General features: G+C 40.2%; 3 protein-coding genes across 4 annotated transcripts; 2 read left to right on the forward strand and 1 right to left on the reverse strand.

The window, feature by feature from the left end:
* Positions 1 to 7,085: 7,085 nt before the first annotated feature.
* ccnb3 (cyclin B3) lies at positions 7,086 to 16,416 on the reverse strand. 2 transcript variants are annotated; one of them, XM_047572982.1, is made up of 13 exons: positions 16,256 to 16,416; positions 15,972 to 16,077; positions 15,694 to 15,777; positions 13,737 to 13,787; positions 12,485 to 12,597; positions 12,220 to 12,397; positions 12,046 to 12,144; positions 11,834 to 11,926; positions 11,578 to 11,715; positions 10,043 to 10,198; positions 9,800 to 9,949; positions 7,747 to 7,877; positions 7,086 to 7,660 (listed from the first exon to the last, which is right to left on the reverse strand). In XM_047572982.1, exons 2-13 carry the CDS (start codon positions 16,047 to 16,049, stop codon positions 7,588 to 7,590), a joined length of 1,344 nt encoding a protein of 447 aa, XP_047428938.1. In that variant the 5' UTR covers positions 16,050 to 16,077; positions 16,256 to 16,416; the 3' UTR covers positions 7,086 to 7,587. The 2 variants fall into 2 exon arrangements, with proteins under 2 accessions (XP_047428938.1, XP_047428972.1); XM_047573016.1 differs by lacking the exon at positions 13,737 to 13,787.
* A 4,007-nt stretch (positions 16,417 to 20,423) lies between these two features.
* On the forward strand, positions 20,424 to 25,439 carry si:dkey-171c9.3. The gene is made up of 2 exons (XM_047601869.1): positions 20,424 to 20,513; positions 22,981 to 25,439. Exon 2 carries the CDS (start codon positions 22,987 to 22,989, stop codon positions 23,848 to 23,850), a length of 864 nt encoding a protein of 287 aa, XP_047457825.1. The 5' UTR covers positions 20,424 to 20,513; positions 22,981 to 22,986; the 3' UTR covers positions 23,851 to 25,439.
* Positions 25,440 to 32,754: 7,315 nt separating this feature from the next.
* Positions 32,755 to 96,954, forward strand: tnfsf10l (TNF superfamily member 10, like). Its single transcript, XM_047584874.1, has 7 exons — positions 32,755 to 33,467; positions 60,735 to 60,884; positions 86,590 to 86,626; positions 86,710 to 86,817; positions 88,566 to 88,729; positions 89,363 to 89,473; positions 90,171 to 96,954. Exons 1-7 carry the CDS (start codon positions 33,252 to 33,254, stop codon positions 90,354 to 90,356), a joined length of 972 nt encoding a protein of 323 aa, XP_047440830.1. The 5' UTR covers positions 32,755 to 33,251; the 3' UTR covers positions 90,357 to 96,954.
* Positions 96,955 to 111,131: the final 14,177 nt, after the last annotated feature.

Raw genomic sequence — 111,131 nt, forward strand, 5'->3', positions numbered from 1 at the left:
ACACACAAGTGCACAGGTATAAATGCTTTCGATGGCATGACCCCTCTACATCATGATAGCTACGTGCTCAACGTGTCATGGTACTGTAAATGAAGCTTAATATTACTTATTGTGAAATTGTGAAGAACAAGAGAGAAATGATTGAATGAGAATCTAAATTCTGTATTTTAGTAAATCTAGTTAATGTTTAACAGCAGTTTAATCATTGCTGGTCCTTGCTAAATCTTTAAGAATAGCAGTGCCCGATGTATTAGGATTAGGCACTGCTATATATAATACCTCTGTATTATTCTGTTTTATATTATTTTACCCTGTGGCTGTAACAGAAACCTTCCATTGCTGTGCATTTGAGAGGGGTGTGTTTGTTTTCTGCTCAGGCACACCCGTTAGGATAGCTCCTGCAGTCCAAGATGAAGGGGCCTGCTGGGAGCAAGATAAATTCCTCAACTTATTTCAGATCACACAGTGAATAGGAAGTAATAAAAGCCTGCTCAGAGGATCAATCGCTTGTGGTTCTATTAATTTAGAGAAGCCGAGCTTTCAGAGGGGAGTCTTTTTGATTTGATTCCACAGCGAAAGTCTCATATGACTTTCCCTTTCATATTTAAATCCTACCATGTACGGTCGTCTTGAGTCTGGCTCTTGTGGATGACACGATGAGTTCGCTTGTCTTTCTCTTCCAGAAAAAGATGAAAGAAGAGAAAGATATATATACATCTGCACAAGCTCTGACAAGCACACCTGCTCTTTTCAGCCAGCTGATGTATTGTTGGTCCTGAAAGATAATAAAGGCTGCAGTGTCTAGTTGTAATGGAAGAGAAGACCTCTCTGAAATACTATCCCTTCTGGAATCAGAAAAAAGCAATTGAGTCCAGTCAGTGCCGCAGTCATCTGTCATAATGTTGCTGACCATTTCATTTAGGCCTAAAGTTAGACACTCTGACTCTTTGATTGAAAGTGCTTGAAAAGAACGAGACATGAAGGAGTTTCACTTATCTTAAATAACTCCAGGATTACAGACTGAGAAACACACACGCAACTAACATTTGTTTAATCAGCAGTGCAGCATCAGGTAAATGAATTGTTTGGAATCCTGTGGAGAAATAAGAGGAAGGTGGTTACAAGATGGCGATCCTTTGTATATTTTGCAACGACAATCATAAACCCCCTTAGATCTATGAAGACTTATGATGCATTGATAATAATCCACAACTCTGCCCAGTAGCCCATGCTATCCACTCTATGGCAGGTTTTGCTAGGTTGGAATGAGAGAATAGTACATGTATGTCTTTTCCTGGGGACCTCAGAACCTAGATCACCACTTATGGATGGGGAACCAATGTTACCCACCCTCAGATTCAGGTTTTTGGCTCAAAACACAACAAAGGATTAAAAAACAAACAAACAAACAAACAAAAAACTGGTATTTTAGTGTTTTAGTTTGGCCAAAACCGCATCCACTTTAATAGAAGGAATGGAGCTTATGGCCTGTACTGCAGCCAGCCATCTTTAAAGTCTGTGGTAAAAAACTTTTTGATTTAAAGCAAAAAGGCTAAATGCAGTGATTGACTCCTATGATCAATTCATTTCCCTTGTGGATCATTAAAGTCTAAGTCTAAAACTTTCAAGAAAACTAAACGTGAGGCTTCAGCTTTCGACAAAGAAAACTGAGAAATGACAAGAAAGAATTTATTTGTTTTCACAGCTTTCAGAAGTAGTTACAAACGAGGGTGTGAAGGAAGAGAAGGTGCTGTAGATCTGTATTTAGGAAAAATAAGAGGAGACTCGATTAAGATTCAGTTGAGTTCACGAGAGTGGGCAGCTGGGGTGAAGTTCAGAACAACTTCTCTCCAGGGAGAACCTGATCAAAGAGACAAATGATAAAGTGGGTAGTTAAGTAAAATGAGAACTTGAGGGGAAAATCTTTTAATTACAAAGCAAAAGCAGAGTAAAGTTTCTCTTTAACTAATGGCTGCCTCGAGCAACTTTGAGAGGAGAAAACAAGTCTTGCTCTGCATCCAAATGAATCAGCCTGATCACTGGTTTTATGATATTCTTGAAGCTCGTTCAGTGTTCTGTGTTATTCCAGATGGGAGAGAAATTATTTCAAAATGGCCGTTCCCAGTGGCCATTACAGGGCATTTCAGGGAAATAAAATGTCCACTTGAGATCAACGGAAACCAATAAAGAAACCATTTCATGGCTCCTCTCCTGTGGAACATGTTAAATGCTAGTTTTTCCTTGTCCTCTGAGAATTCAGGCCGGGTTTCAGACCAGATTTTGTAAAGCGTCTTGAGACAATTTATATTGTAATCGACGTGACATAGTACAAATGACAGTACAAATGACAAAAGTAAGTTTTAGCTGCCGCAGTATGAAGTACAGGGTTTACTAAAAACCAAAAGACACCCGACAATTCATCCAGTAAATACATGGCAGCAAATATAGCAAATATAAACGTTCACCTCCTTAAAAACAAAAGAAATAATATTTGTACTTCCATATTGCTTTTTTATGACAGACTAAAAATCTGGGTTGCACAGGTCAGAAGAATGAGACATTTATAGTCCTATTATTCCTTTTTGTCTCTCTGCAGTCTTTGTTTTCCCTCCTAAGCACTATTAAAGTGACCTTTTAAGATATTGTTAGAATTTTAAACATACTCCCACGGTGGCATCTCCCATGATATATTCATTGGCTCTGCACCTCCCGGTCACTGCATCCATATTCATGCTGCTTGGTTCGGTTCTTAAACGCCCGGCACTCGCAAACACGAAAACGCAATCACAACAAAAACAATCACAGGGACTAACTGCGGCCAAAAATCCAAGAAGCTCTATTGTTTTGGCTCATCTGTTTTCTCGCCCCCTGCTCTACCTTTCCACTCTGTTCTTTTGGGACAGGGTGAGGTTTGCCCTTTTCTCTCCAGCCAGCTGGGGGAATGCTAATGTTGACGCGGGCCAGGCCGAGGCAATTAGATGCACACGCAGAAAACAAGCGGACAAGCGCTAGCACACCCATAAACACACTGCAACACATGTACACAAAGAGACAATTGGTGGTGCCTCGCTTTTGTTGTACAAACGGCAGTTCAATCCAAGAAAACAAAGTAGAAGGGGAGGCAGAGTCCAAATGAGAGAGATGGGCAGAGGGAGAAGGCACCGATTCTGAATCGGGCCGAGTCACTCAAACAGACATACTGCAGACATTCGGTAATAAATGAAAACAGTGGCTTGAGACCTAGAGTGTTAGCTCATACATATTGGACGTGGATGTGCATATTCAGATCCACGTCCCTAAACTTGCAAAAAGCCTCCATCTGTCAGTTTCTGCAACAAACTTTACCCGTTAACAGTTATATTTTTAATTTTGCTTGATGGCAATTCAGTTGTTATCATTGTGCAGCCAAAATACTCTGAGTGTTATGTAATAGGCCGAGCTTGACCGATTTGAGATTTTTTACAAACTGAGAGGTTCTCACAGATGGAGAGTGTCCCTTACATCTAACTAATCAATCCCCGAAGTGAAAGAATGAGCCTATCAGCGGGGCAAATGGAAGCAGGATGGTCCGCTGAAAAACAACAACTCTGATTAGCTTGCCTCAAATTGACTCCAAAATGGAACAACAAACAACAAAAAGTACTTAATCCATTAAGGCATATAATAAGACTGTAGGTATGACTAAGCAGCATAGCAAGAGCATTTTAGGTCTTAAAATGTGCTGTTTTTGTTTCTTAGCCCAGGTGTCTTCAATTTCCACAAATCACAGATATCACAGCAGCCTGTCGACCATCGTAAGTCATCGTCACTGCACTGAAATCCTCCAGTGGCACCTGCATGAGGATCTAAGGTGGACCGGGCCATCCAAGAGTACATCCTAGGCTTAAAACAAACTCTTTTATCCATTCTCTCAGGCTGCTTGCCAAGAACTTCAGCCGTGATTATGTTTACATTTACATTACCTACAGTGGTGTGAAAATGTATTAGTCTTTTTTCTGATTTTTTATTTGCATGTTTGCCACACCTAAAAGTTTCAGATCATCAAACAAATTAACGCACAAAATGCAGTCTTTAAATACAGGTTTTTATTATTATGGGAAAACAAAATCCAAGCCTACATGGCCTTGTGTGAAAACGTGTTTGCCCCCTAAACCCAACAATTGGTTTGACCAGCAGCAACAACTGCAATCAAGCATTTGTCACATTGGGTTTTCCAGAACCTCCTTTTTATGGTCATGTCACAGCATCTCAATAGGATTCAGGTCAGGACTTTGACTAGACCACTCCAAAGTCTTCATTTTGTTCTTCACCATCCATTCAGAGGTGGACTTGCTGGTGTGTTTTGGATCAATGCCCTGCTGCTGAAATCAAGTTCTCTTCAGCTTGAGGTCATGAACAGATGGCTGGAGATTTTCCAGGATTTTTTGGTAGACAGCAGAATTCATGGTTCCATTTATCACAGCAAGTCTTCAAGGGCCTTGAAGCAGCAAACAGCCCCGGACCATCACACTACCACCACCAGATTTTACTGTTGCTATGATGTTCTTTTTCTGACATGCTGTTTTACTTCAGATGTAATGAGACACACACCTTCCAAAAAGTCTTTTGTCTCAGTCCACAGAATATTTTCTCAAAGGTCTTGCGGATCATCAAGATGTTTTCTGGCAAAACTGAGACAAGCCTTTATGTTCTTTTTGTTCAGCAGTGATTTTGGTCTTGAATACTGCCATAGTCTTGTGGTAACTTGGGTCGTCTGGCCACTCCTGGGAAGGTTCACCACTGTTCCGTGTTTTCACCATTTGTGGATAATGTCTCTCACTGTAGTTCACTGGAGTTCTAAAGCTTTAGAAATGGCTTCATAACCTCTTCTAGAGTGATAGTTCTTAATTACTTTCCTTCTCATTTGTTCCTGGATTTTTTTTGGATCTTGGCTTGATGTCTAGCTTGAGGATCTTTGGTCTACTTCATTACGTCAGGCAGGTCCCATTTAAGTGATTTCTGGCAGTAATCAGGCCTGGGTGTGGCTAGAGAAGTTGAGCTCAACCATGATAAACCACAGTTAAATCATGTTTTAATAGGAGGAACAAAGGGGGAACAAAGCTTGTGACTAGTGTTCTGGTCAAATCATTGTTTGTTGTCAGGGGCAGACATGGTCGTGAGTGGGCAGCACCAGGGCTGTGTGAATCTCTGAATAAATTGGCCAGGTGGTTTGTGATTCTTGAGCCAAATTCCTCCTGAGCCCGATAAACCCACAACTTCTGCATGCAGTTAGACGCTTGGATGAAAGCGGCTGCTTATCTTAGCTCAGTTATGTGGACACTGATGGGATGGAGCAGCTGCTTAAAGCTGAAACTTAGTCACTACTCTAACTCTAAGCGACTGTGGATAGAAAAGAAAATCTGAAAATCCGATAATAGCCGAGCTATCCTTTTTACTCAGCCGCTCCCCTCAAGCACTGAGAGGAATCTTGAACATCAGCTGAAACTTAGAAGTGAGAACTAAAGAATGCAAGTCTGCCCAGCCAGCTCCTTCTGATTGTGCAAAGCTAACAGAGTGGTTTTCCCAGCCCTCCACTGATCAATAGCTCATATGCAGTTTGCCTGCGCCAGTCTCGATGATTATCTGCCCAGCTGAACGGACCACTATCTGCACCAGTACACTTTAATCAGTCTGAGTCATTGGGATCTGAGACTCTGGGCGAACACGGAAGCGGGGAATGAATGCACGCTCGGTCTCGCACAATGTGGCCAATCCCTCACTTTAATTGATCAAGTGAATAACAAAGGAACAACAGGCTCAGAAGTGTCCTGGATGGAGCAGATGCAGCAGAGCAGAGATGATGGCTGATGAATTGAACTGGCAGGGATCCATAAAGTGGAAATGTGAGTTTAATGTGCAAACCGAGCTGTGTTGAGCCCCTGAGTCACAGCCACTAAATCCTCACCTGTAATTATCCTTTTCTTTAACTCTTCAGTCTGTTTTTAAATAAAATAAAAAGGTGCCGCACAAGGTTTGTGGTCCAGATGGCTGCTGGATTAAATATAACAATCTGTGCAGGTAAGTAACTAGTCTCCACCACTACCATCAAAAATAAGAAGGGCCCATATGTCGTTTTGTATTTCATCTTTTTGTTTGTTTGTTTTTCCTTGAACAATTTGCACATCCATCTACAAGTTTCAAATGTTAAAGTGACAGAACAGCTTCCTAGAATCTGTATTTTTGCAGAAGACGAAACCCATCATTCTGATGCAGATCTATCCGTTTAATGCAATGTGATGCAATGTGATGCAAAACCACATCAGCTTGTTTTTGAGGCAGAAACAAGAAGCATTCAGCTTACAAATAACATCTACAGCTGAACACAGCGCTGCTCAAGTTCACGGCCGGAACTTGTTTGGAGTGTAGGGAAAATTGAGAAGTTCAAATCCAGCATGTGGATTGGAGATAGGTGCTGGACAAAACTAAGTTTTCAAACTACACCATCTCTGTCCCAACTCTGACAGCTCGAAATAAATCTCCACACCTTCTACCTCCTGCTGCATACCATCACTTAGCTGCTACAGGCCTCTGACTTTTTTGGAATGGTACTGGTCACCTTATTGATCTGTCCAAATCCCCTTAGATGAGGGCAAACACTAAAGCGATGATCACCGTCTGAAGAGTTCTGAGGCTGGAGGGGGGAAAAAAGAGCCTCAAGAGAGACTAGAGAATGTCAGCTCTAGTCCTGATAGTCCTTTTGTTTTATGTGCAGCTTCACAACAGATGATTGAGAGCGCTTTTAATTCATTGGCATGTGAACCTGTCGTGTTCACCCTCTGGTGTGAATCGTGACTGGTCAGATGCACTGACCTGAACGATAATGAATTACAATGAGGGCGCTCTTCAAAAGGAAAATACCCGCTTTCCAAACACAAGGTCAATACTGTGGTAAAATTAATTAGGAAGATATATACAAATTTTAGCTGCTCAATAATAATAATAAAGCATAATCGCTGCACTCAACACAGCAGAGCACATGGTACAACACTGACCTCTAGTGGCAGTAACGCAAAACAGCATCCTACACAAAGACATTTTCTCAAACGTAAAAACACAAACACTTCTTTATTTTAAGAGTACGCATGACGGCCATTTGAAATCAGCACAGGATTATCCGGTCGTCTTTTATACAAATAATTAGAATATTAACATGATAAACTCTGTACAATGTATGAAAATACATGTGCGACTGCAACAACATGAACACTCAAAACTTGTGGGCGGGTAAATAATTCATCAATAAAAGTAAGCATGTACAGATTTCTCTGCCCCATCTTTACCGTAAAATGTACAATTCTGCTGTAGACTTACTGATTATTAATGAATTCAGATTTTCTTAAAGGACCTTCTTATAAAAAAGTTAAATGCCAAAGAGTATATTTAAACGTAACACTAAAAGTCATAATAACAAATGCCCACTTTAAAACTCTTCTTTGTCACAAACTGGAATTAGAAGTTTTATTTTCAATCTCCTATAAAAGACAGACTGGACTACATGCATAAATATTAAACATTATTTACAGATTATATACAACTGACAGACACATCTCACTGAGAGGCTAAGGCCTTTTCCAAAACGTCCATGCTGACCAACGGCAGAGAGGCGACTTCAAAAAACACCCTGAAAAACAACAAAGAATCCATCAATACCCAAAGCGCTCATTGGTCGGTTTGTGCTCTGGACCAAGGGTTTCACACGAGACTTACTTGTGAGAGTATTTGTTCCTGATGGCTTTCAGTTTCTCATCAGGAGGAGCTAAAAGCATCAGGTAGAGCTTCCTGACCACCGGTGCCAAATCTGACATCTCATAGCCGGAGTGGAACTGCAGGATGGGACTCTACGGAACATAAAGAAACTCTCTACTGTTAGAATACAATGAACTCATCCCTTGGTGTTCACTACTCTGTAGTCATCATTGATGCTATACTCACAACTGTCACATAAGATCAATCATCACCACATGTTATATTATTAGATCCTTCAGCTTGATATATGTATCTATGACAGAAGTTTGTTTATCTTGTTTCTCCTGTTCTTCTTTTCTCTCTATCTTCTCTGTTTCTACCCGGCTGGCCTTCAGCAGATGGGTCCCTCCATATGAGCTGGGTTCTGCTCAAGGTTTCTTCCTGTTAAAAGGGAGTTTTTCCTTGCCCCCGTCGCCCTCAGGCTGCTCTGGAGGTTTCAGGCTGGTTTTTGTGAAGCGTCTTGAGACAATTTGTGTTGTTATTGGCGCTATATAAATAAAACTGAATTGAATGAGCGGCTTGATACCAAAATATCAATACTACCGATACGAGGTCTTTATGCTCTAAAATCGATAATTCGGTCATTCGAGGTAATGTAGGAACACAGTGGAAAGTGACTAAAATACTGAGTTGTAGCAACACAACAAACCTTGTGAAACACCTCAGGTTAAACCACAACACAGAACACGAGGCGTTTATGATGAGGAGGACAGAAGAAAAGAAAAGAGAGCATGATACAAGTTTTCATTTTATAGTAGTTCTTAATTAATTAGTCTTTAATGGTTTTATTATTGACCACTTGCATCAGTATTATATCAAATACCTAAAATAACAGAAACTTTGAAAAAGTAAATAAATATTTGATTGTATTTTAGTGTTTTAGCTTCATTAACATTGAGGAGGTGGAGCTTATGACCTATACTACAGCAAGTCACCAGGGGGAGCTCTACTTACTTAGGCTTCACCTTAGAGGAGCCGAGTTTCCATTTTAACTCAGTAATTAAAGTGAAATCATACAAACTACTATGCAACCAAACCAAATAAACACTTTTCCTAATTAAATCTATGCTGAATAAATCAACTTTTGTGATGATGGTGTCATTTGTTGAAAGTTGAAGTACGAAATGTTTCCGTCATCCATAGTTAAAATACAACTACAGAGGGTATGCACCTGACGTCAAAGCAAGCGGACATCTCCGTGGTAACCCATAAGTGACAGTTGAGCATGGAGATTAGCCATATTAGTTTGAAGCGCAGGGTTTAATAGCATCTAAATTGTAAAATTATTTTTAAAAAATGGGGAAGAGCTGTTGAGCAATTGACTGAACCAACAGATTTGAAAAGCAGTCAGAGATATATTTTTACAGATATCTGCCAAAGAAAAGAGAAGTAAATGTATCACTGCATTACAAACTGGAATCCAGGCACCGAAACCTGGTGTTGTGGTTGACATTTAGTGTCATGTAATATTCATTTATGCTGTATTTTTTGATGAAGTCACATCTTAAGTTACTTCTTAAGTTACGTTATGGAGGGCTGTCAGATAAGTTTGTGGATGTTGTTTTGGCATAGTCACGACTGATGGTACTTAACTATTTCAGTTACAACAATAAACACATTTGTGATCACTCCTTGTCATCCTTTTAATGTTCAGTCGGTCAAGTTACACTAACTGAAACTGAGGCTGGTCCACTTTTCCAAACCCATACTAGTCTGTATGGATCATTGTTAAGTCCAATTGTCCTCATTTTGATCTGATAATCTACATTTTTCCTGGTCTTGCTGTATTTACTGATACATTTCACAGCGTTCTTGCCACTCAGGGGGCGTGACCCCAGGTGGCAGTGACATCAATGCATACCTTCTACAAAAGCTTAAAGTTCAGTTTAATATTTAGTGTTAAGTCAACCAGGATTACTGAACATTAAAATAAGTCTTCAGCAGCGTTAAAGCTAATGGTGCCGAGATGGAGGGTGTTGTGTTTTTCAACTTTGTTGTGTTTGAGGTGACCTACCCATCCTCCCAGGTCTTTGCTGACCAGCGCCATCAGCAGGCAGGCCGATGCGAGCAGAGAGCCCCTCTCCGTCACCAGGTCCATCTCCATCAGACTCATTTCACAGTAGTAGCGAGCCAGAGTCAGCGTGTCCATGCCGGCGTTCACACACTGCAGGGAGGGACAAAGTCAAACACAAGCTGGATGAAGGCAGAGCTCGTATGCAGCGATGCACCACTCAGACATACACTTCACACCACACACCTTGGCATAGCGTCTGAGAAACCGGTATGGGATGGGGATGCTGATGTCAAATGACAGCGTCTGCAGGATGTTGGCCTCCATGGAGATCAGCTCCTCTCTCTTGTACGCATCGTCACAAATGTACAAGAAGTCGTCGACACAAGGCGGGCTGCGCTCCTATAGGATCATAGAGAAAAAAAAAATAAATAAAAAATCAACTTGGAGCTGAAAAACACACCACTCAGAAAAATGAAAGGCACACTTATGAGAGTGGGCCCAAGGATTTCATCCCGATACCCAACAGCAGCCTGTAGAGTTCCCTCCAACGATATGCCCCCCCCACCATTGATCAGTTGATTTTATTAACACCAAAGCAGTTGCATAGAGATGCACAATCCCCTCTGCTACTTAACTGACCACATCAATATCCCTGAAGTTTAATTATCTCAGTGCTATAGTCTACTGCTTAAAAAGTGTTGTAGTTGTAGTGTAAACCTCCCTGGTCCAGTTAATTCACTGAGTTCCTTTTTATCTCCTAATTTATCTTTCTCAATGGGTGATGGATCTTTTACCCATCTTCTTTAAAATAAAACCCACAAAGCGTTTCCCCATAGGATTTCATAAGAGCTGGGTGTTTCTCTGTCACAGGGAAAGATTTATTGGAAACTCCAGTCTTAATATAAGCCCATAAATATTTACTTTGATGCTATCCCGGCTTTTAAGAACTATTTATGCAGTATATGAAATGTCTGCACATAAAATAAAATTGGGCATTTTTTTATCTGTCTTTGTCTTCTATATGCATTTGTATTCTTATTTGTCTGTCTTTAAGGAACGTTGCGGTAATAAAGAAGAAGTTGGATTTAGCAATGAACAGCTGCAGCCTGTGTAGTTCATGAATGTTAATATAATGCAGTTGAGATGTGGCAGTTTATTTAACATTAAAATAACGTGAATAAATCAGTGAATAAAACTATTTTATAGTGAACAGCCGACTTACTTTGACTGAGCTAGTTCTAGAAAGTTAAGTTGGTTCACATTACGTCCAGAGTTGTTTCCTACTTTCTTAAAATAATTGTAAATCTCCATAGTCTAAAAAACCAAGAGCACAAACACTGGATTTTATACAGCTGTTGTAATGTCATTTGAGTGAAGATTATTACATACTCCGCGAGAAGCGAAAATTTTACTCTTGCACCTACGGCTGCGATAAGAAAATAATTCTCGACAACTGGGTAGAACTTTTTCTCGTGTGGTGTCTGGCTTCTATTCTGATATTGGTCAATCAATTGGATTGGGCAAGGTTAATGCAGAAAATCAGAAATGCTACGGCCACTCTTTGAGCTCCCAGATGATAATATTCAGAGTGTGACTGCTAATCTCTCCTCAATAAAGATCATAGTGTGAGGGTGTCTGCAAGAATATATTGTTGAGGGCATGTCAGAAATGTATATAGGTGTGAAAGCACCCTTAAATGCTGCTAAACCTCCAGAAATAACACATTAAAGACCATTTTCACATTGAGATTCTTAGAAAGCATCTCGTCTCATCCTCACCTCAAATTTGGAGGCGATGAGCATTGCGGTGGAGCCGACGAGCTGCAGCATCTCCCTGAGGACGACCGTTTTTGACAGGAAGTGGTCGGTCATCTTAACAGCCAGGTAGAGGGTCTCGTGGTACAGCTCAAAGTTCTCCTGTGTCAGTAATGTTGGAACAAAGCAGGAGAGATTGTGGACTAATGGCAACACATACAGCGTAGTTTTGCTGCAACTTAGGCTCAGGTCTTCAAAAGAGCCTGAATCTAAAGCTCACCTGTACTTCAACCAGCCAGTCGATCAGGATGGCCCTCATCTCTGGATTGAGGCTGGGCTGCTTGGGCATGTAGTCAGTGAGGACAAACTTCTCCTGCAATAAATAAAAAGGAAACAAAAAGAAGACATTTAAAGCCTCGAAAACCTCCTTGTTCAAGAATTACTTCCTCCTAGAACCATGGTCAAAACTTCTTGTAGAACATTTGAGCTCACCTCTCTACACTTAAGGTAGTCAAAGATGTCCTTTGCGTACTCTGGACACATGTAACAGTCCTCAGAGTTCTCTGAGTCGATGTCAAACTCCTTTGAGATCTGTATGGATGGGAAAACAGAATTTAGGAAAACCCAAAATGTCATCTGCTGAGCTTCTTTGGAAACATTCCTTACAGGCCGTTTCTGAAGATGAGCTGGCACTTCAGAGGCAGCAGGGGGCGCTACATCCTCCAGCTCTCCCCCAGCTGCTGCCTCATCCCTCCGTGAATCCTCTTCCTCTCTCTTCTCCTCGTCCTCTGCAGGCAACTTCTCTCTATCGGCTGTCGTTTCCTCTGAGCTCACAGATGACGACCTATGGAGAGAGGTTTAGAGACATCTGCTACCAACTGGAGAAATGAAAGGCGGGGAAACAACACTTTAAATATTTAAAGAGGTTTACTTCTTCAGGTTGGTTTGATTCTTCGCAGACACAAAGGTAGAGTTGGCTTTCTTCCCCGTCTTCTTTCCCAACTCCTTCTTCCTCCCTGGAATGCTGATCTGAACCTTATGAGCCTGGAAACAACATGAAGATTAGATTAGATTTTCTTAATCAGAAACAGTAAAATACTGTCTGACACCCAGGTGAGGCAGCAGAGAACACATTCACACCACAGTGGGAAAACAACTGGAGCCCAGTACCCCTTCACACCAGAACCCTGGGATGCAGTGGTACAAAATCTACATGTTTAGACATTGATATGCGTCTCAACTTTTACAAAGCAAAGGAAATGAAAGGGGCCGCAGACGTCACCGATGAAGATGAGAGAGTCAAAGTATTTTATTTAAAAAAAAAAAAAGAAGAAGTGCTGCAGCAGCGTGGAGTCGTACGTGACGTGTCATGCAGTGAAGCAGTGCATTAAAATTCATTAACCAAAACAAACTATTGGTCTACTAGTTTGAAGTGCACACATCTGCTCTGCAAACTGTTTTTGTTTTAACACAAGAAAGAAATGAATTCCAATGCCTTATAGGGTGAAATTTGTCATTTTGGTTTCAGAGCACACCAGTTCATCATTCACTACCTGTATCATTCAAGTATCTCTACTTAGCTCTGGGTCTTATTCCGACGGCATGACACTGGTAACGTTGATTCACAACGTCAACAGCAGAATAAAAAGACCCAATAGCAAACAGCAACCCTTTCTTTCAAATAAATTCTACAAACCTGGGTGCCGTCCTACATCTATTTCAACCAATCTTGTATGTGGAAGCAAAACCAAAGATTCATATTTTGATAAGAACGAAGTCCTTCTTATTGGAACATCAGAAAATTCCTCATTCATGCACAAATCATTTAAAACACACACCAACATTTTAACATTGTGCAAAGGAATAAGTACATTTCATTTCATCTGGTCTTAAATGTAACAAAGCATAGTTCATTTTATTTATAACCTAGAGCGTCTCATCATAGGTTTTTGCCTCAAATGGAAGTAGACTGGCGTAGACTCTCATGAATCAATATAATTTAGACTGAGTGAGTGACAAAGCTCAGAAGAGATTATTACAACATAAGGGAGAAGGTGCTCTTGAAGGTGGAATGTGGCAATACATGTTTCAGTGGTGCTGAATTCAGACTATGGCTTCACGCCATGCATCACTCACTCAGTGACTGCAAGCAAAGTGTTGAGCACAAACTGTACACTACTTACTGACTTGAAGTTACCAGCATTGTTGGGCCAACAATCTGACAGATCCGCAGCCTGTCGTCAAGATGAATGAGCAGATAAGACAACGTAATACACTGGAGGACCATCCTTAATTCCACATTCATTGAGATGTTTCTCAGTCTTGTTGGTTGCCATACCCTCCGTACAGCAGCATAAGTACCTGATGTGATCCATATCCTAGCTCTAGCAGATAGAGTGGCCCAATAGCTAAGGATGCCCTGGCAATAATACAACAATTGGCATAAGTTTTGAAGGCAGGAAGCAGCAGTAACAGACCTCCTAGTTGGTTTGCCAACAGCCGAATACAAAAGAAGAAGCAGGCAGTGGAAGGCACAAGGTAACAGGCTGTCAAGAAGTCTCATGGCTCAGAAGTGTTGCCAATGGAGAGGCAGTCAGATGTTGAAACATTGTTTCTTGGTCTGCTCTCACCTTGAGCACAATCGGTGCTGTATAACCAGCATGTAAAAAGATGGATGACTTAACATGTGATTTAAGGCAGACCTTCAGTTTTCCAGTGAAGACAGATGATGGAATAGGATACAAATGGGAGGCAAATCTGTCATTTAATCTTCCTCAATATTTGGGGAGCCTGACTTGAAAAATCTTGGCAGAAACTACAAGTACATAGAAGGAAAAATTTTTTGTACAGCAGAGAAAATATCTCCATCTCTGAAAACAACCGTTTCATGTGATTTTGGCTCAGAACGCTCATTCTCCCAAATCACAATCTGGAAAACAGGACTTGAACTGTTCAAAAATATAAATGCAACAGAAGTTGTTTTAAGACGTGTTAATGACCATCCAAGTAACCTTTTCAGGCCAAAATGACTATTGGGGGGTTTAGGCACTTTTTATTATTAGTGGTTCGCCTTGTGAACTTATGGAACCGTCATCACTTGCTGCCCAAGTACTGCTCCAACGTGACCTATGCATCTGATGAATGTCTGATCAAATATCTGGGCGTGTTCTTGCTGCACCTGATTAATTGAGGGTACATCAGGAGGTAACTTGTGTGCTAGGTATCCCAGAATATCTTTCGAGGTTCCAGTTACATAATGACTGGACTGAAACTCCCCATCTGTACTTTGGAGTCGCGCTTTTTTCGAGTCAAAACAACAAAGTACAACTCCAAACTACCAGGTTAACCTGAACAAGTACTGGCTTGTCAACAGACCCTCATCAAGTGGACACCACGCACAGATGTTCCTAGTAAAAATCTAAACTCTCCACCAGTTTTCAGGCTCCTCAGGTCAGGCCCATCTATTCCTACACAAAGTATGAGCTCATTCTAGACAAAAAGATCCACATTTTAGCCAAAGAAAGCGAATTAAAGAAGCTAAATGAAAATGGAAAAAAATATGTAACTTTGAAGGGGTGGAGGTGGAGCGATATACCACTCATCAGTCACTTACACTTACTGGTCAGTCAGGCTGCTTCATCCTCATTAATACTAAGAAAGTCTGCAGGGTCTGGGAGACCCTAGTCCTGTGGGTTTGAGGTGGGAACTACACATAGATGTTCTAAACTCAAAGTTCTTCACATCAGGAGTACGGCTGAGAACAACATTCATTCATTTTCTGTAACTGCTTGCCCTAGGGAGGGTTGTGGGGTACTAGAGCCTATCTCACCTATCGAAGACAACATCATCTGCATTTTAGCCAGAGTGAAAGAAGTCATCCCCCCCCCCTGTTGAGTCTTGGTTTTCAGTGAATCAAAATTGTGGTGGATCAGACCAAATTCCTCCAAATACACAGGGGAGTAAAAGTTTTTTTAACAGATTGTACTTGTGAGATTCCAGACACTGCCACAGATGTTCCTACTAAAACGAACCTAACCCACCCAGTTATTTATACCCTAAAATATAATGATACTGCTTGGATGAAACTCCTTCAACAAGTCCAGGCACCTTTTAGTCAACTACCACCACAGGGGGACTTACATTGGTGATGTCGATGAAGGCAGTCCTCTTCTTGGGAGCTCCATGTGGAGGAGAGGAGGACCTCTTCACCTGTGGGCCTTCCTCCTGCAGCACAGGAAACAATACACCTTCGTATTATTTAACGCGCAAAAAAGGATTACTTCAAGTTGCAGAGTGTTCATCGTGGAAATTAAACCGTGCAAACTCCAGCTGCTGCACCGCCTGCTTTGTTTACAGCAGAGTAAACGAACACGTTTATTATTTTACCTTATTATTTTTAATTCTTTTTTTTTTTTTACCTGGTTCTCAGTTGCATTCAGCTTAGGTATCTTGCTCCCTGCCGTTGTTGTGTTTTTCTTTCCCCTTGTGAAAGGCATGGCTGGCTCCTTGACGCTAAATCAGGCTCTGCACGGTAAGAAAAACATGGCGGAATCATTTTAAAAACAAAACATGCTAAAAGCATGATTAATCTTTGTAATGTAGCCGCTTATAATCCATGGAAACCCGGCATTCAAGTCAATACGACTGCGGTTTCGCCCCGGAAACCGAGTCTATAATCTCTTTATTTAATATTTTATCTTACCTTAATGTATTAATTGTTCTTTCCAATATAAAACTCATAAAGGAAAGGGACACTCCAGCTGTAGCAGTAAATAATCCAGTTTTCACAGCGTTGCTCCACAGACGAGACCTCAAACAAATGTGCCTCGACTACGGATCCAAATCTGCTGCGCCGCTCTGTCATTGGCTGAAATTTGAGCTGCGCGGACCAATCAGGAAGTGGCTAGAGATGCAGTTTCTAAAGAGCGTTGCTTTTAGAGGACTGGCTCCGCCCGACTCAACTACGTTGCTTTTAACGACGACGACGACAAGGGAAAGAAAGAAACGAATGTTGCTGCAGAAATATTATTATCATACTTTATTGTATGTTGTACAGTAATGAAAATTAGATTATTTATTTCTCAAAAGTCTTAATTATAAACTTGATTATAGGCCTTAAAAAATAACCCCGCCCACCTTTATCGTTTGTGCTGACCAAAAACCAGCGAACCCCGGAGGAGGGGCGATTTTAAACTGCCTGGCACACAATAGAAACTGAAACGTCCGGGGTTTTATTGATGTTTTCATTTTAACGTCAAAGTCTAAACCGGTGGAGATTATTTCAGACCAGATGCAAACAAGACACAGATACATGTGACAGACACTTTATGCAATTAGACTTCCACGAGGGAAATTACTTTATCACTATAGCTTTGTTGCACATAAAAGTAAACACAATTAAAAAACACAGGAAAGATAAAATTAAGATAAGATTAAAGTAAAATGTACAACGTAATACTTTTTCAAAAAAAAAGTCACATGATCACACACATCCTGTCAACACCACTCCATACATACTTTACACCGATCAGCCAAAACATTAAAACCACTGACAGGAGAAGTAAATAACATTGATCATCTTGTGACAATTCACTATTCTGCTCGTGTTCAATCGTGTGGATATTGCTCAGACATATACCATCCACCTAGATCAGACAAAGTAATGTCACTCCTTGGTGGCAGCAGCCATCCCCAGCAAGATGCAGCCTGACACACACACAAAATCAGAAAAACAGCACAAGGTGTTGACCAGGCCTCCAATTCACTAGATCCCAAACTGATCAAGTATCTGTGGGATGATCCACAGAGGCCGCTCCCCTCAACACATAGGACTCAAAGGCCCCCACTAACAACCTTGTGTTACAGGACACCACAGGACGCCCTCAGAAGACCCATGTCCATTCTATGATGAGTCACAACTGTTTTGGAGGCACAAGGGAGACAAATACAATATTGGCAAGGTGGTCATAATGTTATGGTTGATCAGATTGCCTGTATTTATAGTATACAATAGGTAATATGTAAAACATCTTTGGAACAAATATTCAGTGCAGAACACTCTTAATCTTACCCTAGCATTACAGGACAATTTAAGTCATATGAAAAGAAGTATATCATGGTTATATTTCCTTGCTGCTATATATAGGGTGTTTACTGTAATATTGCAAATAAGCCTAATAAATAATTCCTGAAATGTTGAAAAATGAAAAAATCAAGCATTGAGTTGATACAAAATACTTCACCTGATTCATGTGTAATTTCTTTAATTTTGCATTTAGTTTTAACTCTGATATTCCTAAATGTGTTTGTGAAGGTTATCAGTCATCTAGGTTGTATGGTATAGGTTATGATTTATTTAGAAAATAGATCTTAGAATATGTTGAACTTGAATGAGTTTCCTTTAATATGTTTCTTCCTAGTAGCTTCTTCCATTCCAAATGACTGAAGGAGAGTTTAGGTTTTAATTTGGGACATCTCTGGGTGGTCCCCACCTGAAACTCACATGATGAGGGTCTGTTAACGGCCACATACTCAAATGCAGTTAAAAGAAGCACCAACACACTGTAGTCATGTGAGTTTCAGAAGGACACCACTCACAGATGTGACAAAATTCACATTTACTGTGAATAGTGGTTTAAATCGATTTATTTACGGTGACAATGACATTGGTCTTTGTTCTTGTTAGTTGGGTCAGGTGACTTTCACACACCAACATTTTGTTAATGTTTCTGATGATGCTTTACAATGGCCATACTGTATCTATCAAACAGTACACAATGTGTAACTGTTGCAAAAGTGTTGCAAATGTATGCAAATGTATGCAGATGACGCAGTCATTTTCATTGACGGGTTGACCACTGACATAATGTGGTCATACCTCAAATGCTGTGTGAACTCTGATCAGGTTTTAATACTCTAAAGTATTAGCCCACTTTTAAGGAGTCTTTTATTCATTGTACTAAAATGTTATTTGTTACTTTTATATAGTGTTGTCAATGCTGTTATGTCTTTTTATGTCATGTTTGTTTAAGGACTACGTATGGAAATTAGCATCTTGCTACATGAGGCATATTTACACAATGTCATGTTTTTATAGCATGTATTCATTTATTTGCACTGTCCTCATCAAATAAATTAATAAAATGTATGTGAATCATGTACTGTATATTTTTTCTTTTTTTTGTACATGTATTATATTTAATGATCACTAGTTGTGCAAAACTAACTGTTTTTGGCAGCTAATCATTGCAGGGTAAATACAACCTGACGGGCATTGTCTCATAAATGTTTATTTTTCTACAGCTTTCAGATTTTCTTGTCTTAGTCAGCTTGGGTATTTGTATGATTTACTTCAAGGCTTCCACCCGACACCAACATGGCCCTTAAACCTGTTTAAAGCAAGCACTGACACTCCTGAAAAGGAGGAGAACAAGCACAGCAACCCTGCTGGGGCTCACAACGACTACAACTGAACTGAAGTAACAGTTTGGATAATAGAGGATCATAAAATGGTGGATCCAGATTTGGATTTAAGATGGACATTTGAGGAAGTTGGCCGCTAACATGCACCCTGATGCCAGGAGTTTGGGAGGGTGTGCCATAAAGTGTGTCTGAATTTGTGAAGAATTCATTTTAATCGTCCTCTGAACTGAGGAGTCATCTCTAAATACACCCTCTGTTAGTATCATCACTTATCTCTGGACATCATATCATTAACCCCCAACCAGAACAAACATTCCTTGGTTTTTGTTCAGCTCCAACAGGATCAACAAAGAACACCAAATGACTCCCCTGGCCTGAACCATTTCAACATTCGCCCCATGTCCACTTTATCTGAGCACGTTTCTATGAAGCAGCTTCGAGGCCTGTAGTTCACGCAGTGCAGTCTGGCATCTAATGAAGTCCGCTAGGAGATATCATCTCACAATGCTGTTTTTATTTCCCTTCCCCTCCCTTGATGTCCTCATCCAAAACAAGGTTGCTTATGTCTCTATCAGAGCTGGGCGGGAGGAAGGTTTTATGAGTCTTAGTATTTTGGTTGAGGCTGCTAAGAAATCAAACGGGTGGGGTTTGGAATCAAAATTCAGGGTCAATGAGGTAGTATTTTTAAAATAAAAACTTATCTGAATTTGTCTGAATTGTCCAATAATGGAACTTACAAACTCAGATATTTTTTATATTCATGATGGGGAAAAATAAATAAAGAGTAAAAGTGCAGTGTATCGTCCAACATTTCTTTGTAGCTGGTGGAGGTAGAGCAGAGTGCAGTATTAATTAAACTAAAACGTGAATGAGTCTGGAGGACGTGAGCATGGGTCATCGATAACGCAAATCTGCATGTCTCCATTCTCTGGCCGTACTGATCAGACTCCAAACTTGCAAGGTGTCGCCGCTGGTATCCTAGAACAAAAGGAGCATGAGTTAGTTCAATGCAAGAAAGCGGAGATGCCATATTTATATTTATATACAGTCTATTTTCTGACATCAAATCTATTTCAAGGATCAATGTAACTAGAAGGAGGAACTACAGTGAGCTGTCAGACAAAGAGCTGTACACCTCCAACTGTCCGCCTGCTGTTCACAAATTCATATGTTCCAAATATAATCACAGGCGATCTGATGATTGAATAGTTAAACTATTGTCAGAGTTTTTGAAAAAACAATTACTCAGATTGTAGTACTACTTTACTGCTTCAAGTTACCTAAAGGCTCTGAATACTTCCATTACCACAGTAATTGCGCAGTTGCTGCTGTACAGCAGGCTATACGTAGCATTGCCATTTCCTCATGTTGTCAGTGAGGCAAATTTCTGAACGATATCTTTGTCTTTCAACCTCTCTCTCTTTTGCACACACTCAAACAGGAAGTGAGTATAACTTGTGAGCTTGTCAAACCATTTCCGCCTAAACTCATTTGCAGTGGAGACATTAAAGCGCCACAGGTCGCCCTGTTACTAGCTGGTAAGTTGGTCTGCATGCGGGCAGGTTCGGCCGCCTCATCTCTCCTCGGTCTCTCTTTCATATTTTGGGCTGTGTTTATGTAACTTTTGGCTTTCGTCTCTCTTTGAGATTCCTTCTGCGTCACTCCAGGCTATCACTATAAATCAGAAATTGACCTTGTGATCTGCCATACTTCATAATTCGCACACAAGTTTATTTGCTGCCTTTTCTTTAGCTCAGGAGATTTTCATAATATATATATATATATTTTAACTGCTTTTGTAAAATGTAAATGATACAATTGATACAATTTGAACATATTTTTGCCAAATTGTCTGGAAGACCTCAAATACACCCTTACAAAAAGGCAAGGCAGAATCTGTGTAAAAGGTCAACTGACACATCCATAGACTTTTCTTTATGCTACTTACTCAGAGCACTAACACCAAAAGATTAGAGAAGGTACAGTAAATGAGGTGCGTTGAACTGAGTACCTGCAGTCTCAACCGACACACTTTGTTTGGAAAGAGTTGTGAAACACAAGAACACCCAGGATGCATCCTCAGCTCGTGAGCGTTGTTCTGCCCATCAGGATGTCCGAGTCATATTGCCAAGAGAAAACATTCTTTGTTTTAGCTGTAATTTGTTCCACATCTGCGCTTCATTTTCTATCTTGTCCTCTTTGGGTGCTGTCCATTCTGAAGCCTAGGTTGTGCTAGAGTGAATGATTAAGACCAGGATTTGACACACAATATAAAGTTTGAAATATGCACGCCAATAGAATTAAATTATTTGGCGAAGCTAATGCCTCTGGTGAGGCTCAGAGCATCATTCAATTTGTCTGCATGACGGAGGGAACAGAGTATGTATGTGTATGTTTGGGAACACAAACACTGATTTAGCTGATGGAGTTAACTACATAACAAAAATGATTGTTTGTCTGATTTGACATGCATAAAACAAACCATCCAACCTAGATGGCCGTATAGATGTTCATTCTGCAATCCACAGCCAGAAACAAACAGTAACTTTAGTAGAACAACCAAAGAAGATAAGGAGGCTGTTGCAGATGCTAAATTTCTATGAGCTTAACTTAGGCTGTTGAAGACATTAATGCTTTTTAATGTGCTAGCTACACAAAGTAACACTGATAGCAACTGAAGTGCTGACTTACTATCTGCTAATTAATGCAAAATGTTTACATTTGGGGGTTGAACATTTTAGTGAAAACTTTATCTAATTAAAAAGTTATTTCAAAATCTTAAAGGGATAACTTATAATTTTGTATGCTAATAAGTCAAAGCAACACTGACAGCAGAAGTTGCTAACTTTTATATAGCCAGCTAACGTCTTCTAACTAATGCTAAATGTTTATGTTTGGAGGCTTGACATTTTTGTTGAAAACTCTTTTTCAATCTAATTGCATAGTTATTTTAAGGGGGGGGTCATTTATCATTTTGTGACCTAGAACTATTGGTTGGCATCAGTTAGTTACATTCTTTCCTGGAGCGTAATGTACATGGTACACTCAAATTTGATATATATATTTTTTTTATATAAAGCAGGCCAGCCTTTTCTGCAATATGTAGAAGTAAGCTTTCTATACTAGTGAGGACAACATCATAGTTTGTGGAAAATGGACTGATAATCAACCCAAAAAAACAAAAATCCTTGAGTAAAACTGTCCAGACCATTTATGAAACTGAGTAAGACCATGGGGAGAGTTTCCTTGTTTTGTCATTAAAATAAACTGCTTACACAGACTCACACTCACTGGATGTGAATACCAGCACTCTTGCTTGCTGAACCAAGCCTTGAGAAACAAAGACCCTTTTCAACACTCGTGTGTCAAAGCAGTATTCCTTTGTGTTGAAATAGGTTCAGATGTCTCAACAACACACTTTTCATGTAACATTTGCTTTGCTCCATTTCTATTTTGCCAACATGACATTAAATGATCAGACAAAACTCTTTCTGCATCAGCTACAGATGTCGGAGTTTAGGGGAGCGACAGGCTGCTGCTATCGAGACCAGTGGAGTTGTTTTTTTTTGTGTGTGTGCTAATCTAATACACAAACTGAACTTCCTGCTTGTCACATCCTGTCTGGCTGACAGCTTCAACTGGTGACAGATTGCGGTGAAGGCCTCAATCTTACTTTCCATCTCAGCCTACAGAGAGGACTTTCTGTTTATTTTTACATTTATATGTTTGGTAATATTTCACTTTGTAACTTATCTATTTTATTGCTAATCTGAAACAGACAAGGAATTTAGAAATATTTGTAGAGCCAAGGCCCAAAGGGAAAATGTGCTCCATTTAATGGCAATATTTATGTCCTGCTTAATTGAACATGCTGGCAGGCTTTATATGAAAATGAAGAAGATAGCATTTCACGGCGTTGTAGTTATTCTCTATGCTTGCTTTAACCATATTGCCACTGCAAAAACAATATTCCCTTCACATTTACCATTGCATTTGTCCTCACAGGATCCAATGCAGGCGGTAACAGCAGATTCAAGGATGCCAGATCCCATCCCAGAAAACCTTGGCACTGCTGAAGGCCTCAAGAGAAGCCCCCTAAAGGTGGAGGTTCTTGAGGAATTTGCCCATAACATGGCAGACAACATAATTCACTCACTGATAAGTCAAATGGACATGCTGGAACTGGAGGGTTCCACTTCTAATCAAGACCAGGAGATGTTAGCTGAAGAGCTAGCGTCAGCAGTGATTGAGATTGCCCTGAGGGAAGTGTGTGGAGGTCAAAATGCTGATGATCATTTCGAGGGGTCTTTTGCAGGCAAATCTGTAAAAGAAAAATATTCACTGGGCACACAGGTGGATCCAGTTAAAGAATGCCAGACTTCCAGAGATGCCCAGTTCTTCCACCCTCCTCTCTCCCAGTCAGGGCTTCCCTTAGTGGGATCACTTGACTACCCCGATGCCCCTCCAACTACCCCTCTCATCCCTGAGCTTGAGAGGAGCAGGCACAGCTTTGCCCGAAAGCTGAAAGGAGGCCTGGCACAGGTTTTCCTGCCTTCGCCTCCTCCGCCAACTCCTAAGGACAAAGAGGACAACTTGGACGAAGCTGCCAGCGACCCTCAGATGGAGTTAATGGAGCATCTGATGCATTCACTGTCCACAGATGGTTTAGCAAGGGACAAATTTGATGGAGGACCTCACCATAGAGCAAGTACGGAAGCGTTTGCAGAGGCTCTGTCATGTGATATCATAGACTGGGTTTTGAATAACAAAATCAGTGAGCAGATAGCAGACCATAGAGATCTTCATCTACTAGCTCAAGAACTGGCTGGTACCATTATCACTTCCTCCCTTGATAAAGCTAAAACGCTTGTCTAGCAGTTTGATATGATCAATTGGTTCACATCTGCCAGACTGATGTGGTTTACTGTAATAAGACTGGTTTGTTGTTTTGACATTATTTTTCTAGTCGTCTTTAGTAAACCCAACTAGCTTTTATACATGTGCTACTTTATGATTATACACAATTTAATTGAAATTTATGAAGTTGCATTTTAGATATTTATTTATGAATATGAACTATGTCGCAATGGCAATAACTGTTTATGTCCTTTAGATGGCAGCACAGGAGAGAGCTTCCTGCATGTTTACACCATGAGGTCAGCAAGGTTAAAATATATGGGTGCATAACAGCTGGGGTTAATTCAGTTTTCCATCACGGAAAAACTATTTGTCATATATTAGAATGTGAATTCGTGGAAGCCTTAACTTTGATTTGTCTGTGTCCATAACTCAAACCATAGAATAAAGACTAAATCCATTGTGAGCTGATGTATCTATAACTACACGCAAAGCTGCACTGTACATGAACCTGTATGACACCACTTTATAATTAATCCTAGGAAGTTGATTGGTTAGCTCTCTCTTTGTAATCAACCTCGCAATTTTTATTGTTGCAGTGTGATTCATTCCTCCCCTAGACTGAACAGAATTTGGCATTTGGGATGAATTTGTGTTTTGGCTCGAAGAGCACTCCTTTTCATAGTCGCTTTACTTGTTGAGGTCAGATCCGGAAGAAGAGGGAGACACGGTTCTTAACTAAACAGTGATGTGATCCTGAAAAGAAATAAAATCCCTGCCAAATTCACAGGGAAAAGAGCTTTGCTGAACTTTTACCGAGCAGTTTTGAATGAAGAGTTTTATTGTTCTTCTTAGTCATCACATTTTCTGTTGCACACACACAAAAAAAAAAAAAAAAAAGCTCAGCTAGACACAAGATTTGGGGTGCACACGAAAAAATTTTTAAGAAAGTGAAGCGGGAGTGAAGTGAGTGGGAGAAAAACAATCCTCTGTGACTAAGCTCGGTGGATTCCAGAATAGTGATTTTGATGCTTTGTGCGGCGTCTCAGATCACTGTCATCTTGGCAGTGCCTGATGACATCATCATTCGTCTGTTCAACAACAGAGGCCTGGCTAATACCAGTGTGGAGGGTATGAGCACAAGAGAAGAGATAAAATGACATAAAAAGGGACTTAACCACTGAAATTATCTGGTTGAAACTTCATGACCTCAGTTTTACTTTCACTGAAATTTTAAAAGTAAAACATGAGACCATCCAGTTGTTAATGTTCTTCAGACAGACCCAGGAGTGGTTTAAGGGAGCAAGAATCATTCGCTTTCAGTGTCAGATAAAGTTGTGTATTGTCTGCATAAAAATGGAATGAGGTACTGCTTTTTCTAAGAATGTGGACTAATGGGAGTATGTACAGCGAAAATAAAGATCGACTTGACAATAGATCCCTGGGGGACTCCACATGGCAGATGCTGACAGAGAAACTCCTGTCGGATAGGTAGGACCTGAACCACTACTGAGCCTGTAATGCTCACACAGTGCTCCAAATGAGTTAAAAGGATCCTGTGACCCACAGTGGCAAAAGCATCAGTGAATCCAGTCTAAGGAATAAAACTGAGGATGTGGTGGTGGCAGCAAGCGACTTCCAGTACTGTTGAGACAACAATAACGAAAACTCCATGTGAATTCAAAAATAACTTGAAGGACTTTCAGATGCCAAAGCCTGCACTCCCATTTCTAACATGTCCTCTAAAGAGGCACACACGCACACAGGAAGAAACTAGCAGCAACAAGAGATTATAGAGTTTAAAAGGAATTCAACAATGTGTAGTGATGACAAGCAAAATGACACTGGAAGGTACAAAGTTACTAAACTAATCTCAATCATAAGTGACATAAGTGACAACAACTAATGGGTGATAAAGTTCACTGACATATGGCACAAAGAGTCCTCAAACAATTATTCATCAGTCCAAGACTTTGATTTGTACACAAGATTCACAATACTGATCGTGCACTTTCTGCATTGGGTAGCTCCAGGTGGAGAGGTGGCTTCAATAATGGTATTTTTTAAATTAATTGTGATAATGGAAAGAAGATATTGTTGTTGGCAATCCATAATGCACATCTTTGATCTATAACCCTAGGCATACCTGTAACATAAAAGAAGGCTGTGTGAACTGTCTGAAGAATAGGCTAGCACTGCCCATACACTAGCAATATGTATACAGTATGTCCTGCTTGTTCCACTCAGAAACCTTTGGGGTGGGAAATGTATAAGTGTTACGTAGGAAACCAGAGCCGAAAATATCCACTAGCATCCAGCTAACAAGGCGATTGCTTAATACATATAGCCCAAAACAATGACGTATTATAGCCAAAGAGCCATGTTCACCCCTTTTTTCCGAAGAATTCTTTGTTGACTGCTCCGCTCTCCTGCCATTCTGGTACAATTCACTGGAAAGAAAAGGCTCTGGTTAGTTGTGATGACCAAACATGTTCGTCACAGTGAGTCTTTAGCTTGTTAGTGTTAGCGTTTGGCTCAAAGTACGTAAGTGAGTAAAGCCGTACAGGGCTTATATAATTTATGCACATAGTGTTCAAGCAAGTCAAAACCTGACTGTTTTGTCACCTCCACACAGCTGGCAAATAACTTTGTGACGTCTGACTGTCAGTTTGAGACAGTTACAGAGATGGAGGCGTCCACATTCTGACACCTGAGAGGCGCGATGGGGATTTCCAAAGCTAGCTCCAACATTTTTGACGTGATATACTGGCACCTTTCACTTAAATATTTTTAAGAATTACACTTTCAGAGGTGGAAGTAGTTATAGAAAAACATTTCAGTTTTAAAACAATATAACTTCTGTTTTCAGATATTTATGGAGTTAAAGATGTCAACCTTTGATCTTAATTTGAGCCACATTCAAGCGCAAACGGCACACCGCACACATACACTGACTTGGCAGAAGTGTGGGATAGTCCCTTAGCTCTGATACATAATATGTCATGGAATGCTTAGTCTGAACTCTTAACTCCCACTGCTGATCGCCATTATGTTTTCTTACCACGGGACACTAACTGACTGACACACTCGCACAAATATCCACACTGCACATAGATGAGCTGCAGGGCTGGGTGGACAGCTGTGGCGTCCGAGGAGACATGCACACACATCTGGAGAAATGCTTGTTGTGTTGTCAGGTGTTTGGCTGCCAAAAATAGGGGGGCTGGAGGGAGGAGGCAGAAAAGAGAAGAAGCTGGATGACACGCAGAGGATGTATAGCGGGAGGGTGCATGTGTACAGATTATAGTGGGAAATAAATGGCAGAGACAATTAATCTCTTTAGCCTTCTTGGAGGAAGGTAAACCCAACTAAACGTATCCACCCTGAACAGCAAATTTTAAAATAACACCATACATTACCATGACAAACGTTTTTTCCTGGAGCTGGAGGGAACTTTACTCCAATTTTATAATACTTTATGAAAAAAAAAACACCTCGTCAGTTCATTGTTGTATGAGGTTAAACAAGCACATGAGCTCTTCAATTTCAAAAGATTACAGAGTTAAATCTACCCATCTGTGTACAACTGTGACATGACCTTTACAGTCAAAGTCTCGGAAACACATTCAAGAGCATTTTGAAGCTTTAACCAAATATTAAAAGAGGCATTCGATTCTTTATGGCCACTTAGGGACAGAACAATGTACTGTAAAAACAATGTTAAAATATTTTTCCATCATAAATTTGACAGAAAACTACTGAACACATCCAGCAGAGCCAGAAATACTCTGGAAACCGAGTGAGTATAACTCAGAACATCACACTCCTGTTGCCTCTGTTTTGGTCACCACCTCCTCAGGGAAATGTGTCATTCTGCAACACACCATCGTGCAGATGTCACTATGACTGATCCATTATACATCACACAAACACTGGAACTGTGTCCAATAATTTTGACACAATGTTCAAATAAAAATATGAAGTATTTTTTATATTGCATTGCACCATTTCTTGTACTACTGAAGGTTTTAGCAGTTTGTTTTCATGCTTCATTCCTGACACTTTTTCGCCGACCCTCCAACATGATATTGATGGAGTGCATACAGTCCTGTGCCAGGTTCACACAACTCAGACATGTGAATGCATAGGGTGTCTTTTCCAGATGATCAAATATAAATATCCAACACTGATCTTCAAACTTTCATTTTAAATTTTGGGAAAGTAGTATATTTTATTAATCTTGCAGTGAAGCATCCTTTCCTGAAGTGTTACACCAATGAATGATCATGAACCAAAGAGATTTCAGCCACTGGCCATAAAAGAAGCTCAAGTGAATTTTCAGATGTATTTAAACAGCCAGAGAAACTGAAAAACAAAAACAGATCTGGAAATACTATTTCATCCAGGTCTGATATAAATCTATCTTCGCTGTCAGCTTGGTGGCTACAAGAACAGCTTTTCAAGGCTGCTGAGTACATCGATCCATCTATTTTATGAGGGTACCACCGGCTACTGGGTCTATGTTTGTAAATCACTGTGAGTTGAGATGAGCACACCTGCAGAGCAGAGAATGTGGCTTCAGCCTTATATCAACACTGTTTAGCTAAGAGTCCATTTTTTTTCATTTAATATGCTACTATACTTACGCCAAATGTACAGCCATGAGAAGGTAAGGTTACTCAAAGATTTAGAAGTGCGTTACAAAAGCGTTTTAATTTTCAGTACTACAAAGTCTCCTAAAAGGCTGCCATATTTGTTCTTAACTCCTTGTTGGACCTCTTTTGACTACTCAAACATCCATTTTCATCTGAAAAAATATACACTCAACCTTCTTTAGAAAGCCAAATAAGTCATTCAGCAAGCCTCCACTGGCAATCTGGGCATGTAAATATTCCATCCATGTGGATGGCTGCTCAGAATTTTTCTGATCGGACTGAACATAACAGCCAGAAATTTCATAAGGACACGGTTAAACGTGAACCACAAGTCGTATTGATATAACTTGATGTTTATTAAGATCTACAACAGTTATGTTAATAACTCTGTTGTGTTGTAGTTGGCAGTGCTTTGAGGTTGATGCTAACATGCTACCGGGACTAGTGAGGACAGTATGCTTAGTAAGGGACTAAGCACGTGCTGGTAACTTATATATCCAAATAAATTACATTTGACCTGATGATGGTGCCAAAAGAAAATTTACCAAAGTATCCCGTAGGGAAGATTAATGTATATTTGTGTTTTTGTCCCCTCCTGGTTCCATCAATCACTTTGGCAAAAACTTCGACTCCGGGCACTAGAGGTAAAGTCAGTGGAACACAAATTTGAACACAAATTTCATCCTCTGGGTACTGAATGCCTGTAATAACATCATGTACAACGAGATCAATCAGGAGGAAGACTTAAGAAATTGGACTCATCAAGTCCAGTTGCCACTGTTGATATGCTATGACATGGATGACTGAGAACCTTCGCAGACTCCATACAGTGAAAGGTTTCATCATCTGGGTACCATGAATGTCTGTATCCTTAGATATTTTGTGTAGGTGAAACATTTAACCCAGTGGTGATGGACAAAAAGTCAGGGGATCAAAAAAGTCAGAAAGGTTCATCAGATGGGTACAATGCTAATCTCTACCAAATCCAAAAGTCAGACATTGCAAAAAAAAAAAAAAAAAAAAGAAGAAGATCACTGTGTGTTGATTGAAGTAAAGGATAAGTGAGTGAAGCAGAAAAGTCATTGGTTTGTAGAGTGGGTTATCCAGGAATCAGAGGGTTGGCAATTAAATCCCCGCCACATGGCACTGGTGTCACACCGTGGTGAGGGTGTCTTGTCTTGGGGTTGTTTTGTCATGTCATTTCCTGTTTTATTTTGAAAAGTAACTCTCCTCTTGTTTCAGGTCACTTGCCCTTCCTCATGTGTCACCAGTCTGATTGTCTTCCCTGATTCCTGATTGTGTCCACCTGTCCCCTATTTCCCTCCATGTGTTTAAGTAGTCTGTGTTCCCCTTGTCTCGTGCCAGAGTGTCGTCTTCGTCAACCTTCTCGTGCTTCGCTTCATGTTTTCTTCCCAAGCATTTTTCACGTAAGCCTGTGAATCCTCTCGGAGAGATTACTTTGATTTGTTTAGTCTTTTCTTAGCTTTTTTCCTCAGTTCTGAGGATTCCTCCATTCGGAGTGTTTTGTGTTTATTTTGTGAATTGTTTCTTCATTTTGAAATTTCCTCCCTTTGGAGAGTTTTTTGTTTTCCCTGATTTGAATTACGTCCAGGAATTTTTGTGGCCATTTGTTGTCCCTCTGTAAGGGATCTCTGTACCTTCCAATTAAAGTCCCTAGTCATCTCTGCATACTGAGTCCTGAGTGCTGCTTCGAGTCCCGGCCTGACAACTGGTGTGTGAACGGGTGGGTAGATGCAAAATGAGGCAAAATGCTTTGTAAATATAAATAAAGACAAGACGTTTACAATTTGGAAACCCATCAAATAGTTGCTCAGGTATCTCCAGAGAACTTAAGTTAGGCAGTTACAACTTCAAAAAAAGGTAAAACATAAATTTATTATTGCAGGTTTAAGCCAAATGTTTAAGGTTTAAATACTCTGGAAACCCATTTAATTTCCATGAGGATACTTTGTATTGTAGTATCATCACTGAGACTTTAATGAAGTATTATAACATGCGAGGCACAGGCATATCTCAGGGTCATGCATTTTATCTGCTGTTTGTCCTCATGTTTATAGTGAAACAGTTTTCACTATTGAAATAAACTGTATATCCAAAGTCACCACTGACTTTATTTCAAACTCAGAAAATATATTTAAGGTTTAAAAATTCACAGAATGTCCACGTTGGCACTAGCGTCTTTCTTCTGAAAGTCTTCCCAGGTTATGTTGTTAGTATGTCAGTATTGTCCCCAGACTAAAGCAATACAAACTAAATTTACGGGATCCCTGAGCAAGCAGGAATTTGACAAGACGAATCATTGCAGGTATTGCCCTCCTGTGAGCTCTGTGAGTCATTTGGCTGTTTTCGGGGTCAAACTCATGACCTTACAGGAATGAAATATCATCCAGACAAAGACTACTCCCACAACGGTGGCAGCACCTGCCCTCAGGGCAAAGTCGCCTCCATCGTGACCATTTTTGTGGACATGGAAAGTATTTGACTCTTCTTTCACCTCTCTTTCAGAATTTCGAAAATGATGAATTCCCGCCATCTGTGCTTTCATATTTCTACAAGTACAGATTTTATACTGGCTCACCTGCAGACCACATCACCCCCATCTTGGCCACCAACGTTTGCACTGAGAATATGGGTCTGTCAGGGCTCAGTAAGAAGAAGTCCCAGTAGGAATAAATAGCTTTCACATCTGGTGCAGAAACCTGATGTGAAATCACTATAGTTTGACTGGGAAGTACTTCACCATTAGGGCCACTTAACAGATCACAACACATTTAATATTACCAGGACACATGGCCTTGATTGCAGAAAAGGCTTTTGGGTTGTGTTGCAATGTACGTTTGATGGTCCAGGGCTGTCCAAGTGGCCTGGCTGTGACCCAACATCGTCTCCTCTGCTGGCGTGTCGGCCTCCCGTCCTTGATAAACAGCCGTGACTGTGGCCGCCCTGCTTTCCAGCTGTTTCAGTTATGAAGAGGAAACAAAGGTTTAGAGCTCAACTGTAAACACCGTTTTTGTCTGTCTCCTTTCTTTAAGACATTTTATTGTGTGTTTAGGGGAAATATATGCCATGTCATGATTCTGTGTCCAAAGACGAGACAATGCAGATGATAAAACATATAAAAAGACTAAATGGAGGCTTTGGTGGGACGTTTGCCTTTGGGCACAGAGACAAGTCAAACCTAAAAGCTGTATTTATTAGTCTACGACTTCTCTTATGTGACCTGAACACAGTTTGTGATGCTTTTTGAAGTGCAAATATTTAACTGTGGCTACAGAGATAAACTAAAGGGCGTTGGGTAAATGTTTGCTCTCAAACAGAGAAAGGCTCTAAAATAGACCACAGATTTACACAAACACGGCTGATAGCAGCTCACAGAGACAGAAAGAAATACTAAAGACATAAAAAAATATGTTTGCAATCATTGGAATCTATATTTTTAACCAACAATGCTTCAGTCTGACGTAACAAATATTTGCAGTTCATCTGCTGTTGATTCATCTTCTAAATGTTTGGTCATAAAATGCAACAAAATGGTGTTGTTAAAAGAGGGAGAAAAAATGGAGCACTGGACGAAAAACAATGCAACAATGTAATGAAGTTTCTTCATGTGTAACATTGTTGAGATGTGACTCCAAAAAAAAAAAAAAAATGCAACAAAATGGTGGAACAATCTGACAGGCAGACAGCAGTCATCTTTTGGCCTTTTGATTGAAAGAATGAATTGAACTTTGTGAAAAATGTGAGTGGTTATCTCAATCTGAATAAACCAAAATTGTCTCAAAAGAACATTAACATCATGGAAGACAGGTTCAATACAGACTTTTTGTGGTACATAGAACTAGTGCATTCTGACTGAAAGGGATAGTCGAGATATTCCCATAGAAGTGTGTTATCAAAAACTTAAAATATAATATACTATACAGTACAAGACAGGACAAGACAAGACAACATACAATAAGACCCTCAAAGACAGGTCTTCTCAGAAATCCTAAACGATATGATAGACAACATAGAACAAGACAAGATAAGATGTAAATGTACTAATCCAGAGTGAAATTCTTATGTCACATGCTTTAAGAGCAAATAACAGTCAAACATTTACCATACACTTCTATAAAAAAAAGGTTAAAAAATAAGTGAAGTAGGTGTCTGTGGTGTACATTTAATTGCCAATTTTCTAAGTGTTAAATATAGAAATATATTGGTTTGTTGACATCTCTGCTTTCTGTTATCTTGTTATCTTGAGCTTTGACAGTATATGGCACTAGAGTCCCATGGAGCCACCGCTGAAACTGAAAGAAACACACGTGCGTGCGTGCGTGTGTGTACGTGCATGCGCGCGCGCGCGACTGTGAAAACATTCCTCCGCAGCTCCAGGGTGATGAAGAGGTTAAGCCAGCCCCTCTACGCTGCGCTCTCTCGGTTGCAGCCCACCACCAGCAGCCCAGCTGCCTCCTTCCTCTGCAGCTCCAGTCCCACTCTAAACTGAGACTGAGCGCTGATCAGAAATGGACTCATCCAAAGTTTGACTTTGAAGTCTCTCGCAACCTCCTCCTCCTCCTTCTCCTCCTCCTACTCTTGCCTCTATCGCCGGCCTTCCGAGCGCAAAAGCTCCAGTGGCAGCCGCGCACGCATGGAAATCTAATTTAGCTCCAATTTTCGGTCAGTCGGTCAGGTCTGTGGAGGCTATTGTTGCGTCGCTGCTCCCTGGGTGTTGTGGTCCACTCATGCGTCGGGAATGCCATGGCCGCTCCGAGCGCACAGCAGCAGGATTATTTCAGATCGGTGAGCAGCGAGTCCACCACTTACATGATGGTCCCGGCCGGCGGGCCGAACGGGACTGGGCGCCGGGAAGCCCCGTCCAAGATGTGGGTGGCGATGGTGGTGATTGTGGTGGTGGTACTGCAGATCGCCTCCACCACGGGGCTCTTTGTCTACCTGAACATGTCCATATCACAGGTAAGAGTGTCCAGCTTCCACGGCTGAGCTGTTTATTTTGAAACACCTTTGTGAGAACTCTGTTGCTTTGTCAGAGAGGGAAACGTTTAACGCAATAGCTTTTTGGGCATGGAACTGACATGATTTCAAGTCAAGTTGGCCAAACTGTGCGCAGCGTTATGTGTTGGATATTAAAATAATATCCAAAACATCAACGGTGCAGCTCCTACAAGTTACTAGAGGAATCGTAAAGCAGCATTAATGCAGTTTCTTTTATGAGCTTATGAGCGAAGTTTGCCCCAGCACGTTGACTTGCGAGTTTCTTGAAAAACAACTGAACGGACTTGTTGAAACAATGCAATTTGGAAGCAGTCATCTGACAGACAGGAGGATCAGCAACCTCTCTGCCCTGTCCTGTCCTGTCCTGTATCGAACCGAGAGGGTTTAAGAGCGTGCGTAAAACAACATATTGAAGCCATTTGCGTAGGCAGAACCTAAATAGGGGCTGGAGCGCAGGGCTGCTTTTAAGTGGGTTGCAGATGTGTGCGGGGGGAAGTATTCGAGGCGATGATTGAAGTGCTTTGGTTTGCCTCGTGGTGCGATTTAAGCCATGTTTTTATTCCCTCGAATAATCATTTTAAATGAAATACCACTGTAGCAAATTGCAATATATCTCAAGTTCTCAACCATGAAAGTAGCCCACCCTAACCACAACATGTTTTGGCAACACTGTCAAATTCCTCCTCGGCTTTTATATTTGATTTCTTTCTCTAAAACTAACCAATTCCATTTGTGTCGCTGCAGCAGCCACTCAAAGACCAAACCTGCAAAGTTTTTGTTTTTGCCCTGTTGCAAGCCTAAGTGCCTCGGTGACATGTCGCTCATTGAGTCCCAGCAGGGGGAAAGCGCATGATGACAAGTGAACTTACGACGAGCTGTTAAAGTTCGCTGCAGGGAATCTTAAAATAGGAGTGAAATAAGCTTTTCAGTCAGCAGAAGTTCACTGACCGTCCTCCTTTTTACTACTGCGGATATTGTGGAAAAGCAATTTGACTGATACGCTTAGGGGTTTGGAGGAGCGCAAAGCATGACATGAGATATGGGTGTTGCGTGTGGTTTCTGAAAACATAGGCTGGATTCTCACAAAATCCGTCCTGCCAGGTGTCAGGCTAGGTGCCGGACCAGTCAGTGTCCTAAGTGACAGCCGTGTTAAGGGGTGACTTAAGTATTTTAAACAATAAAAAATCAAAAGCACTTGTTTGAGTTTTTTTTGAAGGCGTTCCACCACTCACCCAAGATGAGGCTTCTTGACCTGGAGGAGTGAGTATCTTCATAGGCAGCAATGGTTACGCCTAAGTGTTCCCTACACTAACTGTGTTTACATGAACGCTAGAATTCCACTAATAATCTGAATAAAAAAGCCTCATGTAGCCACCGCAAGCAGAACAGACCGATGTGATCAGAAGGAGTTTGCAGAGGGGTCGTGTAACCCATTGAAAATCTGTTCAATGTGAAAATATTAGCTCCTTATAACCATGGAAACACTTGATCTGATTGTTTCTCTGTGGTTGGAATGAATCCATTCTCTCTGAGCGTGTTTCCTCCACATAAGCTAAACATCTGGAGGCAAGTTCCAGGAGTGACAGAAACACAGAGAAAAGATGACAGAGTCAAAATCCAAGGGGAGGGCAATGTTGAAAACGTGACTCTGTCTCGGTCATCTTCTTCTACGGAGCCAATTCAGTGTCGTCAATAAAGCTGGAGGAATATACTCTCCTCCTCTTGTCCTGTTATATTTCCTGCTTTCAAAGAACCACTTCACACAAAAAAGGCTCTATTGTAGTGGATGTGATCTTTTCATTTAGCATCCTTGTGAACAGTAATGTTCTAAGCAGAATGATCTCAGTCGGGAAGTATTGTCCATGTATACGTAGCAGCTGGTTGCGTTTCCTTGTCTGTGTTCTGTAAATACATGACACGGTTTGTCCAGCGCCTGGGTGAAATTGGCCCGTGTCGACGGCAACAGAGGATCTTTTTTAAACTGTTTCCAAAAAAGTTTCCAAAGATCTGAGGGTTCTCGGTGAGAGACCATCCGGAGCGTTAGGGTAGGGATGAGGGGAGCTGCTGCACAGTCCTGAGGATGGATGGATCGCAGCAAGAGGTCCGTTTAAACTGTAACCTTACTGTATCAGAGAGAGGGGCTTCAGAGCTCTACATGAGAACTAACGCATGTCAGATACAGGCATGTTTCATTCAAAACAGGTGTCGTACGTTTCAGGTTGTTTTATTTCTTCTCGCTGCTGCTGTATTCCAAATAGACTCACAGTTAGCATTAAGGCTTGAGGACAGCAGTGTCATGTATGTACATTTTTTTTTATTGAAAAGTTTGAATCTGTGCCTTTTTGGCAAGCCAGCGCGCATGAAATCAAATGGGCTAAAAGAGAAAGCATGGGACACTTACCCTGCAGATTTTTACGACGCTCTGATGAACTGTATGTCTGTAAATATCCCCGAAGAGATACAAAGGCCTAACGTAAGAGTCTTTGAGTTAAACAAGACAAGGAGAACTCCTAGAGAGGAGATCCAGGCCAAGTATACTGTGTAATACAATGACAAACTGCATTAAATGTCCAAATAGCAGTGGATTACATGTTGTTTTCTATATTAATCAGTTAGGTTGTGCCTATTATAGGCATGGATTTAGGTTGTCAAATAGAAGTCGTTACGCTTTCTCATTTTCATTCCAGTTTTAATCCAAATGTTTGACCCTTTTCTGGCCTGAGAGAGAAAAACACAGCATATGAGACTGTGACTGGGTCTTCTTCTCTCTTCTATCAGAATATGCAGCTGCTGATAATGATATTTACTTTAATGACGAGATAAATAGTGAATCTGTAAGGGTGGAAATGTTTATTTGTAACTCATCAAGTCAACTTTGATCTGTCTTCTTTTTTTTATTTATTTATTTGCGTGTCACAGATAGCAGGAAACCACACAAGGAATAGTTTGGAGATGATACTGGACAGAGACAAAATGAAAAACACTGAGCTATGTGCCCGCCTGTGGGGAATCCCCCGGTTCTCATGCGAAGGCCGGTTATTTTTAATCTGGAAACAGGCCTCGCTTTGAGCTGCTGTGGAGTTAACACCCCGTGGCCGCCCGGTTTTAAGACAAAAGATATCCGGAACAATGACCATCGCACAAAGAGGAATTCTCCAGCGTTGCCTCAGAGCTGTGGCATTCAAACAAACCAACAAAATGCCACACGTAAACACAGTAAACACAGCGGCTTAATGGGCGTGTGTCCGTAGCAGCTGCAGAGAGCATATCAGCCAAACCGGCTGTTCGCGCTGGACATAAATATACTTGGAAAACAGGTGAAAAAAAAGAAATATTTATCAGAAGCAGAAATAAACCCGGTTATTAATCAGATCCTTAATGAACAAATAACTTTAATGCAGTTTTTAAGCAATAGTCTTGCTAAATTAAGTATATTAATTTATTACTAGCTCAATAAAATAATGTATACAACTGTTAATAGGCTAAATAATGAACAAGTTCCTATAAAATTATAAAATTTGATATTAAAATAAAATTGTATATTTGTCTTTTATTACATGTAGCAAAGAAAAAAATCAAAACTATTGATTTGTCAGCTTCACCTACCCTAAAAAAATCAGATTAAATGAGGTGAAGGAACTGTAGAATCCCACCTACTTTACTAACGTTTCATCAGGTCAGAGATAAAAGCTTTGCTGATAAAACCTTATGCAGCAACAGAACGTCATGGAGGCTACAAGACTGACACCGGAAGAGACTGGGTGCTGTGTACTGATGTGTTAAACTTACAGAAGCTTCTCTTCAGCAGGTTAACATCAAGTGTATCACATCTAAGAAAGATGTTTAATGTGGTAGACTTAAAAGTTGAGGGGTTATTTAAGGAAGCGTTGTGTCTTTGTGTTGCCTTGTGTTTGCTTCAAAGCCTGACGTCTTTATTGAAGACACAAACCTTCTTAGACTTACGGTCCACTTTATTAGTGTTTAGATTCTATGATAGGCTCTGATATGCAAACACACACCCAGTGCGTGTGCATATGTGTGTGGTCTGATTAACACAACGGTGTCACTCTGCGTGGGTGTTTGTTAGGTGTGTGTGGTCCGCTCTGCACAAAAGATCTGCGCTTCCTGAGTTTTCTTTCTGTGTTTGCGTGATTTAAGCGTGTGTTGTCATGATTTTGTCCTGTGTTGACTGGATGACCTCCAAGCACGGACTAAAAATGGCGAAAATCCTTCAAAACATTAACAAATTTCAGATCGGCAGAAACTCGGGGTTTCTGGTTTATGACCCGATTAGTGTCGGGCTATGCAAGACTAAAGATTAACATAACAGGACAAGTCAGGAAGTCAGATAAGAGCAGCTCATCTGCCACCAGAGGATCTCAGTTCTTTAAGCTCCATATATATTTACATTTCAGATGTGCTATTTTCTGTTTAGTTCCGTTGAATTTACGAGCACTCAACTCAAGAGTGTTTTGATCCTCTGACCTTGTTTTCCAAAGGTGGCTTTGGAATGGGCCACTCCTCTCAGTACCAAGAATGGATGAATGAGTCACTGCACTGACAGCTGATGGATTGCGCTGCAGGAATTAGGTTAATTTACCTGTCAGTCTGCAGAAAATGAGTCAGCAATTATTCTGTTCATTAAATTGTTGTATTTTGTTTGACACTTTTTAACTGTAAAGCGTTTCAGTCTTGCATAAATAACTGTGGACTGATGGTCCACAGTTTAAAGAGTATAGAGTATAGAGTAGTAGCAGGGTGGTTTGTACCCATCAGCTCACACTGGCCTCCTTTTGAAAGCATTGTGGAGCTAAGAACTTGAGTTGCACAGTTAATTCCCTCCAGTCACTGGTCTAAAGTAATGGAAGTAAACGGCGCCATGCTAAACAGCTGCAGGTCTTGCCATATCTGAAGGAAATCTCGTAGAAAACAGCGCTATTAGCATATTAGTGCGACTTCACACACAAAGCCATTTCACCCAAGCCAGCCTCCCTGTGTGGCCTCCCATGTTCTGATGCAACCCACACCAGCAGTGTATGCCAGTCGTTCCATTATTGCTTAAATCTGATGTATGATTATCCCAGACTTTCACACTGGATTGGGTTTATATTGGTGACAAGGTTAAAGTTCCCATTAATAGAAATACATGTATGTCTGTGAGAGTAATGTGCGTCAAGGGGGTTGGACATGCAACACGTGTACATTACAGGGGGCCGCTGGGTGGGCAAGGGTGCCTTTGTGCCGCGTGCATGTGTGTGTCAGAGAGCGACGCACACAGGTGCACACATGTTTGGGATTAGCGAACAGTGTTGAGTAAAATCAAATCTGTCACGCAAATATTTTGGTTTGATTCAAAGCTGCTACACTCGGACCCCCCTTATGCCAGACTCCATTGCCAAAATACACAATTCTCTGTCTTTTCACCCCCCCACCCTGTAGTCTTTGTGTATTATGCTTCAGATCTACATTGGAGAATCGAATTACAGTTTGTCTTAGGGCTCAAGGGTAGAATGAATATTTCAGGAGTGACAAAATAGTTTTTTTTTTTTTTTCCAGGAGTTTTAGAAGTTAAGTGATTCCCTGGCAATGCGATGCAGGCATCTAAATAGGCTTACAGAAATTGTCCAAACGTTACCTTAGGTGTTTATAGAGGTGTAAAACACAAGAGGAACAAGACAAATTAAGACACGGTTTTTAGAATAAGGTGAAAGAAGGACAGATTTGACCTTGCTTTTCGTCTCATTTGTCTCTTCAACTTCCAGGCCAAAAAGGTGCAGATAAAATAATATCTGGAAATGTACAACCAATGTAAGCCTTCTTTAAGCCAACTCTTGTTTGTTTTTTTCTGCGTAAATAGACGGCACAGCCATAAATGATATGTGTAAAAAGAGAAGCCTTCCGACAAGAAAGTAGTTTCGCTCGTTATCTGACAGTGCCAGCAACTGCAAGCGCACATGTTTCGTTGAGACACATCCACAAAACACAGTGTGGTGTCTCTGCATAGACCTGTATGCTCACTGTTTTCATAGCCAGGTCATTTGGACGAGGATGAAAAGGAAAGCAGAGATCACAGGGAAAATCACAGGAAAGAGGAAGTAAGAAGAGAAAGTGGTAGTGACAGTAGTAGTGACAGGAGAGGATGATTTAGTAGTTGGAGAGGCTGTACTAACAGTCAGCAGTTTCAAAGATAGTGATGTTGTCAGGCAGCTTGAATTTAACTTACTAAGATAATTTAAATAAAAATCAGTCATGAATTTAGAGGTTAAAGTTCAGCATAGTGTGCATAAATGCAGATACATGAGCTAGACTAGCTGTTCCCCTTCTTTCCAGCCTTTATGCTGAACTAAGCTAAGCTAAGCTAACCGGATGCTGGAGATCCTTTCATATTTGAATTGTTATACCTTTAATATGACCCAAAGACAGAGAACAGGGTATGTCTTGATGATGATGATTTTCAGCAAATATCTACACATTTAAATGTTCCTAAACTGGGAAACGTCTGAGTAGAACCAACAGTTTCTTTCACATTACATATGTAAGTGTGCATCTGGGGCCATTGGTGCTGTTTTGTTGCACAAGTAGAGTGCTTTTGAGTCCATTTTGATGTTCCTGTCATAATCTTCACTCTTGGCCCTTCTTGTTTCTTGATAAAGAAAAGCTACTTTGAATATTTTATTCGTTTTCACAGTGTTACCTAAATTTACAAGCCTGCTGAGACCAAAGCCGGAGCAACAACTGATGTACCAAATAATGATGATGGGCTCTTATTAAACACATTCAACAGTCACAACATGAGAAAGAGAAGCCTCCAAAGTCACATTAATTGATTACAGGGTTAATCAAGTAAGTACAGGTGCGCAAACCCACCACATATACACAGACATGACCTTGGTTTAACAGCTTGATATGTGAAAACAGGATATTTGTGTTCCCACGTTGGAATGCTCATTAGGATGTGGCTACAGCTGTGTGTGTGTGCCAACAGCTGGTGGTGTGCTGTATGTTATCACTTTGTTTGCTCAGTCAACATGGCTATAAAGTGCTGATAAATGATGTTCGTCAGATCTGAGGGCAGCAAATCTCCTAACAGACATAAGCTGCTTCTGGTAACACCTATCAGTGCTGTTTTTGCTCTATACAGCTTCAGCGCTATCTTAACTGCATCTTAATGCAGTCAGACGATTTTCTTTTTTTTGTTTTTTGGCTTTAAGCTGCATTTCAGCCTGACAGTTTAGACTGTAAGAAAAGTGACAGGCCATGGCAGGCCCTCAGAAGTGAAGCCAAATCATGTGGAGGTGCCGCTGGTGGCTGGCTGCAGTATAGGTCCTACCCCCTAAATACGTACATTCAAACACATTTGCTTTCACATGCTTTCCTTGTGCTTTCCTTCATAACTTCCAATATTCTGGTCTTTTATGCACTTGAAACTGCACTCAATTTGGCTTCAGTGTTTTTCATATGAACCCTTTACCGCTTATCCTCTTCGGGGTGACTGTAGTGTCTGGAGCCTGTCCCAGCTATTATTGGAGAGGATACACCCTCGACATGTTGCCAGTCTATCACACAGAAAGACAATTTACCATTCGCACTCACCCAAACACCAACGGCCAATTTAGGATCACTAATCAACCCAGCGATTATGTCTTTGAACTGTAGGAGGAAGCCAGAGAACTCACACAGACACAGGGAAAACATGCAAACTCCATCCAGAACCCTGAACCTTCTTGCTGCGGGGCCACTGTGCTCCACAGCTTGAAGATCTGAGGTATGATAATCAACAATGTCTGTGAAAAATTGGCTGGTTGAGGTGTATAAAAGATTCCAGAGAATATATCTTGAATTCATGGTGTTACTATGAAACAGATGGGTATTAAAATAATGTGACTAAATTGGTGAACGAAGGTGCATTGACCTCCTACAAAGAAACAACCTTACCCTCGTCCACCTATCTCCTCTCATTTCCGATCTTCACTGTCAGGGTCCATATGGCTCCCATCACATGGTAACCAAAACCATCGTATATTTTGTATGCCTTCTATAATATCAAAAGAGAGGCAGAAAAAAGTGTGGTTTGCCTCATTGGAAAGTACTGTCAAACCAAAGGGGAAAGATGACTGGTCTCCCTCATGCCTCAAGGCCATTTTTTAAGTCACTTTCAAATTTTACCATTTTCTTGTCAGTAAATGTGAATTTTAAGCATACAGAAAAGCTTATTGTAATTGAACTTAATAGAGCATTTACATTCTTTCAGGTTTAGCATTTATTAGTGAAGTATTAATAGAAAAAGAGATTTTATAGATTCCTATACATCTGGTCAAAAAAGGAATCCTTTAATCTAACATTCTAGTCACGAATAGGAGAAAGAAAATTACTCATGCCATACTGTATATATCTAGGTTGTGTCTGTATATGTCTCATCAGAAACTCTAAACCCCAGGTTGGGAAACACTGATCTAGACCAAGGATTGATCATATTATGTCACAGAGAAATGTCTAAAAGTATTCGACCAATGACAAGTCGGGTATTCCACAGACATATTAGAAGTTATCCTTTGGTGAATGAATTGTAATGGTTGCCCAAGAGAGACATCGGTGACAATTGGTCGAACACAACATTGACACCATATGGACCTGATAATCAACTGATTAATTGTAAAAATAATTTGTTTTCATCAACTTTGTGTCACTTTTTTATTGCCTCATTATGTTTTGTAATGATTTGAATGCAAAGAAAATGAGAGTGCTTGTCTAGGCATGGCTGCTCATCATGTTTTGGCTCTACATTGGTGTATGAGGAGAAAAACTAAAGTGAATTAAAGGTAGACCTGAGTTTCATGTTATTGTACACTGCTTTGTGGAAATAGAAGCTTTGTGTGTGTGTTAGTTGATTAGCCATCGATTGATTGGGTGGAAATTACTTCACATAATGTAAAGCTGGGAATGGTCAGAAATCTCTGTCCTGGCACAAGAAGGAGAGGCTGTTAGAGTGAGCCAAACACCAGTTCTTCCCCCTTACATACATAAAACCCATACAAGTTCTACATCTGATATAGTTGCTCTGACTCTGCACACTACCTGTCCAATCAGTTCTCACTTCGCTACCAATTAAGCAACCACTGAACTTTTTCCTGAGTCGATCTCTCCCGAATCTTTCCACCCACTTATGTCTCACTTCCTCAATACTGGCCTCCTTTAACCATAGTGTTGGCCGCCCCTTTGTCTTTCTCCAATGTCTCATCCACTCTAAAGGATACTTCACTGCGTTCACAAACCACAAAGGCATTATCACTGATGTTCCATTTCCTTGGCTCTTCGCTGAGCTCCAGCAAATTTTTTGGCTACATGTTACATGAAATAACATGACCTCGTTAGAAGCTTGTAAGGCTTTTGGACATTTGTGCATGCAGGTCATCCATGAATTGATGAATAAAACTCTTGAGCACAGACTTTGGCTTCATCTGTAGCTGCTGAATGGAAAAGCTTAATGAGAAGAGCTCTTGGAAATGAGGTGAAACCATGAACTTGTCAGGAAGCCGGTCAAAGCTTCCCTCAGGCGTCGACTTTTAAATAATTCCGTCATTTCTAGTAGATGTTTTTGTATGTTATGGCAAACTAGGTTAAGGAAGAAAATATTGGCTCAGTTGTTGAAAGTAATTGAAGTACTGTAACACTGACATTTGAGCTCTCGAGGAAATTAGACCTTGGCCGAAGGAATCATCAAACTGATTACGTTACATCTACTTCGGAATGAGAAGTGAAAGCATCAGAACAGAGGAATTAAAGGATCCTTAGCCTTCTCTCCAGCTTGCAGGTTAAGTGATTAGAACTCAGTGCCTTGTTTTAGGGGCTGGTCATTGCTTTAAGTGTCTAAATCAAATAAAGTGATCTTAAGTCTTTCCAGAGGCAGAAAAGAAATGCTAACACATTGTCCCTGTTTGGACAAGAAGACAGAAGTCCTGTTTCTCACAGAGGAGATAAAAACCTTGCTTAAATATTATGAAAACGTGTCCAATCTGGGATTGGGGCTTCCAAAATATTATAGCAGGGAGAGACGGCCAGGGAAACTTTAGATTTGAAAACTGATAGTGGTTTTAAAAAATGAAAACTGCGGTTTTAGACTGAAACCTTTCCGGGTTTTTATTTGTGCTTGAAGATTTTTTGGTTTTGGAGGAGGATCAAAACAAAATTGTCCTGTGTGAAAGGTCTAAATGGTTTGTATTTAGCTGTAAATCATAAAAAGGTGTTGGACAAATGACAAGTCAGGGGGTTCCACAAAGATCATAGGAGTCTATCCTTTAGAGCTATAAGAAAAATGACATATTAATGGATTAAGTCATCTTTCCAGAAAACATATCCAACATGTTAGCCCTTCACATGTCAATTTGTCCGCCCTTCAGTGATAGTAAATTGAATCTATTGGTGTTGATAACTGGTCAAAAAAAACATTGACATTGTATGGACCAAATAATCAGTTGATCTAGAATTGGGGTTTCCAAACTATTATAGCAGGGAGAGACAGCCAGGAAACATTTAGCTTTATGTCCAACTGTGGGTTCAAAGATTTAAAATATTACTTTGAGACTGAAGACTTTTGCTTTTGGACGGATGACAGGTTTACATTATTTGTATTTGGCCGTAAACCTAACTAAACTAGTTTTAAATGTGAGCTTTTTGGGTGAATGGATTGTCCTGGTAGTCTAATACCTCTTCCAATGTTTTACTCAAAACCACACATATCAATCTCACATCGATTCTAGGGGAAGAATCAAGGGACTGCCAAAGCTGTCTGGGTTCACTGTGTGGTGACTGGAACTTTATGGCACTCGATTGCTGCTGGGACATGATGACCTAAAGGCCACCCTTAAATCAGTGCCCTTTGAAATGACTTTATTTGCTTTTCGTGTGGTTTCATAATATAAAAATCGTAGACCTTATTTCTTCATCCATAAACTCAAATCAGAACCTTGACCTTCTGAAATGGAGAAAGCTGTTAAGTTGTCAGTAAGATCTGGAATACTCCTGCTCCACCATCTTGCTTTAGATTCTCGTAAAGGAGAAGGTATTAGGAAACGACGTAATAGCTGCAAAGGATCTCATCGGTTTAGATCACAAACAGGCTCCCTGCCTTTTAAGAGTTGGCAAATGCACGAGTTGGCAGAGTCGGCCGCATTCGACACCTCTTATGAGATGTTCAAGATGTTTCTCTGCACAATGAAAATGAACCTGATTTTATCCAAGTCACGGCTGAAATGAGCAACACATTTCAAATAAAATTCTGAAGAAGATGTTTGAGAGCCATCCTCTTGAGTCTTTCCTGTCATTGGGAAATGCTAATGAATGCTGGACCAAACGAATACAAGCTGCATACCTAATTAATCATTTGCTGATTTTGACATTTAAGTTATGCATTTTTGGACTTTCAAGAATACAAATGAGCATGTCAAGTTAGGACATTCCTTCTTTATCAGATTCAGTATACCTGTGCGCAGCTATCATCAGTTAAAACCTCATTTCTCAGTATGTAATCTGAGTTTTTAATCTGCGTCCATTTAAGGGATTTGCAGCCTCATGATCAGTCATAGGGGCAATGACAGCTCATGATAACCTTTGACCCTGTGTGATGGAAAATAACATTTTTGTGACACGTGTGATTGTTTTGGTTTTAACTGCCAGGTTGGTGTATCTTGTAAATGGTTAAACCATCTGCTGCAGGGGAGTGTTTACCTTTCATGGTTTATTCTTTTGTCTCAAGGTGAAATTAAGTCTGCAAACATTCTTAGAGACCGTCTGTCAAAGGAAATTGTTAATGAATAACCACTGCTGAAAGAAAGTTCTTTCATTATTCAAACTTGTAAATATGTCCTAAATAGTGTACGAAGTATTTAGTAAATGGAAAATTGGATTTTAAGAGAATGGATTTTAACAAACAGCATTTCAGTGTATTATATATTAAATCTTTAGGGAGGGTGTAATACTTTTAGCCTCATTTCTTCTCCATGGACTGGACTTCATTCTTCCTGTTGGCTGAACCTATACCAAATGGTGACATGAAAACTTTACAGACCACTATTTGCCTAAGGGCAACCTAGCCAAGCCACAATAGCCCCATAGCCTTCTTATTAGGGATGGGCATTGAGAACCGGTTCTTTAAACCTCTTTAACTGAACGGATCGCCGGTGATCCGTTAAAGCACACAGTTTTTGAATTACTGTAACTCACAATGGTTTGCACTTGTGACAAAAATCAAAGTGTGGCTGAACACTGGGAAGTTGTGCTTTTGTCTGGAAGACCTTTGTGACATCTCAGGGGTATAACTAACTTCATTTTTACAGACAAATTCCTACAAACAACTCTCTCTTTCTGGTGCTCTCTTTCCCGTTCTTGCATTGCTCCCCAACCTGCAGCCAACAGCAGTGGTGCGTCGTCATACCGTAATGGCAGCTTTTTTTTTCCAGAGCGCGCAACTTCTCCAATGTTCAGCCACACTTTGAAATTTGTCAATTGGTGAGTTACAGTAATTCAAGTACCGCAAGCTTTTTTTCATTTTTTTTTATTTTTATTTTTTTATCTGTGACGGATGTATAGGTCTTAAAGGGTTAAAAAGAACCGATTCCGACTGGTTCAATTCATCGACATCATTAGCCTTCATGCTTATCGATTCCCCTTATCGATTCTTTTCTTGTCTTTTCTTATCAATAAATTTTTATCAATGCCCATCCCTAGTTCTTATCAAAGTAATGTGTCTGATAATAGCTGTTATAGGGCATGTTTCAACTGAAAAACACCTCTGCATGCAATTGGACAGTCCTACAATCAGTCCAAGTACTGTACCATGGAAAAGTATAGAAAAACTATTCCAGTAAAGCCGTGCAGTGGCTATTAATTATAAAAATGGAATTTCCGATTAAAATCGCAGTAAATGTGAGTTGTTTTTACAAAGCAGCCGTATGTCTTCCCAGCTGTTTCTTTTCAATTTCAAAATGAAGTCAAGTTTTCATCACCTCAGAGGAAATTACATGGACTCACATTCTTTTCCTGGAGACTTACAGCAACCACAGTTTGCTCAACAGTAATGATTTACATTTGCGTTTTTCCTCATAAGTGGAGTCAAGTGTCAACGTTAATGTGAAAACTGATGTTTGTCCCCCGCAGCATAAGAAAGACGAGCAGACACACAATACGGAGGATGTGCACTGTCCAAGGAGTGGTCACAGTGTAGACAGAGACTTCCCAGAAGTCAACAGTGTGTTTATTGTGCTGACTGGTGACACTAACAACTGTACATGCCAGAACAGTAGCTACACAGGCAGAAAACATTCACACAAACACACACAGGAAGGATGCCTCTGCAGTTTTACCTCAGTCATGTCTGTTATAACAACTTATATTGCGGTTTAAATCACTTTCGTATGTTTGTTCCATTTCTTGTTCAGCCCTTTTCATACTTCTCACAATATCCTAAATATAACTGTAACCTTTACCTTAAAAATAACTTTTAAGGCCATTCTAAGGGCTCACTCTCTGTGTTTTTTTTTTTTATTGTTGTAGGGATGTCTGGACCCCACCAGAGAAAACAGAGATCAGCAACAATTTACGCCTTTATAATAACACTTGCAAAGGCCCCCTGCTGCGTCATACTTGCTCACCACCTCCACACAAAGGCATATGCACTAAACACACTCGCCCACCCAAGCTGGACTTGCCCACCCACAGACATCCGAGGAACCCCACAGCATCATGCTGAGCAGAACTGATTCACTCTGTCTCATTTTACTAAAGTCATTGTGTATCCTTTGGTCCCCCTATTGTTTAAACTTTAACCATGTTCCTTCACTTGGAGTTACCCAAATAGAATTCAATCATCCTGTAGTGGAAAAAATATTCTTGAATTTATCCTGAACTGCACAAACAGACTTGCTAAGTGGTTTGTTGGATGATGCTTAAACCAGTTGTTTAGCTAGCTGAGCTACGACTAAACAGTATGAGGTTAAAAAGTTTATACCAATCGTTGAAATGATCTCCAGCTGTTTGCTGAATTTAGATCAGCTGTCGCGTTACAACCTACATCTATTGTATTTATAGTTGGATGTATACTACAGGTCATTCAATTCAATCAGAGCTTTTGACTGGTAGTGTAGGTCCCGAGGCAAGATCTGATGTAGAGTTCCAAATGTCTACACTGATGGACACTAGTGTTTGGCTAATAATCAGAGTAAAATGCCTCATTTAACTGGCCCGAGTTTTCAATCAGACTAAGAGGGGTGTGGTAAAGCTTTGATAACCTGTTTGATAGGCAAATATTAGCTAACAAAAAAAAAAAAAAACCATGTAAACACTTGATCTGATGGTTTCCCTCTGGTGAATAAATCCATTCTTTCAGCGAGAGAAACAGCAGGTGATGCAATGAGTTTTTGGAACAAGTTGTTCAAACAAGTGTTTGAAAGGAAAAGGGAAGCCAGAATCAATGTAGACAGCACCGTTGAAGACTTGGGTCTGTTTCGGCCTGTGCTGGTCATTTTCTTTCAGTGGGGTCAACGAGGTTGGGAAAAATCCTTCTTTCTGTTATATTTCTGTCACAATCATGTCAAAAGGTTCTATTCTATTATTTTTGGGGCATGTTAACACTTTTTTTTTTTTTTTTTTTTTTTATCAAACTACAGCATTTCAGTCAAGTTGAGGAAATATTGTTGGGCTATGAGATCCAGTGAGAAGATGGTCCAACTGAACCAAGAAAAGCAGCCTTTAGTTGGACTTTGGAGAACCCATGCCTCTGATGCCTACAGTTTGGTGTTCCAGGGAGTAAACAAAACAATGATCCAGTTGTAGAGTCTGGAAATACACTGATCAGGCATAACATTATGACCTCCTTCCTAACACTGTGTCCCCCTTGTGCCTCCAAAACAGCTGTGACTCATCAGAGAATGGACATGGGCCTTCTGAGGGTGTCCGGTGGTGGTGTCTGGAAACAGAATGTTGTTAGTTTGGGTCCTTTGGGTTGAGGGGAGTGGCCTCTGTGGGTCATCCCACAGATAGTTGATCAGTCGATCAGTTTCGATCTAGTCACTTTGGAGGCCAGGCCAAGGCAACACCTTGCACATGTTTTTTGAGTTGTTCCTAAACCATTTTTGTGTGCGCCTGTGTCTGGCTGCATCCTGCTGGGGATGAAAATGATAAGCAAAAGCATTTAAAGGTTTAAATAATGGAACCAACGCATACGCACCACTGGTTGAACCTCGAAAGTGGATGTAGTTCTTGAGATCTAGAGAGAAGGGATCACGTCCCTTCTTGCAATTCTGGGAATATTTTGTGGCCGACTTCCTGGAGAACTGTTGGTTCAGTCCACAGTGAGACGTGACTATCTTATTTTGAGACTCTCATAGTTAAAATACTTTTGAACACAGCATTTATGTCTGTTTCTCTTTCGCCGCAAGTGCTTTCTGTCGTTGCACATGAATGCACAGATGACTGAGACAAACTGGAAAGTCCTGACCTCTTCTCGCCTTCTTTTCATTTTTACTCAGTGGGATGGTGAGAGTCTTCACCCTTGTAACCAAAGCAGTCGTATATAGTCACTTATCAATGCAATAAACTCCCACACTGTCTGCATCTTTATCTCAACTAATCATTACAACTCTTTTAAACTAAACTTTAACAATTGTTTCAAGGAACCAGGAAATTATGAAGAAAGAAAGAAACAACCATAATATTAGCAGCCAAGTCCACCCTGTTTTTGTATGCCTTATTAACTTTATTTAAACTGGAGGGAATCCAAAGCGGCAAAACTGACAAAGAAAGTTCAAAGGTCCACACGCAAAGGTTGGGAGTGGTTTTCTGCAGTCTCGCAGTGGGGTAGTGTACACTATCACGAATATTGGCTCAAGAAGATTCAGATGAATGTGCATGCGTGACTGTGCTTTTACTAATTTCCAGCCGCTTCCAAGCTGTTAGGTAACATGCAAGCACATAAGTGACGCACAAGGACTGAAAGGAAGTAACTGCTTGCCATTAATTCCTCTAAGTAGATGCAGACTGTTGTCTGGACTGATTTAAATAAGGAGTTTCATGTCCATTCTCTAAGATAATCACTATCTGAAGATCAGTGAAAAAATCTTTCATCATTATAGAATCCAGATTGTTTGCTGTGATTTGAAACACTGACATTATGGTAGAAGATGGAGAAGCTGCAATTCACCGCTGTGGCTTTAATATCTGCATCTGACATCTGAAATCATTCTAGTCATTCTGATATTTTGAAGGTTGTCTCAACTTTAGTTTGGCTTTTGCGCAGGTTATCTTGAAATGCAACTAAACCTCAATCCTTCCCAAAAAAAAAAAGCATATCTCCGCCAATACCCATATGTCGGTGTTAGTTTCCCAGTGCCAAAAAATTATTAAAGCTCACGAAACGACTCCTGCTAAAACTTCAACAGACAAGTGACTTGGAGCAACTTTAAATGCTGTACCCGCTGTTCTGCTGCACTCATGTGCATCTGTGCCTGCTTCTGATTTGTCTCTTTAAAAACCCCTGCATTAATCTCACAGCAGGGGAATCTTGTTCTGTGATTGGACTAGGTGATTAAAATTAAGATTTCTCAAGAAAGGCCTCTCTCATCATTATGAAATTATCCCTGAAGCTGCAATCAGAGCGGCCATCCGTTAAAACACACGATCTTTAAAGTTGAAAGAAAATCAGAAATCAATTATCAAAGAGGTCCATTTCAGAGTGAGGCCATAGTGACTTTAGTCCAGCCTTGTCTGAGCTGAGTTATGTGATGAAAAAACCTCTAAATAATGACCCACATACTTGAAAAGTCCACGCACAGCACTTCCCAAAATGAAACTCCTGTAGAGTTGCGCCAACGTTGAAATTTCTCAAAAAATGTTGAGTTAAATGGTAATAGTCCTCCATCACAGTACATGACTAAGGATCTTGTAATTTTCACTTTCGGTCCGTTCGATCTCGACCTTGACAAAGCCAATTCTTTACTTCCACATTTTAAGGCACCTGCTGCTGCTGTCTGCAGGGAATCTTACAAAGGCCAAACATGCATTCCAAGATGACTGGCATCTCTAGGAAAGACAAGTAAGCCATTGAGTAAGGGGAAGAGGAGGTGGCATTCGGAAGTTGAGGATCGGTGTTGGATTTTAATCACCTTCAGGCCAGGGCTGGGACTTCCTAATGTTTCATGGTGAACTAGGATTTAAGGATAAATTTGCAAAGGCCTTTTTTTATTTCACAGTGTACTATTTATACATCTACACCCACTTGCCACTTTCATTGGTATACCAGTGAAAATGAATGCCAGTCCTGTAGTCAATCTAAGCTTTGTGAAGGTTCTGGTATTTAGAATTAGTTTCAAATAACTGAGAGCTGTTGATTCATTTGCATTATATTATACAGACACGTTTGTATTATTTTGACAACCCCACTGTTTTTAAGTGGCTTAGTCTAAATAACAGAAATGGCATTAATTCAATACAGTTTAAGAGCACCTCAAACTACATCCTCCAAAATGATCACGCAGTTGCTCTGACGCTGTTTCAACATAAACTAAACATTAGAACAGTCATGAAGGAGAATTTAGAAGACATTTGTTTTTAATTAAGCGGCCTTTAAGTGTATATGCACAAAGGAGAGCTGCAGACTAAGCCCAGATTTACATTTAACCCAGCATTAGAGAAGTGGAGGATATATAATCTGCATTTAAAATGCCAGTCTTCCTCCCCTACTCTCCGGTTTGCAGTTTTTACTCCACTAAAACAAAGTGAAGTTGGCATGTGAGGCCAGGCCGGGAGTCGTGCGGTTGCATGAAACCATGTCAAGAGTGGCGGTTTCTGTTCTGCAATCTCCTAATGATTGTGCCTTTGCCTTTAAAAATACACCCCTGGAAGCTGTTCTGTGTGTGCCCCAGGCCCTGGCAGGCCTCCTGTTTGGTGGGGGGAGTGTCTGCTGTTTCACTGCAGACAAAAACTTGGCCCATACTGTGGGGTGAGGTACAAACTTGCAGTTTACCAACTGCTCATAATCAAAATGGCCTTTATTTTTTCTGTTCTCGTAAATACCTTTTGTGTATGGCTGGCAATCAAAAGGCCCCTAGGCAAAAAGAAGAAAAAAAGAAAGTGCTGGTCCAAATCGATGCTTAACATGATGGATGACTGAAAAGCAAGTCAGTAATTAAATGAGTAACTAGGATGAATCAGACAGGTTTAACAAATAAATCAAAGTCGGCGGTACCCTGGCCGTCTGCCAGATACGCCGCAGACCTGAAAGGATGACGAAGTGGGCACAACAGACGCACTACTTAGACACCAAATCATGGATGTAAACCTGTGCACACACAGCTGAGAGAAAGTACATAAAGGAGGCTGGTTCACAACAATGTAATACGACTTGTTCTCACATAGCCACACATCCAGTGTTAGTATGTTCGAGCAAACATGTGACTTTCCGGGTTTACAAATGGTTTTAATGAGTGATTGGGACAGTTTTTACCAACGAAAGTAAATGTCTGACTGGACAAAGTTTCACCTTAATAGCTGCTTTAGTGCAAAGGTCGGCATTCACCAGCGCAGTAAATACATGTGTTCATAACTGTATATAGACCCGCTCTAAATTAGTTCAGCATGTACTTTTCACTAGGTCACATTACTTTCTGCAACGTTCCGAGCTCTGCAACATGAAAAACCGTTTAAAACATACGACGTGTGGCTGTTTGAAAAGTAGCAGCACACTTTATAGACACCGTTACTGTTGCTTTTATTGTTTGTCAGGGAATAGAGGATTAGCCCGACATAACCAATCAGAACGGAGTGCTATTAATTCTCTTGATGTGCAACAGTTGACCGAGATGCAGTTAATACGGTTAGGGTGTTGACAGAGGCAGGTTTCACATAAAATAAACAAGATTTAAAAGCACAACAATCTCTTCAGCTCCATTCATTCACAATTCAAAATTTTAGCAATAAGTAACAGCACCACAGCTATTTTAACAAATCAACAGAGCATCAGTCAGACACCACAATAAAATACCCAAAATTGTCTGTAAACATTATATAAAAGGTCTATAAATATTTCTACCTCAAGAACCTACGTTGGCCCTCAGAAATGTATGATTTCGTTACCAGTTGTCTTTACTTGGTAATGATGCTTTTTTCAAAAGTACCAGAGGTTCAGAGGTTTATTTAGCTTCTGAAGCTAACTTAACCTTTGTGCTTCTAAATACAGACGTTGTATTCCTAGTGTTCCACTAATAATCAGAGTAAAAATCCAAGCTCCTAATCACCGTGGAAACTCTCCATCAGCTGGTTTCTCTCTGGTTGGAATAAATCCATCCTCTCTGAGCATACTTGTCCCACGTGGAGTCACACAAACATTAGATTTTCTGGTGGTCCCGAAAAATGATTCAAGTTCCCGAAGGGGCTTTAGTTGCAATTAGATACCTCATTTTGTCCTCGCGCCCATTTCCCAGCCCCAGCAAATTAAGACTTGTGAAATGACTCCTGCTAAAGCTGTAACAGACGAGCAGCCCGGAGCAGCGTGGCGTCTTTTACATGTTCTGTTCTGTTACAATTGTGTACATCTGTGTGTACTTATAATTTGTCTAAAAAGTCTCGGCATTAATCTCACAGCGCCAGACCCTTGTTCTGTGTTTGTGCTTGGTGATTCAAATCAAGAATTGTCCCTCATCATTTTTCAAACTACCCTGCGTACTCTCAAGTAGAAAAAGCAACTAGAGTTTGAAGAGGGTGAACTAAGCCAGAATTATGTCTGTAGTAAACATAGCCGTTGACAGATGCGTTGAAGTTGCCAGGAATTCACAAGTACACACATCACCTGCTCCATTTCTATTTAGACACGTTCGCACAGATTAAATATTGCCTACTTTTGACAGCACAGCTTCAAATATTTCCACATTTCGTCCTCACAACAGCCGCAGCCTAGCCATAATTTCTAGTGACGCCTTGTATTTATGTGTCCAGCCCAAACCCGGCGCTTCATCCGTGTGCCGGGGTGTAGCTCAACATGATGAAGCTGGTTCCGCCGTGCCGCGCACTCCCTGTGTTTTATTTAACTGCCGCTCTTGTGTATCTCCCTGCCTCTGTGTTTGGATGGAGTGATTTATGCGCGGTGCCACTGCTAGCGAGGTCTCAGCTGTTGTTTCACCCTGCTCTCTGCCTGGTTTGTTTCATCACAGGAAGCAAGTAAATTCAAACGCAGCCAACTCTCTCTCTGCCCACTTGCCTTCATGGTTGCTGTAAATCAGAGAAACACATGCACATATTCGTGCACACTCTTGGTCCCAGACCTCTGGCCTGTTGGATTAGAGTTACGTGGCCGGCTTCTCCTCTTTCTAATCCCCTAAAATGAGAGTTCTGCTCTGCCAAGGAACCGCCAGACACACATACACACACACAGTGAAACACAAAATTTCAGCCGGGTTTCCAAGTGGCCCTCTGAGATATTCTTTTCAGGGTTTGGTGTCCAGCGAGCGCCAAACGCACACACATTGCACATACACACCAAGGGCAGGCCACACACACTAACGCTCACGCAGCGGAGGAAACAGTGAAGCATTGTTTGCCGCTTCCTGAGAGAGCCTGCATCAGGATCACAGGAGCCCTGTCAGCCTCTCTCTGGAGCCCAGTCATCCAATTCAGCATGGACAGCCATGAGAGACCACATGTCTTCTGGCTGGGACGGGATGATGAGTGCGCGGATGCCTCAAAAATGTGTGGATACTTGTCTGTGCTTCCTCGGGGATGGTTTCCAAAAACAGACCAAGAAGGACCCTCCAAATTTAGCTCTTGTATATCTGGGGAACAGTAGTCAGCCATAAATAATGATAATTCAGGTTCAGACTCGTAAAAGTTAAGAGTTTTGACGTCTTTGGGCTTTAAGCACTGCCGCAGAAAAAAAAGGCACAAAACAGACAAGGGCTTTAGATTTGCCGTGGTGTATATGTGCAGCAGACACAGAATTTAAGAGTTTATTTTATACAGAATAGCAGGAGAGGTGAAAGTGATGACAAAGAAGAAAAAAGATTTTTTTTTTAAATGAAGACGGAAACAAAGAAGGAGAAGAGGATTACTACGAAACTTGAAACTTGTTCATGTTGGGGACTAATTAACCTTTAAAGCACAATTAAAAGTATTCACTGATGGGAACTGATGTGTTTTATATTTACACCAGCTATTTAAATCTAAAAATGCTTCTTTCTTGTGTTGTCAGTGATGTCATGCACATTGCAGTGTAGTTACGTCTGATTTGGGGAGCCATGGACTAGTGGTTTGAGAAGTTGCTCTGGGACTTAGTAAGATCACATGTCCATGGCTAATGCACCTCAGTCCGCTTGCCAGTCGCCACATCCAAAGAAAATGGATGGGTTAAATGCAGAGAAAGTACTTCCACATAAGGTTTCACTAAAGGAAATGTAAAATATCAAAATATTAAAAAAAAAAAATAAAAAAAATAAATCCTTTGGCGTTAAAAGATGCTTTATTTTTAATGAGAAATCAGAGTTACTTGGATATATTCACATGTTTGTTTTGATAGGTAGCAGAGTAGGTGGCTGGCTAATTAGCAGTCAACAGTGTTGCCAGATATAGCTGATGGTTTCCAGCCTAAAACCTGTTCATTCAGTCAATATTAGAAATCATACCAACCAAAGCCATTTGTTGCCGTCATGTAGTCCACTGTTAGACCGTTGGCACTTCTGTACTCTTTAAAAAAGGAGTGTACCAAACACTATTTAAGATGTCAGACTAATGAATCCTATCTTTGCAGATCAAGAAAGGCCTGCCTGCGGCCGGCCAAAGGACTGATTTGTTCAGAAAGAAGAAGTGAACTTTGGTTTTATTCCAAATTAGTTCAATAAAGTGAGACTAAAAGGTCAAAATAATCCCAAACCAGCCCAATTCCCTTCACCCGCGTGACTCACACAAATCACCACAAAATAGAATTAAAAACCACCCCAAGTGGATGTGAAACTGCCCAATCTGGCAACACTCCAGCATAGTAAAACAACCTACTTTGACATTAACCAACTAACAGTCTGACATTTTGAAATGTACAGACTCTTAAGGAGAAAAAGTTGTTAGTTCAGGCACTGTAAAATTGCTTCATGTGACCACTTAAATAAAGACACCTCCTGCTAATAGTAAAGCTGAATGTAGCTGTGGTAAGAGCCTTTAAATTGAGTTTGTCTGTGGGTACCAAGTGTGTGATTTTTACAGAGTCCATGTCATGTTTTGTAACAAGAGTCAAAGTTGTTTTACCATGGCTGTAATCTTTCCTTACCCTTAACTAGGTAGCTTTAGCTGCCGAAATGCAATCACAATAGTCACATTAGATCTAGTGCAATTTGTTTAGGGCTTCAAACATTTGTCAGAATGCTAACTCCTGGCCAGATGTTTCACCTCCAGGACCTCTAAGCGTTCATTACATCACCTCAAAGCCTCTGTTCCATCAGTGGATTAACAGAAAAGACTGGGAACCAGATATATTTAAATTCGGCTTAATCCTGTGTTTAAAGTCCTTTGCACAGACGATGACCAAACATTTGTCAGTGGTATGTGAACTGAAAATAATATTTACACACACTCTCGCCCAGTCTTCTTTACTTCTGACATCTGAGCTAAGATATTTAACCTTATTTAACACACATGGCATTAAATCAGATCTTGTGTGTTGTGAATGGCTTTAGCATTTGTTAGACTCCCTTTGGCGGCTAAATGGGCCCCATGGACTCGTTGCTTGGAACCAAGGGATGGACAAGTCATTGATGTCAACGCTCTGAGAAAATACATTGCTCAGGGGACAAGTGCACAGAAACCAAAATACAATATTTTTTCCCCCAAACCCTTCGGGAAGAATGAGAGCAGATTATGGACTGCCAGTAAGATTAGAAAAAAAGTCTTTAGGCCATTGTTTGGGAATTAATGAATGTAATTGTTGTCAAAGGGAATCTCTTGAAAAACACTAAGGAGACATGAGGTTTTACAATTTTAAGAGCCAAACCCGATTCTGTCAGTTTATTAATTTGCTAATGTTGAATCACTGGGGTGTAACTTAATCCTGAAATTATAGGTAAAGGAGCCAGTTTTGGAATTGCAGGGTTTGGCAAAGAGGAGTGAGGGTTTGGCAGATAAAGTACTGTCAAAGGACTCACAACAGGGGGGAAGGGTCCTCTACTAGCTGTTCCAGATGCATGCTCCGAGGGCATGGTAATAATGTAGAGGCTGAGTCGTACGTCTCTAAGGGCCTGCGTGTCTACACTGGCCCAAAGAATATCTCACAGTTTCCTGTCTGCTTTCCAACTGTTTTACTGAAACAAAAGCACAGTAGACGCAGGAAGTAACCGACACAATCACCTTATTGAAGATCTTTGGCCTCAAAAGGAGCAAAAGATATTGTTGTGATACAAACGAACGGCAAGGCCTTGTAACAGAAAAGTAATGTGAGAGGAGGAAAAGAGAAGCTAAGAGAGCTCCAGAGTTTGGCTTAGAGAGTTTGGTAGGAACAGAGAACTGACTCTGTGGTGGTGCTTCCTTCCAGTTGGCAGAGAGGAGGAGAGCCACTGACTTTATTTTCAATACTGGAATAAGACATTGTGATTAGATTTTCTCTGAAATGGGCCTAAATGTTTTTTGGTTTCATGTTATGAGTCTAGAAATTACAATCTTGATTTGTCTGTTGGTCATTTTGGTTTTGACTGAATTACTACAACCTTTTGTGCAGGGTCCACCAAGGATAAATCCTCATATTGCTCTATGTTTATCTGAATAGCCAATAATAGGTCAGTGGATTTCTCTTAAACTTCACAGCTATCACTATCTACACCACATCTCCAAATCTGTGGGACCCATTTATCCATTTTCAATGACTATCCATTATATACCAGATATGCCTCTCCCTAGCAATGTGTTCCCTCTAATGTGATCTAAGCAAAGAGTTTCCTCGTGATTGTGGGTTTGGTGGCAAGTAAACTTCCAAAGGGAGACACCCAGGTCATATTCTCAGGAATGCCTGAACCACTAACTAAGTCTGGTTATATTCAGCCAGTGTACAGGTGGTGAATGTGGTGTAGAGAGGGAGATGAGCTTGGACACCAGTTGAGGATGTATAGGCAACCGGTTGAATGCACTGGAATAAATGGACTTACAAATATTTGCATCGCTCTCAGCTTTAATTTTCAGATTCCCTTCCTACTACTAAGTGCCATGAACATTTGATCAAATACCTACAAAACCAACACTCCCATCAAACTATTTTTTTTTTTACAACATATAAAAAAATATCTTTTGTCCAATGCTTCCAGTATTGGCAAGACCTCTACCATAGTAGAGGAAATTAAAATTTTGGAGTACAAAGCAGAAAACAGTGAGGACTTCATCCAAAGAAATCCAGAGTGAACAACAACTGAAGTATTGGATACGAGGTTCACTGAGTTGTTGGAGTAATTAAGTTACCATTTCAGGGGTAAGGTGAACTACCACATACTATGCTTCAGAAGATGTTTCCTTTAAATCAAGACAGTACATTTACTTGGTTATATTGTTACGAAGCATACCTTGGTTTGGCCTTTTGTCCTTTTGGCCTCCTTTCCATACACTAATGGAGCAGAAAGTTTACTTATAATCTTTTTAGCTCAGCGTGGTGAGTTTTATCTCCTTGCCAACGCAGACAAGATCGTTTCCCATAATAGATCAAACACTCCCTACCATCCCTGTCAAAACCTAATGGACACAGACCTGCGCACACACACATGTGTGTCCTTCTATTCTCATATACAAAGACACTCCTCATTAACTATTAATCCTTCAACCAGATCCACCAAAGCTGGGAGTGTGTTTTGGCAGAGGCGCCACAAAGAAGTGAGGCCTACTTTCACTCCATTTTTTTTTTTTTTTTTTTTTTGCCAAGCAGATCCGCTCATGCATGTGTGAGCCTTCCCATCACCTCTGCCTACGGTAGCTGTCATCACACTCCTCCTCACAACAGACAAACTGTCTCTGCCCTTTCTCCACTGTCAGCAGTTATTGTTGGGATGCGTCCTGATTGTATGCAGATGATCTAGAAATGACCCGCTGTGCTTCCTTTTCTCTCATCTCAACACTGAGAGACAATGGGGAGTGCGAGGACAAACTGCTTATTTAACAGTTACAACATAATCTTATCCAAAACTCAAACTGAATTGAATAATCATGGATTTTGATTGTTTAAACATTATATTGAGGAATTAGCATATATTTCTTATCCACCAAAAACAAAAATTGCAACTGTGTTGTCAAATTAATTGTTGCTACAGTGTTAAAAGCTCTATCCATTTTTGTTCTTATTATACTAGGAAGAAAAATTGTTGCACAGCACCTTCAGAAAAATAGCAAAATACCTCAAATTAGATGCGTTTGGTTACTCCCAAACATGGCCCCCTTGGGCATGTAGCTAGGTACAAGTACATGCTTAAGTTTGTGCTTCATAAATAACCAACCTATAGATTTGCATTGTTTGCCACAATTAAATTATGACCTCAGGGGTGGACATTTTGTTCTTCTCAGAAATCCAAACACTCAAATGAAATTCCTAACCAAGTCCAATGTTTCGTCTTTGTTGTTGCAATGCTCATGCTCTGTTTATTTCACTGAAATCACGTTACAGTTTTTTAGAATGTAAAGTTCCAACTCTCTACTACACTGTAAACTGTGTTCTCAGCCTTACACACTTAGTAAATTTGACCACATTTGATACTGTGAGCCTCCCAGAGTTGACCTCAATCTGGACACAAACCTGTAACTGGAATTTGCACCGACTGGAACACTGACACATGCATCCAATTTGTCCCTGAATATACACGTGAAGTCATTAAAGATCATGAATCATCTTTTCAGGAAAGGGCAACATGTTGAGATGTGGCACCATTATTTTTCCCGTAAAGGCCCTGTCCTTTCTGCTTGGTTTGAACTAATTCACACACACGTACACACACACACACACACACATACACACACATACACACATACAGGCGCTATCACGCTCTTCCCTCTTCATCAGGAACAGGGAGATCCACTCATGCATCAACAAGAAAAAAAGTATCACTGTTCGGGGAAAAGGGCTGGGAGTGGGAAAGAAAGGGAAAGCTAATGGAAGGTAGGAGATAAAACAAAAGGAGTGGGTTTCATTAGAAAGCGGGGGTCAAGCGGAAAGAAATTAATAAAAAATAAAGAGGAGGGTGCAGAGTGCAGCTCTGTAATCTTTCTCCTCATCAGTGCTTGTTATAGAGTCATTAGCAGGACTTTCAGACCGTGACGTTGACAACCTCCCTGAAGGACACACACATACACACTTACACTGGAGAGCGTTCTATGTATATTTCTGTTCCCAAAGATGTTTTATTCGACCCGTGCCGCCTGGAATTGCATGAAAACATTTCTTATTTCAGATGGAAGTTGGTGCCAAACAGGAGGCGTAGCTAAAAGAAAAGAAACAAACAATTTCCTCTCTGCCCACGGAGGAATTGCTCATTTAATTATCTCTTATTAGATGTCTTGATACGGGGGTACTGTATTTACAGCTAAGTGAGGAGAAAGCCTTGTTACATAAGGAGCTGAGTTTCAGCTGCCTTGTGCAACAGCTTGCCAAAATATTCTGGTGTTTTCAGTGCCAATTTTAGTGCAATTAAAACATTCAGTTTCCGGTCTCTCTTTTTCATTTTCCATGTTTTACTGCAAGTCAAACAAAGGAGAAATAAATAGTGTGCCCTTAAATACAGTTATTTATGCTGCTAATATAGAAATGTTGCAAAGTAACTAAACATGTGCGTAAAGGGATTATTTCTATTGGCCTCTTTTAAACCGCCCCATTCATCTTTGTATTTATGATCCTCTGTTGTTTCCTTCCATGAAAACCTGCAAAATATTTAAAAAAGACGAAAATGACTCAAAGTATAGGAAATGTGATTATCCACAAGAAGACAACTACAGCTGTGACAAAGTATATGCCATATTATAGTGGCAATTCAGAGCATATATCAAAGACAACCTCTGCATTGCAGCTGATAAAAGAGAATATTTACTTTCTCTTTGTACATTTGTATAATATAAGAAAGGGAAGCAGGTGTGGTCTAAATAGAGATGGTGAAGTTTGAATTTACCAACCTTCTAGTCCAAATCTAGGTGTTTCAGGCTTTCAAACTTCCACTCATTGTTTTTGTTCCATATTGTGTCCAATAGGTGCGTAGCCAGGGAGTGACGGAGGAGTTAAAGTGCCTGAGTTTACTCAATGCTCTGGACAAGGACCAGGACATCCCAGATCAGCTGGCGCAGCTCTTTGGAGAGCCCTGCATCAAACTGGCTGAAGGCATCAAAGCGTACATCTCCAAGGTAGGAAAACTATGAAAAGGGAAAACCTTGACCAAGCGCAACACATGCCGGGTTTGATTCCAAATTTCCACGTGTTTGTTTTGGAGGACAAACGTTTTCCTCTGGATCATAGATTCGTGACTGAAACCTGTTTTAGATGACTTGTTATTATGGGTATGACTCCAGTCTTAGAGAAAAGGCCTAATATTTTTCCAGTGGTGAATTTTATTCAGGAATAGAAATTTGGTCATTTGCTCTTTGTCGTGGGTAATACATGAATCATACAAATAAGGCCAATACTAACCTATCTTAGCAATCTTACAGTCTAGTTTGGGAAGAACATTTGACAAGGCAGAATGTACATCAAATACATCGATGGAACTTTATATGTCAACAAAGTTCTCTGGTAAAATCCAATTCTGAGCCCCAAACCTGGTTATATCTAATATTAACCCTCAGCAAACCCTCGCAGCTCTGCTGACTCTGGATTAAAGAACAAATGGAGACTGAAGGAATCAGTTACCGTTAGTTGAGAAACATCTGCAGGGACCAAAACTGAACCTCTGGGTTGGAGTAATGGGCGAATTTGTCATTATAATGGGGAAAAGACTCAGCTGGGAAGGAGTAACACTCATATACATAAATATATGCTTGGGGCATGTGTGTTGAATTAGATAAAATCAGGTGAACGATGTGAGAAGATATCATCTAAAGATTTTTTGAACTTTGCCTCAGAGCAAATATTTTAACTATTGTTTTTCTTTTTAGATATTTTAATAGGAATTTCCAATTAAATCTGATTAAAAGTACCAGTAATATATATATATATATATATATATATATATATATATATATATTTTTTTTTTTTTTTTTTTTTTTTTTTACTCATTTGCCGTCATAACCTTAGGCTTAACCTTAAAACATAATAGGCCAGTGAGTATTACTCATGTAAATGTATCCCTGTCTTGGAAATACACTATAGTAGTATATGATGATGGAATGAGTGCTAGAAAACCATTATAAGCACTGGTCACCTCATTTGTCTCAGATTGAACCATGTTGTAGGACTGACGACTGCTCAACATGTTTTCTACAAGCAAACCTCTACATTCGGCTCATTTCCTTCAATTCTGTAGAGACAAAGTTGATGGTGGTTGCGTTACAGGAATGTGACAGAGCCTGATCTTTGACCTAGAAGCCTGTGAGGCTGCATATGTAGCATGAAAGTGTTTTTATCATTATTATTTACACGGTCAATACTATAACACAAAACTAGCAATAATTGATATGTGGTGGATTGTTTTTATTACAGTGGTAGTATGAACACCACTGAGTGCGTTCTGACTTGTGTATTTTCTGAGTGCGTACTTGTGCCCCTGGGGTGTTTTCAGGTACGTGTCAGCACAAAGGCAGTTTTGCAGATGCATCTCTGGCAGTGGATTTGTGTACATGTGTTTGCACGTTAAGTGTCTGTTTTGAATCTGGTTGGACTTCATCAACTGACGACTTAATGTAGTTGTGCCAGGATTTAGTTGAGCTCAGTTAACCCTAAAAATAACCCTATGAGGCCTGGTTTACGGTGAAATTCTAATCCTAACACAATGACCAGATAAAGTTTAATGTTGTGTTTAGCCATGCTTAGTCTCAATAACCCACTCTTTTTCTTTATCAAACTTAATTCATCTTCCTCGTTTCAACCAGCAAGGTAATCTCTAGCAAATACTTGAGTTATGGACTTGCTCAAGGAAGAATTGTAGAGCTTTCAGTGAGATCAAGCATTAACCAAAACAAAAGTGATCTTCTGGCTTTGTGTACCTTTGCTACACTGTGTCCTCATAGCAATGCTTTGACGTTTTAGTAACAAGAAGAGAAAAGTCTGGCACACGGTTGGACATGATGTGTTAATCACTGAGCTTTACAGGTTTTAGTTGGTGAGTTTTGTTTGGATCGAGCCAGCTAGACTGAGTGTTTCCTCCTGGTTCTAGGGTTCAGCTTTCCCATGCAAACATCAGTTGTGGGGAATAAGGTTATTTTCCCATGTGTTCCTTTTCCATTGTGTTTATTGTTCTTGCATGAAGTTGGCAAATTACATAGGAACATCTTATTCTGGTAGTTTCGACTGTGTCAATCTAGATTTTGGATTACTTTGAGCTAGATAGGTGCAGTTTGCATGTGGAATCTGTTTCACTTCACTGATTGTACACCGATCAGGCATAACATTATGACTGCTGATGGGAGAAACGAATAATATTAACCATCTTGTGGCAATGCACTGGTGGAACTTTTGCACTGACAATTCTTGAAGGCAGCCTGACACAGGCACACACATAAAAACGGTTTAGGAACAACTCAAAAAACATGAAAAACACAGAAGGTGTTGACCTAGCGTCCAAATTCATTAGATCCCAAAGTGATCAAGTATATGTGTGATATAATCCACAGTGGCCCCTCCCCTCAACCTATAGGACCCAAAGAACACCTGCTAACAACATGCTGTTACCAGACACCACAGGACACCCTCAGGGGATGAGTCACAACTCATTTTCACAACTGTTTTGGAGGCACAAGGGAGACCTTTCAGGCAGGTGGCCATCTGACCATCTGGCCATCTATCCCTTATCCGTATACATGAAGATGATCAAACCATCTATGAACTAGTTTCCTAAGGAGGTTTTGATGCTCAGTGTGGTGTCTCTGACTCTACGCCAAGCTGTAAACATGTGTATTTTGACTGTTAAGTTGGACAATTTAACAGGTTCTGTGGGGATTAACTCACTTCTGACTCTAGTGGTCGTTTGATGAACTTTTTTGTCAGTTTAGCCCTGAATGCGGATGTGGGAAAAAAAATCCTCTCAAGATAAAAGCATCCAGTTATTATTATCTCTGCTAAAACACAATAAAACAGAACTACTCCACCTGTTTCAGCTGAGTTGAGGTTCGTAAACACCTAGTATTAGTTGACCTCGACCTGAGAGCTGTGTCAAAATGATCATTTTGCAGTCTTTGTTTTGTTTGTAGGGAGAGTGGAATTTGTGTTTTTACACACAACAACTGCTATCATTTGCTGTAGTTTGCATAGTTTCCTCTGGGTTCAAATGTCTGAACTTGACAATCACATTCCTAGAAAAATTCTTACGCAAACATACACATACAATAAAAAACAAGAAAGTAACATTTCTACTACCCGTACTCTTCCACAGTGAGTAAAGAGATAGTGACTGACTCACAGAAAAGTCTCAAGGCATATGTTGAATCAGCATGAAAATACTAATGATCTGGTTCAAAAATTCACACACACACAGACACAGTCATTCATAAGTTCACTGATATAAGTCATCTTCTAGCAGACATAGCCAAGAGGACTCCTACCACTTAGTCTGAATGTCTGGACGCTTACAGCAGTAAATCTCCATCCCCCTCAATTCCTTACCGCCTAAACACACACACACAAACACGCACATACACCACTGTGTCTTTGTTTAACCCTCTCTTTTTCTTTAACTCTGTCTCCCTTTCTGACTTACTTTCTCTCCACATTTGCTTATTTTTCCTTTTCCCCACTTCTCCTCTCCTCACCCAATTTCTGTCTCTCCGCTTGACTTGTATGATACAATCGGAGAGTGCTGTTCCATGGCCATGTGGTCCTCAGTGGACGGGAACAGGAATGTCTAGTTTTTTTGTTGTTTTTTTCCAGTGTAAATGAGTAACACAGAAAATGCAGGCAGAATATTGGTGAGAAACGACCAAACAAATTACCCATTACCCTCTTGCAAACATTCCCATTATCAAGTCAGTCCAGATCACTAACGATGTGATTTTGCATTGTTAGCCTTTACAGTAGAAACCTCCTAGCTGATTTTGAATACAGTGGCTTCTTTGTCAACTTGCGTCACTAGATTACGTTTTTTTTTTTCTTTTAAATAAAAAAGGTAATCATGGAATTAAAAACCCAAGATAGCGGTTAGATTGAGCTGGCAGACCAAATAGGCGCCGTCTCTTTTCTCATGAAATGCTTCAGTGACAAGACTGGAAACCATGATATTTAACCGTGGTACAAAATCTGCATAGATTTAACCACAATATTGGCGTTTCACAGCAGTGCTTCTGATGTGTGTAGCGCAGGGAAAAAAATCCTATTATGCTAAGAGGCTGGTGAGGACTGCATGATTTATCCTCTGGTTGTGCATTAGAAGCTGGTGGGAGCTGGTCCTTCCCATTCTCAACGGTAGCTTTCCATGCTAAACCATTGACTTGCTCAGGCTTCAACTCACATATTCTGGTTCAGTCAATAGGCTGATAATTTGGTGGTTAGCTCTTATTCTTTAGCTAATTCCTTACCTCCGCTCTTAAAATACTAACAAGGATGGTAACTTTATTTGACTGTTCCTGGTGTTACACCACCATGGGTTTAAAAGAGGCTAGATCTGTAGTTCTTCAACTTAATTATTTATATGGATGCTAAATAAAATTATCTGATAAGATATACACCGTTCAGCCACAACATTAAAAGCATTCAGGTGGATGTTACTAGACATGTAGCACCCATCTAGACCAGATCAGACAATAACACTCCTTAATGACAGCAGCTATCTCCAGTAGGATGCAGCCTGATACAGGCACACACATAAAAATGCTTTAAGAACAACAACAAAAAAAAAAGATGCTCAAGGTGCTGACCTGGCCTGTAAATTCCCTAGATTCCATACTGATCAAGTATCTGTGGGATGACCCACGGAGACCTCTAGCATCAACTCATAGGACCCAAAGACCCCACCAACAACATTCTGTTGCTAGTCACCACAGGACACCCTGAGAAGACAACTGTTTTGTAGGCAGAAAGGAGACCTACACAGCATTTGGAAGGTGGTTTTAATGTAATACCTGGTTGGTGTATGTGTTTATAGGACCCAAAACATCAGATCAGTTCTCTGATTGAAGATGTCTGCTCTGAATAAAGTGGTGGTAAAGTGTTCAGACTGTTTGTGATGTAAACATAGCCAGTATGTCCTTAGCACTGATTTTAAACCACATGTGTGTCCACCAATCTTTAGGGGAAATTATTTGCTATCTTTGCAAATTTGTAGAGACGATTGACACCAGTTATATATCTTACAGTCAAATGTGATTGAATGTGACTTATGACAATGTTTCTGTGAACCCCTGTAAGTTGAACTGTTGTTTTACAGACAAACATGGCAGGGCTATGTGTTAATGTAATTAAGCAAAAGGTCACAACAAGCATCATTCCTGATCACAGACAATTGTCAGTTCTGAGCACTTATAAAGGCTTGTTTCTGCAGCTTACTGGAATCTATAAGGCGTGGCAGCTGCTAGCTGCTAACAGGTGCACTGGGGGGAGGGCTTACCATGACTCCTTGCTGCGTTTCAGCTACTTAAAAACATTTTATATGCTGCTCTTTTGGAACTACTTGAAAGAATTGTATAAGTCTACTGTTCAAAAAGCTTGGCAAAAGCATGCAAAAGTGAACATCATCCATTCAAGTTAAGTTGTGAAAAAATGGCAAATGGTATGAATACTGGAATTTAAAACTAAGTTTGGATTAAGATTTGAGATATCTGACAAATAGAAGGTTAAAAAACGGTTTAACTCTCCACATACATCCAATAAATCTATCTAACTGCTGGGTAATAATTTAGAGAATTCACTCAATAAACTCACAGCACTTGTGTCTCTGCCTTTTGGCTCTGGCTCCTATCCCACCGTCCAGCAAGTCCGGAACAGATGCTAGGATTTGGATCACTGATAAAATATGTGGTTTGAATACACACTCGGCCCCATCAGCTCATGTTGATTATGAAAAACAGACAATGACACGCAGTGAGTACGAGGAGGGTGGAGTATTAACAATGGGGTGGAGAAAAAAAGAATTGAAAACAAAAAAAAAGTAGACAAAAGGGCTTGAAGTGTCTTGGCTCTGAGATTCCTCTGAAACACATGCTTACAAACCACATTTAACTTGTCTGAGCGATGATGATGATGTAACTAATACATGTGAGAGGATGATGGATGGAGATAGAGATGATGATGGCCTGAAACTATGAACATGTCATGGAATATGTACATTATGACAATTGATGAGTGTAACGAAAGATGCCCAGGTGAGGGAGAAAAAGAAAAGCCAAGCTGGGGACCAGAAGAGAGGGATGATAAAGAAACTATATGAAAGGGAAAAGGAGAAACCAGTTACAAGCCCATCTGGCAAGGAGCAGAAAAGAAGGGGATGAGAGTTGTATAGGAAAAGGTGTGGAAATATTACAACGAGACTTTAATTGTATAAACACTGGAGAAAAATAAGAAAATGGACTGGCAGAGTTAAATCTCAATAGGTTGAGACTTGTTTATACCATTATATACAAGTTCATTAAATTTATTATATAAAGAGCCACTCTAGTGGTTTGACCTATTGTAGGTTGTTATAAACAAATCAGCCACAACCACAGATCAGATATCATTTACTGCTAAAAATCCTTTCATACATTTAATTTGAACATATGGACTTGATCCACCAACAATTAGTCGGTTTATTTTTGCACTCTTGAAACATTTAATTTTGAGCACTCTTTTTGGCATTACTTTCAGGTTGGAATGTAAACGAACATTTCAATAAAAAACTGAAACAAATTTTAATACTATTAATGCTGTCTTTGGGTCTAGGGACCCCATCAATTATTGTGTGATGGTTTCAAGGCTTCCAGTGTAGTCAGCAGATATAGAATAGATTACAATTATTCCTTTATTGAATCCTTATGGGGAAGTTCTTTCTTTGCAGTTGACCCATCCATTCGTTCACGCAGTAGTGTACACTCAGTGCAGTGGGCTACCGCTTATATAGCACCCAGGGAGCAATTTGGGGTTTAGCTGCTTGCTCAAGGCACCTCATCTATGGATGCATAGGGACACTGACCTGATGTGGTCCTGGATTGCTCTTGATGTGGTCCTGATGTGGTCCCAAGCTGCTTCTTACCACTACGCCACAGCTTCTCCAATATCCAGTTACTGCTAGGCTGAAGGCTGTCAACAAGAAGGGAGGCCACACACAGAAATAACCATCAAAGTAGTTTATTTAAATCACTCAAAATTATGACCGAGACCACATGGGCAGGTTCATGCAGCAGACCCTCCCAGCTCCACCTGAAAGCCATCGTTAAGACAAATGATGAGAGTGGGAGGGATCGTCACACCACATAACAGATATTCGAGCCTGTTACAGTGTCTGATTAAAGCCCAACTATGAAATTTAAACTGGAAGGTTAATATATGAAAAACATGTGGCGAGAAAAACTACAAAGAAGTGCTATAAATACTGTAAAACAGCAAGAGCAGTGGAAAGGAGGAGTGAGGAGGAAGAAGAGAGAAGGATTTAGGATCGCAAGTGTGTGACTAAGCTTAGGTATTTGAGTCTTAAGCTGGCGTAACTTTTCTTTGCTCTCCTGCCCTGCTGTCCTCAGTGTGAGAGACAGCACCGTAACATCTGCACCTGCTGAGACGAACTGTCAATACATCACCTCCAGGCTTTGTGTTACAGTGATGGATAACGCTCAGCACACGGGAGACGTTAACTCAAATACAGCAGCAATTCATATTGGTGCTAGTTCAAATGTCCCCTCCTGGGTCTTAGCGTTGGTGTCTTAATTCAATTCTTTTGACTTGGGCTTCAGTTTTTTTTTTACAGTGTTAGTGCAGGTCCACTCACTGTGTGAAAACGGCTAGATTCTACAGTAACACTGCAATAATGTCAGTTATTTGTTTGAGGGAGAATGTTGTTAGTTCATTTGGTTCAGGTCAAAGATGCAAAACCAGCTCTCCCTCCGCAGTTGTTCACCTTCAACATAGCAAAAAGAAAGGGATTTACCTTTCTCTTATAGAAGGCCAGAGGTAGACACACATTTGAGAAATGAAAATCAAGCAACACCCACTCTCAAATCTTAGGATTTATCAGGAGTGTTTTGCCCAGTAGCAGAACTTTATCACTGACTGCCAGAGAGTTGAGCTTTCTATCATTCTGTGCAGTAGCAGAACTTTGTCTTGAACTGACAGATACTTGAGATTTCTATCATTCTGTCCAGAAGCATGACTTCATCTTTGAGTGGGAAAGAGTTGAGATCTCTATCATTCTGCAATAATGGAATAGAATATAAGAATTGGGAAAAACAGTTGTAAGAGATAAATGCAAAGGAAGACCATAGCACTGATGTGGCATCCAGGGAACATGAAATGAACTGGAAAAAATGTGAAAAGTAAAAAAAAATGGCTACAACTCTGCGTCAACTTGACCAAATGCCTGTTATTAAAGGTCATGTATGATGATGGGGAAAACCCAGTACATCTACTAAAGGGCCTAGAGGTCAGATTCCTTTGCCATCAGAGGAGAAGAATATTTCTTGCCGTGAGCTTATCTCTCACTGACATTAAGAAGCTGCTGTAAGGAAACTGCTGTGATGAGTGAAAAAATAGATTTTAAAATGTGTATGAACTCTTCTTGACCAGACTAAACTCCACCAATGAATTATGTTTCAGGTATCTATTGACAAAGCTATAATATTCATAATAACAATGAATAATGATAAACCAGAAGAAATAACTGCTTTATTTGCTCATGACGACCAGTCCAGTGAGTTATTTCTAATCATAGCTCAGTTTCTATAAAGAAACAAAGCTTCATTGGTCTCCTTTTATATATCCATTGTTTGCGCCGTATCTTAAAAATCTGCCCTGTCTCACAGCACTGATGTCACTGAAAAGATTTGGCTTTTGACTGTTGATGCAAAGCAGCTGTTTTGACATCGCCAACCAGGATGTGGACAGATGCACTGCAGGCTTCAAAGTTTTTGCCTTCAGAACGCAATGTACCATGAAGTGCAATGGTGAATTCCCCTCTGGAGCTGAATTATGCTCTTTGAGTTCTTCGATAAAAGCATGAATTTGGATGTGCGACTTTAAGGTCAAGTTTTATTATATTATCCTGTTTTAGTAACTTCTCTGCCTCTTAATCAGCTCTTATTTGACTTTGACATCACACTGCAAGAAAATGAGGGGACTCTCTGTTCCTTTCATCTCTGCTTCTTCTTGTGAGGTTTTGCCATATGAAAGACGTATGTGTTTTACAAGTGCACAGTTTAAACTTGTCTCTAAAGTGGTTCTTTTATTAAATCTACACATAAATGAAATGACTGAAACAACAATGAATAGTATGTTATGATTTCACAGAGCTCTAATAGAAGTCTGACACACATGACTCAAAATTTACCAACAAGCACTTCAAGGATTTAAACATTTAAAAAGGATTTAAATAAAAACTTGTGAGTTCATAAGAAAAGGCTTTGATAGTTAAAGGATCCTTTAAACAACTTCACAGAAGAATTGGCTTCAGTCAAAGGAGTCTCGTAAAGAGTTGGACTGTCACTTGTAAAGCTAACTGTGTCCAATTCCTGGTCGTTCCCTGAGGGAATAGGGCACATTGTCCCATCTTTTGAAAAGTATGTACCTCATTTTTATAATTGTGGGCATACAAACCAGCCGCCAACACCTAGTTTCCTAGGGCGTCCCACAAACCATTGGGGTCTTGTTACCCGTCAAATTGTCCGGATACAAACTGAGCCTCAAATTGTTCGAACTCTTCAACACATGATAAGGCTCCATTTTGCTCTCACTATACCTTGACTGTGTTTTCTGTAATATGAGGTAATGTGTGCTAGGGCTGCCAATTCAGATAGATCAAAAATCACTTAATCTCAGCAGAGAAGTACTTCAGTTCTAGTTCAAGTTCCAGGCATTTTGACCATAGGTAGGTTGGGAATGTAAAGTAACAGTTCCAACCAAGGCTCAGCTTTGGGCAAGGTTCAGTTCAGGGTGATTTCACACCTAAGCTGTTGTTCCGAAACCAGGGATGTTTATCCTTCCGGTCAGTTAATTTGGGCTGCTTTCTGGAGTGGTTTGACATAACGGTGATGTCTGGCAGCAACAGTCTTCTCATTATTCATACTTAAATATTTGTTTTCTAGATGCTTGATCTAGTACATGGACCACAGAACAGCAATACATACCCAATTGGTTCTTTTTTATGTTGATTATAGTCCGATTTCCTGAAATCTATGTTTTCACTCAAAATGATGATCAATTACAAACCAGATAAAGGTTTAATTGAATCTTGTAAGAGTGTTGTATCATATTACTCCCTGAATCAAAACAAAATAAAGGTGTGAAAGTACCCTACAACTAGAATCACGGCAACTTTGCAATCATAAGCAGATGTGAAACAAAACCCGTTTGTGAAATGTGGAAGATGTTTTGCATGGTCGTCCAAAAAAACATAGAAATCAATATCAATATGGACATCTGAAGAATTTCACCTCAAACTTAATAAAAGCAACTTGTTTGCTGAACTTTCAAAGAGTTGACGGAGGTTGGATTTACCCAAGACTGTGGTTTAATAGTGTGGCTTTACTAAAGGGTGATTGGCTTGCTGGGAGAGTTCTGAGTTGGTCAAAAAGCCCTAAGGGAGACCAACACACTGCACTTTAAGAATAAGGTTGGCATTTATTCCTGTTGTCCAAACCCAGCAGTGCATTATCCACCTTTTCCCTCTTGCAATCCAACAAAGAAAATGAATCCAAGTTTTTAGTACATGTTATGAAATGGGTTAATTCATTGCCATAGTTCATTACGTTGAAAAAACAAGTAATGCAAAAGGTGTGTCTCACTGATGTACTTTTAATAGCTTTTTTGAGTACAATGGAGCTCTATGCCACAGAGGAAAAAGATATATTAGGCTATTAGACACAGACAATGATTGTCATTGTTAGCTTTGGTTGTTGATTTGTCTGAAACATTCATAAGGTTGACAAGGCTGCTGTGTGTGTGTGTGATTGTTTCTGCTATTTGGTTTTTAAAGACTACGTCAAACTTAAGTTTGGCTGTAAGTGAACAATTAATAATCTTGCCCAAACAGAATGACGAAAGCAGTTTTAACTACCTCATCATGGAAAAATTAAACTCAAAGGAGGTTATTTCCCCATTCTGTGATGATAAAGAGAGGGAGGGCAGCGTGACATAACCGTAGCAACTGAGCTATTTGGATTGACGGACACTTGTATGAGGCTTGTTTCATGCCAAAGAAACAAGCAGGCCTCTGAGCAGCACTTCCTTATCTCATTCTGCTCTACAGTTAGCTATTGAAAAGCAAATGTCAGTCATGCTGCATATAAACACACACACACACTCATTCAGGGAGGGGTTGTGGGCTACAGTGTTGTTAGTGATTTCCAGCTGATAGACAAACACAAAAGACCTCTGTGTCTGGCGTCGACCACCCTCCCACACGCCATTCATCCCCTCAAGCCAAGTTCCTGTCCAGCAGCCCCTGAAAAATCTTCCAATCCTACCTCCATCTTCACATCCTTCACTACCATTCTCACGTTTGTTGAGTTCCTTCAGCAATAAAAGCTCAAGACGAGGAGCTTCAGTGCTGTCACGACATATGTATTAAATGTTAATTTACAGGCTCTTATTATCTTTGGACAAATTCCCCAAAGCTAAATCAACCCCCACCCACTCCTCAGATAAAAGTTATATTCACCTGTATGTCACATATGTACAGAACAATCCCAGGATATTTCAAAACTCATATAATAAAGCTCAGACAGCATTCCTACACCACCTGTTCAGCTTCAGCTTGTACTATATTAACCCCTGCTTAAAACCAAATGAGACCACTCTTCTCTACTTTCCCTTCAAATACAAGCAGTGTTTAGGCACCAATGAATTTTGCATCTTCCTTCTTTCCCAGCGATGCTACTTAGCTTGGGAAATTACTAACAATAACAGTAAATGGAAATGTGCCAGTTTTTCATTTTGTCTTCAGTCTTTGGATGTTTACCTCACTGAGCATCATTGAAAGACTGTCGATTTATGCTCATGGCAATCGAAGATAAGATCACTTATGTCTTTCTGAGTTAAATTTGCTGTCTCTAAAACTCATAATACACATATTTCACACGTTCGCTCATCATCCATTCATCTTTTTAGCAGACTCAAGTGGGCGTTCCAGACTCCGGTTTCCTAAGATACCTTCTATTTCCTAACCCAAATGTAAACGTTATTAGCATATGGATGGAGTTAGCTCGGTCCTCAAACCATTTGTTAACATGTTGATCAGCTGCATCAATGACATCGCCTCGGGGTTCAGATTAGTTCAGCGTGGAACCGCCCACTTTTTGCCACCAAGGGGTTTTGTCTCTTACCATCGCTACGGCTCATTGCTGGTAACGGTTGGTCTGTGTTTCAAAGTCTATTATAAGCTGCTTCTCTTGATCCTTTTTACTTTTCTTTTTTTCAGATTCTATCAAACGGTGGCAAAGCAATTGGTACAGAACATCTACACTATTTTAATAATCACGATGATACATTGGTGACAGAATAGTAATAGAATAAAGTTGTCAATGATATGGTTTTGATAATATAAGAATGGTTAATAAGATAGAAGGACTGATCCATAACTAGATGTGTTATAAATCATTCCCCAGACAAGGCCCGATCACTGTGTAAGTTTTTGTTCAGCACAAGTCACAGGAGGAAAATGGGATCTTCTCATTGCTGTAGTTTTTTTTTGTTTGTTTGTTTTTTTGGAAACAAATGTACCTGTATCTGTTTCCACTTTTTGATAGTTATTCACATGAAATACGGACATCACGAAAGACAAATGAAGGAAAAGGTGGATAATATTTTCCTCCCTTTTTTTCTGCCTCTTTACACGCCAACCTCAAACAGAGGGGTTCTGCTCAAAGTTTCTTCCTGTTAAAACAGAGTTTTTCATTAGTTCTTGCTTTTGGGTTCGGAGCACTGTGTTTTGTAAAGTGCCTCAAGACTATTTTAATTGTTATTGAAGCCGAGTAAAGGTAAAACTGATCAAATCAGATCTGAAATGGAACCTTTTCATTGAAAAAAGGAAAAAATAATAAGGCGATGCGTAAAAATGAGGGCTAGGAACTGGGAGAAAAACTAACAAAGAGCAGATAAGATATTTTTATCAATTTCTGGTTCAGACTCGACATGAGCAACAGCAAAGATCAGCAAGTTGCAACGCATTCCCCTCACACCTGGGAAAAGATTTACTGTGAACAAAAACGCAAAGAGCAGTTATGGCCAACTATTTAAAGCACGCCCACACCTTCCTTAGGCCTTACCAGTGTGTATATGAACTATTACAGATAAAACTCTGGAGCTGTTAAAAGCTGATCTTTAATTTTCCATTGCTTAGTTTTTACTGCCTTGTTTGGACCACATTTCCTTGGCAGCTTTTATCACCTCACTTTGTAATACTCTGTCGTTGATTTACTTAATATTCAGGGCTGAAAACACAGCACCGTACCAATGAACCCCTACATGGACATAGAAACCACTGCTCCCTGTACATATTTGTACATGGAGCATTTACAGGCCAAAAGTTGCTGTAACGTAACAACTAACCAACTTGGAGTTAAAACTCAACAGTATGTCTATAGGAATAAACAGTATATCTTTTCTAACATACCGCAGACTTTGTTGGAACCTTGAAAATGTGAACACGGTGCTCTTCTGGGGAAAAATAAAGTACAATACGCCCCCGCTAACATAAATAGCTTCTGTGGATCCTGAAATTGTTGCGTATTTGTCTAACATTATCTCCTAACTGCACCGTCTCCTTAGACCGTCCCTTTTTATCTTGCTTTTATTTATAGCCATTCCCTAGATGTGCACCGACTTCACGGAACACATGTCTGGCTTTTTCCTGCTGACAGCATGAAAAATAAAGATGTGAAAAAAAAAATGGTGTAGGCCCGAGATAAAAGACCCAACACCAATGAAGTCATCACAGTGTAAGCAGACAGTCTGAAACGGCGCTACACCAGTTGATAAACGTCCCCGGGTGACAGGCTAAAGAGAGCGAGTTTGATGCTCACCACCTTGCTAGCTTGGACCCACCAGAGTTGTTTTTGTCTGATATATATATTTCTTGATGGCCTCGGTTATTTGAGAGTATTTTCAAAGAAAGCTGTGGTTTTTGGAGATGATTTACTGGAGAACCCCATGCTTTTGTTTTGACCTGTCACATGTAGCAGATGTCTGGGGTCAGAGAGAGTGACTTCAGTTTCTTTTTTTAAAGGTTGTTATATTAAACGTCAGATTTGAGTGCAACAAAGAGTCAAGGTCACAAAAGAAGAACGGAAAGTTTTCGTACTACTATATCTACACAAAAATACTGAAACTACAAAATGAAATAAAAGAACTGCAAACATGTAAAGCACCTAAAAGGCATCTAAACTTTGTGGTCTCTTGTGTTGTCCAACTTCAAATAAGCATTTCAGGAGGTTTGACTTTGAATGAAATCCCACTTTCTGTCAGTGCAGATTAGTACGTCAAAGATCTCTCTGTGTTCAATAGAGAGTCTGATGTCTGGGGGTTTCCCTTAAAGAATGAGGCATGTATGATTCACAGCTGCTTCTGAATCAATGAATTATATTTTGGTATTTAAATAAAGCTGATCTGATGTTATGAAGAAGTGACTGTATCTCTATTTCTGCTTTGTTCAAAGGGACCATAATTTTAGCTGAGGCTAGCCACTCCATGTAACACTGTGTCATCTGATGCCTGCAGTGTGGAGCTGCCAGACATATCCCAACCCGGCTGATCCAATGTTCTGAACTGAAGTGCGTTGATTCTTGGAAACGGGACAGGGACATCTCCTGGAATTTATTCACTGAAGCTACAACTTTAGAAGCTTTTAAAATTAGCAAATATATTGTTATTATTACTGTAATATTTCATGATGGCCACAAGGCTGGTGAGACTGCAACTAGGTGCTGTAAATAAACAGCATCTATTAACAACATCATGAAATATGTTCAAATGTTTCTTACTCACTCATTACTCACGTAACGTTCCATTCTACATTACATGTTCCATGTTTCCCCATTGTAGAGTGAAAAGCTTATTTCCATCCAATTTGCAAATATCTTTACTAAAGATAAAAAATAAAATGGTCATCCTTGGATATGTATGTGGAATGACATGAACTGTAATGTAATTACATAAAACCAAGTAGTTATGGTGTACATCTTGGCAGTCTCTGAACATTGACTGTGGATGGATGAAACATCTTTATAAGCATCCATGATATTCATGAAGAGTTTTAGTAGCTCAGTGTGGTGGTACCGGTCATCGCCATCTTGGCTATACATGATTCCACTCTCAGTAACTTTCGGCTAATTCAAGACATGGAATATAAGTGGAGCAGATGCGCCGTAGTCTGTGTATAAATATGGACAATACGTACCCACTTCTTGGCTAAACAGGTGTTATCTGGTGTCATCTTGCGAGTTTTTAGCCACAGTCTGCACAGTACGGTCCTAGAGTGGAGCCACAACGAGCCGTGTTATCGGTGACTCATCCACACTGTCACCAGACTCAGTCGTATATTTGTTTAATTCAGACTGCACTCTCCTCTACCTCCACCAGTGGATCCAACATGGATATGTTGGATTATATACTGTACTTATTTATGGTTTTTCCAACTCTCACGGCCCTATACAACCACTTCACAGAGCAGTTGGCATGGCAACTTGTAGTCATCATGATGTCACATCCTGTTTCTATAGCGTTTATGCTCATTTCTGCTGTAAAGGCCTATGGGGATTGGCTTAGCCTTTGGAGCCAGCCTCAAGTGGTCATTAGTGGAACTGCAGGGATTTTGCACGCCTTCATTTTTCCGCCTTAGTTGACGCTCAACAGTGAAGTGACTTTGGCTGCATGCATGCTACAAATACTACATATTTTGCACAAAGCCAGTTCTCCAAAGCTCTCCCTAGCAGCAGTAGTCTTCCAGCCTGTCAAAGGTTCTGTTTTGTCTCACATGTCACTCCTGTTATGTTGGGTAATGATGAGGTCAAAGTCTTTGCCGAGGAAATAAGCAACTGTGATGAGGATATACGACAATATGAAGCAGGGTTGTTACTGTGCTTACGTGATTTCTTTTCTGTGCTTTATCACGACAAAGTTCTATATGTTTTTATTTTTGGGAACAAAAATTTACAAACCTCAAAAGTCACTGAAGTGCTTGCACGCCATACTTCTAATGGGAATTGACTGCACAGTCAACATATATTATGAATGTGTTTTTGGTTATTAAAATACCAGTAAACATGATGACATAAAAGCTCTGCACATGTAATTCATCTGTGTGACGCACTCATGCAGGTATTTGTGCTGATATCACTCTTCGCTCATGTGAAATGAAACTTAAAACATGGAGAGTCAAAGAAACATAAAAGCAAATCTGTAAAACAACCCTGCCCCTGGCCTAGTTTAACGCTGTCTGTGTCCTTAGGAGTAAAAAGCATGTTGTGAAAGAGATTAAGGGTGACAAATGGAGAGAAAGAAACACAAGGAGGCGCAGAGAGGGGGGAGAAGGAGAAGAGAAATCATTGCAGATTGGAAAATGCTTCCTCGACCACAGAAAGACATATAGGGCAAAATATGTGCAAAATCTACATACAAAGCAATAATTTCTAATGCAGCAATACTCTGCTCGGTGCATATAAACAGTTTTACCCTGCTTGTGTTCATGGTTTTGAAACCATATTGTGAAACCTATAAATGGGTGAGGCAATAATCAGCCTTCTCTTGTGACTGGAGAAACTTAACTGGAAAAGCAATAGTCTGATACCAATCTCCTTTCTTTTTTTCCATGTGTGCAAAGTCAAGCACTTCCTCATCTGTACACAGCATTTTATGGGGCAGGAAACTCCCACAATAAACACGTCACTTATCGGACGCCGGCATCGACTCTTCCACTGGCGCGTTACCTGTCGTGAAACCCTTCCTCGCTGCGTGACAGCACCAAAACCGCTAATGACCGTCTTGTGTAAATCACAGTCAGATGACGCTATGCACACAGGTTGGCACTGAAGCCATATAGTCTAGTAAAGCAAATGTTGCGTTTTAAATTTCAGTCTTATGGCCCTCTCTGCGTTTCAGATAGAAGCAGCAGAAAGAGTTTGAAATCCTTCAGTCTAGCAGTAGAAATGTGAATTTACAGTCCAAATTTCAGAGCCTTCAACCGATGCATCTGGAATATCGTGGAAATGACTCAGTCATTGACTCATGAAATTTAAAGTAGCGTGACTGAAAGCTGTGGAAAAATTGCACCTTTCAGGAAGGAAATATTAGTAAGAAGATCATTAATACTCGCGTTTATTCAGATTACATTTTTTAAGCAGACAAACTACTGTGGATGGCAGTGATTAAAGCCATAAAAACTACTGCTTAAATTGTCATATTTTAGTCTCTGGTCTTTATACTGTAGATTAGTTTGGTTCGCTGTGGAAGGCTGTGTTACAAATCAAAATGTGAACAGCTGTTTGGGTGCAAAGTCAGCATGTTAAAGCCATACTAATTATATTAACTCTGACTTGTTGTACGGTGGAAGTGGAAAGCGGCACAGACATCGCAACCAGGGATAAAGTCAGTAAGTTTCAGCAGTTTGTGTTTGCTAATGTTGAAATGATATGACCTCCCCGGGGAATACTAACCCTATAAGCGTAATACTAAAGAGGTATTCTATTTTAGTTGTTGCACAGGCGATAAAGTAGTACTGTTTCTCACAAAAGAAGATGCAAAGGGTTAAATGTTGTGAAACATCCATGTTGTATTGACGTATTTCCATCTCTACTCACATCTGATCATGGGAAAGAACGTGCAAGGCCACACAGGACTAGAAAGAAAAAAGTCAATGAGTATAATAGTTTCCTTCTGCACCCAGATTTACTCAGCTGACGACTTTAGCTGCCATTATATCATAAACCTGCTAATGTTTGGAGATGGTGGAAGATCCCACCATGACGTGCCGTGTCCTGTCAATCAATCAAATGCTGTTACCTCACCTATACTTGTGCCATATACGTCAGTGTGTTAAACCACTGACGTATTGATTAAAGTATTGATAGATTTTCTCTAGAAGACTCTTTGATAAGGTCCACTGTATGTGTCAGAATACAGAATTTTCTCAAGCCACGAGACATGGTTCAGTCAGTAGATTAGGGTTAGCAGCCCTTTGACGACCAGTAGAACATTCCTCCTCATCAGACCAGTCTTTTCTGATTAAAGTTGTTACATGAGGCACTTTTATTCTGACTATTAGTGGAATGCTATTGTCAATCCAGTCAGTGTTTGGTTTGTCTGTTATGTGCCACTTTAGAAACAAGGTGGACTCCTTAGAAGATGACCTTTGCATGAAACCCACTGGATGTCTATGGATCCATCCAAATCATATTCAAACATCTTATGAAAACCTGAATTAGTCCAGTTGACAGTCAGACAAAGGAAGTTTTCTCTCTGAAAATAATACTGTAACTACTTACAGCTTCAATGGCAAAAACATAATAAACACCAGCAGTTCTACCTTGAACATACTTTGGAGCCTTGTGGGCGCTAGATTAAAACTAGAAAGACAATGTGTTCTTAATTCACTGTCAGTGCGGTTGTGTTTCTGGTCTTTTATGTGATCAAATTTTCCACGGAGATTACCCTGTCGAGCATGAATTTCTGCCCTGGCTTGGGGGGAGATTTAAGAAGGGAAAGAGTCTGTGTGGAAAAAGAAAAACAAGACATTGTGCAAGTGGACAGACTGTTGACGTGGAAGGTGTTTGGTTTAAACTAAGGCAAATATGCAAGGAACCCTGCAAAACACCCTGGCGTAAAATCTTAATTTGCAGCCTTATCACAGTGGAGGCGCTGCCGGTTTCCTACAATGACGGATGTCCTGGAGAGAACAGCTTCCTTTGACTCAGGCTACTATAAAACAAACCACCCTGAATCACCAAATCTACATACCAGCTTTAAACAACATCTGAGTAAAATTAACCTCAGACCCAGCTTTAAGGGTCTACCTTTAATACACACAAACATGCTTATGCTCAGCTGTTTTATTTTCTGCACTCCACATTTAAAAACCGAACAGTACACACACACACGGACTGCGAGGAAAGAGTAGCCTCTTAGACCAGATTAGCACCGATAAGAGTTTGTCACTGTAGCTGAAAGAAATACACACACACACACACACACACGGCTAGTCCAGGCTTGTCGGGGTCGAGCAGCATATTAAAGTATTGGGTTACAGCTACAGCTAATCTGCAGAAGAAACGCTCCTTCATGTGCATACTTGTCCCTCTTTCACTCTTCCTTTCCTCTCTCAGTCCCGTCTTTCAGCCGTCTTTCTGTTCTTTTTTTTCCTCAAACTTGTCCACTCTGACTCTCCTCTGTGTTTTCCCAACTTTTCTTTTTTTGACCTCATTCCTCTTCTCTCATTTCCCATAATTGCCCAACATCTTTCGCTCTCTTGGTTTTCCCTCTTTTCCCACCAGCTTCTTGATTTTTTGGCAGTGCAGTTTTGTCCGAACAACCTATGATTATTTTTGACCCATTTGTTCCTCATGTTTGGGTTCATTTTGCCATCAAAGCGAATTAACAAAAGCGTCACTCCAATAGGACTGGTGCAGCCTGTACAACCAAAACGACCCTTTAAGATAATTTTGAGTAATCTGGTGTAAATGTTTTAGTTTCAAGGTGAAGAAATTAATAAAGAGGTCCTTCACCCCAGTAAGTCATTACATGTTTTCAGTCTTTAGAAAGGATGCTCCACTCAATGTTGTCAGTCATTTGACGAGATCTTGAAAAGACATTGAGACGTCACATGCTGGGTGCATGTCTCTAGGAACGTTGTCAGTCAGCTGGAAGGTCCACAAGTTGGGTTCCCCAGAGGATTCACTGTATTATCATGAACTACAACAATTTTCTTTTTTAGTTTAGTTTTGAATGCTGCGTCTAGACAATTGCTGTCAAACAGGATAAACGGTAATGACTCATGTAGCACCCCGTACAGGTCCCAACAATGCTACCAAGCCAACTACAGCCTCAGCTGTAGAGCTGTGAGAATGATGGAGACTGCAGCAGACGAAGTAGAGGCAAAGAGTAGCATTGTTGGGGGTGTAGGAAGCACTGACTGTACATGAAGATGGATGAACCCTCAGTGTGGTTCCTCTGGACATCACCATCTAGACAGTGTCTGACACTGGCAATTTAAAAAAAAAATAAAAAATGGTCAAATGGTCAAAGAGGTGAACTTGAGTGGAGCTGAGGAGTGCAGGTGATGCTTAGACAGACAGCTGTGGAACTGTGAGGACAACCACCTGTCTCTCAAACTGGCCAAGCCCTATATTATGAAATACTTCAACTACTTTAAGTTGGACTTTTTAGTATGAATGTCATGTTAGGCCACTTTTCAATTATTGGTCATTTAGTTCTACTGTTCCAAGTATAATCCTTTCAAAAATTTCTCTGTTACAGATTAGATGGGCACATGTTGGTACGTAGGTCATTTAGAATGTGGTCATACAATAACTCAACAGGGAGCATGTAACAGAGGAGAATACAACATTCCACAAAGGAATTTTTAAGGATTATTCACTATCTCATCTTACTCTCTCAGCCTGTACTCTTGGCACAGTAACCACTTTTCCAGTTTTTGTAATGCCTTATTTCTTTAGCTTCTGGCCAGACAAAGTGTGACGTGAAGAAATCCGACTATTTTTAACTCTGTCTCAACGGGGTGAAAGAGGACAGTTTCGGGCTTATTTGTTGTTGTTACTGCAGCTGGAAAGAGTTTTTTTAGACTCGTGCTTTTTCAGTCTGCCCTAAAGCCCAACTATACACACACACACACAACGGTCCTAGTGTTGGTCTACCACACTCACTCGTGGGGTCTCTTAGGCAGCAAACTTAAACTTTGAGGCTCATCGCATCAGAGCCTACCTGCTGAAATGAAAGCTGCACAATGAATGAGGGCATGGGTCTTTCGTAGTCTCATTAAAGGACATATAAACATGGCTTAACTTCCTGGTGGCAGGAACCTTGGATGTATGGGATGCTCTCAAAATGCTCATAAAGCAGTTCACTTGGAGGCAAAGTCCTAGCTTTGCATGTACGTTTTATCAGGGCTTTTATTTAAATTGACCAGACAATGGCCGCAATTAAGAGGATCCCTTTTAATTTAGGCATTAATAGGCAAGTCAGCAGTGTCCGACGAACTAGAGAAAGAGAAATACATCTGTGAATATTAATTAAGTATGGTATGGTTTTATACTCTGCTCAAAAACAATGCTTGGTGTTAGAAGTGCTAGAAAAGCACACGTGGAGCACATTCTTGTCACGTGGACTGTCCCAGAGGGGATGGGAGACATAATTACTTAACGGCGACTGCAAAATTGACCTCAGAGGTGAAAAAATTGGTTAAAGCTGAGGGACATCTAACATGAGAAGATCCCACTTAGAAGGCATCCACTTCCAGAGGCACAAACTTATATGGCTCCCAGGCCACACCGTAAAAACGGCGGCTGTTCTAAGAAATACGAAACATAATAAACATCAAAAGGTAAAGGAGAAATCTTTAACAAATTCACCTGGAAACACTAAATTGATATATCAATGCAGCCTTCGGTCATTCCAGCTCATTTGCAGGGAGTTATTTATGTGAAACTGAAGTCAAATAATGATCTCGACCTCAAACGCATAGTAACTCTTTAACTCTTTCCAGGTTTCACACTGTTAGACTGTAGACATACTGGCAGACGCTGAGGTAGCTGGGGAGTCTTTGTTATGTGTTTTATATTTGACTTCTAGGAAATCAACCTGCAGTGCCATCCTTTGATTACATTCTGGAACTCTGACTGCCACTCTGAAGCTCCAACTGTATCGTCAGATGTTAATCCATCTTGATTTCTAGTTTGTAGTGTGGTTTTAGAGATGGAGTCACCACTTTGGTCCAGACTAAAAGTTGATATCAACTACAATTGAAAAATGAATTTCTATTGTACAAACAGTTATGGTCCCTATAAGATTGTATCACCTTAAGACGAAGATCACCTAGGGACCTAGGGATTGTGTTGTCAGTTTCAGAGACGTGTGGACAAGTATTGGTCTGCCATGAAACTGGGTAGAAGAATCATTTCTTTCAGGGTTCACTGAAATTATTCAGATTCCAACTGAATATCTGCCAGCCCATTTTGGAATCCATTTCAATAGGACGACTCTGCTAAACATCACATACAAGCATCCATGGTCCCTTCCTTAAGACATGAATGATCCATTGACTATGGCCCTTACATTATGCTTTTCAAACATTGTTCCTTTCAGAAACACTCATAGTCCCGAGAAGATAAATCCTTAAGACACAGGCAATCCATCCCTGATTCCCCAGAGATAGCCAAATATTGTTTGGACTGCCAGAAATTTGGTACACAAATGAATGCTTACCACAGGATTATTTTTAACTATTTTTTTTCTCAGATTTTTTACTCAGATTGCAACCAAATATCTAAAAAAAAAAAAAATAGCCTTCCCATCAACTGGACTCAGCTCATTTTTTTGTAAAGGGGAACTAGTTAGAAGAGGATTCAAATGCACAATTAGATAGAAAGTCTTTACTTCAAAAGCAGGCAAAGACAAAGTCCCAAAAAATGACAAAAAAAAAAAAAAAAAAAAGCACACTACAAAAAGACCAGAACGTTTCCAACATGGAGGAGAAAGGTAAACTGGTAAAGTAGGAAGTAAAAGCAGAGACTAACAATCGGGGCTGACAATCAGGACAGCAACCGCATGAGGTAACTGAAGACATCTGAAATTATGGAGAGTTAGTGACTTACAAAATAAAACAGAAAATACCCAAAACTTGCTCCACAATGACTACTGAGTATTATATTTGCCAACCTTAACCCTCAATCTGGTGCAACTGAGAGAAAACAAACCGAAACAGGCATGCAGGAACAACTTTTACTGATATAGTAGTAGCCTTTATCACAGAAAACACAGTCTTCAAACAATTGACAAAAAGAACATGTAATAGGCAACAAATGTGTATAAAGTGTATAAAGCCTTCTTATGCCATAAATCTGAGACCAGGTGCGGCATTTTATATAAACTTGTTAGTGGTTTTCCTTTCCATCTGCTTAAACTGTAATCCAGAGTAACCCAAAGTAAGGTCGTTCAGCCTTGCACTTTTCGCAGCATTATGTGGTACAAATAGCCCATTACTTAGGTAATTGAAAGGCTGTAATCTTGACGTTAGGTTTATTCAGTGCATGCTGCTGTTGTTTTGCAGACTGCTACAACAGGCCCTTATTACCTGGAATTATCCCTTGACTTTAGCTGTAATTGACCTTTCATTTAGAGGGCAGAGTAATAACTTCAAGCTGCAAACACGACAAGGAAACAAACACGTGGGTAATGCCTCCTTTTATTACAGCTTTATCACTCTGAAACCACATGTGAAGCCAGGTTTAATTGTTGCACTTTTTATTACACCTGATAAATGCTGCGTTTGCTGAGAATAACTTGAAAGGGCACAGGTCATTTTAATCCCTTGAGAAACTTTTAACCAACCATGAAGACCTTACCCAGAGCAAAAATTTTTGAATTTTTGTTGAACTAATATTTCATACAGTGTTGCGTTTTCATATGTCTTCATGGAAAGCTTGTTGCAGGAAACCATGTAGCTGTACACTAACTCAATTATCACATGCATGTCTTTTTAAATTACAGTCCGGTTAATGTTCAGCACGTTTGACACGCTTTATGCTAAATTCAGCCATGTCTAACTTTCGTACGGTGGGCGCCAAACGTGATCCAGATGCAAGTGCTACAAAAGAAAACAGTGAAAAACGAACTAGAACTCTACGTGACACCGGTGTTCACCTTTAAACGTGCAGCTGGTCAGACGTCCCTCAGGATGCTACAGAGAGCTTCCACTGCTGTGCAGAGAATACATTACGTACGGAGCCACCACAGCTGAGTTCACTCTTTAGCCATGCAACGGTTTCTCTTGCGAGCTCTCAAGCTTTAATGACGTGTTGAGCTCATGTATTGATAACATGCGACTTCGGAAAGAGGACTGAAATCTTACAGCGGGTCTGTGCTCGTGGAAAGAAATAGTCTTTTGTTTACTTTTTTTTTCGTCTTTCGGCTGCAGCAGAAAATCTGTTGGCAATTTTCACTTTTCTTTAGGTGTGTGTGGGCAATTTTCTGCTTTTGGGACTTGAGGAACGTGAGGCAGGCACACTACACCAAGCGAGACGAGCCATCGCCGTCGACTCGACAATCTGCACATTACTGTATTGTGTTCCCCTTAGAGCATATAGGATATACGCCAATGGGGGCAGGGGGGAGGGGGTCTTTCCTCCGTCCATGCTGACACTCCAAACCCCATAGCGATCAGGACCAATTTACAGGTTGGGTTGAGCGTTCAGGGCAGGAGAAGCTGAGCAGCTGCCAAGAATAACACCACGTGTGCAGCTGTGCGACCATTAAAAAACTGCAGAGAAATTAATCATATTCAGGATTTTGCGGCGTGTCACCAAATTAATCTGGGGGAGATTTATAACAAGAGCGCACGGGGGCACGCTCTCAGGGCACTTGACACCAGCCACATGACTAGCAACAGGTAATGAGACCTGTGACTCTGTGGTTGAAGAGTGGCAGAGCAGAAGACATAATGTATGAGGAACCGAGGAGCTAAAGGGGGAAGGGACGGGGGAAGGATGGTGATTTAAGAGTGAGCAAGAAACTGAATAAGTCGGTGTGGAGACTAAATGAGGGATGTGACTGAGGCTTGATTTATAAACTGGGAGAGACAAAAACAAGGAGCAAGAATGAGTGTGTGAGAGTGAGGAAATGCATGTGTACAGTTTGTCTGTGGGTGTACATATTCTGTACGTGTGTGTGTGTGTGTTTTAGTGGCCTGGTTTTCTGTGGTATATGAAAGTCACCGCTGGGAGCGAGGGATGGCATGAGAGAAATAATCAAGTGGAGATGGGTGCTTATATTCAGCACTGTGCGATGGAAGGAGGAGAAACGTACCAGATTCCAAACTTAATTCTTTGGTTAAATTTATTGCCTGTAAATAAAAACTGACAAACTCTACACGACATTACTCATAGGTTTAGGGAGGGGGAGTTCCTTCCTCACTTTTAGAGCCTCTAGTGGTCATTATTGGAATTGCAGTTTTTGTAGCCACCTTTGTTTTTGCATGAAATATCCTGTGGTATTTACACACTGAAATTGACGGTGATGTGATTTCACCTCCATCTGCAATGTTAGCAAATGAAACATAGTTTTATTTATCTATTTATTTACTTCCACAATGCCTGAAACAAACACTCAATTAAATTTACATTTCAACACTAGTACTATTTATCTAATGTGAGTGTCATGTCAGTACTTTTGACTTCTCAGTTCTGCCTGTTTCCTATTCCCAAGGGTTTTATTCCTCCTTTCTTATCGCATTGGAAGTCAGGAGGTTTCTGTAAACATTGTAAAGTTCCATTTCACCACTTCTAGGATTATATTACTGAACTGACCGAACCTAGAGAATAAACTAAATTATGGCAAAATAAATAATAAAGGCAGGTTTACTATGATTACTTCAGTCATCACTCACAAATACACACCCATAAACCTGCTACTTGCTTTTAAACCATTAAATGGACACAACCAAGTCATTTTAAAGATTTACTGTAACATTCATAAATTGGCACCTGTCTGTTTGTTTAGAATGATCCTGCAGACTTTCTTTTTCCAAAACATTATTGCTGATCTGTATGTTTTCACATTTTCTTTCAGGTGACAGAGAACATCATCTCCAAACAAACCTTCATTGGTGAGCATCCTCTCTCTTACACACACACAGTAATCCAGCTACAATGTCATGCCTGACATCCTTTTATTTCCTTTCTCCCTCAGAGGCGAGAACCATGCCTCACACTTTCAACAACTCCGGGTCGAAGTTCATGACCTCTGTGACCCAGAGGCCATCGGCCCACTTGACCCTCAGAGACACCACCTCTCAAGGTCAGGACGACTGGTAGAAATTAATCACATTATCAGAGGAAGGTGTTGAATGCATTATACATTTTGCATCAGTAAAATTAACAGAAAACATAGAGATACTAAACACAGTTGATTGCTTGCCTGCATGTGCCTGTTTAACTGGTGCATGAGCTACAACAAGATGAGTATCGTTTGTATTGTTTCATCTGAAATTGGCGTGCAAGCTGAAGGGTGTTGACAATCTGGCAAAGGCTGCCTGATGTTACTTCCATCAAACTGACAAAGGCTGGAACTTGTTGTGCGTGTGTTTGTTTTTTTTTTTAAGTTGTGGGGACCATTTTATACTATATACACTATATATAACTAACTTTGTGGAGCCTTTATTTCTTGGCCCCAGTAGGTTATTGAGGGTTAAACCTGTTAAGGTTACAGTGAGGTTGGGTTAGGACCCGGAGAATGCATTGTGTCAGTGAAGGGTCCTCACAGTTATAGAGACACAAGTTTGTGTGCGTGTGTGTGTGTGTGTGTGAACGGGAAGACGTAAGAGAGGGCAAGGTTCATGCATTCAGCCTGGGATTCTCATGAGGAAGTAAATCAGTGAGAAGTGTTTTTAAGCAATGATCTTAAATATGTGACAATAGCACACGCTCTCAAGCAGGAAACAGTGACGAATGGGAAGTTCCTGGAAATCTCTCTGAAAATTATATTAAAATCCTCTTAGAAATGGTCCAAATTCCAACTGTGCAAGTTCCCACAAAAGCACATAAACCCACCACAATCCCCTGAAGCTACCAGACACCTTGTAAGGGGTTTTCATGAAAAAAACATGACTGTCTGTAATCTAGCAGTCAACACCAGTGAGTGTGAAAAATAGGACCAGGATAAAATGGATTTTTAAACAATGCACCAAAAGGTCTCTTTTTTTACATGAAGGCAGCTGCTCATCTAGAAAAACTAAAATCAAGACCGTTTCTCAAATGATGAGTAAATGTAGTAAGAATTTAGGATTTCATGCTCATTGACTACAGAATATTTGCATTCACTACCTCCAATCACTGACACAGTAATCAATGAGCATTAAGGAACCCTAATCCTCATCAGTCACAGAATAGTTCAGCATTAACTAACCCTATAATATAATAAATGAACATCGTTGAAAGTGAACATGCTGCTTTAATATTCAAGCTCTGTCTTCCACTACTCCAGCTCTGCAATGCTCCCATTACGTGTACTGCGTGTTATAATCCACAAGGGATGAAAACTAAAAATCCTTTATGCTTTCTGTAATATGATTATTTATGTGTTTAGACACAGATTACTATCTCATGAGGACGCATTATAATGTAAATACTAGCGACAATAGTAACACACCTAATTGTCACAGGGTTTTAATATTTGTGACTCTGCTTCTTAGTATTTATAAAACTTCAGGGAATAGAGCATCTTATTGCTCAACTCTGGCAGCTTTAAAGCGCGCCTAAGAGGAGGGCTACTCTCTAGTCACATATTTCATCTCTGGTTCTGTTTTCTATTATATAGTTTTGTCAGATGCTGCTGTTATTGAGCTTTTGGCAAACACTCGTGGCAAGCCCTTTGCTTTTTCACAGCCTATATAGATCCATTAACAGAAAAACAAGCGACCACTTCTCAACATGCTGTGCAGACTTTAACATTTGAGTTGTTTGTTATTTTTTCCATTGAAATCTCTCTGTATTTTAAGCTTTGTAATTATGCATCCTGTTTTGAGTTTCTTCTCTCTTTACCAACAGGGTTCCCTCAATTGCAAGTCCCCACCGCAGGTCTCCACCAGTCCTGTCGCCATGTGGTCCGCTCATGGGCCAATCAGAGCTTTGGAGCTCACCTGCACAACATGACCCTGTCCAATGGAAAACTGCGAGTGCCTCAGGATGGGCGGTACTACCTGTACTCACAGGTATTCCTAGCACTAGAGTAGTTCTGTTTCTTAGGTTCCGTTCACACATAAAATGATTTGCTCATTGTCTAGTGGGCGTTTCATGTTGTAGTTGCCCCGGTAACCCAATTGTATATTTCCCTTCCACAGCTTTTTTCAGATAACATACAAGTCTTGGTATTGGCAGAACTAGCTCTTTTTTCATGGGGGATTTGGTGGTAGCAACCAAAGTTGTGGGTGGTGTGTCCTTGAAGTAAACGACTGAGGAAATCTCAGCCTGCATCGTATGTCAGTGTACCGTATCAGCTGTTCCCTTTGGTCATCGCCTCAATTGCATGAATTCAAAATTGAGATTACCGGAAGTTCAACTTGGACCCTCCCTCCTCCTATCATCATTACACTTCTCTGAATTTCTGAAGCATTATACAGTTGCCACATTGATGCTAGTTTCTTCCTGAGTTTACATCCCTTTCTATTTTAAATAAATTAAAGCCAACTGACCATCAGTCCCCAAAGTCAAACTCAAATGGATTCAGTTTCCTGCTTGTTTGCGTTATGTACCTGTTGCAAGTATGCGTCACGTATGTCCAATATGTAGTGGTGACATGCAGCTACTGTAAACGTTTAATCATTCTGTACTTCTTTATCCTCTAGGTATATTTTCGTTATCCATCCCCAGCAACCAGTGATGGGGACCAGCGTAGCGTCAGTCACCAACTCGTGCAGTGTGTCTACAAGAAAACCTCCTACCCAAGCCCCATCCAGGTACAGCATCATTACTTTTTACCTAAAGCCATCGCACATCGCTAAATGATGCGAATCAGAGCTTTCTTACTCATTACTCATACTCATTACATGCATGTGAAAAAAATGGTACTCCAACTAATATAGAGTTCTCCCTATCTGACTAAGGCACCCAGATAATGCGATTGGAAATTGTTTTTCACCGGTGTATTTACAATCTTAATCAGAGTTAAACTAGACAATACGTGTGCGCATGCTTCACAACCACTGCGCTGATGTATGAGCCCGGAACAAAAACATCCAAGAAAACTAGCCGCAGAAGAAAAAGTTAAACAGGGCTGGTAGAAGAACCACCTAAGGGATAGCGCACATCTTGTCTGCACCTTAAGTACTGCGTACATTACATACGAGATTAAAAAAGCTGAACTATCATCCATCAAATTGTTGTTTGAAATGCTGGTCTGCTGTATAGACAACACCAGTTGTTTATTATATGACGTAATAGGTCAACCGGAAAGGGGGCCGTATTCACCTGCTGTAAAGACACATAACACCACATAGTGTTGAGGAGGAGGACATGTTCCTGACAGTTATTCCATTTTCTCTGTTGCATGTGAACTAGGACAAGGACAGCATTCAGAAAGTCGAATTTTAAACATAGCTCGATTAAGCTGTGCATGGAAAAGCATTGACTGTTTCTTCTGTCTTGTTGTTCCAGCTCCTGAAGGGGGTGGGAACCAAGTGCTGGGCTCCGGACGCCGAGTACGCCCTGCACTCTGTCTATCAGGGAGGACTCTTCGAACTGAGGGCTGGGGACGAGCTCTTTGTCTCCGTCTCATCCCCCACCATGGTAAATGCCGACGATTCCTCCAGCTACTTTGGTGCCTTCCGTCTGGACCTCTGAGAGAAAGGGATGGGAGAAGAAAAAACAAATGACACGGTGGACGGATAAACAGAAGGTCTAGAAACAATGAGCTAGGAGCCTTTTGAATCTCCGTTGATTGGAAACAAAGGTCTTTTAGACATAAGTGTTGGATGTTGGCCTGGAACTTGGATCCTCAATGTTTACTTGGACGGATACATTGAAGGAGGAACACTGAAAGAGGATGCGGTGAAAGGGAAAAGAAAGAGCGGATTTGTCTTTCCTACTCTCCATTAAGAGAAACCTAACCTTCGAGAAACAAGATTAAACAGAGATACATGTGCAATCATGGAAAATAAATGTGAGGATATTGACTTACAGTTGATTCTCAAGGAGGGAATTTGCCATTTGGATGTCAAAAAGAGAAGTAAGCCACGGAAAAACATCGAAGACCTTCCTGTTAAAACAGAACCGCCCAGAAAATTAGGCCAGATCCCAAACTAACAAATAAATCTCAATGCATCAACAACCTTTTTTGTGGGAAGCAATTGAACCCTTGGATTTGGATTCCAGACCGAAGAATGTACACAGTAAAAACCCAATCCTGCACATCAAAGATGTAAGGAATGACTTTTGAATGGTAGCAGAAGAAAATCAAATGCAAACCAAAGCAAGAATTTGTGGGGTATAACTTTTTTTGAGAGTGCCATGAGAGTACTGTACATATGTATGGCTGAGAATGAGATTCAGACAATGAACTGTGGTGATTTTAAAAGTAATTCATATGTATTTTACCTTGACTGGACTTTAAACCACTTGGGCTATCTGTGGACTATCTACTCGCACCACCAGAAGTGTGGACTTTATAAAGACTTGTAGTGGAGGATAAAGATTGCCTCTTTTTACTGGATAATGTGAAAAGAGGCATGTGCTTTTTGAACAAGAGTCTGCAAAGAAAAGAGAAATGAAAACAAGGGAGGAGGCCGAGGGGGGATTCTTGTAAATGCCCATAAGAATGCGCAGACGAAGATAAAAGGAAAGAGAGAGAAAGGCTGAGGGTGGTATGCTTGGTGATCTCTCTTCTCTCTCTTTCACTTTACTTCCATTCTTCCTTGTCCTTTTCATGCAAACAATTTTATCTATCTTGTCTTTCTCGTTTAACCTGTGAAGCTGCATTTTGTTTTATTTTAAGGATCAGGGGAGTCAACCACAAGACAACAAGCATGTGAAAACAAGATAACGGTTGCATATGAAAACAGGCTAGTTGCGCAACTATTGAGAGTGAGCGTCGTTGAAAACTATTTTTGGAGGCATTTAAATTTGGTTAGGTTCATACAACTGTCTGTTGGACTTTTACAATTAAATGTTTTTTAAAAAAAGCAAACATTTTTTTTTTAACTTAAAGTGAACAAATTAATTTGCTTTGGATATACAAAAAAACCAAACCACTTGACAGCGGAAGGTGAACAAAAATAGCAACATAACTTCTTTTCCTCCTTCAGCTTAACACGGAAATTGTTCAACATTGCGGGAAATGACTTCCATGCCCAGAACTCGATGAGCAGTTCATCAAGTTAAAGCCATGTGACAGACACCTTAGATACCTTATGAACTGTTATGCAAGTGGTATCAGTGGTCCCATCCAGCCGTTGTTAAGACAACTTTGTTCTTACATTTGTACATAAAGATGGACAAGCCCTCTGTGACATCACCCACAGGATTCTTGTAGAGCAGTTTTGAAGCTCAATGCTTGGGACTGGCAGTCGCCATTTTTTATGGGACACTTAAGTGCCAGATAATTCAAAAAAAGAATTTGCCTACAATCTAAAACGTGGCTGATGGGTAACACCTAGACACAAATCTATGCTATGCATAACAAATTCATACCTGTGTTCAGTTGTCAAAAATTAGGATATTTGCTACAGAGGCCGAAACCATTTTTTGGCTGCACCTGGCTGTAATCTTTGTTGATCTACAGAGACTGAGTGTGCCCTAGCTGAACGAGGAGAAGATTACGGAAGTTGTTTTTCCTTTTCTGTCCAACCTTAAGCCAATTTCTAGGTGCCAGTTAGAAAATACGGTGCATAAGTAGTCGTTGAAAAAGATTAATGTTAGCTTTCAGCAAGAAAACGAAACTAATTTGATGAACTAGTGCTGAAACCGCTGCCTGTCACCAAAGCACACTGATCCATACAAAAAAACACATGCTAACATTTTGAGCAGTACGAGCACTATATCACCCATATGCTGCAAATATGGACCAGAGAACCCTCATACAAAAATGTGAACACAGAGAAGGTGAATTTAAGGGAAACGCAGCCCAGATTAAGTAACCCAGATGGACATAAAGATTTGAAAGGAACAGGAGAGTATATTTGCAGACATAAACCATGCACCGCCTAGCACAGACTCAACCCCTACACACTTTTTCCTCTGGCATGTACATGTTCGCTCATAAAGGAGATACACACATCACCAAACACTACAGTATATCCAGGCTGGCCTGTGCTCCGCAGACACACACATCATACAGTGTCACATCCAGCGTAAAAAGACGCAAACAGACTCTGACACACACTCATTAATCCACGTTGTCTAGCCTCCCTGTGCCATCTGGTAGTTGTCAGTGATCTGGCATGTGGTGTGTGTGTGCGCGCGTGTGCACTTAACAGTATTTGCTCTAAGGGCTTAGTGCACATGGACAATTCAGAAAACGGAGTCAAACAAGCTGGCACACACCTCTTTCGTTTTTTGTTTGTTTGCCTGCGCCACCTTCCGTTTGTTTTTACACTGAAAGGAAAGGATATACACACTAACACACTCTTTTAACAAGATAACATCCAAGCTAGGCCCCTTCTTCGCATATTTCTAAAGGTTGGAGTGCACCTAGTCATGTTTCCACTCTTATGTGTCAAGCTTGCACTCCCTCTGTGAACTTGACATTCAATCAATTTATTATCCAGGATAAACTCCAACAATCGAGGTGATAATGCTGTATTAACATCTGTATTATGGCAGCAAGAATCCCTGGATCAGCTGGGAAAACTCCTGCTTTTAGTTTGTGTGATCTGTGTTTGTATGGGACAGATTTGTTGCTTTGAATATATGCGGCGCAGCTTTTCTGAGAAAATAAATATCTGAACTTTCCCTGTGTATGTGAAGATTTGCAGGATAGATAGCAAAAAGTACATTCAAGTCCAGGCTTGCTAGTAAGTATCCACTCATCCAGCCTTTCCACTGTCTGGAACATTGTCTTCTGCAGATGTGGCTAGGCCATATTCTAAATGCCATTGGACGAGAAGTTGGTTACACCTTGGACAAGTTGCTAGTTTGACACAGGGATATTAGTAAGCGTAAAATGTCATTAGTATTAATCAAAACTGGTCTAAAATTTCTACAAACATCTAGTTTCTCTTACATCAACTCTTGGTTGGACAGTTTGAACAATTCACACTTTCATGTCTTCGCTGACACCAGCAGACGCCTGAATCCTTAGGAGATAATATGTTAAGAAGGATGTCTTGATAACAACCCCTATCAGTCACATTTTATCATTGTGCCCTGGGTTGCTCTTCCCAATGCCACTTCCCAATCCACCAATCATTGTTCTCTGGGAAGCTTTCAGTACGCTGAAGTCTTTAAGAGCCCTCTGTAGCTTCTGTAGCAGCTGACTCCTGACTTTTAACCTTCCCTTGGAGCAGTTGGCAAAAGACAGAGGAGGACACCTGCAGAAACTGCTAAGTTCCCAATGATTGGTAGTACTTGTGTTGTTGTATTTTTGTATTTGCAGTGAGTACAGAAACTCCTGCTGGCTGTTTAATTTAGTTTAGGGATTTTATATGTTTTCCATTTGCACACCCTGCAGAGCGAGCTTGCTCTTCTCTCAGCACTGTCAAAACGCTACACTTTCTGCTAGGCAGTAAATAAACAGGCCACGCGTACGCAAGCTTCTTTAGTGCCATGCTTTGTTCATTGTCAAAGACAGAAAAACCATAAGTCTGCCTGCACAGCGTGGGCCTATGTCAGAACAGATCATCTCAGAATACAAGACATCTACTTCAGATGTTTCATATTGAGAAATTAAGACAGATCTTTTGGTCGTCATGATTAATGGGCACCAGTGTAGAGGCCATTTATAGTGCAGCCAAGAAATCTGTTTTGGATCCGTCGTCCAGTATATTAAATAAAACAAGACGGCACCATCTAGATTTGAAGGTATTTGATGGTATTCTAGTCCATCATAATGTGTTTCAAGATTGCATACCTGCCACTTGCCAGTTCCTCAGTTAAACTAGTGAACACATGATAGTCTAACAACGCTGAATTAAATGTAGGTCACATGTAGGTTATGGTATTCAGCATTTGTTTAAAATAATCAAGAAAGCTGTTGAGTCAACTGTGTTTTTATTGTGGAGGTTGTGGTTTGTAGTATTATTGGCATTGTATTGTCTTGACATTTTAGTCAGTGCGCTAGGCTAAATAACAAAAACACTTCTTTAATTCAATCCAATTTAACGGCACCACAAACTACATCCTCCTACATGATCATGCAGTTGATTTACCACCTTTCTGACACTGTTTCAACATAAACTGAACAAGAGAACAGTCATCAAACTAGGATTTAGTGGATTTAGTTTTCACTAGCGTACCTAATGTTTTGACAAGTGAGTGCTTCACACATAGAAACGTTTAATTAGTCAATTAAAGCGGCACTCTGGAGTTCAGGAATTTAAAGACTAGATGGAACATGTTTAATGAGAGATGGTCTTCAGCTGCATTATGGGAAATGTCGTAACTTTGGAGCTGTTTTTACCTCTCCTGTCTTTGTTGGCCTTTGGATTGGACTGATGACCACCACCAGATGGATCCTACCCTTTGGCGTGGCAATATTAGAATGCATTCATTTCACAATGACTGGCAAGTGAGTTTATATTTCCAATGCATTCTGCTGAACTGCACCCTCAGATACAAAAAAGGAAAGAAAAGAAATGCAAACCACAGTTGCCACTCAGTCAGGTCAGCTTTAAATCCATGACCTTCCATACTGACCACGGACCCACACTGTGGAAAAAGAGTGCAACAACATGATTGAATTTCAGCCGTTTTACTCGATGCTGCTGTCAAAACAAAACAACTGATCAGCCTGTGAGTGTGTCATTTAATTTCTGTGAGTTAGGGAGTGTTTGGGAATTGATACTGGCATTTGAGACTAACGCTGTGTTTGTGTTGGTCGGCTGTGAATCCAACATACAATCCAATCAATCCTGAAAGATAAATACAGCTCAGCTTGGCAGTTCAACTGTTTTTCGGAACAATGCCTGCGCTCCACATGTGTGCGTAAAATACTCCCCCCTTTACCCCCACTTCCCCACCCCCCGTGTGATGACATCTGGTGTATTCAGAGACGTCAAGGCCACGAGTCCGGCTCATTGTCCATCACTCGCTCTCCATTAGACCCGCAGAAAGACAACAAGCAGTCACAGCTCAGCGCTGCAAAATCCAGACCACATGGAAATCAGTGCAGATGCCAGTTTCCAGCAGGGCTCTGTCTTGAGCTGCCCCGTCCAAGATTCATGCTGTGTTTATGTCTTCAAAACGGCGCGGTTTTACCGAGGATACATTTATATTTTCGAGGGAAGAACATAGCAACACTTTGTCTTGCAAGTGTTTCTCAGTGTCGGTCGTAAAGATGTAACCGCATCTGATAGATTTGGCTGACATGGTTTTCTGTTGTACTTTGAAAAATAAATGTACCTCACAGAGAGTTTTCTCAGTAGATCTACACGCAAATCGACTTCAGAGACAACTTTTGGAGGAATTTCAATCAAACATTTTGATTTTCTAGCCTGCTTTTTTTCGTAAATGTTAACATAATCAGCACATTTGAACGAAACCATTGGTCATTAGTTAAGTGCAGATTCCAGATTCCTCAGGAGTGTACTGTGTTTGTTCTGAGCAATGAAAAACAAAACAATGCTTGTAGCATTTAGTTAAATGATTTAATTCAATCCAGACCTCGAGAAATTCATATTTTAGATAAACAACACCGTGTTTACTCTGCTAAACTTGCGTGGACCTTAACCTTGTCCATAAATGGAAGCCCAAAACATTGAAACGCCCCATGAAGAGGCAAGCGGAGGCTTATTGTCCCTCACTTTCGAGGGCCATAATTGTGCAGACAAACAGAACTCCCACGCAGGATGCCATGAGTAGAAACACATGTCAATTTGAAACCACACGGTCTTCTGCTGTTTGTCTCTTTACGTCTCATATCACTAATGTTTTGTATCATTGAAGATCAGAGCTGCTCTGCTCTTGTAATTAATAATTGCTGCCACTCTGGGGATTTGAACATGCAACCTGTTCCTCTGCTTATCATTATGAAAAAAAAAAACACAAAAAAAAACAACTTTAATTTATTTTCTCTCCATAACTTAACATGCGACACAGCCTGTATATTGTTAACACTTTTCCACTTTGTTCTATGAATGTTGATGAACGCATACCCCTTTCCTTTTCTTAAAACTGCATTTGATACCACCTGAAGAATGTACGTGTAAAGTTCTGCTGATTGCCTTGTGCCTTTTAAAACAATGCTCCTTTTGTCTTATTTTGTGCTCTAATAAAGTGCCTACTGTCAGATGATGGTGCCAGAGTCTAAATTTACTTTTATGTGTTGTACACTTTAGTAGAGGTTTCAAGCTATGGCCTGGAGCCCATTTTTAATTGGCCTTAAGTTTCTGTAGTGGATTCTATACAATTGGAAAATTGGATTAAATGCATCAGCTGATATGTGTTTACTGTTTGTTTATAAGATTTACATGAATACTGCTATTAAACTCAATACAAATGCCTCATGTGACCACTTCAAGGTAGCCTCGAGGTAGCAAAACATCCAGTGGTTTAAACAAGTGTTTGAGAAGATGAACGAAGCTAAAATCCATCGATGTTAAAAACCTGGAGACATCTTGGACTCCTCCTTCTACTGAATGGACTCAAACTTCTGTTATATTTCATGCATATGTGAAGCTCCACCATGGGCTGAACCAAATTCCATGTCATGTCAAATCAGATATTATCTAATTAAAGTTTAGAAGCAGTGTCTAAACACATGAATCTTATTTTATTTAGCGTCTGTGTAAATGAGACCGGGGTGCGAATACCAATAGCTCTGTGATTTTTACCGTTTAAGTTATTCTTACCACGTTCTTTGGACTTTTTTCTAATTTAATCTTACTTGTTTGGCCTAAGAAATCGATCACCAAACCAATTATCAGGCAATCAGGCAATCAGGCTGTAAATTTTTTGCTCATACAATTTTATTGTATGAGCAATGTATATATGTATTTAATTCTTATAATTTATATTATTTTATTATTTAATGAACAAATTTTTTGCAACTGAGCTACTGTTACCAAGCAATTTCCCTAGTCAGTCAATAAAGTCTATATAAAGCGCTGTTTATACATCTATGGGATATATGCAGAGTAACCTGCGTATGTAGCCAATGCCATTGTTTTGCTCCTTCTGTAAAAACACCACCAAAACACTAGTTGTAGTGTGTATTTTTTGCCAGTCAGGTTCATTTTTGATTCTACTTCCCGATTCACTTCAAAAGTGACAACTGGAACTTTCGCCTAAATTTCGCAGAAGATGAGTCAGATAAATGCATGTACCAAAGGTCCTCAGTGGCTGTGACACGCAGTTCCATTTCTGGGGAGGTACACGTCAGGCTCTGGCGTTAGGCTCTGTGTTGGATCTGGGCTTGATTGATGCAGAGGTAGAAACGTCTAAACAGTTAAGGAGGAATCTCTAATCACAATGATTTCTTTCTTCAACCAAAATCAAGTTAAAGACTTTCTGTCCATGTGAATGTGGCCAATGTTTCTGGTATGTAGTGACGTTAGCTAACTAGCTTTTCACAGTGGGGTCTCCTCTTTTAAAAGGTTTTGCTTGGACAAAAGAGATCTTTTTGTAAATTTATCCAAAAATGAGGTAACAAAATGGGGTTTGGGGTAACTAATAGGCAGACTAATAGTTGCTCTGGACCAACCTTGAAATGGTTTCTTTTCATTTTGGAGCCAGCTTCTTAAAGCAGTCCAGGCAGCAGCTGCTGTGATCAGATACAGACTCTGTCTCAACTTGAGTTTTGGCTCCATAATCACACACTAACACATGTACACTGTGAATATACCCCCTCATTTACCTAAAACTACTCCCTCAAGCTTTTATGACAACAAATGTGCTTTTGATCAATTTGTCAGGTTGAAAGGTTAATCCAGACCTCAAGCTCACCTCTGTTCTGCGTCTTCCTGCAGGAACTTTATTACCCTGGGACATTTTTTTGTAATTTGTGATAATTGCCGACTCAATTTGTGATTTTGTATAAATTCCCCCATGTCTGCAATTAGCCGAGCTAAAAATTCCAGCACAAATTGTCCACGATAATTTTGTTAAGAGCAAAGGTCCCTTTATAGTATGATTCTGTGCAGCGGCTCTCAACAACGGCAACAGTAACTGTGCTTTTGGAAGAATAGCCCAAACTGGTGTACCTCAACATAGAAACTTGTGAAGGTACTTTTTGGTAACTTGTTCCCATTTGTTTCTTCAGTTTTGCGACAATGAACCATGAACTGAAGAAATTTTCACCTTGATGCATCACTAATAATATGATTATTGAAAATAAAAGGTACTAATAAAGTGAAGAATTTTCTAACTTTGCATATATGTGATTGGGTACTACACCTCTTCTGATGCATTTGATAATATATTCCACAATAGACTTGGTCATAGACAACAGAGCTGGACACATACGCTGCTAGCTGCATTAGCCAATGTTAGCCATAAAAGAAAGAACAAATTATCATGTGATTCTGGTAGTCTGTCCATATAGTAAAGGACAGACCAGCAACATTTCTTGTTTTCAGAAGGGTAACTTATTCTCGCTTTGAATTGGGCACCATTGTCATAAGAAACGTCTTTCAAGAGTCAAGCCCACATCATGTAACAGGGATTTGTGTTCAATGTTGTATCAGGTGGATGTCGCTTAGACAGGGTCCTACAGTCATTAAAGCCCTAGCATATTGATACTGTTGTAGTATGAAGCTTGTCAGCCCTTGAGGGCCCCCAGCTGACCTAGAGCCCCAAGCAGTTGCCTGCCTTGCCTATCGACATGCCTCTGGTAAAAATTAGGGGTTACCATGGAGTCACTGCAGCTGCACATACTCCGAATTTTCTGCAGATTGAGTTTTATTTATTGCGTCGAATTGAAATACCCAATCTACATTTGAAGTTGAACATCAAATGGTTTCAAAAGAAGAAAGGTAGGAATCGGCCGAGATAATGACCAGCTCTGGATGCTAAAACAGTTTGGGCATTTTCCTGTCAAACTCAATACTCAAGTCAAGTTTCCATAGATCTGAGATAAAATCAACAGCTGGGTTTACCTGGACCGACGCCACAAACACTCGTCCATTCGTCCTAACAGCATCAGTCTGTTCTTAGGTGTGCCGCTCTGGATGAGCGTAGGTATAAATAAAGTAACATCTGCAATTGCTTTGCCACTGATCTCCTCATAAACCTAGATGGATAACGGCTGCAGTCCTATATTCAGTTTCCAGCATAGAGATAGAGAGGCTTAACTTTTATTTATGCTTGGTGTCAACAGTTGTGCTCCGTTATCCTCTTGATGGTATTTTGAGTGTGACTACAGAGGGTTCGGGTACCCAAGGAAAAAAAGTTGGATCATAGGTTCTGGGGGCCCAAGCAAAGACATATGCATGTTATACCCTCAGTGCAAATAGGCAAAATATATAGAAGAACATCACTAGGCGTATGGGAGTTTATAGTTGTTAGGGTTAGATAAACCCTATACCAAAAAGTAGCTGTTGGGGAGCACCAAACAATTTCTAGCTTTGCTGATGTCTTTATCTGTACAGCTGGAGCGGAATTTGGTGAAAGAAACAAACCACAAAACTGCAACAAAGTACCTAAAAGCTTCGCAGAGCTGAAGTTGTAAGTGCTGATTCACAGTCGTAGTGACAGGAAGTTATTTGATTCTAAAATACTGGCTAAGCTGTGTCAGTTTTAAATACCAAATTGCAGTGCCATGGTACATTGCGAGCCTTGTCAAAACTAAAATATAATACATGGGTTTTGCTTTTAGTGTTGTTCCTGTCCCCCATATTACTTAGTGTTAAGATAATAAAAGATAAATTATTAAAATTATTATGTCACTTTTCTGACAGAACTGTTTAACTAGTGGTTGTTTCCAGTTGTGGGTGATAGATGCCACTGGTGTTGGCCTAATAGAATCCTTCTTCACTAAAACGGAGCGTTCTACAGTGCTGGTGTTGGCCTTTTCCAGAGTAATCATTCCTCCTGCATGTGTACATTTAAATTCCTTATTGGTTGGAGCTATCAATACTGCAGCAACGCTTTAGGTATCCGGCTCACCTGACATCTCATAAATACATCATTCAGTCAGATGGATGCAGTCAGACAGGACTTTCATGTACTTTCTCCGTTTAAAGTGTGACAAGTCTACCACCTTCACTTTTTTTTGTTGGTGTTCTCAGATAGAAGAAACAGATATGGAAAAAACAAAAGGTGTTTTGTTCTTCCAGCCAGTTTTAGCAGGTTTGACTGTAGATTTTCCGAAGATTGTGCAACAGGAGTATGGCACTGAAGGTTTTCACTGAAGCATGATCAATAGTGGACCAGTAGTCATGGGTCACGACCATTCATTTCCAAATAATGTACTTGAACAATAACTTTAAACCCATCAATCAAGATCTGTGTTGTGTTTTCATAATCCACACAATCCAACATTTCCTTGTCTATCTCCACTGCAACTGTCAGATAAGAGTCAGAGAATGCCAAAAAATGTAACTGTCAATATAGGACGTAAAAACACAAACAGAGAAAAAATATATACAACTTTGCTTTAGTGAATAGTGTTTTTTATTATTTCATATTGTACATTAAAATGACGTCCAAAGAAATAAATAAAATCACCAGCATTTCACAAGTTTTAAAAAGTCAAATGGGGGCATTAAAAAGACAGATGTTGGCAGGCTGATGAAATTGTCCAGCTCCCGTCTATAAGTCAAATTCCTCTCATCTTCCCTGCTCCATAAATAAAGAGCCCAGTGTGGATCCACATAGAAGGAGCAAGGCCAGGTCAGTTATGTTGACAGACGTTTCAGGCAAACATCTGAGATTCCCATTCTCTTTACATTAGTTCTGGCTTGACTTAATATTATGCTGATGTTTGAAAGGGTGTTAGCATAAACCAGAACCAGAACTCTCTCGCATAGTGAAGGACTTAAATGAAAGCCACATGAAAAACACAGAACAGTTACGTGTAACTAAAGAGGAGGACACAACACAGTGAGAAAGGGGAAGAAACTAAAGAAGGTTGCATCATAAAGATGCAGTGTGAAGTCATGTAAACTCCCTCATGACTTGGCCAGACAATGGGACAGTGTGTGTGTGCAAGGAATGCAGAGTTTTCATTACTCTGCAGAAGAGTTTGGAATGTGTGTAATTTAAGCAAGCTTAGACTGATGGGACAGTGTGTAGATCTATCAGTGGTAAATATTCCTGTCGTAGCTGACGAGCACTTTCATCATATATTTTCCAGTATTTGCATTCATTTTCTCTAGTTCAGTGTTTTGAAGCAAGACTAATTATAGACAGGCTATATAATTTATTTTTGGCCAAATTTGATAATAGACTGTGAGCATATAGTAATTCAAGTGTTCAGCTCCTGGCTGTATTTACAGGCTTTACAAAAATCACCCAGTGATGGCATTTTTCCACCAATCACAGGCCATTTTACGCAGCGTCGCTGGTTACTCTGCATAAGTTGATGCACATTCATGTCCCATTGCTAGTGAAAGCATTTTATGTATGTTACAGTAAAATGTCAGTTCCAAAGTCAGGCACACTGGTCTGATCAACAAAAACAATGTCCGGATGGCTTACTTGACCTGTTTTCACGCTGAAAAGGAGCCTGGGTGTAAGGCATTCACAGGGACGAGGAGGGAGTGGAACTGCAGCCATTAAAAAAGAAGGGAGAGGGGATAGGCGGCAGTACAGATTTTACATACCTGCCTTTAAACAGAATCTGAAACTAAGGAAAGCGCAACATAACAGGGAAAATATCAGCATGTGAGAGACAGCACGTTGTATTTAGATTGTCAAATTATCAAACTCTATTAACGACAGCATGTTTTACTGTATTCATGCAGGAAATCAATGAATTGATTCATTTTCACATGCTGTCAGTCATCATACTACATCATCACATTTAGAATAAATTACCTAACTGTATAATCAAGGTTTTATTCCCTTAATTACTTTCGCTTCTAAAGCAGACTGCGGGTAATGCTTCAGTGATCTAACAGCTATTACCACAGCCACATAGGACACGCTATCACCCTGAAGGTCAGAGCTGTCAAGAGGGTTTCCATGTGAGGTCAAAGGTCAACTTCTGATGTCCCAGAGTTTTTAAAAGCACTGGCTGCTAAACCTGACCACAGACTATATAAAAGATAGCCACAGTGGTGTCCCCCATTAGTTCATCTAAAACAAAGGTAAAACAAAAAAAGCTGCATTGTTTGAGGTTTCTTGACGTCTGCATCCAAGTGGTTACATGATTAAGAAAATGCGAACAGACTCCCACTGGTTTTGTTTTGTTCATTACCCTTTTAGTTTGGGATGTGCCAATTGCCCTATTTTTTTTATTTATTTATTTATTTATTTATTATTTTTTTGGAACCAGAAATGACCATCTTTGGACTAGAGGAAGGAGCTGGGGTAGAGTGACTGGTAAATCTGAGTGAAAACCTGAGGATGTCTTATTAATCATTCAGACATATCAATCAATCAAGCCAGGCAAGCTCCCCAAAATATACTTAATAATGGAAATATTTTCAAAATGATCAATGACTTGTGGAAAACGTTCACCTAATTGGTATTTCAGGAGAGAAGATTACGAATGTTGGGTCTATTAGATCCAGAGATTGGCTTGAAGCCAGTAACACAAAGTCAGGTGGGTTTTCAAGAGATTTACTGTAATATGTAGGATAATACAAACCAAAGCGGGTTCATGAAACAGAGCCAAGTTGGCCTCAGAAACATTTCCTTCTTTGTATAAATTTTACAAACCATCCTCTGAGGAGGGCTCAGTCCTAGGAACAACTCTAGAAGCAAAGATCCCCACTTATGTTATCATTATCTACCATCATCCTGAGCCACCTACCAGCTGAATGATATTTAACCTCAATAGTATCTGGATCCCCATGGGTCAGTACTTCACATGGAAGGTGACCAAGTGTCTCAGAAATGTTCACATGATGGATGTCAGGGATGTAAGCAGGGTTCAAGGAAAAGGATATGAGCTCCTGCGGAGTCCACACTGTATATAACATGCTATGGAAACTGCAACAGAACAATAATAAATACATCATAGGAACATCAATGGTATTGCACTGCAAGGGCTGTGATACCCCAAGGTGTCGGGAAGTTGTTGAGTATCTATGGCCCTAGTTTTGGTGGTGCTTCTTTAGCAGACCAGTGCACAAGATGAATAAACTCTAGTCCAACTAACTCAGAATGATTCAGGAGACATCTACTCTGTACGACAGTTTGTTGCTCTTCTTAGCCTCAAAGCTAATAGTCTCTTCCAGTTTCCTGTCTGAATGATGATACCACTGCCACCTGTTAGTATGAAAGGTTATTTCCTTTCATACTGGTGTAGAGCATATGTAGGACAGTAGGACTGTGAGAGTGGAAAAAAAGTTATTATTTAAACGAAAACTCAAGTAAGCCTGGTTGAAGTGTGGGCTGCTGATCGATAATGCGCCTATATGTGTCTCCACTCTTGGGCCGTACTGTGTAGACTCCAAACTTCAAACTTACATGATGGCGCCGCCTTTACCCCTGGGAAAATAGTGTCAGTCTAGCTAATGCAAGGAAGTGGGGACGCATTGTCCATATTCATATAAAGTCTATAGTGTGAACACACAATCAAACTTGTTTGACTACATCCAACTTTGATAAACAGCAAGTGGTTGTGGCCTTGCTTCGTGACAGTTTCTCTTCAAACTTTGATCTATCGTCTCCTTACTTTTAAGATATTAAGACCTATATAATGCAACTACATGGGTAGTGCATAGGTCTATGTCTATGAAAAGTTCCTCTCTGTCTAATATTGGGAAATTTGTAAATAGATGTTGGTGTAACTAAGTATCAAATCTTATCTTTACTATAGCTGACAAATTAAAAACATCCATACCTAAGTTAGATGGTAACCACTACTTCTTCATATTGTCCTAGTTTGACTCCAGATACATGAATATAAGACTCACTGGAAGACACAAATTCCATACATAGATACATGATACATGAATATGAGACTCATCTTCCAGATGAGTCTCATATTCATGTATCGATTCACTTTTATTTGCTGTTGTGGTCAACTCTCTTGTTGGAGAAAAAAATCTTTCTAAAAAAAAAGCAAAACAAAACTAATTGCTAATTTTAACTGACATCTAACCACAAAGGAGTCATTTTTCTAGACGTTTGATTAATGGAGAACATTGGTCATATTTAACAGTAATCTACTTTTCTCTGACCCACTGTGTTTTTCTAGGAGTGTTAACAAAGGGCCTATTGGTTTTTCTAACCCCCCCACCACCACCATACAGTATCCACCCTTCCTGACACACACCGTTCAGTCACCTACATGTAAGAGTTATCTCCATATCAGCATTCACTTCATACTGCACCCCCACCGTCTGACTTTCTCACACACACAACACCACAACATATCCATCACACATTGCCGCACACCCTTCATATCAACAGTGCTCCTGTATTATTATTATTACCCAACGTGCTCTCTATTTTCCTAAGGGCCAGCCAGGAAATGAGTTTTATAAAGCTGGAAAGCACACACACAGAAAACCCAAAACATCCTGAAGAGACTAAGTGGGGCCAGACAAGCGCTCAACCTGACACACACACACAATTTTTTTAGAAGAACAATACTACTGTTTCAACCCCGCTGCCCTGACTACCGGCCATTGGAAATGGGAATTTCAGAGTCACTGGGAGTGGTGCTATCAGAATACCTTGCAGGGCACCTAAACAATGCAGTCATTCCTGCAGTAAAGCAGCAAACACTATTAGGTCTTTGATAAGGTCTTTAAAAGCGGCACACTGAGCGCTTGTCGCAGGAAGCCGAAGGAATCCGGCCACGGAGAGTGAGAAAATGAAAAGCCGTGTGGATCAGAGTCGTTGCTTTTTCACACAGATCAGGAGGGTGATAATACAAGTGAAGTTTATAGTTATATAGGGTTCATTTCACTCACTCACTGTGCCACTGGTCACTGGCCTAGATGCATCTTGCTGAGAAACGCCTGCTGAAGAGACAATGGCGTTTATCTGGAGGAAATCAAGTAAAGAATGAAGGAGGTTCTGTAATAAATCAGCCAGTGTCCGGTTATATGCTGGATACACCAGTCATGACATCATGAATAACACCAATTATCTCATCATCTTGGCACATGTCAACATTTTGTCCTCAAAGGTGATGTGGAAGTGGAAGGATTTGAGCAACTTTGACATGACAAAACTGCAGTATCTATTGAAAGTGGTCACAGGATGGAAAACCAGAGACAGAGTCATGGACAGCCAAGACTCAATAACTGATGCATGTGAGGAGAGAAGGTCGGTCCACGTGGTCTAATCCAAATGGTGGGCTACTGTAGCTCCAACTGCTGGACTGAGAGAACACAAAGAGCATCTTGGTTGATTTTGTAAGGGGTTGTGTAGCTGTAGACCAGTCAGGGTGTCCATGTTGACCCCAGTCTACAGAGCTCCTTCAATTGGACGTGTAAGCATGAGATCTGGAAGACGAAGCAATGGAAGTAGGTGGTCCAGTCCTTACATCATGCAGATGGTCAGGTCAAAATAGTATAACTGCTGAACATATTGCACTAGGTGGCAAGGTACACACTTGCTGTTGCCATGGGGTTGAGCTTGGTCTGCAACAATGTTCAAGCAGTGAAATGTATCAAACGACCCAGGTTTCCCAGAGAACATATCCTAGAGAGTTCTTCAATGCTATTCACTTGACAGGCTTAATGTTGTGGCTGATTAAATGCAATTTTTTTCCTTCTAAAAAAGAGAGAAAAGAGAAGGAAAAATGGATGACTAATGGAAGGTTCAAGACTCATAACATATAGCTACACAACACTGCGGCTAAGAAGTCACACGGGCTCTTTAGGTCAGTGACAGGCATAATAATGTGCCTCCAAATATCAACTGGACTTCAGATTACTTAAACACACATCTGCATTGTGTTTTGGAAAGCCCAAATAACGTCCAGACCTGGAATGAGATCAGCGAGCGGGGAGCATGTAAAGTTTCTGTAGCTTGGCGTTAGGTATGAAAATAAACTTGACTGGAGGTTACTATGATAGAAATCATCTGGCCCACGTTATAGAAAGTTGGAGAAAGTGAAACAGCACAGCTCAACAAATCAAGCGAGATTAAAATACTCTGATGGACACTTAGTGCAGCGTGGATGTGCGGTGCGTTGAGGAAATGTCTTGGCCCAGGGCAGCACAAAGCCACAGTAGTCGAGTGGATTGGTCACAGTGGCATTGTTCGTTAAGTGAGCGACAGGCGTGACTGATTCTGGTACAAATAAAGTCCACGGGCTGTTTTGGTAGCTGAAATTAGGGGAAAGTTGATGCAAAGGGGAAATACTATTGAACCTTAGAAAAGAACTCAACTGAAATACTTTCCTGCCACAAATGAACTGTCCGGAGGAGTACTAATGCTCATAACTTTAAGATGTTTGAAAGAGCCCTGCTATGCTATTTCATGATGTAAAAAAAAATGATGAAAAAGTGATAATTAAAATAATAATAATAATACTAATGATAACTAAATTTCTTGCCCAAATAAAAAGCCAGACACATCGGTTTGATCACATCTGAACTTCATTTATAGAGAAGCAGGAAACCCTGTAGAAAAAGTCCAGATACACTTTAAATATAAATTCCATCAAGTTACTCCATAGCATTTTATGTGCCATGCAAACGTGCAATATCAATGTAAAAGAATGGAAAACTGAACTATAATTATTATAATTATAGATTATGATTATAGTTTTTTTTTGTGTGTGTGTGTGTGTGTAAAATGTCTCAGCCAACATGTGGTCCAGCCAGCCCAAACTTCCAGTTAAACCTTTTCATTTTTATCATGCCACAGGGTTAACTTGAGCTATGTAATCTTTCTCCAGTGTAGCAGCATCATCTGCATTTCAATTATAAAAACAAACACTGAAAGTACATTTACATAACAGACATTTCCAAAGATCTTGGCAGGACATCTCGCTCCATAAGCATCTGGCAGATAGACTCAACCCTCCATTTGGACTCATTTTTGGACACCCTTTGAGTGTGAAGAGTTACAATCACAGATGGCTTAAGAAGAATCTAGCCTTTATTTATTTAGTTGGAAATACTCTAGGCACTCATGCTAACCATATTGATAGTAAGTTCTACTCTTTTATCCCATAAGACGTTATGTTACTCTTTTAACAATACAAATATCTGTGAGATACTAGCTACTATAAAAATATGTCTTTAAGCCAGAGGTTAACTTAAAGCACTTAGATTAAAATCAGAACTCCTCAAGGTGGCCGTTAGCTTAGAGCAGTTAACTGAAACTGATATCTTCCTGGGATGGATAGATGGCCGAAGATAGATTGTTTCAGTCAGATAGCAAAATATATATTTAAAAAAGAAAAAAAAAGACAATATAAATATTGTGAACATAGTAAAAGACAGGAAAAGATGGAGACAGAGGAGCAACAGGAGATCAGAAGTTACACTAGCAAAGGCCTCGGTTTAACTAGAAAGTGGTGCCAAACACATCGGTTACACAAAAATTAAAAAAAGTTAACACAGATATATTGTTCGCACTATTTCTAATCATATTCCTGTACCTTTCCAGCATCTTGTGGTGTGTACTTGTTTTATATCACATTTTAATGTGTGGTTCTTGCTAGCTTGGCTTACCTGCTACAAACGGGGTGTTGCAGTGTTTCCGCTCAGACATGTGTCAGACATCTTTCAGTGAAAGCATTGCCACTTCCAACACATCCACCACCTGGCATATAATGTGGAAAGTACACACCACGGTGATACAGGACAGTCTATGGAATTAATGGTCCAGCTGATGGACTCTGAAACAGTGGCATCGGTGTACAGTAGCCACACTGAACTGCCAACACGCTCTTTTCTGCACATCATCGGTTTCACCGCTTTTCCACTCTTAGTGGTACCACTGCTTGGTTTCCACGCTGTATTGGTTCAAAAGCATATCCAATAGGATGTGTCAGGATCTCCTTCCATGTCATCCTCTTCCGTTTCCAACAGCAATCAGAAGGATCCAACCAACCCCGTGAATATATTTGACTACGGTATTTCAAAATGGAATGGAAAATGAACTTTTTTCATATTTGACTTTAGCAAAGGTGTTATTTCAGATATAGTTTGCAGTACAAGAACCAATACATGTACGTTTCATTTCCGTTTTAAAGCATGTAGTTGAAATATGTAACTCTTAAAGCAATTACTTAAACACTGAATTCTTCAAACCAGCAGCTAACAGCTAGCGGTTGCTTAGCGGTGGAGTTTTCTTGACTTGCAGCTGATGTAACCAATTGAACACCAAGCATCTTTTCCACACAACTTTCCATGTTGGAACCACAAACTCATGAGTGCATTTGAAGGCAGAACAAAATGCAGACAAGGTGTTGTTTTGCAGCAAAATGTAAAAAAGAAGAAAAAAAAACATGTAATCATACAGGCAGTTCACAACAAGTTTTATAACCCCATTATAACTTATAATTTTCATTAGCTTTCTAAGTGTGTTTGGCTACAACACGGCAACAACTTAAATCCATGTGGAGGTAAGATGAAAGTTTCTCAAGAAGAATAGATGTGGTAGAGTGTATTAAATGTGAAGCGCTGGTTTTGTGCAGAAATGGGATTATATTGCAGCTTCGGGACATGAATTGGCTCACTCAAACTCAGTGACCTCAGTCTCGTTTTCAGTGTCCATCTGGGAAAACAACAATGCTGTTCGGCGTTGGAACATGTTGGATTACAACCAACGTGAATACAAGCACAGATCTACTTTCTGGCTTTGGTGAGGAGGTCAGCGATAGCTGTCACACCAGAAGGATGACTCGATCCAAAGTCCTCGACATGTAGGAGCCCCAAAGTGTGATGTTTCTGGGATTAAATCAAATCCAGCAGGGAGACTATAAAATCAAACGGCACCAATATATATTTTAGTTTGCTTTCAGAACATATGTTGGCAGGTTTTCTTTCCATTTCCAACTCTTCTGGATTCAATCACACATTCTTTCACCTCTTAAAACTGTGATTCTGATCAGAGTTTGCAATCTTTTTCACCCCATGAGCTCTTAAAACATAGCAGTACCTGCTGGTAACACCCCAACCAAGACGCCGTTTCAGCCTTATCACTGCAAGAGCCCAATATAATGCAGAAACCACAGAAATAATATCATTTTATGATAGCTTTGCACGAGTCACCAGCACAACTGGGTTGAAGGTGTGCCGGAGTTATGTGCTTACTTTTAGGGAAGTGTTTAATATATTATGAAATAGGTTCTAAATTGTGTCCTTTGACACCTTAAGTTCCTTTTTTAATTTATTTTTTATTATTTATTTTTCTTTATTTTATTTATTATTAAGTTTTTAAAGCTGTACTAGTTTTTTTTTTTTTTTTTTTTTTTTACCTCAACAATGGGTAGCTCTATGAGGTATTTTACAGTCTTTAATGATGTTTTAGTTTCACAATCAGCATTTTTTTTTAATTTTTTGTCACGAAAAAGCTCTGATTAGTTTACTGTGCCACTGTACAAAGTTAGCAACTAGCTGGTGAACACTGGAACATCTTGAAACTATATAGCAAAATGCAACTGTCTCCAGTTCATGTCCAATGGAAGCCGTTGATATGATTCTACAAACTGACACCCCAGACTCTCTCAATTTCTTTCAAATGGAGCTTGTGAGCTTGTGGTTATGGCACGGGAAGTCCTGAACACAAAACGTTTGCTTTTCAAGTGGTCGGATCAGCTGTAAGTCGTCAGAACACCACTGCTTGGCTACTGGCTGTCTTTAGAGGCCACTGAGGCTCCAACAGACCAACAGTTACCAAGCTAACGACTGCTAGTGTAAGGCGGGGGAAGGTGAAAATAAAACGATAAGACCATTGGGAATATCAGTACATTTGTGCTCATAATTTTACATACCCAGGCAGACTTTGTAAAAATGTGTACCATTGTTTAATGAAGACATGAGTGATCAGGCAAAATTAAATTTCTTTCCTACATAAAATATAAAGCACCTAAAAAAAGAACAATCATTAAATAAAGCATAACAGAACATACTAGAGAAAATACTCAAATGGTAAAGCTATCCATTCCTCTTGGCAAAAGGCTTAAAAGGTTCAGTAAATTCTTGGGCTGTTTTGTGTGAACTGCATGTTTGAGATTTCTCCAAAGTGGTTCGATGATATTGAGGTTAGGAGATGGCGTCGGTCACTCCAGAACCTTCACTTTTTCTGCTGTAGCCAAAGACAGGTTGACTTGGCCTTGTGTTTTGGATCATTTTCATGTTGGAAAGTCCAAGAATGCCCCATGTGCAGCTTCTGGGTTGATGAGTGCAAACTTCCTCCAGCATAGCATTTTGCATTTATTTT

Source organism: Mugil cephalus, chromosome 1 (assembly GCF_022458985.1).
Source record: "Mugil cephalus isolate CIBA_MC_2020 chromosome 1, CIBA_Mcephalus_1.1, whole genome shotgun sequence".
In the NCBI taxonomy this organism is placed as follows: domain Eukaryota; kingdom Metazoa; phylum Chordata; class Actinopteri; order Mugiliformes; family Mugilidae; genus Mugil; species Mugil cephalus.

What these genes read in the sequence shown, in the direction of transcription:
- ccnb3 (XM_047572982.1), bottom strand. Translation starts at nt 16,049, where the DNA reads ATGCCTTTCACAAGGGGAAAGAAAAACACAACAACGGCAGGGAGCAAG. An exon ending in CTCATCTTCAGAAACGGCCT is followed by an intron (nt 12,145 to 12,219) that starts GTAAGGAATGTT and finishes CCATCCATACAG; the next exon opens with ATCTCAAAGGAGTTTGACAT. An exon ending in ACTGGCTGGTTGAAGTACAG is followed by an intron (nt 11,716 to 11,833) that starts GTGAGCTTTAGA and finishes TTACTGACACAG; the next exon opens with GAGAACTTTGAGCTGTACCA.
- si:dkey-171c9.3 (XM_047601869.1), top strand. Translation starts at nt 22,987, where the DNA reads ATGCAGGCGGTAACAGCAGATTCAAGGATGCCAGATCCCATCCCAGAA.
- tnfsf10l (XM_047584874.1), top strand. Translation starts at nt 33,252, where the DNA reads ATGGCCGCTCCGAGCGCACAGCAGCAGGATTATTTCAGATCGGTGAGC. An exon ending in CTCCAAACAAACCTTCATTG is followed by an intron (nt 86,627 to 86,709) that starts GTGAGCATCCTC and finishes TTTCTCCCTCAG; the next exon opens with AGGCGAGAACCATGCCTCAC. An exon ending in CAGAGACACCACCTCTCAAG is followed by an intron (nt 86,818 to 88,565) that starts GTCAGGACGACT and finishes CTTTACCAACAG; the next exon opens with GGTTCCCTCAATTGCAAGTC.